Source organism: Coloeus monedula (assembly GCF_965178545.1).
Source record: "Coloeus monedula genome assembly, chromosome: 26".
Classification (NCBI taxonomy): domain Eukaryota; kingdom Metazoa; phylum Chordata; class Aves; order Passeriformes; family Corvidae; genus Coloeus; species Coloeus monedula.
The window spans coordinates 4,748,396-4,885,005 of record NC_138806.1 but is presented as its reverse complement, the minus strand read 5'-3'; the positions used below and the strand labels follow the sequence as shown (position 1 = coordinate 4,885,005).

The 136,610-nt window shown below is 56.1% G+C and overlaps 8 protein-coding genes across 16 annotated transcripts in view; 4 read left to right on the top strand and 4 right to left on the bottom strand.

The window, feature by feature from the left end:
* The window catches only part of PLXDC1 (plexin domain containing 1), a gene marked incomplete at both ends in the record, with an annotated part of 21,926 nt that extends 3,690 nt beyond the window's left edge, over positions 1-18,236 (bottom strand). Inside the window, 12 exons of the mRNA XM_082297294.1 lie at positions 1,308-1,343; positions 3,968-4,103; positions 6,328-6,385; positions 8,387-8,468; positions 10,801-10,896; positions 12,168-12,267; positions 12,414-12,532; positions 12,797-12,919; positions 13,751-13,820; positions 14,044-14,187; positions 16,722-16,846; positions 18,182-18,236. Coding sequence (XP_082153420.1) covers positions 1,308-1,343; positions 3,968-4,103; positions 6,328-6,385; positions 8,387-8,468; positions 10,801-10,896; positions 12,168-12,267; positions 12,414-12,532; positions 12,797-12,919; positions 13,751-13,820; positions 14,044-14,187; positions 16,722-16,846; positions 18,182-18,236 — 1,144 coding nt within the window. The remainder of the gene's footprint in view (positions 1-1,307; positions 1,344-3,967; positions 4,104-6,327; positions 6,386-8,386; positions 8,469-10,800; positions 10,897-12,167; positions 12,268-12,413; positions 12,533-12,796; positions 12,920-13,750; positions 13,821-14,043; positions 14,188-16,721; positions 16,847-18,181) is intronic.
* Positions 18,237-25,073: 6,837 nt separating this feature from the next.
* Positions 25,074-35,320, bottom strand: CACNB1 (calcium voltage-gated channel auxiliary subunit beta 1). Of its 2 annotated transcripts, XM_082297505.1 has the most exons (13): positions 35,252-35,320; positions 34,201-34,320; positions 33,459-33,581; positions 33,223-33,359; positions 33,046-33,122; positions 32,624-32,769; positions 30,962-31,042; positions 30,804-30,862; positions 29,919-30,028; positions 29,060-29,211; positions 28,843-28,938; positions 28,165-28,350; positions 25,074-26,887 (listed from the first exon to the last, which is right to left on the bottom strand). In XM_082297505.1, the coding sequence occupies exons 1-13, from the start codon at positions 35,282-35,284 to the stop codon at positions 26,501-26,503; spliced, it is 1,707 nt and encodes a 568-aa protein (XP_082153631.1). In that variant the 5' UTR covers positions 35,285-35,320; the 3' UTR covers positions 25,074-26,500. The 2 variants fall into 2 exon arrangements, with proteins under 2 accessions (XP_082153631.1, XP_082153630.1); XM_082297504.1 differs by having other exon boundaries at positions 26,827-28,350; positions 30,804-30,844.
* Positions 35,321-40,329: 5,009 nt separating this feature from the next.
* RPL19 (ribosomal protein L19) lies at positions 40,330-43,072 on the top strand. The gene is made up of 6 exons (XM_082297139.1): positions 40,330-40,374; positions 41,125-41,231; positions 41,665-41,787; positions 42,017-42,137; positions 42,265-42,375; positions 42,882-43,072. Exons 1-6 carry the CDS (start codon positions 40,370-40,372, stop codon positions 43,003-43,005), a joined length of 591 nt encoding a protein of 196 aa, XP_082153265.1. The 5' UTR covers positions 40,330-40,369; the 3' UTR covers positions 43,006-43,072.
* Positions 43,073-44,070: 998 nt separating this feature from the next.
* LOC309582225 (transcription factor CP2-like protein 1) lies at positions 44,071-47,078 on the top strand (the record flags this gene model as incomplete). Its single annotated transcript, XM_082297263.1, has 15 exons — positions 44,071-44,153; positions 44,244-44,395; positions 44,472-44,542; positions 44,867-44,972; positions 45,039-45,145; positions 45,243-45,395; positions 45,583-45,693; positions 45,772-45,869; positions 45,937-45,991; positions 46,101-46,194; positions 46,268-46,358; positions 46,465-46,541; positions 46,643-46,788; positions 46,913-46,964; positions 47,041-47,078. The coding sequence occupies 15 exons, from the start codon at positions 44,071-44,073 to the stop codon at positions 47,076-47,078; spliced, it is 1,434 nt and encodes a 477-aa protein (XP_082153389.1).
* A 2,644-nt stretch (positions 47,079-49,722) lies between these two features.
* FBXL20 (F-box and leucine rich repeat protein 20) lies at positions 49,723-89,760 on the bottom strand. Of its 3 annotated transcripts, XR_014227092.1 has the most exons (16): positions 89,006-89,149; positions 75,958-76,019; positions 66,969-67,023; positions 65,020-65,094; positions 62,780-62,874; positions 61,771-61,839; positions 61,314-61,409; positions 60,948-61,074; positions 60,070-60,144; positions 58,667-58,797; positions 56,193-56,253; positions 55,240-55,284; positions 54,171-54,227; positions 52,927-53,139; positions 50,745-52,263; positions 49,723-50,130 (listed from the first exon to the last, which is right to left on the bottom strand). XR_014227092.1 is itself a non-coding variant. In XM_082297220.1 (15 exons), exons 1-15 carry the CDS (start codon positions 89,660-89,662, stop codon positions 52,156-52,158), a joined length of 1,290 nt encoding a protein of 429 aa, XP_082153346.1. In that variant the 5' UTR covers positions 89,663-89,760; the 3' UTR covers positions 49,723-52,155. The 3 variants fall into 3 exon arrangements, 2 of the variants coding, with proteins under 2 accessions (XP_082153346.1, XP_082153345.1); XM_082297220.1 differs by lacking the exon at positions 89,006-89,149 and adding an exon at positions 89,642-89,760 and having other exon boundaries at positions 49,723-52,263; XM_082297219.1 differs by having other exon boundaries at positions 49,723-52,263.
* Positions 73,898-75,215, top strand: LOC309582185 (E3 ubiquitin-protein ligase RNF113A-like; the record flags this gene model as incomplete). The annotated part of the gene is made up of 2 exons (XM_082297223.1): positions 73,898-73,991; positions 74,139-75,215. 2 exons carry the CDS (start codon positions 73,898-73,900, stop codon positions 75,110-75,112), a joined length of 1,068 nt encoding a protein of 355 aa, XP_082153349.1. The 3' UTR covers positions 75,113-75,215.
* A 244-nt stretch (positions 89,761-90,004) lies between the features above and the next one.
* Positions 90,005-107,057, bottom strand: MED1 (mediator complex subunit 1). 4 transcript variants are annotated; one of them, XM_082297431.1, is made up of 18 exons: positions 106,903-107,057; positions 104,811-104,917; positions 104,061-104,139; positions 103,413-103,467; positions 102,373-102,505; positions 101,626-101,654; positions 101,184-101,255; positions 100,934-101,008; positions 100,473-100,546; positions 100,182-100,271; positions 99,085-99,196; positions 98,707-98,831; positions 98,373-98,491; positions 97,412-97,613; positions 97,143-97,238; positions 96,927-97,032; positions 95,684-95,824; positions 90,005-95,506 (listed from the first exon to the last, which is right to left on the bottom strand). In XM_082297431.1, exons 1-18 carry the CDS (start codon positions 106,928-106,930, stop codon positions 92,578-92,580), a joined length of 4,572 nt encoding a protein of 1,523 aa, XP_082153557.1. In that variant the 5' UTR covers positions 106,931-107,057; the 3' UTR covers positions 90,005-92,577. The 4 variants fall into 4 exon arrangements, with proteins under 4 accessions (XP_082153557.1, XP_082153555.1, XP_082153556.1 ...); XM_082297429.1 differs by adding an exon at positions 105,036-105,272 and having other exon boundaries at positions 90,005-95,824; positions 106,903-107,042; XM_082297430.1 differs by adding an exon at positions 105,036-105,197 and having other exon boundaries at positions 90,005-95,824; positions 106,903-107,036.
* Positions 107,058-107,600: 543 nt separating this feature from the next.
* Positions 107,601-134,130, top strand: CDK12 (cyclin dependent kinase 12). Of its 3 annotated transcripts, XM_082297416.1 has the most exons (15): positions 107,601-109,024; positions 115,048-115,926; positions 119,221-119,397; positions 120,384-120,523; positions 121,055-121,225; positions 121,966-122,155; positions 122,631-122,687; positions 123,187-123,288; positions 124,563-124,640; positions 125,353-125,469; positions 126,119-126,250; positions 127,386-127,600; positions 129,607-130,047; positions 132,274-132,779; positions 133,081-134,130. In XM_082297416.1, exons 1-15 carry the CDS (start codon positions 107,988-107,990, stop codon positions 133,249-133,251), a joined length of 4,413 nt encoding a protein of 1,470 aa, XP_082153542.1. In that variant the 5' UTR covers positions 107,601-107,987; the 3' UTR covers positions 133,252-134,130. The 3 variants fall into 3 exon arrangements, with proteins under 3 accessions (XP_082153542.1, XP_082153541.1, XP_082153543.1); XM_082297415.1 differs by having other exon boundaries at positions 132,274-133,196; XM_082297417.1 differs by lacking the exons at positions 132,274-132,779; positions 133,081-134,130 and adding an exon at positions 130,841-131,324.
* Positions 134,131-136,610: the final 2,480 nt, after the last annotated feature.

Genomic DNA, 136,610 nt, shown 5'->3' with positions numbered 1-136,610 from the left:
TACAAAAAGAAGATGGTCTCAGCTTAGAAAGATGGTTAAAGTTACTACGTTTAAAATCACGGCTGGTTTTATTTGTGTAGCATTTGATTATTGTGTAGGACTAATAATATTATTAATAATAGAGTGTTGCCCATGCCAGTGCTTGCAGAAGATAATGTACAAAGTCACTACATCTGTGACCCATCGAGTATTGCTTGTACAAAAAGAAAAAGGGGGAATTTGTTGCAAAATGATTAAAGGATCAGGGCCACGGATCATTGATAGAATTATGGGATTGATAAAAGAACTGTACAAGCGAGAGCCTGCAAGCAAAAGGCCTCTGTGAGAAAAACTCTGCAGGAGGAAAAATCCCTGTGTGAGAAACAGGCCTGGGAAACAAAAAGGGAGTTTCGAAGCGATGCAGCTGCGCTGGTAAGACCCGGAGGGAGGAGGGTGAACTCGGAATTCTTTTAATCATAACATGGCTGTAGAAGCTTGCCAATGTGAGTCCAATTATGTAGAAGCAGAAATGCGCTTTGATTAAGTTTTAAGCCACTTAAGAGTTAACGAGCTGGTATACTATATAAGCGCCTCTGCATTGCTAATAAACGGAGCTTGCTCTTATCAACCATATTGGTTTGGACTGCAATTCCTCCCCCCGCCAGAGTCCATGGACCCCTTTTTCCAACACAAATGGATCCCGGTTGGGGGAGGAAATTTGGCTAAAATTAGGAATATGGTGGATTTTGAAGGCTCTGGGGCTCCTCTCTGCCAGCTGAACTTCCCGGAGCTGCCCTCAGGGAATAGGGATTCACTCCTGCTTTGCAAGGGGATCTGACACCTGGGGAAGAGGGGTTGGAGCCTTCCAGAACCTCTGGAATTATGGCAGCACTTTGGGGCTGATGGAAAGACTGGGACTGAGCTGGGATTGCCGGGAAAAGGGAGGGAAAAGGCAGAGCTGGGCAGAGGATGCTTCATAGCTGGGTTTGACACTGGATTTTGTGTCCCAGCCGGAGAAATTCGAAGCAAAAAGAGACTTTGTGTCAGTGAAAATGTTGCAAATAACGGGAATTACGCGGAAGGAGAAAACTCCTCGAGCCGGCACAGCGGGAATGAGCAGGAAAAGCGGACAAAGAGCAGTAGGATAAACCAGATCATTCCCAGCTCTCTTTTCACTGCCTGGATTTGCTCTAATCGGGGTTTGGACAACAGGAACTGCACCCGGATCCCTCTGGGGTTCATCCCGGTGCCCAAGCACAGCTCCCGTGCACCCGAATCCAGGGAAACCTGGGTTCCCTTGGAGCAGAGGGAGGGGGTGAAGGCCTTACCCTCTCCTCCCGCAAACTGGTTGAGCTTCGTGTCGTCTGAAAAGGAGAAAACGCGGTGAAAAAATCAAGTCAGGAGCTCTCTGTGATATCCCTGTGTGTTTCCCACCCACTCCCATCCCTCTGGAACGGGATCTCTGGAGAGTTTGAAATCTCTGTGGACGAGGGAGGCACCTGGGAAGCCACAGTGACAGTGAGCGGGGTGTGGGTTGGGGATTTCCTTCACCGAGGTGGCACCTGGAGAACAAACACCCGAGGGACGGGGTCGTTCCCTGCTCCCGGTGCCAGGTTTGATCCGTACTGCGTGTCCTTGGAATTCGCGGCCAACACATCCCAAATAAACCCACGGGATGCTCGAAATCCACTTCTGTTCCTTGCCTCGCTCTGGAAGAACCAGGATCCATCAGGCAAGGCTTTGTCTCACCACAGGCTCCACAGCACCGCCCTCACAAGGGTGAAATCCTGATCCAGAATTCCCGGGACTTGGCTCGGCTCCCAAATCCTGATCCAGAATTCCTGGGGCTTGGCTCGGCTCCCAAATCCTGATCCAGAATTCCCGGGGCTTGGCTCCCATGTGCGCTGGCCACGGCAGCGGCACGTGGCCAGTGAGTCAGGCTGTGCACCAGCAGCTCCAGCAGCAGATCCAGGCAGGATGTGGATCCAAAAAAACGGGGCTGCCTGGGGAGGACACGGATCCAAGGATCTGGGATGGTGAGGAGGGTGCAGATCCATCAGTGTGGGCTGGCTGGGGAGGACACAGATCCAGGGATCTGTGCTGGTGGGAATGATGTGGATCCAGTGAGTTGGGCTGGTTGGAGAGGACACAGATCCAGGGATCTGGGCTGGCCAGGGAGAACACCATGGCCCAGGTCCCCTCCCTCGTGTAGCTGCTCCTCTGCTGTTCTCCAAAATCCTCCTCCGGGCGCAGCTGCCGTTCGTTCCCTTCCAAGATCCCAAATTAACTCCATGCCTGGCTGTGTCACACAAAGCCTCTCGCTCTGTTTTTTCCAAGAACCGGGCGATGGGCTGGAAAACAATCTCCGTGCTGCTGTTCCAAGTCTTCCCTTTAAGCGCTCCTTTCAAAGTCAGCCCTGGCAGGAAGGAGCTCCGTTCCCCCACCCAGCTCCTTCTACCGCTGAAGGACAATTACCAACGCTCCTTTCTATTTATCCTAATTAGCACTTTGCGGTAGAGACAATTAAGCAGCCAAATTGCGGCGCTCCCTGTGCCAGGATCGGCGGGGCCGGCCCCGTGGTGATGGGATTATGGAGCTTTAGGACTCGGGGGGATCTCCAGGGAAGCTCAGGGGGGTTTTGTGGAGCTGGAAGGAGCAGCATTCCCAAGGAGAGCGCGATCACCACGTTAATTCCAGGCTGAAGGTCCCAGCAGCCTTGAGCCCGTTGGAATCCCGAGCCCCTCTCTCCGGGATTAATCCCTTCAGGATCCTGTGGGTTCCCGCCCACCGTGGCTTGGTTGCTTTGCTGACCTTCACAAATGGGTAAAAAAGCTGGAAAAACTCTAAAACTCTTCCCACCGTGCCACATTCCCTCAGGTGGCACCTCTTGGCTGCCCTTCCCTCCCTTTTCCATCATCTGCTGTCCTCATCCTGCGCCAAGGATGGGGCTTGGAGTAACCTGGGATAGTGGGAGGTGTCCCTGCCCATGGGACTGGATGGCATTTAAGGTCCCTTCCAACCCAAACCATTCCATGATCCTGCTCCAAACCCATCTGCTCCTTGTATTTACTTGGATTTGGATTGGCTTTATGAGGCAGTGAAAGACCTGCCCAGGGATCGGGATTGGCATCAGGAATGGGGATCACTTGTCCAGGGATCGGGAGTGGGGGATCACCTTCCCAGGGATGAGGATCAGGGATCACCTGCCCAGGGATTGGGAATGGGGGATCACCTTCCCAGGGATGAGGATAAGGGATCGGGATCAGGGATGTGGGGTCACCTGCTCAGGGACAATCCCCAGTGATGGGGGAAGTCACCTGTCCAGGGATCAGAATAAAGGTGTGAGGGATCACCTGCCCCGAGATCAGGGATTTGGGGTCACCTGTCCAGGGATCAGAATCAGGGGTGAGGGTTCACCTGTCCCGGGATCGGGAATGGGGGATCACCTTCCCCGGGATCAGGATCAGGGGTGTGGGGTCACCTGCCCAGGGACAATCCTCAGGGATGGGGGAAGTCACCTGCCCTGGGGTCAGGAATTTGGGGTCACCTGTCCAGGGACAATCCCCAGGGATCAGGGGTCACCTGTCCAGGGATGAGAATCAGGGGTGAGGGATCACCTGTCCAGGGATCAGGGATTTGGGGTCATCTGTCCAGGGATCGGGATCAGGGATTGGGAGCCACCTTCTCAGGGGTCAGGGATATGGGGCCACCAGTCCAGGGACAATCCCCAGGGATCAGGGATTGGGAGTCACCTTCTCAGGGATCAGGGATTTGGGGTCACCTGTCCAGGGATCAGAATCAGGGGTGAGGGATCACCTGCCCCGGGATCAGGGATTGGGGGTCACCTTCTCAGGGATCAGGGATTTGGGGTCACCTGTCCAGGGATGAGAATCAGGGGTGAGGGATCACCTGCCCCGGGATCAAGGATTTGGGGTCACCACTCCAGGGACAATCCCCGGGGATCAGGGATCACCTGCTGGGCACCCACCCTCGGTGGTGAGGCTGTCGACGAAGAGCGAGGCCGTCGGGGAGGTGCCGTCCTGGGCCTGCGGTGACGCCGAGCTGTCCGGGGGTGCTGAGTAGCGGCCGCCTTCCGCTAAATCCTCGCAGGTCTTTGCATCCGGCTGATGAGAGAAAACAGGGAAGACGGAGCTGGTTTTCCCAGTTTCCCTCCAGCGGGAACGGCCGCGGGGCTGCGCTTCCCACGCGGGTGCAAAGGCTGGAGGGGAAGCGGGGGATGAGGGCCGGGAGTGAGGCAGAGGTTGGAGAAGAGGAGGCAAATTTGGGAAGGATTTCAGCAGGACAAGGGGCAATGAGCTGGCAAATCCCACAGGCTGAGCTTGGTGCACCTCTGGGTGACCCCACAAGGGTCCGGTGCCCCCACGTGGGTTCAGTGGCCTCTGGTTTATAGGAAATAAAGTGGAGTTTTCAGTTGGGAAAAAGGATAAACCCATTGAAAAAAAAACCACAAAGAAACCCCAAAAACCCCCCAAAAAACAAACCTCAAAAAACCCCAAAACCACCAAAAAGAAACCAAAAAAACACCAAAAACCCCCCCCAAAAAAAACCGCAAAAAAACCCCAAAACCCACCCAAAAAATCACCAAAATCCCCCCAAAAAACCCCAAAACCACCCAAAAAACCCAAAAACCACCAAAAAACCAAAAAAAAACCACCCCAAAATCCCCGCAAAAAAAAAACCAAATCCCCCCAAAATCACCAAAAAAAACCCAAAACCCCCCCAAAACCACTAAAAAAATCACAAAAAAGACCCCAAAGAAAGCCAAAAAAAAAAATCCCCAAAACCACAAAATCCCCCAAAACCTCCCAAAAAAACACCAAAAAAACCCAAAAAACCACCAAAAAACCCTCAAAAAGCACCAAAAAAGCCCCCCCAAAAAACCCCAAAAAGCCTAAAAAAACCCCCCAAAAGTCCCCCAAAACCATCAATAAAACCCAAAAAACCCCCAAAAACTCACCATAAAAGCCCCTCAAAACCCCGAAAAACAAACCAGAAAAAAAACCGACAAAAAAACCCCAAACAAATGAAGAAATCTGCAAACAAACCAAAAAACCCCATCAAAACCAAAGCAAACCAAACAAAACCACCCCCAAAAAACCAAAATAAAAAGAAAAAAAAACGTAAAAAAGGAAAGGAAAAATAAACAAAGAAGGGAAAAGGCCGGAGCAGAAGCTGATTTTTGGTCGGAGCCGATCCCTGCGAGGCGAAGGAAGGAGCTGCGGGATAATTCCGCTCCCGAGGACACCAACGGGACTCGCTCCCTCCTGCCTGGAGTGAGGAAAAGTCCCGCTCTGGGAGGAGGAGGAACAACGGGAAAAACGGGAATAAAGGGAGAGGAGAAGGGGTATCCAAAGGGAATCCAGGGATATCCGTAGGGAATCAAGGGGTGTTTAAGGGGAATAAACGACTCTTTGTGGGTGTATCCAGAGGGAATGAAGGGATATCCAAAGGTTATCTAAAAGGAATAAAGGGAAATCCCAAGGAACACCTAAAGGGAATAAAGGGATATCCCAAGGGAATAAAGGGAAATCCAGAGGGAATGAAGGGATATCCATAGGGGATAAAAGGATATCCAAAGGAAATAAAAGGATATCCAAGGGGAATAAAGGGATATCCCAAGGGAATAAAGGGATATCCAAAGGTTATCTAAAAGGAATAAAAGGAAACCCCAAGGAACACCTAAAGGGAATAAAGGGAAATCCAAAGGGAAGGAAGGGATATCCCAAGGGGAATAAAGGGATGTCCATAGGGAATAAAAGGATATCCAAAGGAAATAAAAGGATATCCAAGGGGATAAAAGGATATCCAAGGGGAATAAAGGGATATCCCAAGGGGAATAAAGGGATATCCAAAGGTTATCTAAAAGGAATAAAAGGAAACCCCAAGGAACACCTAAAGGGAATAAAGGGATATCCAGAGGGAATAAAGGGAAATCCAAAGGGAATAAAGGGATATCCAAGAGGAATAAAGGGATGTCCAGAGGGAATAAAGGGATATCCCAAGGGGAATAAAAGGATATCCAAAGGGAATAACGGGATATCCAAGGGGAATAAAGGGATATCCCAAAGAAGTATCTAAAGGGAATACAGGGTTTTCCAAGGGGTAAAAAGGGATACAAAGGGAATTCCAAAGGGAAACCCCAAGGAACACCTAAAGGGAATAAAGGGAAATCCCAAGGGAACACAGGGATATCCCAAGGGATGCTCAGTGGGATCCAGAACACCCTGGGTCACCCAGCATTCATTTTTTGAGCTGGGCCATGGATTTTCCCGTGGATCAGCCCCATTCCCGCCCTCCACAGGAGGGATTGGGATTCTCCGGGCTCACCTGGCCACAGCCGTAGGACAACCACTCCTCCCGGTACCGGTCGAAGCCGCTGGAGCACCTGTGGGGAGCAGCAGGGTTATCCCATGCCAGGTAACGAGGGTGGCAGTGCCTGTGACTCCTCAGCTCCCAAAAATCCCAAATCCTGCCCTGGCGGGTGCTGGGTGCGGATACTTGGAATAACAGAGCCTGGAAAGCCAAGATTTCATCCAGAGGTGTGGGGTTTCCCTACAGCTGTGCTGGAAGAGCCCCAACATTCCCCTTCCCAGAGGGGGAAAAGGGTCAAGAGCGCTTCTCCAAGGGAAAAGGAGAGGGGAAACCGGGAGAAATGCACGGGCTGAGCTCGAGTTTCCACTCCCCGGACTCGGTGCCAGGGCAAGGCCGCGAGCTCCACGAGGTTCTCTGGGCTCCTTCCAGCAACATCTGCACAGGAAAAACACTGCAGGAACTGCAGATGACATCAGGCGAAGGCCAGCCCGAGAATTCCCTGCAGGAACAGGGAACGGAGCAGCGCTCTGACCTTCGGAGAGGCTCGGGCAGGACTAAAACCCCAACCAGTTCAGGCAAACACCAATTCACCCAACCAGGAAAGGGAGAAACCACGAAGAAAACTTCAGCTCCTGCTGAGATCTTTGCTTAAAATCTCACTCCCGTCACGATTATGGGCTCAGGAGAGGCAAAAATATGGATTCCACTTTTTGGGAGAGAGCTCCGGGTTGGAATCGTGGAGTGGGGATACCAGCTCCAAGCCTGGAAGTTTTTTGGGAAGGATCAAGTTGGCTTTGCAGGACCTGGCTGGTCCAACCTGACAGCGGTTGTCCTGCTGCAGCTCAACATTCCCAGCCCATCCCTGCCATCTGGAATTCCCGTTTGGAACCTGAACTGTCCCCGGGGAACGCGGGGCTGGCGGCCGACACGGCACCAGTGACAGGAGCGAACACCAGCACCAGCAACTGGGGGTGCAAAAGGGGTTAAACTGCCAGAGAGCTGGGATTGATGGGATACTGGGAAAATTCCTCCCCGTGAGGGTGGCCAGGCCCTGGCACAGGATGCCCAGAGAAGCTGTGGCTGCCCCTGGATCCCTGGAAGTGCCCAAGGCTGGGTTGGACGGGGCTTGGAGCAGCCTGGGACAGTGGGAGGTGTGGGGTGACACTGGATGGGCTTTGAGGTCCCTTCCCACCCAACCCATTCCCTGATCTGATAAAATCCCACTTGCCCAGGCCCTGAACTCGGAACGAGCAGGACAAGGAAGGGTTTGAACAAAACCAGCTCCAGATGAACCTGCTGCACCCCAGGCTCGAGTTCTGCCACGTCTGGGCTCCCCAGAAGGAGAACGCCCCTTTCCCTGCTCCAGAGCCACCACTGAGCCGCTGGCACTGGCTCAGGGGGTGTCACAGGGACTCAGTGCTGCTTTAGGGTGGCTCAGGGGATGAGGAGGGGGGGCTGGGAGGTTCCCCCCGGGTTTCCACGGCGCAGGATTTGTGTTACTGGGTCCCCTCCCCTGCTGCCAGCTCTCAATAAATCCTTCAGCTCCATCTCATTAAAATCTGCTCTGCAAAACCCTGCCCAAGCTGGAGGAGAGCAGGGGCAGGGCCACGTCCTCCGTTCAACGCCCCACAAAAATCAGTCCCCCCACACCTTTGCTGGCTCCCATCCCTGACGAGGAGGGAGCGTCCCACACCCAGGAGCGTCCCTGACTCTGTCACCTCCCTGCTGGAGCCCTTCCAGGGGTGCCCCGCACTCCAAGCTGATCCCAGCCCGAGTCAGGACAAGTTTCCCCCGTTTTTAAGCTCCCTGACAAAAATCTGAGCCCTGCCTCAGGTCCCAGCTTGTTCCAGGACCAAAATCCCCAGGAAATGCATCCTTGGAGTGGCTTGTAAGCAGAGATCGGGTCACGGCCTAACCGTGACTGTGGGACCGAGAGCAGCACCTCAGCACCCCCAAAAAAGCACAAAAATGGGGAAATAATAAAAAAAACCTCAGAAATACTGACAGGGACACCAGCCCTGGCACCGCCCCAGCTCCAGAGGCATCGCCAGGGAAGGAAACTCCTGCCAGGTACCTCTGCAGAACGTGGCACCAGCTGCAGTTGAAGGTCAGCTCCGAGGTCACACACATTTCACAGCTCTGGTGCTGGAGACAGGCTGGAAAGGAGAGAGGAGGGAGGCTCCAGCCAGATGCCAACATCTGGAGGGGCACAGGGGAGCGGCTGCGGGGAGCCGGAGGCTTGGACAGCACCAGAGCACCGACCCCTGAGTGTCCAAGCAAAGCCCTGAGTGTCCAACCCAAACCCTGAGTGTCCAACCCAACCTCTGAGTGTCCAACCCAACCCCTGAGTGCCCAACCCAAACCCTGAGTGTCCAAGCAAAGTCCTGAGTGTCCAACCCAACCCCAGAGTGTCCAACCCAGCCCCTGAGTGTCCAAGCAAAGCCCTGAGTGTCCAACCCAAACCCTGAGTGTCCAACCCAAACCCTGAGTGTCCAACCCAACCCCTGACTGCCCAACCCAAACCCTGAGTGTCCAACCCAACCTCTGACTGTCCAACCCAACTCCTGAGTGTCCAACCCAACCCCTGAGTGTCCAACCCAACCCCTGAGTGTCCAAGCAAAGTCCTGAGTGTCCAACCCAACCTCTGAGTGCCCAACCCAACCCCTGAGTGTCCAACCCAACCCCTGAGTGTCCAACCCAACCCCTGAGTCTCCAAGCAAAGCCCTGACTGCCCAACCCAACCCCTGACTGCCCAACCTCTGAGTGTCCAACCCAGCCCCTGACTGCCCAACTCCTGACTGTCCAACCCAACCCCTGAGTGCCCAACCCAACCTCTGATTGCCCAACCCAACTCCTGAGTGTCCAACCCAACCCCTGAGTGCCCAACCCCAACCTCTCTGCCATGGTAAATAAAGGAAGCAGCTCCATCCCGGCAGGATGGGCTCCCAGCCCGCCTGTGAAGCTCCTCCCATTCCCTTTAGCTGGGAATTTAAACACAGCTGGGAATTTTTGCCATTGCCCGTTGTGCGGGGAGCGTTCATCACGGGGAAGGAGCTGAACCCTCCGGAGCTGTGTCCACTCCAAGGGGTTCTGCAGGAACTCTCACACAGCACCAACATTTTGTGTGCCCCTGGCTGGAAAAGGTGCCCAGGAAGGGCTTGGATGCTAAAAATTTCCAGGAATGGAGGAGTTTTAACCGGGCCCTGGATGGCAGAGCCGAGAGCGGGTCCGGTGCTGTGACATTGCTGGGGATGGAGGTGAAGTCACAGCCCCCATCCCACCTGGGACACCTGGGACAGCTCTCCCCAGTCCAGGCACTTCATCCCTGGGCTCCCTGTTCTGCCCCTGGCACCTGGGCAAGCTCCCCCACACCTGGGCTACCTGCCCAGGCTCTCCAGTGGCCTCCACTCCTCATCTCCTCTCCCATCCTGAGCTTCTCCCAAGGCAGGGAACAACCCCAGGCCTCTGCAGCAGGAGGCAGAGCCTAAATCCATCCCTTCTGACCCAAAAAAAAAGGCTAAAAATTGAACCCCCAGAGGAAAAAGCTGAGTCTGGCTCTCTGGAGCTCCTCTGCAGATACCGCTCCCAGCTTCCCGAGCTGCCAGGGGGTGGAAAAACAGGGAAAAAACAAACCTTCAGCAGGAAAAGGAAAAACCAGGATTCTCACAGGATGGTTATTTATGTTCTGCCTGCTGCTAAAATTGTCATCAAACACCCCGGGGAGAGCGTTTAGTGCAGCCCCCCGGGGTCTCCGTGGCAGATTTGCTCTCACCCCGTGTTTAGGGGCGGCTCTGCCTCGTGGACCCAGGTGCTAAAAACGGACCCGGTGGAGGCACCTCCCAGAAATCTCAGCCGGGTGTGGAGGCGCTGGACCCGGAGTGAAGCCGTGTCCAGCAAAATCGGCTGCAGCTCGTGGAGCGATGAAAACAACCCAAAAAATGGGAATTCGGGTGGGAAGAGCTGTCAGGGCAGGGAGTGAGGGGTGAGCAAGGCTGGGCAGGGGCAGCTCGGGGCACAGCTTGGGGCTGTGGCACAGTTTGGGGCTGTGGCACGTGTCCCCCAAGGCCATCGGGGCTGGAACCACCGTCCTTGTCCCTTCCTGGGGACCTCCGAGCAGAGGGAAGGGGAATTTCCTGCAGATCCTTTCCTTTATCAGCTCTTCCCTTGCTGCATCCCGGCCTCCTGCCTGAGCTGGGCTGGCGCCCACGTGGGATTTGGGATTTCTGTTGGCTGAGGTTGATTCCAAGCGGATCCAGCCAGGCAGGGTGGATGTGGGAGAGGTTCGGCGACAGCCAGGGATCGCAGGACAGGGGCGAGCTGCTCCGTGCTGACAGCAGCCCCTCCCTCCATCCCAAACACCAGGATATGGGCTGCATCACCCTCCCAGCACCCCCTGGACCTGCCCTGGCTGCCCCCTTGGGCTGGAAATCGGAGGCTGTTGTGGTTTCTGGGTGGAATTCCGGGTGGAAAAGGGGCTGTGGGACTCACTGGGCAGCGGGGTGAACTCCACGGCGGAGCGGCTGCTGATCCTGCTGGTGTCCAGCTCCACGCGGTGGTACTCGTAGATGGTCCGGCGCCGCGACTCTGCAGCAGAGCCTGGGCTTTAGGCCGGGCTCAAACCCCCCCTGCCAAGGGCTGGGACCCCCCCCCGGGGCTGGGGGAGCTGCCGAAAGGCAAAGGTGGCTCCAGGTGTGGGGGTCGTTCCCTTGGGGGCTGCAGGACGAGGGCCGGGAAGGGCTGGGGGGTGCCAGGGCACGGATTCCCCCTCCTGCTCTGCCAGGAGCAGCTCGGAGCTCGCCCTGTCCCTCTCCCCCGACCGGAGGCTCCGGGGATGGACGTGGTCCAGCCTTGCACCGCTCCAAAAAACTCCAAACAAACATTGCTCGGCTCTGACTCACGGGCCGGAGCCTCCGCGGAGCTCCCAGGGCTCCCGCGGCCGCTTCCTCCCCCAAAAAACTCCTCCTTCAATCCCCCTCCATCCCGGGGGCAGCGGGGTCTGTCCCAGGTTCAGGTCCGCTGGCACCGCGTTCATCCCCGCGGGAAATCCGCCCGCTCCTTCCAGCCCGGCAAGGCGAGGATGAGCAGGACGAGCGTCCTCCGCTCCTCTCCATCCCTCCAAGCCTCGTTTCTCCACCCCACCCGGGGCAGGGCTCGGGAATTCCGTGGGGATGGAGGGAGCAGCCCAAGGAGCCGCTGCGGGGCGGAACGGGAGGACCCGGCCGGGGCTCCGGCACAAACTGCGGCGAGCGGGGAATAAACCAGGGCCGGATGGCTCCAGAAATAACCGGGAAAAGCCGGGAGGGAGGAGCGGCGTTGGGCTCCGCGTGACTGGAGAGGCTGGAAGGGACTTTCTGGGGAGCCCTGCAGCTCAGGGGACACAGGGAATAAGCACGTGGATGTGGATGTGGAAATGCCCATATCCTGCTGGCACAGGGGCAGATCCCTGATAGGCATTGGAGCCCCAAACCCCTCATCCCTATGGGATTGGGGCACCCTGCACCCTCCGAGCCTCTGGTCCATCTGCAGCTTCCTTTGGAACCGAAGAAGAATTGGATTTCTCTCCTCGTCATCAGTTGGGATTTAGGGAAGAGCTCGGCTGCTCGTGGAGATTCTGGACTGGGCAGAGCCCCAGCCAGAGCATGAGGCCGAGGAATGGTCTTGGCCATGGGAAGATCCCAAAAAGGGATCCCAAAAAGGCTGCAGAGGGGACACGAGGGGCAGGCGAACCCCACCCACCTCCTCACACTCCCTGTGAATCCAAGCAGAGCATCCCCACGTCCTGAAACCCTCAAAGACGAGGATCCCTCACCTCTTCCGCCCCTCTCCCTGCGGGATCAGCTCCTCCAGGGACTCACCAGGCACATCGGGAGAAGGGTTGAGGACCATGAAGGCGTCGGAGAGCCCGGCCTTCACGGGGTGCTGGCTGGCGCTGATCTGCAGGACCGGCACCGGGATCTGCGCAGGGACAGGGGATGTGACGGATCCCAGCCCTGCCCCGGCTCCTGCCACTGCTGCCGAGGCCTCCAGGAATGTCCAACCCCCCTCCCAGGTCCATAGGGACCCCCGAGGGACCCTCCTGCCCCATCAGAGACCTTTCTCACCTCCTTGTAGCCGAAGACGATCCTCCCGCTGCTGTGCAGGGCGGCCTGGAAGGTGAAGCTGCCCATGTCCTCCTTGCCCTGGAGATAAACCTTGTCCCACTGCACCACAAACACCGTCCCTGGGGGTGACCAGAGCTGCTCAGTCCTTCCCTCTCCCCTCCTCTCACCAGCCTGACCCCTCCTCACCTGTCCCTGAGCCTCCACCTCATCCCCAGCCTCCAGCTGGGAGCCGAGCAGAACATCCCTGACCCCCTGAGCTGGGGCTGAACACCCCCAGACCCCCTCCCCACACCCCCCCAACCCATGTGGGAGCCCCAGAGAGCTGAGCTGGACCCGGCTGGGGGAGGAAGGACCCGAAGGGGGGTGGCTGGAGCAGGACTCACCATTGTCCAGGTACTGGACGGTGGAGTTGCGGGAGTAGCTGGGGTTGAAGTTGGCCATGAGGGGGGCGATGTATTGAGTGGCCGTGAGCATGCGGTGGATGACGTCCCCCATGAAGATAAAACCTGAGCGGGCAGAGGATGAAGCAGCACAAGCTCCCCCTCCTCACCCCTGCACCATCCCCACCTCCTCCCGGCCTCCCACCGCCCTGCCCTGCCTCACCCATCCCTTTTTTTACACCCTCCGGATTTCCTCCGAGCCTGTGGGACACCCCTGCATCCCCCCAGTCTCTGCAGGAGCAGAGAGGCACAGAGATTGCTCCTGACTCCCTGAGGAGGTTTGGGGTGCAGCGAGGAGGCTGGAAGGGCTGTACCCCATTCTCTGAGCTCCCTGAGGCTCAGGGATGTGGGCTGAGGTTAGAGCCAGCACCAGAGCCGTGTTCAGCTCCCCACTGCGGGCATCCCATCCCATCGCATGGATCCCATTGCATGGATCCCATTGCATGGATCCCATCCCATCGCATGGATCCCACTGCATGGATCCCATCGCATGGATCCCATCCCATGGATCCCATCCCATTGCATGGATCCCATTGCATGGATCCCATCCCATCGCATGGATCCCATCCCATGGATCCCATCCCATTGCATGGATCCCATTGCATGGATCCCATTGCATGGATCCCATTCCATTGCATGGATCCCATCCCATTGCATGGATCCCATTGCATGGATCCCATCCCATCACATGGATCCCATCCCATGGATCCCATCCCATCGCATGGATCCCATCCCATCGCATGGATCCCATTGCATGGATCCCATCTGATCCCATCCCATGGATCTCATCCCATCCCATCGATCCCATGGATCCCATGGATCCCATCCCATCAATCCCATCCCATGGATCCCATCGATCCCATCCCATCCCATGGATCCCATCCCACCCCGACTCACCGCCCGTCGCGATGGTGACCTGCCGCAGGAGGTGGCCATAGAAGGGGAAGTCAAAGGAGAGGACGATCCTCTGCAGGGGAGAGAGGAGGTGAGAACCACGCTCAACCCTCGGGAAAACACCAGCTGGGAACGTGGGGAGCCTGATCCGTGCTTGGAGGGGTGGCAGAGGGATGGGAGTGGGATTGCAGTGGAGTCCTGCAGGGTCCTTCATCCCCGGAGTGGGGCGGGGGGACACAAACACTTCCCAAGCCCTGGAACTTCCCAAGTCAGCCCTGGGGACACCCCGGGCTCACCGAGGCCTGCCGGTGCGTGTTGGAGAGGATCCCGTGGATCTTCACTTGGCTCCTGTTGGCCGCTGCCATGTCCACCCAGAGCCCCCGGCGCCGCGCGTCCCCCGGGCCGTAGATCCGCGACACGTAGTAGCTGTGGTTGTCCTCCTGCAGCCACAGGGAGGGACACGGGTGACAGGGAGTGGTGGAACAGGGTGACCCGCGGTGCTGGGACGGCGCTGAGCAGCCGGGAGGTGTTCCCAGCAAAAAAACAGGGATAAATCCAGGATGAATCCAGCGTGGTAACACCCGGCAGAGCCAGTGGGGGATGCTGGAGAAGGTGCCGGGAATTCCACGGGATGCTGAGGGCAGAGAGGCCGGGCTGAGCAGAGCCGTGAGTCACGAGAGGCCTCGCGCAGCACAGGCAGCATTCCAGGGAAGGAACAATCCCTCTCCAGGGCCGGGGGCTGGGAGGCACAGCCCAAGTGACCACTCGGAGCGGAGCAAACAAGCCCGGAGGAAATGATGAACCTTGGAAGGAGCAGTCGGGGAGGGCGGGGGGTGAGGATGGCGGGAGCAGGGATCGGGATGAGCTCCAGGGTGACACCCCCGGAGCGTGGAACAGGGCCTGGACCTGTGAGGGAGCAGCTCCTGCTTTGTTGTCACCCAGAGAGGGGACCCCAAATGTCCCCCCGAGCCACCAGCAGCACCCCCAGACCCCCTGAGCCCCCTCTCGCTGGTGAACCAGAGCATGGCCACAGTGCCAGCTCTGCCACGAGCCACCCCAGAGCGACCAGGGACCTGCCGAGGGACACACGGCCCTGGCCACGCCACCCCCACCGCGGGGAATGGACGGACGGACGGACAGACACACAGCTGGGAGCCATCTCTTGGCAAGGGAGGCCGCTTCGCAGCGAGCCGGGCTGGGGAGGGACGGGAAGCATCTTAATTTTCCCTGGGAAATTCTCCTCTGGTGCTCTGTGTCAGCGCCTGGCACACGGCCCCGCTCGCCGCTTGTCCCCATCTGCTGCGCGTCTGCTGCCCGGCCCCTCTGACCCCCAGCCCCCCTCTGACCTCCAGAACCCCCCTCTGACCCCCAGAACCTCCCTCTGATCCCCAAAACCCCATCTGACCCCCAAAACCTCTCTCTGACCCCCAAAACCCCTCTCTGACCCCCCAAACCCCTCTCTGACCCCTAGAATCCCCATCTGACCCCCAAAACCTCTCTCTGACCCCCAAAACCCCCCTGTCCCAGCCCCACTCCCTGCACACAAACTCCGGTGCCTGGAAGGAGCCATCAGCTCGGGATGGAATAAAACTCTGCTGGAAAAAAATCCCGTAATTTGTGGATTTTCCTGCTCCAGCAAAGTTTAGGGAAGTCATCAACCTTTCCCAGCTCTTCCCTACAGGAATTACAGCCCCTTTTCTTCGCGGGGGCTGATGCATCCCAGAGCCCTCCCTTCCCTATGGATGGGGAAACTGAGGCACGGGGAAGGCCGAGCTGTCAGCGGCTGCATCCCGGGATGCAGGGACAGGCCACTGCTGGGTGACAAATGACAAAACCTCCCGTGTCCTCTCATCCCCCCTGTGCTTTCCCGAAGTGCTCCCGACAATCCCGGGGGGAAGGAGCGGGGCTGGAGCGTGCAGGATGCGGCTGCCGCGCTCCTGAGCTCATCGCTGACTCACCGGGATGTTCCCATCCGTCACCTTGCCTTGGTTACCGCAGGAATTAGGAGAGGCGAGGTTTGGGACGCGGGAATAAGAGGGGCAGAGCTCAGGGAGGGATCAGAGCTTCACCCTTTGGGGTCTGAGCTGCCTCTCGCACCCCAAACTCGGGATATTTTGGGGGAAGAGAGGGAAAAAGCCCTCCAGGCCCTGCACTGGCACCCCCCGAGGCGGGATCCCACTTCTGGCAGGTGGGGCAGGGTGGGATGCACCTGTGACCTCGTCCGTGGCCCCAATCTCGGGGCAGCTCCCAAAACCTCAGGAAATTGCTGCCTCTCCCTCCAGGGAACCACGAGCACCGTCACACCCTCCCTGCGGTTCGCCAGCATCTCGGAGCGGTCACTGGTGGTTTTGGGCTGGTTCGGGGTATTTTTAAACACTTCCACATTGGGACTTTGCTGGTTCATGGCTCTTCTCCCTCCCCGATGGATGAGCTGGAGCAGAGTGGCAGCGGCCAAAAGGGCCACCAAAAACACCGGGACAAGTCGCCCTCCACCAAAAACCACCCGCGGCCACACATCCCCCACCCCGAGAGCCCCGGGAACTCCCCCGGCCGCCAAGGGACCCGCGGCCCCGCCACAAATAACCGGGAGCTAATTGAGGGCGGGTAATTAGGCACAGCCGGGCTGGGAGAGCCGAGGGAGGTGTCCCAGGAGGTGACACCGCCGCTCGTGGAGGTGACACGTGAAGAGAGGACCCCCCCCCGTTCCCACACAGCCCCCTCGGCACCGACACCAGGGGACAGTGGCCTTGTCCCCACGTGGCACCCGCACAGCGAAGCGTCCTGGCATTTCCAGCCCGGGGATGGCCCCGGCAGGGCTGCGGCGGCCGCAGAGATCGGAGCGATCCCAGGGCTGTAATTATCCTGTGGGATGTGGGATCCAGCCCCACACGCGGAACTGGAACCAGACTGGGAATAGCTCTGGCGTCGGGAGCGGATCCGAGCGGGGGGCGGGCGCAGGGGGTCCCCGACTCACCACGATGCGGGTCTCGTTGGCCGGCAGGGTGTCGATGGCCAGGCTGCCGCCCACCAGGTCCTGGCTGATGCGGGTACCCTCGGACGTGTCCCGACCCCTCCGTCCCTCGCTCCCGGGGGGGCGTCCTGAGGGGACACAGGGAGAGGTCAGTGCGGTCCTGGGGTCAGCCCTGTCCCCCAGCAACGCTTCTGACTCTGTGACACGAGTTTTGAGGGGTCTCGGCCTTGGTAAGCAGCGTCACCGCAGAGATGGAGGTGCGGGGAAGGGTCTCTCTGGGCCGGGGTGGCCGCAGGTGCAGGGACAGGTGACAGTGGCCCCGGCCAGGGGAGGACAGCTGGGAACAACCCCCACAAATGGCACCCCCCGCACGCACCAGCGCGACCCCGCCGAGGGGGAAGCTGCACCAGTGTGGCCGTGCCCTCGATGTCCCCAACCATCGGTCCCCAACCCAGGTCCGGGCGTCAGGGCAGGTTCCGAGCACCCGAAAGAAACGCGTCCCTCACCCCCTCCAGACGCATCTCCAGCCCCGTGGAGGGAGCGGAGGCCGGAAACACGGCTGGGGAGTGGGGGGGGGGGGGAGGATAAAAAAGCCATTTGGGACCAAATCTGCGGAGAATTGGGAGGTTTCTGGCAGCTCGGCGAGGGCGGAGGCGGTGGGGACGGCACGCGCTCGCCCACGGGCAGGGACACAGCCGGGACGTCTGTCCCCAGCCGGGGGCACAGCACAGCCCCGGGGGGGCCGCGGCTGCTCCCCCCCCCCTGCCCTTGGGAAGGGGGGTGCCACCGTCACCCCTGGGGAGCTGATTGCTAATTGCTGCCTAACGAGCTCCCGCGGCCATCCCGGGGCTGGGTTCTGTTCCCAGATCTCCGGGAGGGGAAACTGAGGCAGGGGGGAGCAGGGCTGGGCTGGACGTAGGGACAGAGAGGGGCTCTGTGCCCGGGGGTCACACTCGCCATCCCTGGGGGACACGGGGGGGCCCAGCCCTCGCCACTGCACTGGGAGAGCAGAGATCCCCCCCCAAAAGGCTCCCCAAAATCTCCCCGGGTGGCTGCATCCCCAGCCAGGACAGCGCCAGGCGTGCCATGGGGTGCCACGGGTGGGGGGACCCCCAGCAGGAGGGACACAGCCCCCCCTCTGTCCCAGCGCTGCCCAGCACAGATGGGGGGGTCCGGGCACCCCATCTCGGCTGTGGGGGTGCTGGGGCAGGGGGGAGCACGGGGAGGGGGGTGGGACCCCCACGGGCGGTCCCGCGGCGCGAGTGGGCGCAGTCGGGTGTGGGGTGCAGCGGACATGCACCTGCGGGCTCGGGGGGCACGGAGATACCCCAAAACACAGAGCTCGGGACCCCCGGACAGCCCCCCAGGGCAGGGCCGGGACCGCCCTGCACCCGGGACCCCCCTGCACCTCCAGTCCCGGCGTTCCCCCCGGAGCTCCCCCACCGCCCCCCCGGCCCCCCTACCTGCGCCCAGCGCCCCGCGGAGCAGGCAGAGCAGGAGGAGGCCCCCCCAGCGCATGGTGGGGGGCGGCGGCCCCGGCGGTGCTGGGGGTCGGGGGGCTCAGCGCCCCGCCATGGGCCGGGACCCCCGGGAGCCGCGCACCGAGCGGAGCCGGAGCCGGAGCCGGAGCCGGAGTCGGGCGGGGCCAGGGGCGGGGCCGGGGGTGGGGATGGATTGGGAAGGGTTGGGATGGGATGGGATGGGATGGGATGGGATGGGATGGGATGGGATGGGATGGGATGGGATGGGATGGGATGGGATGGGATGGGATGGGATGGGATGGGATGGGATGGGATGGGATGGGAAGGGATGGGATGGAGCCGGAGCCGGCAGCAGGACCGCCGTGCGCCCGGGGGGATCGGGAATGTTCGTCCATCCCCGCGCTGGGCCGGCGCCCCTCACCCCGGAGCGACATCTCCGGGTGCTCACCATTCTCCTCTCCGTTTTTTGGGGCCGAGCTGGGGCTCCAGCGAGGTTTGGGGTCCCCCGTGCTGTCCCCACCGTGGGTAGCCCTTGGGTGACCCCGCTCTGGGCTGCAGGGTGGCGGGGGGGCTCTGGGCTGAGCCCACCGGCCCCGCGCGGGTACGCGCCCCCCCCCCAAGCTACAGCGCCACTGCAGCCCCCCCATTTGGGAGCCGGCTCCCCATCGCCCCCACCCCTCGCTCCCTCGGGGCCCCCCATCCACAGACCCGCAGGGGACGCGTCTCTGCTGCAGGAGGGTTTGTGTCCTTCCCAAACCCCCCCAGGTTTTCCCCTTGGAGAAGGAGCAGCGGATATTGGGGACTTGGGGGGCACAGGGTGGGGGGCAGAGGAGCAGGGGCACAGGGTGTGGGGCACAGGGTGTGGGGCACAGGGTGGGGTTCCTGCTGGCACTGCAGAGCGCCGGGACACATTCAGACAAACAGCCCCCCACATTCAGCCAAACAGACTTCTGGCCACCCCATAATTTGGGCAGCGTTTTGGGGGGGCTCCGGCTGCACCCCAGCCCCTCGGTGGGTGCCGGGGCAGGAGGAGGGTTCAGACCCTCCCCAAGATGTGCCCCGTGCTCAGGGCCTGGAGAACGATGCTGACCCCCCCCCCCGATCCCAGCCCCCCATCGCACGGACAAAGCCGGGGGGCGCGGGGACAGTGTGGGGGTCTGAGCTGGGGAAGCAAATGCGGGAAAGCAACATTTTTGGGGGGATCCCCGAGAGGTGGGTCTGTCCTTCTCCAAAACAAAGCGACGCTCCCAGCGCGGACCCCCGAGGCTGGGGGGGCCGGGGGGGGAGGGGAGGAGCGGGATTCGGCCGCCCCTCGCTGCCGGGATGTTGGGGGGCGAAGAGAAGGGGTGAGAAAAATAAAGAGTGGGGACCCCCCCACGAACTGGAAGAAAAGAAGGGGGCACCCGGATTTGAACCGGGGACCTCTTGATCTGCAGTCAAATGCTCTACCACTGAGCTATACCCCCGCTGCGGAGCGCTGCGCGCCGGCGCTGATTGCACTGTCACTGTGGGGACAGCCGGCCACGGATCTCCCCTGTCCACTGACACCCCGCATCCACGGACATCCCATAATCACAGACACCACCACCCACGGACCCCCCCCTGTCTGCTGACATCCCCCTCCCCCCCAATAATACACACCCACGGACAGCCCCCCACACCCAGACATATTCCCCATCCACGAACACCCCGCAAATACGGACACCCCTCAATCCCAGACGTCCCCCACACACTGACACCCCCACACACTGACACCCCACAAATACGGACACCCCCACACCCCCCAATATCCCCCTACCACAGCTACACCCCACCCACAGACAGCCCCCCACATCCGAACACTCCGCACCCACAGACACCCCCCAGGGACATCCCCACCCACGGACACCCCCACCCCACGCACGAACACCCCCCAAGACTCACATCCCCCCGTATCCCCTGCCCCACACCCCCAGTGTCCGTGGCTGGGGGAGGCCAGAGGCTGCAGCCCCCCGGAATGCGCCCCCCACTCTCATCCCGGGTGGGGTTCGTGGGGGGACACGGCCCCGCCAGCCCCCCAAACCCCGGAGAGCGGGATGGGCTGTGCGGCCTCCACAGGGCTTGGGGGGGGGGGTGCGTGGGACCCCCCAAACTGCCAGACCGGGGGTTTGTGGGAGCAGAGGCGCCGTCCGGGACCCCCGTGGCGCTGGGGGGGATTATCCGGAGGTGCCGCGCTGGGCGAGCGCCCAGCGGGGGACGGATGGGGACAGCGGCCGTGATGGTGCCCCGGAGCGGGGTCAATATTTGCTCCCAAAGCTGCCGGGCAAACACGCGGGGAGAGGGGGGGGCCGGATCCTGGCGGGCCGTTCCGGGCACCAGCACGGCCCGGGACACCGGGAGAAAAGTTTGGGGTCACCCTGGTGCGAGCCCCACTGTCCCTGTGTCACCCCTCAGCCTCGCATTTCACAGCTGGGGAAACTGAGGCACGGAGGCAGCGGGAATCTCCCAGGGGGGAAAACCTAAGGAAGGCGGATTCCACATCCCTGGAGTGCACCCCACTCGCAGCGACCCCCCCTGTCCTCGCTGCCCTTGGGGACGAACCCCCCGAGTGGTGCCGCAGCCCCCCGCCGCCCCGTGCCTCTGGGAACCGCGAATGATCCCGGCGTGGATGGCCCCAAAGTGTATTGGAGAGGTCTGGGGGAGCGCGGGGACGCCCTGGCGGAGCCCCCCGCGTGCTTGGGGACATGGAGGTGACACTGTCTGGGGGATCCGCTCGGGGGGGGCCGTATCCCGAGATAAGGGCCGGGCGATAAGGGCCGGGCAGGGCAAACACCCCATTCGCGGGGGCGTTAGGGGAGGTGCGAATCCCGTCACCCCGGGGCGGGGAGGGGGCGGTGGACGGGGATGCACCGGAGGGGGGGACACAGGGGACACACAAACACGGGGCAGATGCCAGCCCTGTGCCCCCCGTTGCCCATTCGGGGGGTCCCAGCTTTTGCCCCCCGCTTTTCCTGCTCCCTCCTCCCCCATCCCTGCTGTCCCAGCTCCGGAAAAAGGGGAAAAAAACAGGGAACTGTGGGGGTACCCAAGGGGTTGGGGGGCACAGGGTACCCCAAACTGTACCGATCACCCCCCCACCGACCCCCGAGCTGTGGGGGGAGCTGGGAGGTCCCCAAGACAAGGGGGTGGGGGTGACCTGAGGGGCTGGCGGGGACACAAGGCACCCCAAACTGCACCCACCGCCCCCCTGAGCTATGGGGGGACACAGGGCACCCCAAACTGCACCCAAAACCACTCTGAGCTATGTGGGGACACAGGACACCCGAAGCTGCACCCACCACCCTCCTCAGATGTGGGGGGACACAGGGCACCCCAAACTGCACCCCCCGCCCCCCTGAGCTATGGGGGGACACGGCATCCCAAACTGCACCCAAAACCACTCTGAGCTGTGGGGAGACACAGGACACCCCAAACTGCACCCACCACCCTCCTCAGATGTGGGGGGACACAGGGCACCCCAAACTGCACCCCCCGCCCCCCTGAGCTATGGGGGGACACGGCATCCCAAACTGCACCCAAAACCACTCTGAGCTATGGGGGGACACAGGACACCCCAAACTGCACCCACCGCCCCCCTGAGCTATGAGGCGGACGCAGGACACCCCAAACTGCACCCACCGCCCCCCTGAGCTATGGGGGGACGCAGGACACCCCAAACTGCACCCACCGCCCCCCTGAGCTATGGGGGGACGCAGGACACCCCAGGCTGTACCCGCGGCTGGCGCCGGAGCCAGACTGGCCCGGGGGGGGCTGTTTGCTGTGGGGCTGATGCCCCCCCACGAGGGGAAGGCTGGCAATTATGTAAATCCCTTAACCCCTGATTGCCTCCTCCCACCCCATTAGGTGGGCAAACAGTTTTAGCAGCGGGGGCCGAGATAGCCCGCGGCTACATAAACCCTCCGGGCCGGCCGAGCTGCCACCGCCGCCGCCAGCACCATGGTGACATCCCCGGCCATCCTCTGCCTCTTCGCCTGGCTCCTGCCCCCCGCCGCCGGGCACCTCTGGGCATGGATGTTCTCCCTGCCTCCGCACTCGCCCGATGCGGCCGCCCTGAGCAGGAGCCCCGGGACCGACCTGGAGGAGGTGAGGAGTGGGGGACCCCCGGGTGAGGGGGGTCCTGGGGACAGGAGGGGTGCGGGTGCAGCAAGGTGGGAGATGGAGGGGGTGAGATCAGGGGTGCGAGACAGCTCAGGGTGGGCACAGAGCTGGGTTTGCAGCCTGGGTGGGAGCAGGGTGGGCACAGGGGTGGGTGGGGGCAGGATTTACAGCCAAGGTGGGCACAGAGCTGGGTGAGAGCAGGCTGGGCACAAGATGAGAGGATTTCCAGCCAGGGTGGGCTTCAGGGTGGTTTGCAGCCGGGGCGGGCTCAGGATTTGCAGCAGGGTGAGCACAGAGGGGGCACAGGGGCAGATGCAGAACTCGCAGCCAGGGTGGGAGCAGGGTTGGCAGCGGGATTTACCCCCAGACTGGGCACAACATTTTCAGCTGGGGTTGCAGCAGGGGCGATGTAACCCACGGTGACCCCAAAAGGGGAGAGGGGGACGGGGGGTCCGTGTGCAGCCGCGGGAGAACATGGGACGTCCTTTTGCGGCCGGGGGTGGACACCCGGGGGGTCCGTTTGAAGCCGGAGGGGCACGGGGGGGTCGGTTTGAGGCCGGGACTGGACACGGGGGTCCCTTTGCGGCCTGGGGTGGACACGGGGCGAGGGGTCCATCTCCAGCCAGGATTGGTCACGGAGGTTCCATTCCCGGCCGGGAGTGGACACGGGGATTCCGTTCGCGTTCGGGGGGGGCACACGGGGGTCCCTTTGGAGCAGAGGGGGCACACAGGGGGGTTCATTTGGAGCAGGGGGGCACACGGCGGGGTCCCTTTGGAGCAGGGGGGGCACACGGCGGGTCCCTTTGGAGCAGGGGGGGCACACGGGGGGTCCCTTTGGAGCAGGGGGGGCACACGGGGGGTGCCTTTGGAGCAGGGGGGACACACGGCGGGGTCCCTTTGAAGCAAAGGGGGCACACGGGGGGGTTCATTTGGAGCATGGGGGGGCACACGGGGGCGTCCCTTTGGAGCAGAGGGGGCACGCAGCGGGGTCCCTTTGGAGCAGGGGGGGCACACGGCGGGGTCCCTTTGGAGCAGGGGGGCACACGGCGGGTCCCTTTGGAGCAGGGGGGGCACACGGGGGGTCCCTTTGGAGCAGGGGGGGCACACGGGGGGTCCCTTTGGAGCAGGGGGGGCACACGGGGGGTGCCTTTGGAGCGGGGGGGACACACGGGGGGTCCCTTTGGAGCAGGGGGGGCACACGGCGGGGTCCGTTCGCGGCCGGTGCCGGTGGCGGCGGGGCCGGCAGGGGGCGCGGTGGCGCCGGGCGGCGCCGGGCGCTCCAGTGGCGCAATCGGTCAGCGCGCGGTACTTATAGGGCGGTACGCGAGCGATGCCGAGGTTGTGAGTTCGAGCCTCACCTGGAGCAGGACTTTTAGGGGTCCGCGCGGCCCCCGCCCCGTGTTGCCCCCCTGCCCGGCCGCCGGGTTTTCTTTTCCCGAGGAAAAAAAGTCCTGGAACCGCTGTGGGCTGCGGATGGAGCTCCGTAGCCGGGCAGAGCGCTGTTGCCAGCCTCGGCCCCCCAAAATCACTCCAACACCCCTACACCCAACTTTGCTTTGCAACGTGTGGACAGACGGGGTTTTGCGCTGTTTCTGGCCCGTCTCGGCGTCAGGGATGGGTTGGGGGATGCGGTGTGACCCCCCTGACGTGCTGTGTCCCCTCCTCCAAGGTGACCCCGTGCAGCCCGGCCACCCCCTGCGCCCACGGGCACTTCTGTGACGAGCACTTCGGGCTGTGCCTGCCCACGCGGCCCGCGGGGCAGTTCTGCCGCCACGACCCGCACTGCACCTCCGGCCTCGTCTGCATGTTCGGCAAGTGCCAGCAGCCCGTGCCCCCCGGGCAGGACGGTGAGTGGAGGTCTGGCGTGGGAGGGACACAAGGGACAACTCTGCGAGCGGGGGGATGCGATGCTGGAGCGGTGCTAAGCCAGAGGGTGCTGGGGGTCGCCACCCCGGGGTCGGAGTGGGGGTCCCCGTCCCCTAAGGCCGCTTTCTGTGCCCGCAGGAGCGCGGTGCCAGCGGGACGAGGAGTGCGGGGCCGGCGGCTGCTGCGCTCGGCAGCACGGGGAGCGCGTGTGCCAGCGGCGCCTGGCGCTGGCCCAGAGCTGCCACGTCCCCCCCGGGGGACTCGCCTTCAGCATCAACCAGGTGTGCCCCTGCCAGCCCGGGCTGGTCTGCCGGCCCTCCGCGCCCGCCAGAGAGTGAGTACGGGGTGCCGGGTTGGCCGGGGGGGCGTGGGGGACACCTGGGCGCAGCCCTGGGTCGGGGGGATGGCGGTGGGGCAGGGGCGGAGGTGTCAGCGATGTCGCCGTGTGCTGTCCGCAGGAAGGCGTTCGAGTACCGGCCGGAGAAGAGCGACTGGAGGTGCCGGCAGCCCTGAGCGCCCGCGTTGTATTTATTGCCTGTAAATAGCGTGTCCACGGCGTGTCCACGGCGTGTCCGCACCCGGCCGAGCGCCGATAAACCCGGCCCAGCGCCGCGCTGAGCCCGGCGGCTGCCGCTGCCCATCCCCACGGGGGGCTGGAGCCCTCCCCCGACCCCCGCGTCGGGTCCTCGCCCCTTCCCCGGAGCCGGGCAGGTCCCGACTCCATCCTCAGCTCAGCCCCGAGCAGGGGGGAGGGTCACTGCGGCGGTCACTGCAGAGCTGAGCTGTGTCCGGTCTCAGCCGCGGTGGCCGCAGCCCCCCCCGTGCCCCCCAGGCCCCACCAGGCTCAGGCGCGGGGCAGGTCTCACCGAAATGTTTATTACAAAGAACCAAGCGAGCGGGGCGAGTCCCCCCCCACACACACACACACCAACGAGAATAAATAAATAAAATACATTTTTGTCGGGTCTTTAAATTAAAAGTTTGTGGAGTGACATAAATACGGGACGTCCTTCTGCCCGCGGGGGGGGGCAGGGGGGCCCCACTGCCCGGATTGTGGCTGCCACGGGGGCGAGCGCTGGGGCAGGGGGGGCTCAAAGCACTTGGCAGGCAGTGACACCGAGTCCCCCTCCCCCCCCCCCCCCAAAAAAACCGGGGGAAACTGAGGCACACGTGGGTGGCGGCTTGGCAGCGGCAGAGCTGGGTGCCCCCAAGCCCCCCGACCCGGGCTGGTGGTCTGGGTAAGGCAGTGACCCCGGGGACCCCCAGCATTGCCCCCAGGGGTGTGGGGGGGCGGCAAGGGGCTGCCCCATAAGTGGGACAAGCCCGGTCCCGCAGCGAGGGCTGGACAGGGGGTGTCCCCAGCCCACCCCGGTGTGGTCACCCCGCAGAGTTGAGGGGCACAAGGGACGCCCCGGGGCGGGCACAGGACAAGGCAGTGCCCCGGGGTGCGGGGCGGGGGGCCGAGGGGGGACGGACAGAGGCTCACGGACGGACAGACAGACGGACACGGCTGGACAGGGCGAGCGTGGACAGGCACGGCGGGGGGGGGGGGTTGGAACGGGAAGGGGAGGGGTTGGGAAGGGGGGACCGGGGCCTGGCGGTCCCAGGACAGCGCGACCCCCCGGCAGGCCAGGGCTGGGCAGCTGTTAGCACGGGTTAGACCCCCAAAACTGGCTCAGATTCACCCCCCACCCCCCAAAACAGGCAGAGCCCCCCCCAAGGCAAACACATGCAAACTGCCCCCCCCCCCCCCTCGGGCAGGCAGCGCCTCGGGGGGCACAGCCTGGGGCAGCGGGGAGCCCCCAAAGCCCCTCACACACCGCACACGCATGCACCCCCCCGGGGGGGCCGGCGGCTGTGGGGGCAGTGCCAGGCACCGCCGGGGTGGGGGGCAGCTGGCAGGGACCCCCCCACGGCCACGGCCAGCTCCGGGGGCCCCTGCAGCCGGGTGGCCGAGAGCACCATGGAGAAGCGGGGGGCACCCAGCAGGCAGGGCTGGGCAGGGGGGGCACGGCCCCCGCCCCGTGCCTGGGGGACGGGGACACGCCGGGTCCCCTTTGGTCACTTGCTGTCCCTGCCGGGCAGGGAGGGCCCGAGGCACCGCGAGATGCTGGGGGGCTGCGGCAGGGGGAGACCCCCCCTCAGCGGAGAGTGGGGCAGGGGGAGCCCCCAAGGCAAAGCGAGGGCTCCCCATGGCACTGCTGGCCGGGCTCGGGGGGGCACAAAGGCAACCGGCGGGGCTGTCCCGCACCCCAAAACCAGCGCTGGGGGGGAGCCCCCTGCCCGCATCCCCTCACCCTAACGCATGTAAACGTCCTGGCCCCAGCCCTCCCCGTCGCTCTGGCCCAGCGGCTCCTGGCCCTTGGCTCGGCCCCGCAGCCCCCGGCCCTCGCGGCCGGGCTCGGCCCCGTCCCAGGAGCCGGGGGGCGGGTGGGGTCCGGCCCCGGGGGGGCCCGGCGGCTCCTCCTCGACGGGGTCCATCTCGATGTCCATGCAGCAGGAATCTCCGGGCTCCGTGCCGGCCGAGTCCCGGCTGCCCGGCGGCTCCGAGTCGAAGGTGTCCTGGCGGGACAGGCTGCGGGGGCCCGGCCGGGTGGGCGGCGGGGGGGGTCTGCCCTGCCCACGGCCCCCCGAGTCCCCCGGGCCCTGCCGGAGGCGGCCGTGCTCCCCCTCCGGGTACGGAGCCTGGGTGCGAGAAGCAACCACACCATGCGGGGCTGGACGGGCGGGGGGCTGGGGGGTCAGGGAGGGGTTAGTGGGGGGTTAGTGGGGGTCAGCCGGCGGCCGGAGGGGGTCACACGCTCCTGCCCAGCCTGGCCTGCCCGCGCCGCTCACTCGTGACACGACGGCAGCAGGGCTCAGCGGGGAGGCACCGGGGCAGGGAATGGGGGGGCGGGATGCAGGGTGGGGGCTCGCTGGAAGATTTAGCGACAGACAACACAGGACACGTGTCCCCCCTCTGTCCCTGGCCCCGGCGGTAGCTGCAGGACGCCCGGCTCAGCACCGCAGTGGCCACGGTGGGATGGGGCTTTGCCTCTTGCCCGGCCCACCCAGGACACCCCCAAACCCTCACCACCACTGCAGCTCCCCCAGAGAAGTGTGGGAAAGGGGGGTCTGGCACCCCGGCAGCCCCCAGGAAGGCACAGGGTGGGTCTCAAAGGGGGCAGAGCCTGGGAGTTCCCAATCCCCAGGGCAGCTCCAGGACTCGGAGGAGGCACAGATTCCCAGGAGACCCCGAATGTGGGGCTGGCACCAGTCCCAGGCAGGAGAGATCCCCAGGGCTGATCCCAGTGATGGCCCCAATCCGGGAATGGGGGCAGGTCCCTGGGGTGACCCCGATCCCAGGAACAGTCCCATGCCAGGGGCCTGCAGTACCGCTGGGGTGGGGGGCGGGGCACAGGTTCCCAAAGGGACAAACCCAGGGCTGGTCCCACTCCTGGGGGGCTGTGGTTCCCCATGGTGACCCCAATCCCATGGGCTCCCAGGGTCCCCAGGGCCGGTGACCCCACAGCCGGGGGCCACGGTCCTCTGGGGTGACCCTGACCCCAGGACAGGTGGCCCCAGTCCCAGGGTGGAGAGCAGGTACCCAAGGCAGGTGACCCCAGGGACAGTCCCACACCTGGGGGGCCATGGTTCCCGATCCCAGGGGTATTCCCAATCCCAGGGTGCAGAACACATCCCCAGGACAGGTGACTTCAGGGACAGTCCCACACCCGGGAGGGGGACCACAGTCCCCTGGGGTGACCCTGATCCCAGGGCAGGTGACCTCAGGGCCAGTCCCACACCCTGAGGGGGCCGTGAACTCCCCGGGCTGTCCCCAATCCCAGGGCTCTCCCGAGGGCCGGGGGGGTGTCCCCGCCGCCTCCTCACAGCGTGTGCTCCTCCAGGGCTCCGGGGGGGCTGGGGGTGGCCTCGCGGCCCCAGAGGTTGAGGTTCCTGCGCAGGGAGGTGAGCACCTGTACCTGGAGGTTGGAGACGGGCGCGGGGCTGGCGGCCAGCGCGGCCGTGGCCATGGTGCGGTTCAGCAGCGGGTTCGGGGGGTTGCTGCTGGGCGGGTGCGTGGCCTTCCAGTAGGCCTCCAGGTACTCCGCCAGGTGCTCGCAGGCCTCCTCCAGCTGGTTCTCGTCCAGCACGATGTCGAACATCTCCTGCGGGAGGGACGGGAGGGAGCTGGGGCAGGGCGGGACAGCTGGGACAGGGTGGGGACACTGGGACAGGGAGGGGCAGCCGAGTATGGGGTGGGGATAAGGGGACACGGTGGAGCCTACGGGACATGGGGCAGAGCCTGTGGGACAGGGGTCATTGGGATGGTAGAGCCTATAGGGCAGGGTGGGGGCAATAGGACACAGGGCAGAGGCCACAGGACAGGTCAGGGACAATGGGACAGGGTGGGGCACCCGGACATGGGGCAGAGCCTATGGGACAGGGCGGGGTCAGTGGGATGGGGTGGAGCCCATAGGACCCAGGGCAGAGCCTATGGGACAGGGTGGGGTCAGTGGGATGGGGTGGAGCCCATAGGACGCAGGGCAGAGCCTATGGGACAGGGCGGGGTCAGTGGGATGGGGTGGCATCTATGGGACAGGGCAGGGGGTGGTCAGGGGGTGGTCAGGGTGTGGTCAAGGTGGCCGGGGCACACTCACAGGTGGGCACTGTGCCAGCTTGTCCGAGGCCACCATCTGCACGTTGAGGTGCTTGGCCTGGGACTTCCCCCTGGACTTCACCAGCCGCTGCAGCACCTGGGCAGGAGGGGACAGTGTGGGGTGGCCGTGGAGACCTGGCCGGAGCCTGCCCAGCTCCCCCAGCGTGGCAGGGAGGGGCTGGCACTGCCCCCCCGGCCGCCCCGGGGCCCGCACCCACCTTGGGGGAGGTGATTTTGATGTAGACGATGATGGGGGCCAGGGAGGTCTTGGCCAGCTGGGCCGGGTGGTTGATGGTGTCGGCGTCCAGGGCCACCAACTGCAGCGTCCGGGCCAGCTCGAAGATCCGCTCGGTCTCGCTCTGCACCTCGGCTGGGGGGGGGACACAGGGACGGGGTGAGGGTCGGGGGACAGCACGTGGGAGATGGGATGAGGGGCACGGGACGGGGACAGGAGCAGGAGGGGGCTTGTCCTGGGACTTGGCCACCTCGGTGTCACCGCAGGGCCACCGGGTCACTGCGGGAGGGAGGTGGCACCGGCTGGGCGAGGAAGGGGTGAAGCCCCCCCACCCCAAACCACACACGGATGGAGGGGGGGGTCAGACAGGGCGGTGTCACCAGGGTGTCCCCAACCCTCAGCACCTGCTCAGGGCCGGGGGGGCTGCCGGGGGTCCCGGCGGGTCCCTGTTACGTACCCAAGACATCTGTATCAGGAGCAGGGGAGGAAGGAGGCGGCACGGAGGGGAGGAACCCCAAAAGAAAGGAGAAATAGGGAAAAAAAAAACACAACAGAGAAGATAAAAGAGGAGGAGGAGGTAGAGGAGGAGGGTGAGGAGGAGAATGAGGGTGAGGATAAGGGAGAGGATGAGGGGGAGGATGATGAAGAGGATGAGGAGAAGGAAAATGAGGATGAGGAGGAGAATGGGGATGAGGAGGATGAGGAGGAGGAGGAGCAGAGGCTCTGAGTCACAGCCCGGGGGGAGCACAGAGCCCCCCGTTTGTCACCCCACGCCGGGGGCTGATACAGATGGAGGCTTGGGGGGGGTCCCGCGGGCCGGGGGGGGTCCGGGGGGGCCGTACCCAGGCTGGAGCGGGTGCTGGAGCGCTCGATGATCGTGTGCTTGCTGGGGTTGTTGAGCACGGAGCGCTTGGCCAGCGAGATGTCGGCTGTGACCCGCGTGATGGAGATCCTGGGGACACAGTGGGGACAGCGACGGCGGGGGGACCCCCCCACATCCACACCCACCCCCCCCGGACCCCGCTGGCACCCCGTTCCTGGCACCCCACACTGCTGGAGCTGGACGAGCAGGACCCACCCTGTTTTCCTGTGGGTTTAGGGATTCCTCCCATGGGATTAGGGGGGCCCCTTGTGGATTTAGGGGTCCCCCCCATGGCGTTAGGAGCCTCCCTGTGGTTTTAGGCCTCCTTCCTGTGAGATTAGGGCTCCATGGGTTTTGGGGTCCCCCTGTGGGTTTAGAGATCCTTCACAGGATTAAGGATCCTCCACAGAGTTCGGGGTCCCTCCATAGGGTTAGGGGTCCTCCACAGAATTTGGGGTCTTCCGTCGGATTAGGAGTTCTCCACAGAGCTGGGGTCCCCTCATGGTTTTAGAGGTCCCCCCTATGCGTTCAGGGGTCTCCCATGGCATTAGGGTTTGGGGTCCCCCCTGTTAAATTAGGGCTCTCCCCTAATTTAGGGGTTCCTCTATGGGGTTAGGGGTCCCTCTATGCATTTAGGGGGTTCCTTCATGGGCTTAGGGGTCCTTCAGTGTGTTTAGGGGTCCCATTATAGGTTTAGGGGTCCCATTGTAGGTTTAGGGGTCCCCCGTGAATTCAGAGGTCCCTCTATGGGTTTGGGGTTCCCTCTATGGGGTTACGGCTCTGCACACGGATTTAGAGGTCCTTCTATGGGTTTAGGGGTCCCCTCACGGGTTTAGGGGTCCCCGGCCATGCAGCCCCCCCTCACCTGCCATCAAAGCGATGCTTCAGGAAGTCAAACAGCGCCTTCTGCATCATGTCCGTGACCTGGGGAAGGGGGGGGACGACAGCAAGGCCAGAGGGACAACGTGGGGCTGGGGTCCCCCCCGAGCCCCCCGAGCGCTCCCCCCGTGCCCCACTGCTCACCTCGTAGCCCTTCAGCGACGGCCCCACGAGGATGATGGGGCGCATGGAGGGCACCACGTCGTACGGGGGCACGTGCTCGGTCTGGGGACAGAGCCGGGCGTCACCAGGGCCAGGGGAGGGGGACACGGGGCACGCTCGGCTTCGCCCCCGCGGGGGCAGCTCTGGGGTTTTTGGGGGGCAGGAGGGGGGGGCTGCAAGCAGGGGGCATCTCCCAGCCCCATCCCGCGGGCCCTCCCGGGGGTCCTGGCGCTACTCACCGACTTCTGCTTCTGCTTCGCTACGTCCCGGGGGGCCGCGGGGGCCGGGGGGCGAGAGGAGACAAACAAGGCATGCGTGTTACCCGCGGGCACGGGGCACCGGGGGGCGCGGGGACACGGGTGTGACCCCCGGGGTGAGCCAGGGACACGGGCGTGACCCCCGGGGTGAGCCAGGGACACGGGTGTGACCCAAAGGTGACCCAGGGACACATGTGTGACCCAGTGACACACGTGTGTGACCCAGAGGTGGCCCAGGGCCGTGTGTGTCACGCACGGGGTGCCCAAAGGACACGTGTGTGACCCCGGCCGTGCCCCAGAGCCGTGTGCATGACCCAAGGGGTGCCCCAGGTGACACCCGTGTGAGCCGGGGGTGCCTCAGGGAGTCACACACGAGGCATCGCCCATTCTGTGGCAGCTTTGGGGGCCAGCGGGGGCTCTGCAGGGCTTGGGGGGCAGCTGGGACTCCCCCCCACAGGCCTGCTTGCCCCAGAAGTCCCTGCAGACCCGCCCCCCCCCCCTCCCCCGTCCTGCGTTGTGGTTGCGCCCGAACCCCCCCAGCTTGTGCCCGGTGTGGGGGGGAGGAATGGTCCATTCTCAGTCGCAGGGGGGATGAGACACCGGCCGTGCTGGAACACACCATGCGCACACTGCGGGGGGAGGCGACCGGGAGGGGGGGGCACGGGCTGATCCATCCTATGGGCGAGGGGGGATCACAGCCACGGACTGATCCACCCCGGGGATCACGGGGGAGTGTCACCATGGATGGATTGGATGGATCCATCCCACGGATCACAGGGGACTGATCCATCCCATGGCCCACGGGGGGGATGCAACCACGGACTGATCCATCCAACTGACAACAGGGGGGACACAGCCACGGACTGATCCATCCCACGGTCCATAGGGGGGATGCAGCCACGGACTGATCCATCCCACGGTCCATAGGGGGGATGCAGCCACGGACTGATCCATCCCATGGACCATGGGGGGATGCAGCCACGGACTGATCCATCCCACAGTCCATAGGAGGGATGCAGCCACGGACTGATCCATCCCATGGACCATGGGGGGATGCAGCCACGGACTGATCCATCCCATGGACCATGGGGGGGACGCAGCCACGGGCTGATCCATCCCACGGTCCACAGGGGGGATATACCCATAGATGAATCCATCCCATGGACCATGGGGGGATGCAGCCACGGACTGACCCATCCCATTGACAACAGGGGGGGGGTCAGCCCCGCACTGACCCCTGGCCGCAGGGCTCACCCTGTGCCGGGGCAGCGCTTGCCCCCAGCCCCCGTGGGGTGGCCCCAGCCCCCGTGGGTGCCCCCAGCCCCCCGGCAGTGTTAGGGCAGGCAGCGGGTGCAGCAGGCGAGGCGGGGCCGGCGGGGGCCGTTACCTTCCTAAAGAAGGGGATGCGCTTGTTGTGGGCGGGGGGGGTGGTGACACTGCTCACGCTACTCTTAGGGGAGCGCTGGGTCTCCATGGCCTCCTCCTCCTCTAACTCATCGGGATCAAAGGCAAAGCTAGGCATGTCCAGGCCACCTGGGGACGGCCGGAGCCGGGAGAGGGCAGGGAGAGAAGAAGAGCGATAATGGCGATGGAAGAAGAGGGGGGGGGGAAATGGAGATGGGGAGGCTGGGAAAGGTGAGGGGGTGGTGGGGCTGGAAGAGGAGAAGCAGAGGAGAGAGGTCCCGGGGGATGTGGGGTCACCCTGCCTGCACCCGGGGCGGAGGGGACGAAGGGGTCACCCGTGGGGAGGTGGGGGAAGGACCCCCAGGCTGGACCTGCCGGGGCCGAGGGGACCCGGGACACTCTTACCGCTGGCCGGGGGGGTTGGCCGGCGGGTCCCCGTCACCACATCGCCCAGGCTGGAGCTGGAGTTGTCGCCCGATTTGCTGCGTGGGAGAAGCACGGAGAGAGGGGTGAGGGTGGGATGGATTGGGGGGGTCCGGGGAGAGCTGGGGGAGGGGGTCGGGGGGTCGGGGTGAGCCTCACCTCGAGCTCAGGCGGTTCTGCCTCATCTTCTGCTCCTGCAGCAGCCGCATGTTCTCCAGCTTGACAGGGCTGGGGATGAAGCCCACCTCGCAGCCCTCCTTCACCAGCCGCCCGATCCACCAGTCGTTGTTGTACTTCTGCTCCAGGGAAGGGGGGGGGGGGGAGGGAGAAACACCTTAAAACCGCCCCACGCCCACCCCAGCGCTGCCCCCCGGCCTCCCCCAGCCCGCTCCCACCTCCTTGATGTGCAGGAAGTCCTTGGGCTCGAAGCAGATGGCCATGCCCTGCACCGGCACGTCGTCGGTGGCCGAAGGGTTGTAGCCCACGTTGGTGCGCACGGCGAACGCCACCGGCTTCGTCTGCCAACGGGAGAGGGGTCGGCAGCTGCCCCCGCCCCAAAACGGGGACATTCCACTCCCTGCCACCCCCAAAACAGCGACATTCCAACCCCTGCCACCCCAAAACAGTGAGATCCCAACCCCTGCCACCCCAAAACAGGGACATTCCACTCCCTGCCACCCTAAAACAGTGAGAACCCACCCCAAAACGGGGACATTCCACTCCCTGCCACCCTAAAACAGTGAGATCCCAACCCCTGCCACCCCAAAACAGTGAGATCCCAACCCCTGCCACCCCAAAACGGGGACATTCCGCTCCCTGCCACCCCAAAACAGCGAGATTCCACCCCCCTCACCCCACCCTGGCCAGGCAGGTGCCGGTGCTGGTGTCACCAGCCGGGCTCAGCTCCTCACCAGAGCCACGGCTGGGGAGTGGCCACAACCCCGGCCAGCAGCTAATGAGGGGCTCATTAGCTAATTACCCCCACAGCTCGATGGACGCTCAGCCAAGGTGAGAACCCAGGCTCCCAGTTCCGCCCAGCAGACCCCACTGCCTTCCCAGTGGATGGCTCCAGAGGATGGGATACGACAGGGATGGGGCACAGGGGGTGCCGGGGGGGTTCCATCCCGGCTGTCCCACCTTGGCTTTCTCCAGCTGTGCCATGGCCTGGCGCTCGGCCTCCTTGCGCAGCGCCTCGCGGTCCTCCTCCAGCGACACATCCGAGTCCGACGGGCGGCTGGTGTAGGACTCAGCCGAGCCCTGCGGCAGCGGGGACGGGGCTCAGCCCACCCTGTGCCCCCTCCCCAGAGCTGGGAGCCCATCCCCGATGGAGCCCTGCGACCTCCCAGCACCCTGCCACTGGTGCCCGTCACCGCAGCCTCTGGAGAAGCCACCCCGAGCAGGGGCCGGTCCTGCCCGGAGCCGGGGTCACGGCAGGAGAGGGACACACACACACGCGGCAGCTGTTGCCACCGCTCCGGCCGGGAACGTGACACCGGCCCAGCTCCCATCCCGCTCCCCGGGGCCTCTCCGAGAGCCGGGAAGGCAGCGGGGACCCCCCGAGTGTCCCCCACGCCAGGGCAGGCCAGGGGGACAGCGCTGTCCCCACCACAGGGTCCCAGGGCAATGGGGACAGGGCGCTGTGGGGCGGCTCGGGGTCATCCCGGGACAAGGTTGGAGCTGGGGTGGGATTGGGGACCCCCCGCTCAACCCCCAGCCCCAGGACCGGGGTCGGGGGGACAGCGGGGACACCCACGGGATGCCCCAGCCCCAGCGGGGGGGGTGACGTGGGGGACATCCCCCCCCAGCCCCCCCAAATGCCCCCAGCCCCGCCAGAGCCCCTCGGGGTTGCGGGACTCCCCATCCCTGGTTTGTCCCAGCCTTTCCCAACACCGGGGATTTGGGGGTCGCTCAGCCCCTCTGCACAGCCCCCCACCCCCAGCCATGGGGCTGCGGACCCCCGGGGGACCCCCTCCCCAAAACCCACGGGGCACAGCCCAGCTGCCCTCTCCTCCTGCCCCACGGAGGGGATTTTGGGGGGGTCACCGGAGTCCGGGCACGACCCCCTCACCCCACAGAGCCCCCCCAGCTCCCGGGACTGACCCCACAGAGCCGAGGGGGACCCCGCGCCGAGGGCAGTGCGGGCAGGGGAGGGGGCGGGGGGTCCTGGGGGGCCGCGGGGGTCGCTCACCGGGGCCGCGGGGTCTTTGCCGGGGATCTCCATGGTGGCAGGGCCGGGGGCGAGCGGGGCGGGCGCAGGGCTGGGCACGGGGGGGGCTCAGGTTTCAGCCCCGGGTATATTTAGCCCGGTGCCGGGCAGGGGGTGGGGGCCCTGCCGAGCCACAGGGGTGGGGAGGGCGGGTTTGGTGCCAGCTGGGGGGTGCCAGGGCTGTGTCCCTTCCCTGGCACCCCAAAAGGAGCAGGGGACCCCTGGGGGGGGGGCTGCAATTTGGGTGGGGGGACCCCTGCAGCACCCGCAGCAGAGCAGAGAGGGGCGGGAGGGCACAGCCAGGTCCGGCTCGGTGTGACCCCACCTCAGCCCCCGAAGGGGAAAGGACCGCTGGGACCCCCCAAAAGTGCCGGGGCCCCCCTCACCTGCCGGACGAAGCTGTTGGAGGTGGTGTCGGACGAGGTGCTGCCGTCCGAGCGCTTGAAGCGGCTCTTGCGCCTGCTGTACTTGCCCTGGGAATAGGGGAGGGGGCGACAGGGGAGCGTTGGACTCCCAAAACTCCCCCCAAAACTCGGGGGGCAGCTCTGCACCCCCCCCCAGCCCCCAGCCCCCGCTGCCGGGGATGCTCCGGCCCCCTCCACCCCCGCTCTGCAGCTCCCGGGGGGCTCGGGAAGGGGATGGGATGGGATGGGATGGGATGGGATGGGATGGGATGGGATGGGATGGGATGGGATGGGATGGGATGGGGCTGCCCCTTCCCGGGGGTCGCGTTATTGGGGGGCTGCGACCCCAACGCCACGGGCAGGGACGCAGTGGGGCTGAGCGGGTTGGGGGGAGCAGCCCCCAAACTGCAGCCCCCCCCCCCCCCCAGTCAAACCAGAGCCCAAGCAGCCCCACACTGGGGGGGGTGACAGCAATGGGGAGCCCCCCCACCCCCCCACCACTCCAGTGCCCGAGACACCCCCCCCAGCGTGGGCACCCACCCCCACGGGATCCCCGCTCCCTCCTACTGGGATGTGCTGGTGGAGCTGGGGGTGTCCCAGTGCCCCCCCTGAGGCAGCTCCCTCCCTGTGGGGGAGGTAAAAGGGGGAACAACGCTGGCGACAGCGGGGCTGTCACCCCCCCAGTGTCCCCGAGGGACAGCTGGGCCCAGCTGCCACCCAGCCCGGGGGTGGGGGGTCCCCATGCTGGGTATTTTTAGGTCCAGGACACCCCCCACACACACACATCCCACCCATGGGGCTGGGGGTTCAGTGACGAGGCCCCCTCTGCCCCCCATCCCTTGAGACCCCCACCCCAAAAACCGTCACCCCACCTGGCTGGCGCTCCCCAAGAGCACGGAGAGAGGGGGGCTCTGTCCCCAGTGCCCCCCACCCCTCTGGGACCAGTGAGGGACGCGTCCCTCTTCCCCCCCCAAACCAGAGGGGACAAGCCAAGGGAAGGGGTGAGGGGGAGGGAGCACCCCAAGAGTTTTCCCAATTCCTAAAACTTTCCCGGTGGGCACAACACCCCCCCAAACCCCACCTGCCCACTTTGGGGGGCAAAGCCCAGGGGACTGGGAAACTGAGGGGGGGGGCTGGATTTGGGGTCTCTCCGAGGCTTATGGGGAGGACACCCTTTTTGGGGGGGATGCTGAGAGGAGGGGATCACCCCGTTATGGGGTGTCGGGATTTGGGGGGAAGGGGCGAGCCCCATCTCTTGCCCCCAGCCCCACGGGGGAATCCCATGGGATGAGCCCTCCCCCCCTCTCGCCGCTCAGCGCGGGGGTGCGGGCGATGCTGACACCCCCCTGCCGCCCCCCCAAATTCCCGGGGGTGTCACCTGGAGCGCGGCGTTGTCCAAGACGTCCATCTGGATGTCCTGCGTGGAGCTGTAGGGGGTCCGGGCCATGCCGCCTTCCCGCACCATGGAATCGCCGGGCTCGGCGGGATTTTGGGATGGATGGGTGGGTGGATGGGGGGGAACCACACAGAGGAAGATGATGACGATGACGATGAAGCTCAGGCCTGGCCCCCGCGGTGACGGAGCGGGAGGAGGAGGAGGAGGAGGAGGAGGAAGGAGGAGTGGGGATGGCGCAGGGGGGGCGAGGGATGGGCGGCCGCTCCCACACCGCCTCCCCGGGGGGATGGGGGATGCGGGAATGCGGCCCCCCCGCCCCATTCCCAGGTACGGCACCCCCGCAGAGGCTCCTTCCCAAAAAAAAAAAAGGGGGTGCTGAGGGTGCCCCCCTCCCCAAATTGGGTGCCGGCCGTGTTTGCCCGCCCAGCCTTTACCCTTGCGGGCTGGGGGGGGACCCCAAAAAGAGCCGGGGGGTCACGAGGACTCCAGGCTGTGTGTGGTGGTGGGGCGGGGGGGGGGAACACGCAGGGGCAGCCCCCATCCCCAAACATCAGCGCCCGGAGCGGGATCTGCCAGTCTGGGAATCCAGCGCTTCCTGGGGACGAGGCTGCCCCAAAAATCCAGCTTTTTCCCCCCAAAGCCTCCCCTGTGAGCACCCTGGGGACCCCCCCTGTGCCACGGGGAGGGACCCCCTGACCCCGCTGCCTTCCCCTGGCAGGGTGCGCCAGGCAGGACGGTGTCCCCTGTCCTCAGGGATGCTGGGGACAATCCTCCCCCCGCAGGGACCCCGGGATGGGGGGACCGGACCCCCCTCCCCAGCAGGACCCAGCGGTGACCCCCCAGCCCCGGCCGCTCTGACCCCGCCGCTGCCGCTCCGCCGGCTGTTGGAAAGTTCAGAATTCCTTTGCGCCCACCCCGCAGCCCGGCCCCGCTCCAGAGGGGCTTTTCCTGCTCCCACTCCGGCTCCCGGCACAGCTGACACCACATTTTCCATCCTCGGCCCCCATCCATCACCACGCTTCCATAGGGACGGGACCTTTGGAAGGGGACGAGCGGCTCCAGGTCCCCCCAGGGACCCCCCCCCCGCCCCGCCCCGTGCCTGGAAAAACTCCGGCTTTGGGGCTGCCGCTGCCCCCCCCCGACCCCAATCCTGCTCCTCCCGCCTCTCCCACTTGGAGATGGAATCCCTGGAGGATCTGTGGGGACCCCAGGGGTGTTTTGGGGGGCAGAGAAGAGGCGGGGGGGGGGGGGAGGTCCTTCCAGCCGGGATCCTTCCCGGGGGCGGAGGCGAGCGCACCATTGCCTGGCACTGCGTGGGAGAGGAACACAATTACGGCATCTCCTTGTCGCTGCCGGAGCTGCTCCGGCTCCCCGGGCCCCCTCTCTGCTCCCAGGACAAGCTCCATGAGCATCCATCCCTGGATATTCCCGGCAATCCAACGGAGGGGCAGCAAAGCTCCTTGGACCCCCCACACAAGCAGCAGCAGCAGCAGCAGCAGCAGCAGCATCCCTACCTGAAACTCCTCAAATTTGGGGTCGGGTGGCTCTCTTCCTCCCGGGATCCTTGGGAAGCGCGAGGTGGCACTTCCAGAGGGCTCGGGGACACGCTCAGCCCGGGTGTCACCGGCATTGTCCCGTGGCCATCCGGGAGCCTGGCGGGGCAACGATTCCAGCGGCGAAACCCCGGCGCTGGCAATTCCCACCCCTGAGCCCTCTCCCGCCTCGGGAGCCTCCGGATTTGGCTGTTTGTTTAAGGAAAATGATGAGTCAGTTTTTAAACAGCGAGAGCCTGTGTTTATCCGTGTTTTTCTCGGAAAACGAACCAAAAATCTGTCGGCAGCGGCTCCTCAGCTCGCGCCATATGTCGGCTGCGCCACGGCCGCCAGATCCCCCGGGGAATCGTCAGCATCCACGTTCCGGGGGTTCGCGAGGTGATTTTGGGGGGTAACGAGGTGTTTTTGGGGGGTTTGAGCTCTCCAGCCGCTCCCAGCCGGAAGGAAGGAGGGAAAACAGCTGCAAATCGGTGGATTTGGGGATTATGGAACATCAAAGCGGCGTTTTGGGAGCGTGGGGTTGGTTTAAAGCGGGAATTCACTCACGGAGACATCTCTGTGTTTTTAGGCCAGGCACAATCCGTACGTTATCATCCCCCGAGAATTCCCTGCTCCAGGAACCCTTCGGCAATCTGTTCCCAGCACTTTTCTGGGTCACACCAGGCCCCTTCCGAGCATTTTTGGGGCAGGAAGCATCATCCAGCCTGGCCATGCCTCAGCTTTGCAGCTGCAGAACGGTGCCATGGATGCACCCAGACCTCGCTCGAGTCTGACCACAGAATACCAGGAAGGGGGAATGTTCTCTGACAACCCTCACCAGGCCTATCAAGAGGTTATTTCCCAGGAAAACCTGAATTCTCTTTTCCCAGCAGCACCATAACCACTGGAAAAGAGGTGGGACTTGATCCTCAGCTGGAACAACGCAGGATCTGAGCCCCCAGCTCAGGCTTTGGGGTGAATTCTTGGGAAAGAAGGGAAAACGGAGATCCCATTCCCTGCTAGGAGAAGTGAAGTGGCAAAGCTGGTGTTAAACTCGTCCTAAGGAACATCTTCCCAGGCAGGGGGAGGGACGAACTCTGTCCAGGTGTCTGCAGGTCCGAGGAGGGCGAATATGGGATGGGCAGGGGCCAGGACAGAGCCAGGCTTCCCAGTATGGGCCAGGCAGGGACAGACCTCCCTGCACAGGCCAGGCTGATCCCAAGACAGATTCATGCCTCCCAGTATAGACCAGTCTAGGCACAGCACACAGCCAGTCCTCCCAGTGTGGGCCAGACTAGTCCCTAGACATGTCCAGTTCTCCCAGTAGGGGCTGGGACCAGCCCTGAACACTCTGCCCTGCGCTTCCCACGCCGTCAGTGAGGCGGCAACATCCCCATATCCCGCCCCAGTCCATCCCAGTGCTCCCAGTTTCTACCACGTGCCTCCCACTGCCCCCACCGCGCACGCGCAGACCCCGCCCAGCCCTTCCCGCCACGCACGCGCGGGCTGTACCATCCTTCTACCGCGGGGGGGGGAAGCCGGGAAGGACCCACGTCTCTTCCACGCATCGCGCGTGGGTCTCGACACCACAAGTGCCCTCCCAGTGAGCGAACACGGGTGATTTCATAGCGGTTGTTCATTTACAGCGTTCCGGGCGGCCCCGGGGCCGCGGGGACGGGCGCGGGGGGGAGGGCGGGGTGGTACGTGCCGCGTGCTGGGGGCGGGGTCAGCGCCGCAGCTGCGTCTCTCAGGCCCCGGCGCCGCCGCCATGAGGTGGGAGCGGAGCCGTGCCTGCTGTTCTGGGGGATAACGGCGGTCGGGAGGCACCGGGAGGGACCGGAGGGGACTGGGGGATGGCTTAAGAGCCGGGGCTGGCTCCCGGCTGTGCTGCGGGGTGGCCCCGGGCGCTGTGAGGCGGCCGTGGCCTCTTCAGGCCTCGCGGGAAAATGGCGGAGGGGGCGCGATGGCCGCGCTGAGGGGCCGAGGGGCCGTGAGGGGAGTCTGGGGGTGCGGCGGGAGTGGAGGGAGCGCTGAGCGGGGTGGGCTCGCTCGTCTCGGGCACTGCGGTCCTTGGATGCGCCCCTTGGAGCAGCGCGGGGTGTCCGGGGAGCTCGGGCCGCGGACTTGAGGGCGGGGTGAGGGTCCTTGAGGGGTCCTGGAGGGTGTTGAGGGTCCCCTGAGGGAGATGCGGGATCCTTAGCCGGGTGAGGGGGTCTCCTGAGGGGTACTCGGGGGGGGGTGAGGGTCCCTGAGGAGGGTGAGGGTCCCTTGATGGGGGTGAGGACCCTCCCAGAGGGGTGCGGGCTCCCCTGGGGGGGTGGCGGTCCCTGAGTGGGGGGTGTAGAGATCCATGAGGAGGATGACACAGTCCCCTGGGGGGGTTGCAGGGTCCCTGAGGAGGGTGAGGGGCTCTCTGAACCGGATGATGGAGTGCCCTGAGAAGGGCGAGGGTCCCCTGAGGGGGCTGTAGGGCCCCTGCGGTGGGTGCAGCCCCCTCTGATCCTGTGCCTATCCCTCTCCCAGTATGCTCCGGCTCCAGAAGAGGCTGGCCTCCAGCGTCCTGCGCTGCGGGAAGAAGAAGGTGTGGCTGGATCCCAATGAGACCAACGAGATCGCCAACGCCAACTCCCGTACGTGGGGGGCTGCCCTGGGCCGAGGGGCCCTGTGGGACAGGGACCCACCAGCAGTGTGGGAAGAAGGTTTTTGGGAAGCACAGTCACAGGGAGCTTGGTTTAGAATGATGAAATCATTGAGTCTGGGAAAGACCTCCCAAAATCATTTGTTTCAGCCTTTGGCTTAGGTGAAATTCAGCCCCTTGAGCAACTTCTTTGTACTGTAAAGTGGAATTTTCAGGATTTGCACTGAGGGGGTGCCTGGTGGCGTCTTCTGAGGTAACAGTGAGGGAATCAGGATCGTTGGAGATTCCATGGGAGAAACAGGAGGAAAAGCAGAGCTCTGAGGAGAGGGCTGCCCTCTCCTTGGTGTTGGATCCTCCCCATCCCTGTGGGATTGGGGTCAGTGCTGGCCTGGCGGTCCCACAGGAGGTGCTGGGCGCTTTTGCAGGGCAGCAGATCCGGAAGCTGATCAAGGATGGTCTGATCATCCGCAAGCCCGTGACCGTGCACTCGCGGGCCCGCTGCAGGAAGAACACGCTGGCACGGCGGAAGGGCCGGCACATGGGCATCGGTGAGTGCTGCGGGCAGCGGCAGAAATTCCCCATCTCCCACAGCTCCTGCTGCGCCCTCCCCCTGGGGAATCGCCTCCCAGAGTCCGGGTACAGCGACAGAAAATCCCTGGGTTGGGCCACTGGAGGTTTTTTTTTTGGGCTGAAGAGGAGGGTGAAAGGCTTTGGGGTGAGCGTGGGGTTGAGCTGGCAGGAGTTTGGACTCGTTCTCACCCCGTTGGCCCGATGCAGGCAAGAGGAAGGGCACGGCCAACGCCCGCATGCCCGAGAAGGTGACGTGGATGCGGCGGATGCGGATCCTGCGGCGGCTGCTGCGCCGCTACCGCGAGTCCAAGAAGATCGACCGCCACATGTGAGTGCTGCCAGCCTCCCACCCTGGGGAATCCCGGCAATTCCCAGCCTCCCTGGGGAATCCCGGCAATTCCCAGCCTCGGGAAGGCGGGAAGCTGGGCAGGGATTGATGCCCCACTGTGCCGCAGGTACCACAGCCTCTACCTGAAGGTCAAGGGCAACGTGTTCAAGAACAAGCGGATCCTCATGGAGCACATCCACAAGCTGAAGGCGGACAAAGCCCGCAAGAAGCTCCTGGCGTAAGTGGTGCCCTGGGCAGGGCGGGTTTGTCAGGAATAATTTCCTCCGTGGGTCATTCTGGGGGGGTTCCAGGAGGGATCAATCCCAAACTGGGCAGCACTGGCTGGGGGCAGAGAAATGTGGGATTGTGGCAGAGTTTTGTGTTTGACTGAGGGTTTTAGTGCTCAGAGAGGTGGGAACTGGGAAATTCCTGATCAGCTGCTGGAGTGGGTGAATGATTGACCAGGAGAGGGTAGGGATTGCTAAATCCCGCTGTGTCCTTGGGGGGGAAAAGCTGAATATCTTCATTCTGGGCTTCAGCACGGACTCGTGGCCCTAAAACAGCCCCAGGTGGGAGCTGGGCTCCTCCTGGGCCGGAGTGAATGGAAAACCCCGGGATGCGGTGGGATCGTGGGGCGGTGCTGGTGTGGGACAGCAGGGCCCCAGGGGGATCGGGGGCAGTGCTGGGGCTGTTGTGAGGCTGTTCAGGAGCTCCTGGAGCACTCCTGACCCCCCGACCCCGCAGGGACCAGGCGGAAGCGCGGCGCTCCAAGACCAAGGAGGCGCGGAAGCGCCGGGAGGAGCGGCTGCAGGCCAAGAAGGAGGAGATCATCAAAACCCTCTCCAAGGAGGAGGAGGCCAAGAAGTGACCGCGGGCTGTCCCCTGCCCCGAGTGTTCTCCATCCCCAGGCATCCAATAAAACATCCCGGACTCTTCCTGCCGAGTCTCCGTGTCTGCGGTGGGGAGGGAACGGGGAATTGCTGGAAATCCCGGTTTGGGGCCCTTTCCCACAGCCCCGGCACAGGGACAGGAGCGGCTCGGGCAGGGACCCCCCTGAACCTCCCCAGAGGAGGAGCTGAGGGTCTGGGGATGGATTTGGGGGCCTCAGCACCCCCAGAGGGGAAGGACCCAGGGCTGGGAGGGGCCGGAGCTCTCACCAGGGAACCCCCGGAGCTGGGTTCAGACCCCCCCCTCAACTCCCCCAGCAGCTCCTTGCCAGCCCCATCCCACCCTGGGAATGGCTGGACAGACGGACAGAGGGACACGGTCTGTCCTGAGCCCACCTGGGGGCATTTAATGAGCTGGGGAGGGTCCTTCCCCCCCCAGGAACTGGAGCTGAGACCCTCCCACCTCATCACAGTGATGGGACCACCTGGGACAGGGCTGGGGGGATGCCCCCCATGTGTGACACCCCCTGTGTCTTGTCCCAGTGTCACCATGAGGGGGGACAGCACCCACAGACCCCCCCAGTTTGCACCAGGGACCACCCACAGACCCTCCCCAAATGTGACAACCCCAACACCCAAGAGGGGGACACAGCACCCAGCCCCCTCCCACCTTAACCCCTGGAGGGGCTCTGCAAACACCCATTTTCTGCCCAAAATGAGCCAAATCTGGCAGAAATTAAAGGGATTAAAATGGGGGTGGTGACAGGACACACCAGGGGGTGGGTCTTGGATGGGACAAAGGGACTGGAGGAGCCCCCGTGGAGTCCTCTCTGTCCCCCCCCATTGTACTGACAACAAACGCTGCCCCCCCCCCTCCCAGTATTTACTGTCAACACCCCAAACTGGTCCCAACTGGGCCAAACTGGGCCCAACCCCGCTGACATCACCCCTCCCCGTGCCTATAAAAGTGGGGGCGGGGCCACCCACCTGTCCCTGTCTGCTGTCACCCTCTGGCTGCGGGGTGTCCCCCCCCTGCTGCCCCCACCATGCTCTTCTGGCACGGCCAACCTGACCACTACTGGTCCAGCCCTGGGGACATGTACCCCCTGCCCAGCTCCGGGGTGCTCAGGTACCCCCCGAACCCCCCCAAATCCTCTGGGTTTGGGGAAACTGAGGCACGGCCGAGCGCCCACCCTTTCCGGGGGGTGTTTTCCTGCAGGGACCCCCCCGTTCTGCCCTACCTGAAGCAGGAGGAGCCCAACGGCATCTCCACGTCGCAGCCGCCGGTCCCGGCGTTCCAGTACGTCCTGTGTGCCCCGACCTCTCCGGCCGTGCGGCACCACGAGGAGACCCTCACCTACCTCAACCAGGGTGAGTCTGGGGGCGCCGGGGAGGAGGGACCCCCCCCGCTGAGGGCTCAGCTCCCGCTCCCGACCCCCTCCCCCAGGGCAGTCGTACGAGATCCGCATGATGGGAACGCCCCGGGGGGACCCCGCCGAGGGCCGGAGGATGGTCAAGGTGAGCCGGGTGGGGACCCCCGGGCTGCGGGGGAGCCTCGGGGCAAAGCTCTGGGCTGAAGTCCCGGTTCAGTCCCGGTGCGGACCCATCTCAGCCCCAGGCTGGTCCCAGTTCAGCCCCAGTTCAACTCAGGTTCAGTTCAAGTCCAGTCCCAGTTCTGCCTCAGTGCAGCCTCGGTCCCTGTCCTACCCCAGTCCAGCCCCAGCTCAGCCCCAGTCCAACCCCAGCTCAGCCCCAGCCCAGCCCAGTGTCCCGTGGGGCCGTGGCCGTGGGTTCAGCCCCTGTCTGTGGCCGCGGCTCCGGCCGTGGCTGACCCCTGTCCAGAGCGTGGTCCGGGTGGTTTTCCACGACCGGCGGCTCCAGTACTCGGAGCAGCAGCAGCTCGAGGGCTGGCGGTGGAGCCGCCCGGGCGACCGGATCCTCGACATCGGTGGGTGCCGGGGCTGGGGGGGGCCTCGGGGGGGCCGCAGGGGCCGTGCTGACCCCCCTCCCGCAGACATCCCGGTCTCCGTGGGCATCCTGGAACCCCAAATCCACCCCACGCTGCTCAACACGGTGGAATTCCTCTGGGACCCCTGCAGACGCACATCCGTGTTCGTGCAGGTGGGAGCCAGGCCTGGCCGGGGCTTGGGGGGGCTCGGGAGGGCTCTGGGGGGGTCACGGCGCTCATCGACCCCTCTTTGTCCCCCCCCCATCCCAGGTTCACTGCATCAGCACCGAGTTCACGCTGCGGAAGAACGGGGGGGAGAAGGGGGTCCCCTTCCGCATCCAGATCGACACCTTCGGGGCGGGGGGCAAGGGGGACCCCCCCGAGCACCTGCACTCCGCCAGCTGCCTGGTCAAGGTGTTCAAGGTATCGGGGGAGGGGGGGGAACAGTGACCCCAGTGTGACCAGTGACCCCCCACTGCCGGGAGATCCAGCTCTGAGTGAGGGGCAGCACCGGGGGGTGGGTGCATGGGGGGTCTGAGCACCCCAAGGGTCCGCGGGTGCCCGCGGGGGTCCCGGGGGGTCCCGGGGCCGCCCTCACCCCCCGGCACAGCCCAAGGGGGCCGACAGGAAGCAGAAGACGGACCGGGAGAAGGTGGAGAAGCAGCCGGCGCCCGAGCGGGAGAAATTCCAGCCGGCCTACGAGAGCACCGTGCTGGCCGAGGTGGGGCCCGGCCCTGGCACCCCCCGTGGGCCGGGGGTCCCCCGGGACCCTGCACCCATCACCCCCCTCCCTCCTCAGTGCCCCCCGTGGCCGGACGCGCTGGGTGCCCCCCACAGCCCCCCGGGCACCCCGGGGCTGCCGTCCCCGCACCCCTTCAAGCTGCTGAGCCCTGAGAGGTGAGTGGGGACCCCTGGACCTCCCCCTCCGCTGCTGGGGTCCCCCGCTGAGCCCGGTCCCCCGCAGGGTGTGCGTGTCACCCGCCTGCGCTGCCGAGGGCCCCGCGGAGAGTCCTGGCGAGGTGAGGCAGCCGCCGCTGCAGCCCCAGAACCTCCCCGGGCCCCCCAGAAGGGGCTGAGGTTGCCCCCGCTCGGGTCGTGCCCCGCTGAGCCCCCGCTGAGCCCCCACAGGCGCTGAGCCCCTGCGCATCCCCCCTGGAGACGCAGCAGTGGCTGCTCCGGCGCCGCTTCTCCGCCTGCGCCCGCGTCTTCGCCAACTTCAGCGGTGAGACCCCGGGCCGGGGCGGGGGGCAGAGCCAGGCCTCCCTCCTGCACCCCCTGAGCCCCCGTGTCCGCAGGCGCCGATCTGCTGAAGCTCTCCCGCAGGGACCTGATCCAGATCTGCGGAGCCCCCGACGGCATCCGCCTGTGCCACGCCCTGGCGGGCAGGTGGGGCTCCCGCGGCGCCGGTGCCTCTTTTTTGGGACCCCCGGGAGGCTCCGTGGGGCCCGGCCTCACCCTGCGCCCCCCGCCAGACCCCTCTCTGCCCCCTCAGGTGCCCGCGGCCCCGGCTGACCCTGTACGTGGCGCGGGACCCCGGCGGGGCTGAGGGTGCGGAGGACGCGGGATCAGGTGCGGAGGGGCTCAGAGGTGCGGGGAGGGGGCTCAGGGGTGCGGCAGCGCAGGGTGGGCACTCACAGCCCTATTCCCCATCCCATCCCATCCCTTTCTAGGGCTGTACCAGGAGCTGCACCTGGAGCAGCTGACGGTGGCCGAGCTCACCGCGAAGCTGGCGGAGCTGCTGGGGCTGCCCCCGGGACAGATCCTGCGGCTCTCCCGGCAGGGACCCGCCGGCATCCACGTCCTTGTCAGCGACGCGGTGAGGGCACGGGGACAGCCGGGGAGGAGGGACAGACCCCGCAGCCGTCCCGGCCCCTCGGGGCCCCCAGCGCAGGAGCAGGACGGGGGTCCAGCCCCGCCGAGCTCTCCCCTCTGCCCCGCAGATGATCAGGAACCTCCAGGACGAGACCAGTTTCGTGGTGGCGATCGCCAAAGGTACCGCGGTGGCCGCGGGCGGGCGGAGCCGGGCAGGGGGCGATCGGTGGCCCCGGCTGAGCCGCGTCCCCGGCAGCCCCCGGCCCCGAGGGCTTCCAGCTGCTGCTGCGGTAGGACCCGGCCCGGAGCTGCGGCATCCTGGGAAGGGACATCTCCGCTGGAGCCGGAGCCGAGCGGGGATGGAGAGAGGAGCCCGAGGCTGGCACAGCCCCCAGAGCCCTCCCTCCGTCCCTGCCAGGCCCGCCCGAGCAGGGGCCGAGGGGATGGGACCCGTCCTGTCCCCGCACCCGCCGCGTGTCCCTCGCCGTGTCCCCGCTTTGTATTAAAGGACCGGGGAGCGGCCCCGAGCGCGGTCTCGTCCCTGCGGCGCCCGCTGGAGTTTGGGGTCCCCAGGGTGGGTTTGGGGTGCGGGGACAGCCCCTCGTTCCCAGCAGTGGACAGAGCGGGGGACACCCCGGCAGAGCAGGCCCCGTCCCACCCCGTGAGGACGGAACCGGCCGCGGCACCGAGCCCGGGGCAGTCCCAGCCGGCAGAGCCCGGTGACGCCTCATTCCATTCGGGAATGGGTTATTTTTAACACCGAATCCTTCCCTGAGCCCGGCTCGGGCAGAGCCGGCGGAGCGGGACCGCGGATGTCCTTGGGAGGGAACTCGTGGGGCAAAGGATGGGTTTGGGATAAACAAACCGGGAGCAGGAGAGGAAGGGGAGGGCCGGGAGGAGCCGGAGGACGCGGGCGAGGAACTGGGGGGGCCCTGGGACAGCCCCGGGCCGGCGCTGCCATCACAGACACGGGGACAAGGGGAGGACACGGGGCCCTGGACCCATCGCTGGAGGGGAGAAGGGAACACACCCGAGCCTCCCAAAAACACTCAGTGGGGATCCAGAGCTTGGTCCCAGCACCTTTCCCGACTGTCCCTCTGTCCCCACGCCGCAGAGATGGCGCTCGGGGTCACACAGACCAGGGCCACCGTAACTCCTCATATTCGTGTGTTTACTTCCAGTTAACGGCGTTGTTACACCCCCAGTGTCTAGGCGAGCACAGACCCCACCAGTTGAACATTTTCCAGCTCTCTCTGTCCCCCACACCCAGGGAGGGCATGACAAGGTCCAGCTCCTGTGTCCGGTCCCTCGGACCGAGCAGCCGCTGGGAGACCCCCGAGTTAAAATGTGATAAAACCCCTGAGGACCCCCCGACCGCCGGGTCCTGCAGCGGGGTGGGGACAGAGCTGGAGATGGGAATGTGGGGGGGTTGTGTAGAGGAGGGGGCAGCCCCTGGGGACCCCCGGGTGGGCTCAGCTGCACCTCTGGGGACAGAGGATGCAGCACAAAGAGCCCCGGGTATGGCACTGCTGGCACAGGGACCGGTGGGAGCAGGGGATGGATTCCCTCATCCCGTAAAAAAATCAACTCCAAACTTCCCCACGAGGCCAGTCAGAGCCCAGGGCAGGGCCAGGGACAAGGACAAGGTGGTGAGGGGACACTGCGATGTCCCTGCTGGTGACACTCCCAGGGTGGGTCCTTGGAGGGGCCAGGGGGGGAATGAGGGGCTGGGAAGGCACGGAGTGAGCCGGGAATTGAAAAGTGGCTTCTCCTCGGTTTTCTGCATCATTTTGGCCCCAGGAAGCTCTGCCAGGCTTTGGCACAGAGGGAGGGCAGAAACCTTGACCTGGATGCCAGAAAATAAAGCAAAAGGGAATAACCCCGCCCCAAAACACCCCCCAGGCCCCTCAAGCACACAACCCTTCATCAGAAGAGGCCAAAATGTTTTCAACCTCATTTTCCAGGACACTGTAGCCAAGAACCTTGTCACACTGATCCCAATCCACCCCTATCCTGCCAAAAACCCCCAAATCACCCCAAAATCCATGACAGCAGCAGCCAGCCATGAACAACACAGAGAAAATCAAACGGGAATACAAAGGGCATTACAGAGGTGTGCAGAAAATCGGAATGTGTTGGTTTGAAACCACCCCTGGGACAGCACCTTCCACCTGCCCTATCCTCACCTTCTGTGGGAGCAGCCACAGAACTGGGACCAAAGGTGCTGCTGTGTCTCCAAAGCCCAGAAAATCCTCAGTTTTGGATGCACTGGTTCTGCTCAGCCTCGCTGGAAGATCTTCTACTCCAGGACGTCCCGGGCTGTTTCCCTGGAGATCCCTTCGTCCCTGCTCCTGTCTGGAGTCCAGGGGCACCTGGAGGCCAGGGCAGCTGGGATTGGGCTGGAAGGCAGAGCCAGGCTCTGGGAAAACTCTGCTGGGAGGTGGGGACAGTCCAGCCTCTGCTGCACGGCTGGGGACACAACCACGGAGGGTTCCAAGGCAAGGGAACAGCTCCGGGGGTGAAATCCAACGCAGCCCAGGAGAGGCTGGAGAAGGGGATTTGGCACAGGGAGGGAGCTTGGAAATGGGACGGGATCCTCATCCAGGGCTGGCTCTGTGCAGAACTCCATGTACTCCTCAAAAACCCCAGGATGGAGCAATTCCTCCACATTTTGGGCACCAGCTCCCACCTGGGAAGGATCCCAGGAAAGGACAGGGCTCGGAGCATCTGGGGCTATGGAAGAGGTCCCTGCCCATGGCAGGGGGAAACTGGATAAACTTTGAGGTCCTTCCACCCCAAACCATTCCATGACTCCATGCAAACACCGGGAGCACCCTAAACCCCCCCTCGGGAGCTGCCCCACACAGGAGGTGGATTTTCCCCTACAAAGTGATTCCCCCAGCGAGACACAGCTTGGAAAATGGTGTTTATTGGTATTTATAAATATAAACATCAGGAAGAGTCCATTTGAAGACGGATAATTGACTTAAAAGGACACTGTCAAGAAGTTTGAGCTACCTTAATGCTGTCACCCTGGTCTGCAAACAGAAAATAAATTGCTTTGGGTTCTGTGTTCCAGAGTTTTCCCTGGAAAACTCGGCTCTGTTACAAAGGGATCAGTCAGCCCTGGCTCCAAAATCCCGCTTTTCGCTCTCCCCTGCCACAGTATGAACTAAACAAAAGTGTTTTTTGTTTTTGTTTTTTTTTTCCCCGAGTTGTGCAAATCCTGTGATTGCCGGGTGACCCCTCGCCCGTCCAGTCTGTCACCACCATCTTCTGCCACCCCGAAACCTGGAGAAAGTTCTGGAAATGAAGGCGCCCGAGGAGAGGGGGAGAATCCACAGCGCTAAAGAGGATTTGAATAAATATAAGGGATTAAAAGCCACCTACAGGAGGGCATTGACAGTATCCTTTTAACCACAGCAGCCTGGAGTCGCTCCCAGCAGAGCGTGAGCACAGACTGGGGGGGCTGGGGGAGAGGAAGGGGTGCAGCTCCGGGGGCAGCCGGGACCCTCCTGCTGGGAACAGCGCATTGTCCTTGGAATTCCTGGTGGAAAAACACCCCCCCAGCCCCTAAAGCAGCCACTCCTGGTGCTGCACCTGCTCTTCCCCCCCGCAGGAGGTTCCTCAGCACCGAGGGGAACCCAACTCCTCGGTCCAGCCGCGTCCGTGGGCACGGATCCGTGAGCTCCCTCCACGGACAGAGGGAATGACGGACACAGCTCCCACGGACCTGCCCGGCTCTGAGCAATCCTGCCCCGTTAAACCCTTGGGATCTGCCCAGCAGTTCCACTCTGGGCCCCTGCAATTCGGTCAGTCCGGGCTCCCCTGGAGCACCTGTGCCGATTTTGCCTGAAACGTTCCCAAAAAGAGCAGCCACCGACCCCCCCCCCTCCCCCAGAGCTGGGCCTGGCACATCCAAACCCCATCCTGGGGGTCCTTCCAGGGCACCACACTTACCTGTGGAAGGTGGGGAGGGCAGGAAGGGCCCCGGCGCTCACAGGGAGCGAGGGCGGATCCCAGACCTGCTCCGACAGGGAATCCTTAATTCTTCACCAGGGCAACAAAGCAAAAACCTCTACTTTGCTTTTCCTTGGGGATAAAATGAAGGGATGGAGGGAAAGGACAGGAGGAGGGAACTCCCAGTCGCTGGAACACGGACTAGAACGTTCTCCCTGTACGGAGAATTATATATCTGAATATATATCATTCCCTGCATGGAGAATTTATCCTTGTCATCGGGATAAAACCTGGAATCGGGATTAATTTGGACACCCAATCCCTGATCACCCAGGCCAAGAAGCCCAGGAGAGCCCAGCCTGGGGTGCAGCTCCCTGTGCTCCTTAAAAATATTCCTGGCAGCTCAACACAGGCTCGGGCTTCTCACAGGAAAAAATTCCTTATGGAATTGTCGCTTTGGGCTGGGAAATTTCAAGAAATGACTGAAGCAGAAATGTGGGGAAAAAAAATTTAAAAAAAAAGAAAACGGGGAAAAAAGGAAAAAAAATAAAAAAGGAAAAAAAAGGAAAAAGAAAAGAAAAAAAGGGGGAAAAAAGGAAAAAAATAAAAAAGGGGGGGAAAAGGAAAAAAAGGAAAAAAAGAAAAAAAATAAAAAAAAAGGGAAAAAAAAAGAAAAAAAAGCAGGATGTGGAGAGGGTAAAAAATGTGGCATTAGAGATTCCAAGCTCTATCACAACAATCTGGGAAGAATCCAGGAAGCCTCTGAGCTGGATGCCACGGACACAGGAGAGATGAGCTTCCACAGGAGCATGCTCAGGGTGGGAGCAGGGAAACACAGGGGAATCCTGGACCACAGGGAAATCCTGGATCACAGGGAGATCTGGGATCCCAGGGAAATCCAGGATCCCTGGTACATCATGGCTCAGCAGCTGCTGTTTCATTCCCTCACTGAAAAATGGACATAAAACTCGTTGGGGTTTTCAGGTTTGTTGGGATTTTTCCTTCTGGCCAACGGCTGCGGGGTTAAAGCGTGTTCCTCTCCTCTCCCCTCTCCCCACTTCCAAGGACCTCAGTTCCTTTTCCAACCTCACCAGCAGCATCAGTCACTCCAGTTGGGAGCCCTCCCCTCCTTCCCACAGGGGTTTCCCCGGGGTGCCCAGCAGGAATGGTTCAGGATTAGGCCAATCCACCTAGAGAAAAGCCAGCACAGCTCCAGCTCCCATCCCGAGTCCCTCATCCCGCTGGGACAGGTGGGATCACAGGGGGGTGTGTGGGTGGCTACAGGGCACCCCAGCCCTGCTCACTGGCCCTCGCAAATGACACTGGGATCGCTTTCCTCGAAGGTTCTGGTGTCCCCCGGAATTCCACGGGCGTGGCTCCAGCCTCAGTTTGCCGGGACGAGGTTCCAGTGTCATAGGATGATGCAGCATCTGCAGAAGCGCTGTCGGCTGCCGCCCACCGAGGGCGGGGGGGTCACCGGGGCGAAGTAGGCGTGGACTTTGATGTTGGGCAGGTGGGTCTGGAATGGGAAACACAGGGAAGGGCAGGGAACGGGTCAGGGACACGCCCGGAGCTCCCAGAGCAGGCACAGCCAGAAGTGACAGGGAACGGGTGGGTTCAGGGAAGGGGGAGTGAGGCTCCTCCCATCCCATTCACTGGGAGGTTGTGGGGAACAAAACATCCCCATCCCTGGGAGTGTCCAAGGGCAGGCTGGATGGGGCTTGGAGCACCCTGGGATAGTGGGAGGTCCCTGCCCCACAGCGCTGGATGGGCTTTAAGGTCCTTCCAACCCAAACCACCCAAAGATTCCATAATTTTTAGGATGTAACTTTGCAGATCCATATTCTCTGGGCAGAGAAAATTTACACCTGGAGAAATGGACTCGGGAGGGGAAACTGGGAAGGAATCCTTCCCTGTGAGGGGGGTGAGGCCCTGGCACAGGGTGCCCAGAGCAGCTGTGGCTGCCCCTGCATCCCTGGCAGTGCCCAAGGCCTGGTTGGAGCACCCTGGGATAGTGGAAGGTGTCCAACCCAAACCACTCCAGGTTTCCGTGACTCCAAATCCATCGCTGATGGTTCTCACAACTCCTTTGAGAAGGAGCACCAGCTGATGGCGGCTCTGCCAGCTCCTCCTCCCTACGGATAAACCCTCAGGATCCCAGCGCTTCCCTGCCCCTGCTCACCCTGAGTCTCTTGATCCCGGCCCGCGTGATCTGCTGGCAGTCGTACAGTTCTATCCTCTCCAGGCTGTGGCAGCTCTTGAGGTGCTCCAGGGAGGCGTCGGTGATCAGGGGGCAGTTGTCCAGCTCGATCACCTCCAGGCGGTCGTGGGCGCAGGCGCCGTTCCCCAGGTGACGGATCCCGTCGTCCGTGATCAGCTCGCAGTGGGATAAACTCTGTCCCCAAACAGAGGGGTTAAACCCAGCTCCCGACATCCCAAAAACCAGCCAGAACCTCGCTGGGGACAGGAGAGGATGGTCCATGGTTGGTGGGTCTGGGCTGGTCTGTGCTCACTCCTTGCACTGGAGCTACTGGGCTCTGTGGGTTTCTGAGGACTGATGTGCTTCCAAGGGGAAAACTTCCAGCTGGAGCGGGAAAATCCCTCCCTGGGAGGGTAGGGAGGCCCTGGCCCTGTTGCCCCATCCCTGGAAGTGTCAGAGGCCAGGTTGGACGGAGCTTGGAGCACCCTGGGACAGAGGAAGGTGTCTCTGCCCATGGGAACAGGATGATCCTAAAGGTCCCTTCCAACCCAAACCATTCCATGATTCCAGGGGAAGGCAGCTCTGAGGGACGAGACCCACAGGGTGGCACAGAAATTCCAGGACACCTGTGCTATCCAAGAACCCACCTTTGGGACACCTCTGGCCTCACCCACCGTGGGAAGGCCCTGGCAGGAAGAAGCAGCAGGAACACGGTGGCCCCCCCTTGGTGTGGAATTTCGGGGGGATTCAGCTGGAAAATCCTCGAGGAGGAAGCAGGGTCTGAGCCACGAGCTGGAATCGGCTTTGCTGAGGGATGGCTGCACTGGAGAACCCACATTCCCAAAGCTCCCAGGACAGGATCCCTCACGGCACAAACCCAGAGGTGACAGAGACCAAATTCCCAGAGATTCAGCCCCAAAGGAATGTGGCTTCCCAGAGCCATTCCAGCTCCTGGCTGCCCTGCAGGTTCCTCTCCCACAGACAGACTGACAGCTCCTGTGCAGGCAGATTCCCCTTGGAATTCTGCTCCTGGGAGAATCCCCAGAACCCTTTTCCAGGCCACTGCGGGCGCCTGGCGTGGGATTCCTGCGAGCAGCAGGGGAGGGACACGAGGTTCCTCAGGGTCAGGTTCCCAGCAGAATTCTTCCAGCTGTGAAGTCAGGGAGTGTTTAAAATCCCTTTGTTTGGAGAAAGAAAGTGCTGGAAGTGTCCTTTGGAATACTCACCAGGACCTGGAGCCGTGGACAGTGTATGGAAAGCTGGATTAGTGTACTGTCTGTTATCTGGAAAAGAAGGAAAAGCCCTTTCATGCTGGGGCTGGGCACAAGGATTTTGTTTCCCCCTTCCCCCCCAACTGAAGCAAAACTGCAGGATTTTCTCTAATCCATGAGATTTCCCTTCCTGAGCCCCTCGGGAATCCATCTCCTCATGGGGAAACCATCTCCTGCCCTTGGAGAACTGGGATGCAGAGGCATCACTGGATTGTTTTCAACCTCCTGAAGGAACCGAAAGCAGCTCCTAAATGTGTCCCCAAAGTTTGCCTCTGGAAGGACAAGGAGGGCTCAGATTCCCTCCTAACACCCCATGGATTGCCCCTTTGTTCCTGGGTTTCCTCAGGAAGAAGGAATCCCACAGAACGGTTCCTAATCCCAACCCCCCAGGGAGCTGCCTGGGATGGATTTGTGCCGTGGCCCAGCTTTGCTTCTTCCTTTTTAGGGTTAATTCCCAACCCCTTCCTGCCTGGGCTGGGCTCATTCCCGCTGGCATCTCCCGAATTGCTGCCCAGGAAGTGCAGGACACCGGGGTCAGGCTGTTCCCAGGAAGCACAACCCCGTTCCCCTGTCCCAGGCTCAATCAGTTTCCAATCTATCCCCAGCCTTGGAGGTTTTTTCCTGGAATTTGGAGTCAATTCCACCCTTTTCCCTGTAAATGCTGCAGCCCACTTGGATTTCAATCCCCCAAAATCACTGCTGTTCCACAGTCTGCCCGTGGTTTTCCAGAACAGGAGAAACTCCCATTATTTTTAGCAATATAGGATTTTTCTCCAGGATTTTCCCTCACAAATCCATTATTTGAGCTGGCATCTCTCACCATTAAACATTTCTTATTTACAGCACCGTTACCATGGAATCCAAACCAAGGATAAAACCTCATTCCCAACATTTTCCCCTCCAAATCCAGCCACTCCTCCTGCTCAGGATTCCACATTAAGTTCTGATTTGGAGGCAATTTCCCAATTTTCCACCAATTTTCCTCACTGCTGCAAGAGAAACAGCCCAAGGTGGCATTTCCTACCTGGACACATTCTTCCAGATCCATTTTTTCAAGCTCATGGCAGTTCTGGGAATAAAGAGAATTCCAAAAACCCACGGTGAGTGTAAAGTTCAGACAGCAAATAAATATAAATATAAATATAAATATAAATATAAATATAAATATAAATATAAATATAAATATAAATATAAATACAAGCACATAAATATATAAAATATATATTTATAAATATATTTTAATATAAATATAAATAGAATATAAATATGAAAATGAATTTGAATATGAATAAATATAAATATATAAAAATAGAAATATAAATACAAATATCAATACAATAATATAATTAAAAACATAAATATAAACACAAACAAATTTATAAAGATAAATATATTATAAATATAATAAATAGAAATAGACATATAAAATAAATACAATATTATAGAATATAAATATTAGAAATATAATATAAATATTAGAAATATAAATATTATAAATATTAGAAATATAAACACAAATATAAAATAAATTAACCCCCCCCCAAATAAATAAGAAATAAAAATATAATTATAAATAGAAATTAACCACCACAAAGACAATTTGCTTTAAAAATTCAGGGGCTTCTCCATGAAATATCACAACTGCAGGGAAAGTGCTGCTTCTTTCTGAAGAATAAAGGAAATTTCACTCATTTGAAGGGTTTTTTTATCCATGGAGGGTAAAGGGAGTTAAATTTCAAGTCCCTTGCAGAAACCCAGTCAAACTTATAACGAAACTATTCAACATTTCCTGTGGTTTGAATGCAAATCCTGCCAGGTGTGCGAGCCAGGACCGTGCCAAAAATGCCATAAAACCAAATTTCTGGACCTTCAAGCTCCAGATCAAACATTTTCCCAAATCTTACTGGGTTTGTTTTTTGGCTCTGCCATGAAAAGGAAGGAAAAGCAGCAGAGAGAAGCAGGGCTGGGGGCTCTTACCCTGGCCAGGGTGGTGAAGCCCACGTCGGTCAGCTGGGAACACCTCGCCACTTCCAATATTCTGCAGGACACAAGGAAAGAGAGCCATGGTGGAGCCCCAGAATCCCAGGAAAAGGCTGGGAATGACCTCTGGAGACCCCCCCCCCCCAAAGTCCAACCCCCTGCCCAGGGAGGGTCACCCAGAGCAGGGGACATGGGAATGTCTCCAGACAGGGACACTCCACACCCTCCTGGAGCTGCTCCGGGATCTGACTCCTTCATGGGAAGGAATTGCTCCTCTGGAATTTGGGGTGGGATTTGTTCTGGTTGAGTTTCTGGACACTGCTCCTCATCCTGGCACTGGGCACCTCTGGAGAGGGTCTGGCACCATCGTCTGGCACCCCTTGGAGGTATTTGTATGGATTGGGGGGATATTTCTATGGATTTATGGGATATTTGTATGGATTTATGGGATATTTGTATGGATTGGGGGGATATTTCTATGGATTTATGGGATATTTGTATGGATTGGGGGGGGTTTTGTATGGATTGATGGGATATTTGTATGCATATTTGAGGAATTTGTATGGATACTTGAGAGATTCCTATGGATTGATGAGATACCCTCTCACACGAGGTGTTTGTATGGATAGGTGAGATATTCCTATGGATATTTGAGATATTCCTATGGATATCTGAGATATTCCTATGGATATCTGAGATATTTCTATGGTTTGATGAGGTATTTCTACGGATTGACAAGGTATTTCCATGGATTGATGGGATCCCCTCTCAGATGAGATATTTCTATGGATATTTGACATATTTCTATGGATATTTGACATATTTCTATGGATATTTGACATATTTCTATGGATATCTGACATGTTTCTATGGATTGATGGGATCCCTCCCAGCCCTCTCCTCCCCACACTGACCAGGCCCAGCCCCGTGGTTCCTCCTCATCCCAGAGATGCTCCAGATCCCAAATCCCCTTTGTGACCCTCCTGGAGCAGCAGCTCCTGGTCCTTTCTGGACTGTGGAGCCCTCAGCATTCCAGGGCCGAGGAGAGGGGCAGGATCAGGATCCTCTCCCTGCCCACACTCTTCCCGATGCCCCCCAGGATCCCACAACCTTCCTGGCCCCAGGACACGCTCCTGGCTCATGGATCATCCCCCAGCATTCCCAGGTCCCTCTCCACGGAGCTGCTCTCCAGAAGGTCAGCCTGTCCTGCTGCCTTATTCTCAAGTCAGCTGCTTTTCCAAGGGTTTCCAGAAAAGCTTCCAGCAATCCCTAAAAGTTTCCTGAGGATAATTTGCACAGAGCAGCCACTTCTATTCCAGAGGGAGGTCACAGGCCATGGAAAAAAGGGAATCGGGCTAAAAGGGACACCCAGGAAGGGATAATCCAGTGCTGGACTGAGATGATCCTAAAAACCTTCAGAGCCTCCCTGAGGGAAAGGTTCTGGAAAGCAGAAACTCCTCTGGTTGTACCCCAGAGACAGATTCCAGCATGGAAAAGGTGTCATTCCCAAAAGCCTGGCAGGTGAGCATGAATAATTTAATATTTAAGGCCCCGAGGGAGAAGGTTGAAGCCTTTTAAGGTGAACTGCTCGTTCCTGTGGGAGCAGAGAAACTTCCTGGCACCTCCTGCAGCTCCACAGGGATTCCCTCCACAGTTTGAACCGATTTTTCTGCCTTTATAGGAGGAAAAAAAAAAAGCCATGTTCCCAAAATGCCTCTTGTACTCCCCACAGGATGGACCTTAATCCTCTGAGGCTGAACATAAACACAGGAACCACCGGAATCGATCTTGGATTTTACCTTCCTCTTTCCACACTGCTTTCTGTGCACTTTGTACCCAAATTCCTTAAATGGGACATCCCAAGGAACAGCTGGGGGTTGTTTTTTCCCTGGAAGACGTGGGTTTGATGTTGTTTGATGTCCCTGTTTTTCCCTGGATTTGATCCAGTTGCATTTGATGCCATTTCATTGAGGACACTTGGCTGGCAGGGATCTCAGGTAATCAAAGTCCTTCTTTTCTGCACATTTTCTGGATTTTAGCAACATTTTCCCAAGGAAACTCATCCTACTAAAAATAAAACCTTAAAAAAACCCAGGAAAACCAAGCTGTGGCTGGCAGTTTGCCCAAATTCCACCTGCTACAAAACCACCAGGAAAAGCCTCGTGGTGGGAGGAAACAACATTGGTTAAATGGGATTTTTTTCTCCCAGTTCCCAAGACTGAAGTAACCCCATCCCAAATTTCCTTCATGGAGCCTGTGGGCACCACGCTGGGAGCTCTTCCACTCAAGTTTAAATCCCAGGAGTTTGGGGACAACTCAAAATCACCATCATCCCGCTCCAAACGCCCGGAAAAAGCTCAGGGATAAAAACTGGGAAAACCTTTGGGGGTGAAACAGTTCAGACACCACCTGAGTGCATCCCCAGGACTCTCTGCCGTGTGTCCCATGGGGGAAATCCTGGGAAAACTCACCGGAGGCGTGGGCAGTTCTGTCCCAGGGCGTTGAGGATGGCGTCGGTGATGTTGGAGCAGCCAGAAGCGCACAGGGACTGCAGCTTGTGGCAGCCCCTGCAGATGGTGATGAGCCCGTCATCCGTGATTTGCTGCCAGGGAAATCACAACAGCCTCAATCCAGGCAGGATTTCCCTCTCCCCATTCTGAATTCCAGCTTTTTCAGCCCAAAAGGGTTACTGGAATGTTTCAGCGGAGGAGCAGAGGGAGGATAAACCTCGCCGGTGCAATTTGGGAATGTCAGGGAAGGGATTTGCAGGGAAATGTTTTGGAGCTGGGTCAGGTGAGGGATGGGGAAGGTGCTGGGATTTCTGCAGGGCTTTGCAATTCCTGCTGGGAAAGGCCATTCCTGGACACAGGGAATTTGTCCAGCCCAATTCCTGGACACAGGGAACACAGGGAGTCCATCCATCCCTGTTCCTGGACACAGGGAGTTTGTCCAGCCCCATTCCTGGACATAGGGAGTTTGTCCAGCCTCATTCCTGGACACAGGGAGTTTGTCCAGCCCCATTCCTGGACATAGGGAGTTTGTCCAGCCTCATTCCTGGACACAGGGAGTTTGTCCAGCCCCATTCCTGGACATAGGGAGTTTGTCCAGCCTCATTCCTGGACACAGGGAGTCCATCCATCTCTGTTCCTGCACACAGGGATCCATCCAGCCCCATTCCTGGACACATGGAGTTCATCCAGTCCCATCCCTGGACACAGGGGATCCATCCATCCCCATTCCTGGACACAGGGAGTTTGTCCAGCTTCATTCCTGGACACAGGGAGTCCATCCACCCCTGTTCCTGGACACAGGGGATCCATCCAGTCCCATCCCTGGACACAGGGATCCATCCAGCCCCACTCCTGGACACAGGGAGTTTGTCCAGTCCCATTCCTGGACACAGGGAACACAGGGAGTCCATCCATCCCTGTTCCTGGACACAGGGGATCCATCCAGTCCCATCCCTGGACACAGGGAGTCCATCCATCCCCGTTCCTGTGTGGGACTAACTGTGATGGCACGGACAGAGAGCCCATTCCCATCTCTTTTTTGGCATGAACACACATTTCTGGCACTGCAGAGTTGGTTCAGGGCCCTTCTGTGCAGGAAAAGGGCCTTTGTGGGCTCAGTTCTACACGGGGATGAGAGGAAAGGCCTGGCAGGATCGCTCCAGCCTGACGGGAAGGATTTTTCCAGCTCATCCCACAGATGAGTTCAGAGGGAGGAGAGAAACACCCCTGACACAGCCCAGGCTGGTGGGGGGCTCGTTCAGTGTCCCTGAAGTGCCACCAAAGAGCTGCTGGTGACAATTTTCCCATGTGCAGGGGGGATGGAGCACATTCCAGGGCTGGGAACCCCGGGAAGTGCCACTCACCAGGCAGGTCTGCAGGTTCAGGGTCACCAGCTCGGGACAGTGGGCACCGATGAACTTCAGGGCCTCGTCCTCCAGCTGGAAGGGAAAACAAACAGAGATGGGAACAGCTCCCACTGAGATCCAGGAATTACAGCTGGGAGAGCAGGGAAATTGGAATTTCCTTTGAGGAGGAGGGAAAGGCAGCACAGGAACAGGAACGGCAGGAGCATTCCTGCCTTGGGGGGTTGGTTTTGCATCTTTGGGAGAAGAGCCTGGCCCCAAAAATGCTTCCCTACCCTGGATCTGGCAGTGCTGCTGGATTTCTATTATTATCATTATTATTATTATTAATAATAATTATCTTTATAATTACTACTATATTCTTATTATTAATCATTATCTTTATAGTTACTACTATAGTATTATTATTAATTATATCTATATTAAGTATTATTATTATTATTATTGTTATTACCATATTATTAATATTACATTTTTGTTATCATTATTTTCTTTTTAGTCTTATCCTATAATTATCGATATTATTCTCACTACTACGGTCATCATAATAAAATATAATAAATAAAAATTAAACATGAATATAAAATATTGTACATTATTATATTACCCTATGCATTATGTGTAATTCTTATCACGCTTCTGATTATTATAAAACACAATAAACACGATTAAAATCATATAATATGAAATAATTGACACTATTATGTTATTCCTGTATATTAACATCATTATTACCATTTCAACAATCATTGTCATTATCAGCATTATAAAATCTCATCAGTACAATTAAACAACAATAGAACAGTAAGCACAGCACACGATATTCCACGCCCCCACTCATCCCAGCTGGGCTGATTCCCACTTTTCCAGAGCCGTACCTGGGTGCAGCCCTTGAGGGACAGGGCCCGGAGCCCCCCGCAGCCCCGCACCAGCGCCTGGATCCCGTCCTTGGTCACTTGGTCGCACCAGGAGATGATGAGCTGTTCCAGCAGCGGGCATCCCTCGCTGGGGACACAGGGAGACACATGGAAATGTTCATTTGCCTTGGGAAAAATCCTGCCCCCCAAGCCAGAAGCGCTGGGATTCCCATTTGTGGGACCCACAGAGCGCAGCTGCACCTGGCGAACGCCAGCTCCAGAGGGAGGTTCTGCAGGGAGTGTGGGGTGCTGCTGGGTTGGCTGGAGGATCTTAGAGGTCTTTTCCAGCCTGTAATTCCATGGCAAATCCCTGCTGCTGGCTCCTACCTCAGTGCTTTCAGGGACAGGTTGGTTATGGAGGTGCAGGAAGCCAAATCCAGGTGCCTGAGTTTGGAGCAGAACTTGCTGAGGCTGGTGCAGGTGCTGGAAGAGACACACGGGGGACACTCCTGCAATGGATTCATCCCAGGACACAGAAATCCAGTGGGATGGGCAGGCTGGGGTGAGGATGGAGGTGGGACACTGGCAGAGGTTCCCAGAGCAGCTGTGGCTGCCCCCAGATCCCTGGAAGTGCCCGAGGCCAGGTTGGACGGGGCTTGGAGCACCCTGGGATAGGGGAAGGTGTCCCTGCCCATGGCAGGGGCAGCACTGGATGGGTTTTAAGGTCCTTCCAATCCAAACCATTCCATGATTCCATGACCTCCCACATGCCCAAACCTGGCTTTCCCTTAAAGAAGAGAGGGAGAACAGGGGCGCCCAGGGAAGAGGGAGGAGTTTTACTCACGTGTCCGTGATCTTGGTACAACCATTGAGGTTCAACACTTCGATGTTCCTGCAGTTCTGGGCAAAGGTCCTTTGGAAAAGGAAAGGGAAAACACTGGATTTGTCAGGCAATGGAATCCCAGGTGTTTTACAGCATTTGTTTGAAGTGTAACACGTCAGATTAAAGTTTCACAAAATGGCATCGAACAGATGGAAGAAGAAAATCAAGAAGAAAGTCAAAAGAATCAAGAAAGAAGAAAGGAATCAAGAAAATCAAGAAGAAAATCAGGATGAAAATCAAGAAAAGAAACAAGAAAATCAGGAAGAAAATCAAAAAGAACATCAAGAAAGAAGGAGATAATCAAGAAGAAAAGAATCAAGAAAACCAAGAAGGAAACCAAGTAGGAAACCAAGAAGGAAATCAAGAAAGAAGAAAGGAACCAAGAAAGAAAAAGCAAGAAAATCAAGAAGTAAATCAAGAGAATCAAGAAGAAAATCAAGAAAAAGAAAAGAACCAAGAAAATAAAGAAGGAAATCAAGAAAGAAGAAAAGAATCAAGGAAAGAACCTATCAAGAAGAAAATAATCAAGAAAATCAAGAAGAAAATCAGGAACAAACCCAAGAAAATCCCTGATTTCTGCTGCCCCACCTCTTGCCCTGGGATGTCCCAGCCTGGGTCACCCTCAGCCTCAGCACTTGGCTTTATTTGCATGAGAACTGAGAGAAGTGGCTGCTGGGTGAGGTTAAAAATGATAAATTAGGTGATAAAACCACGATAAATTAAATGATAAAAATGATGAATTAAATGATAAAAATGATGAATTAAATAATAAAAAATGGATGAATCGAATGAGAAATCAAATGAAAAATTAAATGAGAAATTAAATGAGAAATTAAACAAGAAATTAATCATCTCTGTCACTGCTCTCCAGGTGTTGACACCCTGAGGGTTTCAGATGCAAAGTGGGGATAAGTGATCCCAATCCTGGTTTTCCAGCCCTTTCCAGAGCAGGACCAAGGTGCAGCTCTACCTTAAGGCGTTGTCCCCCACTCCCAGGCAGCCGCGCAGGCTCAGCTTCCGCAGGAATCCCCCACATCTCTTGGAAATGTTCTCCACCACTCGGCCCTGGGGGAGACAGGAAGAGCCACGTGAGAAGCCCGAAGAGCTCCAGGGGTGAACATTCTGCAGACTAACAACAGTTTGGTATTCAAGGGAAAAACGGTGCTAAGGCAACACAAAAGCCATGGGAATGGGCTAAAGGGAGGGGGAGGGAGAATTATTCAGCTTCTGAAGATGGAGAGACAAGGAGCCATCACCTAAAGCCAATCAGCTACAGAATTTTGAGGAATTTCCTCCAGTTTGGAGCTCCTGGACATGGGCACAGACTCCCCAAGGAGCTACACCCCAGATTTCCAAGTACAGCCAACGGATGAACTCCAATTTCTACTTAAAACCAGATGAGCAGAACCAGCCCATGAGTTTTGCTCCTGCAGGAAAAAGGATTCAACCATTTGTGCTCAAGAGATCCAGGAAAAGGCTTTTTAATTTCAAGTCTGGATCCAGTGGAAGCCTCCAAAGACTCCACTACAGCCAGGATTTACTTTTCTCCCTGGGAATGAAGGGCAAAACCACTGGAGAATATTTGTACCCGTGCTCAGAAGCTCAGAAACTTCCCCTGCACTTCGGTTGTTCCTCAGAGAACAGGAGCATCCCTCGGTCCTTCCTGGACTAACTGGCACTTGGGACCTCTGTGAGATGAGGATTTTCTTCCAGAATCTCTTTTCCAGTCTAAAAAAACCCCAAATCAGCCACCAGGCTCAATACAGCACAACCCCACCACCCGACAAGGGACCCTGGGCTGTCCAGGTGAGCTCTGGGGACACCATGGGAGCAGCTCCACATCCCTGCAAAAAGGCTGGAAAAGCTGAAACGCTCCCTGATTTTGCAGTTCCTCAAGCAATCCTAGGAATTCTGCTTGAATTAAACAAGCCAACCGTGTTTCTATCAAGAATTTGCATGGACTGATGGATTTAACTCGGTTACAGCACAGCCTGAGGATGCCAGGAAGCCCAGCAGGAACTCTGAGGTGAGGTATAACGAATTCCAGCATTTTGCTTTCAAAGGGGCAGCTGGGCTTAAGCAACAACACGGGTTTGATGTGCAGGGACATGAAAACCACCCAAAAAGCACTGAGGAATGGGAAAAGCCTGGTTTGTGTTCCCAGCCTCTCCCTCGTCCCAGGCTGAGCTGCTCAGTCCCATCTCCTGCACACGTCAGGAGCCCTGAGAACTCCACTCTAAATCAGTCATTCCATGGGTCCAGGATTTTTAGGGCATGTTACGAGGTGAAGGATTCATTAGGAAGACCAAAAATCCCTCATTTCCTTTCCCCAGGCCACTCAGACCCTGCTGAGGTGTCGGTGCCACTTCCTGCTCCTCATCCCTGTCCCTGCTCAGACTTTCATCGGCACAAAGGGAATTATTTTAACTCTTTCCTCCAAAATCAGGGGTGGATTTCCCACAAGGTGGGAACCTTCACTCAGCAGCTGCTTGATGCCTCTGGTCTACCACAATTTAAAGCCACACATTCCCCATTTCCCTCCTCCAATGTGAAACGTTCCCAATCCCACTCCTCCATCGTGTTTTGAACAGGATAAACCATCCTGATAAGAGACTTAAGGATTGGATTTTTTCCTCATCCCTTTTCCTGCTCAAGGCCATTTGAATTTTCATCCTCCATCCCCCCACCGGTGCTGCAGAATCCACATCCCACAGGTTCAGCTACAACAGAGCAGCTCCAAAGCTGCATCTTTTAAGGACAATTTGGACCTCCTGAATCACCTCCAATTTCATTTTTTGGTATTAAAGATACAAATGTTGCAGGCCATGATTCAACAGACATTCAGTCCTCAAGGTCTTGTCGGTGCTAACTTTGAGTGCAAGGAGGAGTAGTTAAAAGTCTCCTCCACACAAACAGTAGTTTTCCCCAAAAATTCACCTTTCCTACTAATTTCTGTTTTCAGAACACCCAAAACTACTTTCCTTCCATTCCTACCTTTAAGTCTTGCTAGAGGTGTAGAATTCTGTCCATTTTCAAAAGCTGAATGGATTGCCAAGACTTTAAAATAGACTCCCTGAAGCTGAAGAACTGAAATTAATGATTTCTATCTCCAGGGAAGGCAGAAAGGGTTACGCTGGGAGTATTAATCCATTCTAGGCTGTAATTACATTTTAACAAGAAGAAATGGGTTTGTATGTCACTGAATGATACCTCAATATCCCTCTGGAAATCAAACAGGTCAATTCGCTGCCAGTTACTGCCATCCAGGGCCAGAACATTCCATGCCTTTATCGGGGGAAAAAATGTAAATGTGCGGTTAATATGAAAAAAAAAAAAGTCAGTGGGGAGCCAGTCACAGTTTGTTCCTTTGAGAAACAACATTCTGTCCCAGGTGGGGAGGCAACAGGTAATTCCAGCCAGCAGGGAGAACTGGGCTGGCATCAGCAGCACCTGCAGGGAGCAGGGATCCCTCACAACTCGGAATTTCAATTCCCCCAGCCAAGGAAGAGGTGCCCTGGCTGCTTCCACTCCCTTGGGAGGTGGAGCTGGGAGCCAGGAGAGTGCTTGGAGCTCAGCTATCTTCACATTCCTGGCTGGAATCTCCTCCCCAACACCTCAGAGGACTCCTGGGCACAGGTGAGTCCCCTGGGGGACCCCACACGGGGCAGCTGCGCTGACAAAGGGTTTGGTTTTTGTTTAAATAACCAAAATCTCCGGCGGTTCCTGCTCCGAAGGAGAAGCAGGAACTTGGAGCTGGTCACTGTGCCCTCAGCCAGGAGCACAGGGCTGCATTTAAAGTTCTGGTTACATCACCAAGGTAAACAAGTGGAGCTTGCAGCAACCAGGAGCCAGCGTTGTGCAAGAGCCAGGGATAAACACAGGGGGATTTTCCACCCCATCTGCCCCGTGCACCGAGCTCAGCCCCAGCACAAACACCGGCTCTTGGGCAGCAGTTAGTGCAGAGTTACAACAGACAACAGAACTGAGCAAATTCATTGATTTTTTTGGGGGGTTTAAAGCTCAATGTTGATATTTGTTTTAAGGTCTGGTTACAGCCAGGAGAAGAGCAGTGGGAAATGCCCCAGTGGCTGTGTAATTCCATGGGCAGTGTAGGGAACGTTCCAGAGCCTTCCTGCACATCCCTGCAGGAACTTCCCGTGCTGTGCCACGGAATGTGGTCCGTGCTGTGTTCCCTGTGCAAACAGGAGCTGGGACATGCCAGGAGAACACCCTGACATTGGCAAAGAGTCCCTGACAGCCCATTCTGGCCAATATTGCTCTGCTGGATTTCAGCTGGAAGCTCTTTCCCTGCAAGGCCTGTGTTATTCAGGTCATCACTGTAATGCCCAGACACCACACTGGGTATTTTTAAATGCAATTAACAATGTTTAAGCATCCTTTTTTTAAAAATTCCAATGTATTTAAAGTAATTAAATCAGTTGTGGTTGAGGTTTGGAGCCAGGACTGATGGGTTTTTGCAGGTGTCACCCAGCCAGGATGGTGAACACACCATTCCAACTCCTTCCCTGGATCACCATCCCACCCTTGCTGTGCTGCTTCCTCTGGGAGCTACCAGACACTGGCAGGAAAAATAAACCTGAATAAATCTGGAAGCTCCAGATAAATGGACCTTCCAGTCCAGTTGGAGGAATTTTCCCAAACAAATAATCCAAGTTGGATTTCATCAAGTGAAGCCCACAAAGGATAAGAAAAACCCCTCATTTTATTTCCCTGCTTACTCCAACTATCTCCAAGGAGAAAATAAACGTTGACTGTGCAGCACCTTTGTGAATCAGAATTCCTGTCTTTCCACCAAAACCCACAGGATGCCATTTTGGACTCATCCCACGTTGGGGATTTCAGGGGTGTGAGGTCCCTGTACAAACCCAGAACGAGGGGAGAGCTCTGGGCAAAAAGTCAGCCCCATCCCCTTGGTACCTGGGACATTGGAAAATGCTATTCCAGCTTGGAATTCCCCCTCACTGGGGCTATGGGAATTTTCCAGGACTTCCAGGGGACACTAAATAACTCCAGCTGAGTGGTACAAAGCTCCCTGGTCCAACCCCCCCAGGTGACGTGCTGGGGATGCTGGAGAGAGAGGATTGGCACCCAAGTCCAACCCCCTGCTAAAATCCACCAGGAAAGAGGAAGGTTCTTACCCTGGAAACTTGAGCACAACGACACAGAGTGACCACATCCAGGAAAGAGAAAATTCTGGAACAGAAATAAGAGATACCTTATTGGTTATTGACATTTAAAACAAAAGGGACATGGAAAACAAAGGGGTGAAAGCAGAAAAAAAAAAAAAAAAGACTGGGACAGCAAAACTTCTTTGTGATTCGGCTGAAAGCTGAACTGTGAAAAGAAATGCAGAGGCAGCAATTCCCAAATGGAAGCAAAACCCAGCCATGGAGCCACTGGGAAACAGAAACCTCACACCTTGGAGTAGTTCCTGACCCCAAATCAGTGACTGCTCACCCAAAGCGAGCCTTGCAGGAGCCCCACACTGGGACAGGACAGGGAGCACCACCAGGGCTGCTGGGCTGGCTGTGACTCCGCACAGGAGTGACTCCAACACGCCAGCACCTTCAGCAGCAGCTCCCAAAGCGGGCAGTGCCATCCCTCATTCCCAGGGATGGAGGCAGGGCACAGCCTGGATTCGATGCCCAGATTATTCCTGGTTTGCCCAGAGGTGATGGCAGGGCTGGAGCAGCTCTGCTGGGAGGAGAGGCTGGGACAGCTGGGCTTCTTCAGGCTTCAGGGTGACCCCATTGTGGCCTCCCAGTACCTGATGGGGCTACAGGAAAGGTGAAGCAGGACTGTTCCCAAGGGCCTGGAGTGCCAGGATAAGGGGGAATGGGGTTAAACTGCCAGAGGGAAGGGTTGGATGGGATATTGGGAAGAAATTCCTTCCTGTCAGGGTGGGGAGGGGCTGGAATGGGTTTTCCAGAGAAGCTGTGGCTGCCCCGTCCCTGGAAGTGTCCCAGGCCAGGCTGGAGCACCCTGGGATAGGGGAAGGTGTCCCATGGCAGGGGATGGGAATGGATGGGAGTTAAAGGTGCCTTCCAGCCCAACCCATTCCAGGGTTCCATGCTCCCACAACTGGCAGAGCCAGATGTGCTCAGCCAGGAGGGACCAACCACGTTGTGGTCACTCCTGAGTGTCACCCTGGGCCAGGACACACCCCGGGGACATGGCCAACGCCCGGGGCTATTATTGGGACAAAAGAATGACAAGGCTGAGACTGCCAGGCTTTTCCCTCGGGATCACACCCCCCCAGCTGTGGATGCAGGAAGCCCCGAGCCCATGGAAAGCTCCCAATCTGCACCAAGACATCAATAATGTATAAAATTCAATGGGGTTTCAATGTCACTTTATGGTTGATGGTTATTCAAACAATCGTGTCCCAAAGCAGACGAGGTCAAGCGGAGGGTGGGAGGACATCAAGGTCTCGTTTCCTTTGGGAACAATTATAAAACTGTAGATTTTGCAAAGATAATACAAAGAGTTCGACCACAATATGCTTTAATATTTTAATTTAATATTCTCAACTTGAAGGCCACCCAAAAGAGAAGGCAAATGTTGTCAGCCAGGAGCACCCTGAGCAGCAGGGATGGAAAAAGCACTTCAGAAACACCAATATTGGGGGAAAAGGGTGTTCCTGATGGAGGGTGAATGCAGATGGTTTATCAGAACATTGATGCTAAAGGTATCACACAGCAGCACTCAGCTAAACCAGGATAAACAGCCACGTTCCCTCCTGTGCTCCCACACTTCCCAGGGATACTCGTGGATCCAAGGAGTTAAGGGGTTAAGATTCAAGGGGTTCAAGGCACTTCTGATCTTACCAAGAAACAAAACTGACAGTGATGTGCTGGGGAAAGCTCTGGAGAAGATCCCACGTGCATTTTAAGACCGTTTGGGATCCCCAGTTCTGCATTTCAGAGCAGTTCCCCCCTCCCTGCCTACGGACAAGGCTCCCCCTGCCCCCAGTGTCATTTACTGGTGTCCAAGGGTTTATTCAGCACCATGTCCATGCACAACAATACCAGGAAAACCTGGGGCAATGAGAGAAGCCGGGGAAAATTCTTATTTACTCATACAGTGGGAATTTAGGGTGAAAGTAAAACTTCAAATTCTACGGGAGCAGAGGCTGGGTCACTCACTATGGAAGTTTTCTCTGTTTTCATTAAAATTCCCTTCTCCACGGGAATCCCAGACTGCCAATAACCACCTCATCCCTCTATCAGGGCTGGTAGATCTCGGACAAATTCTCTTCCACTTCCTGCTCCTCCCTTCCCAGCCTGCCTACACAATAACAGGGATGCACCCCGGCCAAACCCTCACCCCTCTCCCTCCCCAGCACAGAGATCTCAGCTCTGAGAAGCTCCAGAGCCTTTTCCAGTGTTCCCTCAGCTGCTCTTGCTCTTGTCCAAGACCCTGAGTCAATGAATCAGCAGAATCAGGCCACAAAAATGACTTTTTCACAGCAGTCACTCCTTGCTTGTGGATTTTAGTGGATCCAGCTGCTCCCCATGGGCCAGGAAGGGCAGCAAGGAGCACAGGTAAAGTCCTGCAGGCACCATGACCCGAGCTGAGAAATCCACTGAAGCCCTGAGGAGGTGCTTTTCCCTCTCCAAGGAACTGCTGGAGAACATTAAAATACCCCAAGCCCCACAGATAAGCAGTGACAGCAGCAGAAAGTTGATCAGCACTACTTCAATGATTTCCCCCAATTCTGCTTTAACAGCCCCAAAGGCACCGTGCTGGGATATTTATTTTTCCACCCAAACAGGATTCCTGTTCTCACAGCTGCCTGATGAGCCCTTTCACATCGGTCTTTTTACTCTTGAGAGTTGACAGTGGAGGAAATAATCCACAAAATTGACTTTATCATCAAACAGTGATCACAGACTGAGCTTCCCAAACAGGAATTAAGTCTGGAATTGCAGCAGATTAAATTGTCACACAGCAAAGGGACTCCCTACGTGTATGGTTTTGTCTGAACAGCTCAGCTCTGCACAATTTGGGTAAAACATACTCACTTTGAGCAATTTTCAGGTTTCAACCTCTTAATCCACTCAAGGGTTTCTAGGACTCCTCACTTTCCCACTGCTGCACTAATTAGATTAAGGTCAAGACTCTCATGAAATCCCTGGATGCTGTGGGCTCCAAGGTGAGCCAGCTTAGACCTTCAGCCTTCTAAAATTATCCACGCTGATTTCTGCCCCACCATCCCAGTTCAATTCCAGTTCAATCCTGCTCCCATGGGCTGGGCAGGGGGACAGAAACCACAGCTCTGCTGCCAACTCAGCGCTCCCCCTGGGCACAACTCCAGCTCCCGAGGGATAAAGCTGCGTGTGGGGATGGCAGAGCCGGGGCTGGGGATGTGCTGGGGGTGTGCTGGGGGTGTGCTGGGCAGGGCTGGACAAGCAGAGCACGGAGTCAAAGCCGCTTAAGACAGGAGAGAGCTGCAAACTGCTTGACCTGCCCGTGACCCAGCAGGAGCAGCTGAATTCCCGCAGCCTGATCCCTGCTCCAGGCCAAGTGGGAGCTGTGCAGCAGCCCCACGTCACACTGGCAGTGCAGCCTCCTTCAGGAGGGCAGCAGGGAACGCCTCTGCCAGGGAAATCCAGGCTTGGCGCTGGGGGCTGGCTGCCAGGACTGGCAGGCAGCCCCCAGGAAGGAAAACACCTCTCCAACAGCAGTGGGAATGCAGGGAAACAGGGACAGGATGCCCCTCTGGGGACACAACCACAGCTGGAGCCAGCAGAGACCAGGGAGTCACCACTGGGAGTCACCGAGGCAGACACTGACAGGGAGGAGCTGGAGCAGCCAAGGAGAGAGGGGGCAGAGGGAACTCTGCCTTTTGCTGCTGTGGCTCACTGCTGGCTGTGTGAAGGCACAGTCACCTCCAGACGTGTCACCTCCTGGCTCTCAGCCGGTGGGAGACAAAGCTGGGGCGGGTGCAGCAGTGCCAGGACACGGATTGGTCACCACCTGCTGGGGCTGGGGCTGCCCCTGCATCCCTGGCAGTGTCCCAGGCCAGGCTGGACGGGGCTTGGAGCAGCCTGGGATAGTGGGAGGAGTCCCTGCCCATGGCAGGTGGAACCAGACAATCCCCAAGTCCCTCCCAGTCCAAACCATCCTGGGATCTGTGACCTCTCCACCCATGTCCTTCTCTCTGGACACACAGGACAAACGTCCCTGTCCCAGGTGGGGCAGAACACGATGCCAGCGCTGCATCCCAGACACGGGACATCCGTCCCAGGACAGCCCTCAGGAGCACCACCCCTCCTGCTACATCCCTGTACTTTTAGGGATAACAAAGGCTGCTGTTCTCCCCTTTCACATCCTCCTCCTCCTCTTTATTTTGCCTAAGTGCAGCTTTCACTCCACGAACCGGGGACCCCAGAGCCATCTGAGAGTGCCTGGAGCAGGGAACAGGACTTCACAGAGCAGTGCCCAAACACACCAGCCTTTGTCCTGCACACAGGGACACCCATTTACAGGAGATTCCCGCAGAAAACCCATCCAAGTTTCCCTTCCAAAGGCTGCACTGTCAATGCACAGTAATTAATTTTCGCAGTATGCTAACAGTGAATTCCAGCTCTCCAAACCATTACTTATGAGCTTTAAACATTTATCAACTCCCGATTTCCCCTCGGTTCCACCCGATCCCGAACAATTCCCTGCTCTGCAGCAGGTTGGGATGATCAGTGACAGCAGGACACAACAGGCACAGACATTTCCACAGGGCTGTGGCTTGTCCTGATGCAAATCCCTGCTCCACGCAGGACCATCCCTCCTTCTGCCACAAATCCTTCTCCAACTGTCCGGCAGTGTTCATGGAATCATGGAATGGTTTGGGCTGGGAGGGACCTTAGGGATTGTCTGGTTCCACCTGCCAGGGGCAGGGACTCCTCCCACTATCCCAGGCTGCTCCAAGCCCTGTCCAGCCTGGCCTGGGACACTGCCAGGGATGCAGGAGCAGCCCCAGCCCCAGCAGGTGGTGACCAATCCGTGTCCTGGCACTGCTGCACCCGCCCCAGCTTTGTCTCCCACCGGCTGAGAGCCAGGAGGTGACACGTCTGGAGGTGACTGTGCCTTCACACAGCCAGCAATGACCCAAACCTCAGCCTCTGGCTCCACTCAGGATCACTTCACTTCCATCCGCCAGAAACCTCACTGAGGCTCCAAGCAAGGTTCTGCTCCTGGGGAGGTCAATGCCCACACACCTCTCCTTCCCTGAAATCCATGCAAAATCCCATTTACATTCCATCACCCAACCCTTTTCTCCCTACCCTATTCCCCACATTCCCAGTGCCACACGGACTCCCAGCCTCACCCATCAGGGCTCTTCACCACCTGTCCCCAACCTAACCCTTGTCTTGTCATCTCAGAACAAGGACAAACCCCGGCTTTGTTGCATCTGTTCCCATCAGAAAAAGAAAATCATCTCAGAAAATCCAGGAAGACAACTTTTTGTCACTCTTCTGCTGCTGCACATCCCAGCCATGGTTCAGGACAAGCACAGTTGCTGCCACCTGCAAACTCCTCCTGTGGTGGCTGTGACTCCATCCTGCTCCTCCCAGAGGTGCCTCTCTTCCCCAGGTCCTGGGGAAGCTCATTTCACCCAGGGATCTCCACACACATGGACAATCATTTCCCGTGTCCCAGGCCCCAATCCCAAATATCCACACTGCAGCAGGGAGGGCTCTAACAGCCACACATTGTGCTCTGGGGTGAGGAATACAGGAATAAAAGAGGCAGAATCAGGTGGGATATACCCTTCCAGAGGAGGCAGTGTACTGAAAACGAAGGATAGTCATCCCTTTTCCCTGTTCCTTTCATTCCAGCAGCACTTCCTTGGCTCACACTCCCCTCCCCAGACTTCACCGAGTGTTGACAGACCCACAGTTTCTCGCAGTGTAAGACCGCTGTTGCTGTTAATAATTCAAGATTCCAGCTGCCTCTGCTTTCCCCATTTCCAGTCCAACACCTGAGTTTAAAGCACTGAAAAACTCGACTCTGCTTCCAGAGCCCAAACTGTGCCCGTAAGGGACAATCATCCCCCACGCTCCCCTCCTGCTTCCCACAGGAGAGGGCAGAATTATCCACAGACACCTTGAGGGTCTTAAAGGACTTTCCCAACCCTAACAATCCACAAAGTCTGATCTGTTTGGGGGTTGCTGCAGAAGCAGCAGCCATGGTGCCCTTAACGAGAGCCCTGTATACAAGAGTGACTTGTTACTTGTTTCCCTTAACTTTGATAAGGGCCTCCTGCTCTCTCGGGAAGATGCCTACCAGGCAAATGACTGCAGCCCTGAACACCAGGTGTGAATGTTTCTCCTTTATCTCCCAGAACGCTGGGACGTGGCATGGTTGAATGAGTGGCTGATAAGGGGCACAAAAGTCTGCCCTGCCAGCTGTTTGGGGGTGTAGCTGTTTTGTCCTTCCCCCTGCACGTTCCCAAATCTTTCTTAAAACTTTCCCATGGTAGAAACAGATAAATACTGAAGTGTGTGTAATAAAGATGGATCCTGCTAGATGAAACAGTGCTCTCTGTTCGTTTTTCTCCAAGCTGCTGCAAAATAGCTCCTGAACACAGACACGATCACTGAATCTCCAGCAGCAGCCGCCGCGTTTGAACTGAGCTGCGCCTGGAAGGGACCCCGATTTTTTCATCTCCAGCTGCTGGACAGGTAAGATCCGAACGCAGAACTACGGGACAGGCTACATCCCACGAGCAGCAGCTTTATTTAAGAGATTTTGCAGAGAATTTTGAAAGAACAGGGATTTAACACGCCGACAGCTAAGTTAGCTGCTTTATTAGTATGGTTGATTAACAACTGTAACACATTCCCCCCCCCCACGGTTCCTACAGCGCTACGGTGTGGAAAAGGTGGGAGTGGAGTTAGAGGCAGAGAGAGAGCAAGGGCGGCCGGTCACGGACGATATGTTAATGATATGTTAATCGCATGGAAAACCGTATTTACCGCTTTGAAAACTTTGCAGCCTGCCGAGCAAGTCCGCGAACGCCCTGCCACAAATGCTTTAAATTTGGAGGCTGCTGCGAATGTTAGCAATGCCTCTGCAGAAGTGCCTGCGGAGTCAGGGGACGGGCATTCTGGGGGATTTGGGAAGTCTTTTGATCCTGGTTCTGTCGATCCTGAGAAAAGGTGTGATCCCTACCCTCCTGTAGCTCCTGTAAAACATTCAGCAGTGGCGCCTGCCGCTGCAGCTCGAGTGTCAGCTAATTCCTATCCTCCCCTCGTGTCCGCAACTTTACAACTCAACGCCGAATCCTTTACACGTTCACTCGACAGCGGCGCAGCATCGGCGGCACCCGACGGCGGAGGAGAGCGGCGCCTGCAGCTCTGTGCTCAAGAAGCGGGTCCGAGCCGCGGGCAGGGGCCGGCAAATACGGCCCAGCAGCGACCAGGAACGGGAGAGCAGCGGGGAGGAGGGCAGCACCGAGGTGCGGAACGAGCGGCGGCGGCACACCCCCAACCCCATGATCCGCAAGAGGGAGAGGCCGGAGTACGCGCCGAGCAGCAGCGAGGATCCTGCCAAGGAGATGGGAGTCACCTACAAAGCGACCAGGTCAGCGAAACCTGTTGGCCCAGGAGACATGGGAGCCACAGCAGTGTATGAACTGGACACGGAGAAGGATGCTCAAGCCACCTTCGAGCGCAGCCAGAAAATCCAAGAGGAGCTGAGAGAAAAGGAAGATGATAAAATTTACCGTGGCATTAACAACTACCAGAAGTACGTGAAGCCCAAGGACACATCGATGGGCAACGCCTCTTCAGGAATGGTCAGGAAAGGCCCCATCCGTGCCCCGGAGCACCTGCGGGCCACGGTGCACTGGGACTACCAGCCCGACATCTGCAAGGACTACAAAGAGACCGGGTTCTGCGGCTTCGGGGACAGCTGCAAATTCCTGCACGACCGCTCGGACTACAAACACGGCTGGCAGACAGAACAGGAGCTGGACAAAGGCTGCTACGCCTTCAACGACGATAAAAACTACGAGGTGAGCAGCGATGAGGAGGACGTGCCTTTCAAATGCTTCATCTGCAGAGGTTCCTTTAGGAACCCCGTGGTCACCAAGTGTCGGCACTACTTCTGTGAGAGCTGTGCCCTCCGGCACTATCGCAAATCCCAGCGCTGCTGCGTCTGTGACAAGCAAACCAACGGGGTCTTCAACCCCGCCAAAGAGCTCACGGCGAAATTGGAAAAACACAAAGGAGAGGAAGAAGAGGAGCAGCAGCCAGACCGCGGAGAGGATCCACAGTAGCAGAACACGTTTGGTACGTAACTGAATAAAGCTTTAGTAGGAGAAAAACAAAAAAGAGATGCAGAAGCAGCAGCCATGGTGCCCTTAACGAGAGCCCTGTATACAAGAGTGACTTGTTACTTGTTTCCCTTAACTTTGATAAGGGCCTCCTGCTCTCTCGGGAAGATGCCTACCAGGCAAATGACTGCAGCCCTGAACACCAGGTGTGAATGTTTCTCCTTTATCTCCCAGAACGCTGGGACGTGGCATGGTTGAATGAGTGGCTGATAAGGGGCACAAAAGTCTGCCCTGCCAGCTGTTTGGGGGTGTAGCTGTTTTGTCTTTCCCCCTGCACGCTCCCAAAACATATAAATACTGGAGTGTGTGTAATAAAGATGGATCCTGCTAGACGAAGCAGTGCTCTCTGTTTGTTCTTCTCCAAGCTGCTGCAAAATTTGCCAACGGGGCCATCCTGCCAGGAGCTGAACATCTGGCTCCTATTGACAAGGGACAGGACAAAGTCCACTCGAGTGTAACTGGAGCAGAGGGATTAACTTTTGTTTTCAATTCAACCCCTCAGAGAAGCAGAATCCTGTTCTCTACATCAGCCCATCCTCACCGGTGACTCTCATTAAGGACCTGATTTAAAGTTCCTCCGTTCACCAAACAGGCAGGCAGCATATCAATCCAGCCTTTAAAACCCCAAAATTCAATCCCATTCAGCACAAACTGATGACACAGACCTTGGACCTGCCTCTGTTTGGGTCTGGCTTTATGAGCAACCCGATCCAAGCTCAGCATTTGGGAGCAGAGCAGCAAAATCCTGGATGCAAACAACAACCCCCCGGTGTCCAGGGAGGACTCACCGAAGCAGCAGCTCTTTGGGCAGTTTTTTGTTGATCGCAGCTTCATCGTTGTTTGAGAACATCTGCAAATAGAAAAAATGACACCATTTAGCCACATCTCAAGGGAACAAACCCTGCTTTACTCCAGGGAAGAAGTGGTTGGTTAATGAGGCCATTTCCAGACATCTGGACCGATAAATTCCTAACAGATAAACTTTGTGCTGCAGCTTTCCAGCTCCTGGTCTGGACCACAGCTGGGTGGGGTATTACATGAAAATATCTTAAAATGTGGTGCAAGGATGCTCTGTGGATTGAGAGATTAAATAGAAACTGAGATTTGCAGCTGTTTTAGTGAAGTAAATGATAATCAGGATGTGCTTGTGAGTTGGCACTGACTGGGGAGGCTCCCTCAGCATTTTGGGGGGTGCCCCAAGGCACAGACACATCAAAACCGGGAGGTTTTACAGATCAAACCTCTGGCCAAGGGGCTGAAGGGAAGAGGAAGAGGAGTCCAGCAGCCCAAATATCCACCAAACAGAGGTGGAAGGTGCAGGTGTAGCAGGGCTGGTTTCTGTGATGGAAAAGGTGCTGGTGAACAGAGAAACAACAAACTCTTGCAGGGCCCAGAACGTTCTCCCAGCCCTCAGGAGCGCTGGGACAAACAGAACTGATTTTTAAACCACCAAGAAGGGTTTAAAGGGAGTTGTGATCTCTGGTGCTGCACCAGGAGGAGGGATAATGCTGTGAAAGCTCTGTGTTCTTCCAAGGCAATGAGGCCAGAGCTGGTTCCTGTATCCCTCCAAATCCATGGACAACACCTGATGCACTTGGAATGGACTCTGGGACCAGGTAAAACCATCTCAGGCACTCTAAAAATGGGAGAACCTTTATTTTTTGCTAAGGATTCCCAAGGAAAATAGAGAGCAAAGCCTCATGTGGCTCGTGAGAACTATCTAAATAAACACAGTTCTAAGATTTGGTATTGTGAGGCCGTGGGGAAAATCCAGCAGCTCCCAAACACCCTGTCCCTGAGCATGGATCCATCGCATCCCAAATATCCTGTCCCTGAGCATGGATCCAATCCCATCCCAAATATCCTGTCCCTGAGCATGGATCCAATCCCATCCCAAATATCCTGTCTCTGAGCATGGATCCAATCCCACCACATCCCAAATATCCTGTCCCTGAGCACGGATCCAATCCCATCACATCCCAAATATCCTGGCCCTGAGCATGGATCCAATCCCACCACATCCCAAATATCCTGTCCCTGAGCACGGATCCAATCCCATCACATCCCAAATATCCTGGCCCTGAGCATGGATCCAATCCCACCACATCCCAAATATCCTGTCCCTGAGCACGGATCCAATCCCATCACATCCCAAATATCCTGGCCCTGAGCACGGATCCAATCCCATCCCCCATCAAAGCACCCACCATAACCTAACATGAAATCCAATATGAAAATCCAATGTACAGCCTTCAAATGCTCCAATCAGTGATGGAAATCTGGGAATTGAGGAACCATCATCCCCAGAGAACACCAAACCTCAGGACTTTAGAGTCAAACGCTGGGCTCCCAAATCCCCGTTCGCTTTTGCGTTATCCCAAGGCACCAGAGCACGATGCTGAAGGGGGAACTCTCAAACTTCCTTCCCAAAATGTCACCAGCAGAAGTGCTGCTCTCCCCACAGACCCTTTTATCACTTCCCACCAGGAATATCACAAGTCCTGAGCAGGATCCAGACCGGAAGCTCTCAGCCCAATTTGCTGCCGATTAAACGAAGTTTTGCCATTCCCAGCCAGCACAGCTCCAAGGGCTTTTCCCTCAGACCTCCACTCTGGAGCCACAGTGGGTGGGGACAAACATTCCCAAGGCTGGGAAAGCAGCCCCTGTGCATCCTGGGACAGGATCAGCTAATTAAATTGATTAGCTCATCGATTAGGAAATCGAGGAAATCATGGAGAGATCTCTAATGGAGGAGGAATGCAGAGGAATTATTCATGGGAAAAGGAGATGTGATTTCTTTCCCCCCCAATTACAGGAGCACACAGGTAGATCCAAACCCTTTCCCACAACTGTCCAGACTTCTGAACCAGGACCCTCCTCCCAAAGAAAGGATCAGAGAAATTAAAGCAGCAACCAGAGAGCAAGAGCAGACTTCCAAAAAGGAACCAGAGCAGAACAGAACAAAAGCAGGAAGGGTTAAAACAGAGATTCCAGAAGGAGCCAGGAGCCTCCTCTGCCTGATCACAGGGAACTCAGCCCATCAAATCCCTCAGCAGCAAAATCTCACCTCGATTCCAGCACAAATCCCATCCCTAGCCTGGTTCCTGCAGGAGTTTCCCTTTGACCAGCACTAATCGAAAGGAATGTTTGTTTTTTGTCTTACTAAAAATAGTCCTTGGACTTAAAACATGACGGGGCCCAGGCAAGATGGGCTCTGTGGTAGAACCTCAGCTCTGGAATTCCCCGTCCCCTGGAAGGCTGGGAAGAGCCAGGGTACATCTCCAGACCTATTTTCTCCAGCCTTCCTCCAAAGCCTGAGGTTCAGATGGCAGAGGCTGGGAGAAAACAGGCTGGAATTGGGATTTTGCTAAGTCATTGCAGCACGTACAGCTAAATATACCATGGACATGGGGACTTTCTGGCAAGTCCATACAAAAATAAAGCTCTGAAAAAATGTCAGAGGCTATTCTAGACTTCCAGGCTTTCAAAACACTTCTAGGGATAAAAACGAAATGCCCCGAGTTTGCTTTTCTTAACATCTCTTTCATCCTCTTTAATACCAGGTGTTGTCCAATAGAAGAAATTTTTCTGGACAGGACAAAGAAAAACACATTTTTCATGTATGTAAATTTTCAGTTCTGTACCAGACACAGAATCTTCCACCAAGGAGCAACTTTGGTGTTGTGTGAAGCCATGTGGGATATTGGAAAGCAATTCCTGGCTGGGAGGGTGGGGAGGCCCTGGGATGGATTTCCCAGAGAAGCTGTGGCTGTCCCTGGATCCCTGGAAGTGTCCAAGGCCAGGCTGGATGGGGCTTGGAGAACCCTGGGACAATGGAAGGTGTCCCTGTGGAGCTGGATGAATTTTAAGGTCCAGTCCAAACAGTTTGAAATTCTATGAAATCAAGGAAGTTTATAAAAACAGACAGGCAAAAGTGACCAAAAGGTAAAGCTGTCACAGCCTTACACTCAGCACAACGTGCAACTGCCCATTTGCTTTAAAAACTCTTCCTTTGCCCTCAAGAATATAAAGAACGTGACAAATTGGCTCCATTCCTGAAGCAGTCCCGCAGATGTGGCTAATTCCCACATTTCCCTGCTCACAGGGCAGGAGACAGAGCTGCTGCTCAGGCCTCAGTCACATCAGGGCTGTGTCACCCTGAACTGGGTCACCCGTGTGCCACCACCCAGGACAGCTGGCAGCGTCTGAGTGTCCCTGCACAGGGAACACCCACGTGCCCAGGAGGATGTGAACAGCAGCTGGTGCAAGGTGTGGGTGCAGCAGCTCGGCCCAGATGGGCGTCACTGGAGCTCCAGTTCAAAGCATGGCTTTGTGTCATTATTGCAGCCGCTCATCTGGTGGGGCTTTGCCACGGATCAGGCTCCAAAATCCATGGAAGCACTTGGCTCTCTCCTGGCTCATGGAATCAAAAGTAGTTTGGGTTAGAAGGGACCTTAAAGCCCACCCAAGGCCACCCCCTGCCATGGGCAGGGACACCTCCCACTATCCCAGGGTGCTCCAAGCCCCGTCCAACCTGGCCTTGGGCACTTCCAGGGATGGTGAGTCCATATCCTCTCTGGAAAACCCATTCCAGGGCCTCGCCACCTTCACAGGGGGGAATTTTCCCCTCACATCCAATCCAGGCCTGCTCCACCAGTTTGAAGCCATTTCCCTTGTCCTGTCCCTCAATTCCTGATGCAACCTCAGCAGCCCCAGTGCCAAAGCCAACACGGTGTCAGCCCGATGCCCACTCTGAACCCAAACACTTCAAAGCAGAAAATTCAAAGCTCGATGGAGAAAAAGGGGTAAAGATAATTCAGAGCTTCAGTGGCTGCAGGGTTAGAGGAGGCAGCTGGGCCAGTTGTGACAGCAAGACACAGAATTATCCACCTTGATGTTCACTCCAGGGAAACAGAACCTGGATCTGGCACTGCTGGAGAGCATGAGGCTGCCTGGGAAGCACCAACACAACACCAAGGGCACCACCAGGGAGACACAGAGAGGGGAAGGGAGGAGGTGACACCTATTTCTGTACAAAAACCAACCAAGAGACACCCAGAGAGGTGGGCAGGAAATAAAAGCCATGAACATTCCCAGAAACACGACCAATAAAGCGCTGCACGTCTCTATACTAAGCAAAGCTCATGCCACAGGAACAACGCAGAACTTAAAACCATAATCTATAAAATATTAGTAAATATTGTCATTTTAAACCACTCCAACTTGGTTTACTTGTGGGACAGCACCTGTGTGAGATGACAAACTTGTTACCAAAGCAGTGATGGTGTGTTGAGGATGAAACTGCAGCTGCCCTGAGACCTGGAGCTCACTGCCCTCATGGGCCTCTTCTAACTCAGGATATTCCAGGGTTCTGTGAGCCTTGACCCACGAGGAAATGCTGGCCAGACCCTCCACTGCTGCACAGAACCACAGGAAATTAAGCAATTCAAACCAAGCCAGAAACCAGGCTGCAATTATTAATTATTAGAGAGCAAATAATGTGTTCTGGAAACGGGTTTTAGGTTGGGAAAGGTGGGGAATCAACCACTGATGGCAGAAATTAAGGATTACATCCATAGCTTGAATATTTTGGAGTTTACATCCCACCCAGTCTCTATCAAGACACTTTGGAGTGTCCAAAGCTCTCAAAGTCTTTTCTCTTCTGAAACCTCTGTGTGATTTTGTTCAGAGATTAAACCCCGAGTCTGAGATGCACTAGGAGGTTTCTCCAGCTGTAAGGCTGCTGGCTGCCAGCCCAAATTCCAGGATTTCTGGTAGAATTTGTACCAATTTTATCTGTTATTGTCCACATGGAGATGAACAAGCCCGGTACAGTCACTGACACAAGACAAACCTCACCCACAACTCCAATCTAATAAAAAAAGCTGAGCACCAACCACAAAACAACAAGAAAAATGTGGAATTCACTCTGCATTTCCTTTGGAAAAGCTCAGTGAAGCTTTGAGACAGCTTCTTACAAACACGGTCAGTATGTACTGACACCTTGCCTTGAGTTCTGCTCATCTGGGGAAAAAATTCCACCGCTGTGACAAAGCTCAAATAACAGAGACATGAGAGACATCGGTTCCCTTCCCAGGACAAGATTGCGGGAAGCAGCAGCTGGAACAGGCTGAGCTGCCTTCCTGGAGGCAAAGCAAATATTACACTGCAGAGATAAGTCACAGTGAAGTGACAGCGAAATCCAAGGGCTCCTCGGAGGACGCCATCCAAAGAATGAAGTTGTTTACATCCACAAGCAGCTCCGACCGAGGGAATTTTCCCTCCAGCCTGTAGTTACATAGGGAATTTTATTTAAAAACCCATCCAGTTTAATCTGCATTAGGTCTCCAAGGAAATGGCTGGCTGCTGGATGAAGCCAGGCTGTCACAAGCTCTGGTGTGGCTGTCGGGATGCTCCGTCGGGATAAGGAGGGATGGGAACGTGGCCGCTGCCCGCCTGCCCCGCGCGGTGCCACGGCCACGCTCGCCCCGCTGGCTCCCAACCAGGGCTCTGCTCGGGCAAAATCCTGACTAAGCAGGACAAACAGAAATAGACCCCAGCCAAAAAGGCTTATTATAGGCTTAATATTCCTAAAAATAGCTGGATAGGCAGGGCACTGGATGGGCACTGTCGCATCGCTGCTTGCTCGGTCGCTGTTTAGTTGGGAAAGTTTAAATTCCTGCTGGGATGGAGGAGCTATGTGAGCCCAGCCTGCATTAGGGACAAATTGAATAAAGAGGCTTTTTCTGAGGTTTTTTGAACCAGCAATGATCCAGAGCTCAGTCAAACCCTACAGGAATGGAGCCCAGGATGAAGCTCTTCCCGCTGCACATCCCTCAATGCAGGAACTGGCCCAGAGGGAAACCCCTCAGTGATGGATGGGCAAAGGGACAAGGTCGTGTTGCTGCCTTCAGAAAGGAAAACTCCACAGGCACAGGTGAGATACTAAAACCCCACTGATTTCAGACCTCCCACTTCAGCTGCCACGTGTCCGTATCCCACTGAAAGGGAACCCCCCAGAACCTGCTGCCAGGTACCAAACGGGCACATTCAGCTGCTTTTTGTTCACCTGTTTTGTTCTCCTCCCCCAGTCCTGCTGCCAGACAGTTCTCCCCAAACAAACCATCCCAAACCACACCTACACCCTCCCTGTGCTCAGCTGAAACCACAATTCCAGCCCCCCCCCCCAGCCCCGAGTTACCCGACGGCCACCGGCTGCATCCGAGCGGCTCCTCCCGGGTGGCCCTGGCAGGACCTGGAGCAGCCTGGGGACAGCTCAGGGAGGCAGCAGCTCACAGTTAATCAGCTTTGATTTCCCAGGAGCTGGATCTGGGGCTGAATGAAAAAACACCCCCGAACGTCAGCGGCTCAAGGCCGGGATCACATGGACGGGGTGGCACAAACCCCATTCCTGCTGTCAGGGCTGCTCCTACCCCGCCGGAGCAGGGCCACCAGGGACACCCAGGCTCCCCAAAATGTCCTTTGTAGGGGCTGCTCTGACCAGCACCCCACAAGTGACACCCGAGGACTCGGTGAGCTAGCACAGATATCTGACTGAAAATGGTGCTGCTTTCTCACACACACCCTGCAAGGTTTTAAATATAGATCGCTGCCCATAAGAACAACATCCAGGCCCAAAAAGGAACAGTATAAATAAGACAAAGACTTCCTGACTTTCCCAGGACAGCCTATGGCACAGTCCCTGGCCATAAAACACCCACTACCACTACTTATTTTTCTCATTTTAGAAGCTCAATTTAGCAGGGCAGCAGTTTACTACAAATACACTTGGAATGGATTAAAAAAAAAACATCAAACCCAAAACCTGAGACATGATTCAGTATTTTCAGCCTAAACCCAAGACTTATCCAGCTCTCTAAGACTCATCACAATTCAAATAAGCTGCTTTGAGAAATTATAGCTCTGCCCCTCCCCAACACCTGCAATTCTGTTATTATTACGGGTAATATTATCATTATTATTATTGGTAATAAGGTGTTTTTTTCACTGCTGGGTTTGTATCCAGCTATTATGTAAGAGAATGCTGGGATCATTGGCATAAATATTTGGAAATAAAGGCAAATGATGGTGTCTTAAAAAAAAAAAAAAAATCCACCTGAGGTGTGAAGAGCATGGGAGGAGTTTGCCCCAAAGGAAAACTGCTGGATCAGGCAGGGATGCACAAACCCGTGCAGATCCAGGTTTCAGCCCGGATCGGGGAGGATAAAACCCTCCCAGGGTTGACTTTCCCAATGGTGTGACTCAAAGGGAGCTCCCAGCCAGGCAGCCAGCGAAAACAGTAATTACTGCTGTGTCCCAGGCCCCAATTAATGACGGTGTCCGAAGGAAATGGGATGTGCCCGTGGGTGCCGGCTCCGAGTCCCTTTCCTGTCACGCAGGCGGCGATGCTGGATGGGCACAGCCCCTTCCCCAGGGACATCCAGGCTCCCCAAAACGGCCCTTGTAGGGACTGCTCTGACCAGCAGCTCCCAGTGAAACCACCCCGGGGATCCCTGTGTCATTCACCACCGGAATCTGCCTGAAAATTCATCTCCGGAGTCAGACATGAAATCATGGAATGGTTTGGGTGGGAAGGACCTTAAAGCCCATCCAGTGCCACCCGTGCCATGGCAGGGACACCTCCCACTGTCCCAGGGTGCTCCAAGCCCTGTCCAACCTGGCCTTGGACACTGCCAGGGATGGGGCAGCCACAGCTTCTCTGGGAAACCTGTGCCAGGCCTCCTCACCCTCACAGGGAGGAGTTTATTCCAAATATCCAAACCCTTCCTCTTTTAGTTTAAAACCCTCCCCTTTTTCCTTATCATTATCTGCCTGTGGAAAAAGCCACGTGCCCCTGGTGGGGGGGTGGAACTGGATGAGCTTTAAGGTCCTTCCAACCCAAAATCCCATCCTGCGATTCTGTAAAATCCTTTTGCCAGGGCCAACATTCCCATTGTCACCCAACCCATTCACACAACTCCTGGCAGAGGGAGAAGGGAGAAGTGAATCCTGCTGGGGGCAAAAATAGCAATAAAAATCTGGGACACCAGCTCTGTCTGTCAGGTGACACAGGCCGAGGTCAAAAGCCATTTTCCTGGTGAACCCTTCCAACCTCCCTGGGGCCTGGGTCAAACCCTTTTGCACAACCAACTTGATTTTCACTTCCAACTCTCCCTGAATCCCTCTTCCCTCTACTCAAGCCCCAGGAGCAGCACAGTGGGGATGTGAAACAACTCGTGGTTTACATCTCTTCCTATCTCCTCGTTGAAACAGGCCCTTTGAACCAAATAAATTAACAGTTCATTATTCACCTGCCCAAATGAAGGGCTGGTTTCAAAAGCGTTACGTGTGATGTGGCACGACACTGAAATTATAAATAAGTGGGGGTGGGGGAGGGAACAGGAACATGGAAAATCTATCAGCTTGGACACCTCCCTCCCAAAATCTTTATTTTTTACAGTTTTTCTCATTATCTATGAGCCACATCATTAGATGCCATCCAAAACAAAACTATTTCAGCTGTGCCACCTCAGGTGTTCCCTGGGTTATGTCACCAACAGCTTCTCTTCCCATATAAAATCAAATTCCATGGGAAGTGTCCATCAGTTTTTGCAAGGAGAGTCGGAGCAAAGTTTTCCCTGCTCCCTGCCCCGTTTGTGTCCCTCTGTTTACACAACCTCCACTCCTTGGAACAGCAAAGCCCCAACCAGGAGCACAAGGAGCAGCCCAGGAAAGGGAACAGGGACAACCCCAAAAGGATCAGCTCTGAAGCCAAACCCCCTGAAAATACAGGAACAGAGGCAGGAACGCAGCAGATTCCAAAATGGGATTAGGGTCAGTGAGATTATTAAATTCAGCTTTCTGAACACAGACAGGATTAATTATTAGAAGGCAACTCAATTTTGGAGCATTTGAAGTTTCCCATTCTGCTTCCAGCTTAGCTCATTTCCCGTCTCTACAGTTGAACAAGACCTGGGAACTACAGAGGTTCAGAAAGGTCAGAATTCCCTCCCACAGAGGATCCTGAATGCAGAAGAGAAATGCCATGGATCGATGCACTTCTCAGGCTGAAGGTGCTCACAGGGCTCACCACAGACTCTCACTCCTCAGAGACAGCCCTGGAGTTCCCAATGATCCATTTTTAACAGGACAAACCGCCCCATGGACACACACACTCTACAGCCAGGAGCAGCTCCTGCTCACTGGAGGGTCTGGAGACTCCCAGAGGAAGCTGGAAAGGATGGAGCTTTTTGTGTGCTGTTGTTTTTGAGGATGTAGAGGAGACTACACGGAGGGTTCACAGTCGGAGGGGAAAAAAAAAAAAGAACTGGAATTACTTAATGCTGACAACGTGGCTCAGGGACACCCAGGACACCTCCAGGTGACATCCCAAGGCACAGGAACATGGACAAGATGGATTAAGGAAGTGCTGAGAACTTGGGCCTTGGTAAATGAATCCTCCAAGAGCATCAGGAGTCACTCAGAAGCACCAGGAGATGCCTCCCCTCCTCTCTGCTGTTATTTGGCTGCTCTTCACCAGGCAGGAAGCAGAGAAATCCCAAATATAAGCACGGATTGGGATCTGTCGGGGCATGTTCCACATGAAACCGACACCACAGAGAATTAGGAGTCAATCTGGGTAATGTTTTCCCTTTTTGTTTGCTTTGCTGCAGTAAGTGGTGATTTTCTCTGCGGTGGCCACACCTCCTGTAAAGGGACTAATCCGAATATGCTCGTGGGGCCGGGCATGGCATTCCCAGGAAAAAGAGAATTCCACTCTTCCTGGAATCAGAAACCCACATGCAAGTCCAATTCAAGGAGCTTGACCCATATTCCACACCGTATTTTATTCCTACAGTAAGGAATTATTATCATTATTGGAGCCCCTCACGACTGGATTTGTGAATTGCCCAACAACAATGGCTCAGGAATCTGTTTACGTGGCTCAGAAAAAGACAATAAACGAAGTGCAAACCCAACCCAGCCTCCCCCTCAGCAATTCACTCCTTATTTCAAGTCAAGTGAAACAGACACTATCTATTAGTCACAGCCCCAGATTGGGCTATTTTTACCCCAAAATAAGATTCCAGACTTAAAGGCCCTACTTCCCCCTCCTCAGCCAAGGGAACTACCCTGGCAGTACTGGAGGAAGAGGAGGAAGAGGAGGAAGAGGAGGAAGAGGAGGAAGAGGAGGAAGAGGAGGAAGAGGAGGAAGAGGAGGAAGAGGAGGAAGAGGAGGAAGAGGAGGAAGAGGAGGAAGAGGAGGAAGAGGAGGAAGAGGAGGAAGAGGAGGAAGGAGAATTAATCACCCATTGCCTTCATGACCTTCCAATATTCCACAGCTCTGAACAGCAGCTCCCAGTCTCCACACATTTCTGCCCAATTTTCCCCCCGTCCCACGAAATGTGAACTCTCACAGAACTCTCACTTGTAAAGCACAACCATTACAAACTGGTTTCTAGGAAGCACAGAGGAATTTCCACCCATCCTGCCCCTCTGAAAAAGAAATCTATTTCTAAGTGTGAACACAGAATTTGGAAGCTCTTCTGACCAATGTAACCTCACCGGAAAATCATGGATTTAAAGGAAAACAGCTCCAAAACTTTCCAGGTTATACAGGTGGGTCAGAGATAATCCGTGCTGGGGTAATAAAGGATGCCTTGGATTTATGATCATGGACTGGTTTGGGTTGGGAGGGACCTTAAATCCCATCCAGTGCCACTCCTGCCATGGGCAGGGACACTTCCCACTGTCCCAGGTTGCTCCAAGCCCCATCCAACCTGGCGTTGGGCACTTCCAGGGATGCAGGAGCAGCCACAGCTTCTCTGGGCAAAACACGTAACCAAAACAGCCAAGAAACAGGATGATGTTTAAAGGCACTTCTTGTAGCTCAAAATAAGCCTTTCTATAACACACCAACTCTTCCTGTATAAATATAGGTTTTAAAAATTAATGTAGGTCTCAAACGCTCCTTGAGCATTTTGCTAGTTTTCCAGCTCGTCTGTTTTTTACTATAAGAAGAAAATAACATTCCAGAAAAGAAAAAAAAAAAAAGAAACCCCACCCAAAACACTCCAAACAAAGCTCTTCCCCACTCTTTTTCCCCAATGAATTGGGTTCATCGTGTCCTGGTGCAACCCTGACGAAAACCCTCCCAAAATTGGGATGAACTCCAGCACTGCAAGACAAAGGCTAAGGGAGCAAAGGATAGGAGACATTTCCCCCCCAAAATCTGTCAACAACCTGCTTTTACTCTGTGCTCTGTAACCAGCCACTCTGCAGCAGTGCAAAATAAAAGAAGCTCTCAGGGGGCAAATCAATCAATCAATCAATCAATCTGTGCAGGCAAGAACAGCCCAGAACAGTAAATACAATAACCCTGGATAACGCAGGGCACACGTGCAGGCTCCTCTCCGGAGCTCCCAGGGTGAGCTCAATGTTTTTATCACTGGATGCTACAGAAACAGGAATATTAGACCACTAGAAAAAAAACCCAGAGCCCACCCCAAACTCACACTGCTGCGGATTTCACACGGGTTTGAGAGAGGAAGAAAACAACCCCACGTGCAGTGTTAGACCACCAGCATTTCCTGCACCTTTCCCAGCTCCAGGGCTGAGGAATTCCACACCGAGCTCTGCGGAATCAGAGCCTCTTCAGCTCACCATTAAGCAGCATTTTCCCCCGATCGCCATCCCACCCCTTTCCACCGAGGAGGAACAGCCACATCTTTACCATTCCAGGCTCTTTTTTGTCCCCCACACGGGCCGGGCAGTCCGGAGAAGGAGCGGGCAGGGATTTCCATCCTCCACAGCCTCTCGGAGCGATGGGAAGTAAATCCTGCTGCTGCCCTTCCTCCCTACCCCCCTCCTCCTCCTCCCCCGGGAAGACAGCTGGGACAACAATGCGGCTGGAATCGCCCTGGCTCCACACTCCGCTTTGTGCCATGTCCTTTGAATAGATCTCATTGTTTACCCTCCTCTCCTTCCGTCCTCTCCATCCCCCACCTCCCTGTAAGCAAAATTTTTTTTCCCCCCGGCTACGGCCCAAAAAAACCAAAAAGCGGCGCTGGGACCCCCCCTGAACCAAAGGTCGTGGTGTTTTCCAGGCGCAATTCCCCACATCTCCTGCTCCATCATCAACTTCGCTGCCAGCGCTCACAGCCGCAGCAACACGTTGGCAGCAGCTCTGTCCCCCCCGGGCCCCCCAAACCCACCCGGGGGAACCCCCAAAATGGGGCGGGGGTTTCACACCGGCACCCCCCAGACTCGGACCCCCCCTCCGCACCCACAGATCCTCCCCAGCTCCATTCATAGAAGGGCCCCCCCTCAGCCCCCCAGGGGAGTTTAAATCAGACGGGGGAACCCCCTCCCCAAAACGGATGGGGGGGGGGGAAGAAGGTTCACACCAACACCCCCCAAACCCGGGGGTCACAGCCCTGAGCCCCCCGCGTTCCCACAGTCACCCCCGAGCCCCAGCCCCATTCACAGACCCACCCCCCCCCCCGGGAGTTTACATCCATCGAGAGAACATCCCCCCCCGAAAATGGGGGGCTGGAGGGGAGAACCTTCACCCCAGCCGCCCCCCAAACCCGGGGGTCACAGCCCTGAGCCCACCCGGCCACCCACGGCCGCGACCCCCCTCCCAGCCCCATTCAAACAGCCCCCCCCGCCGCCTCTGCCCCAGGGCCGCGCTGTCCGGGGCGGGGGCGGGGAGGGCCCTCAGGGCCATCGGGGGGGGATCTCACACACACAACCCCCCGCAGCCCGGCCCCCCCAGCGCCTCCTCAGCCGGGCCAGGCCGGGCCTCCCCCCCCGCGGGGCCAGCCGGGGCCTCACCTCAAAGCGGCTCTTAGTGACCCCGTTCATCTCCCTGCGCATGGCGGGGCCGGCGCGGGGGCGGCGGGGGGCGCGGGGCCCGGAGGGTGCGGGGGTGCCAGAGCGCGGCCTCCGCCCGGCGCCGCCGCCGCGTCCGCTCCGGCCTCAACTTCGACCCAAAACAAAAACACTCCGCACCTGCCAGCAACGCGCGCGCTCATTGGACGGCGCGGCCGCCGCGCGCCGCGAGGGGGGGGGGCACCGGGAGGGAGGGGTGGGGGGGAAGGGAGAGGTGAGAGGGGAGGGGGGGGATGGGAGAGGGTCCGGGGAGGGGAGGGAGAGGGGAGAGGGGCGCACAGCGAGAGGGGAATGAGGGGTTTGGGTGGTCGCGGAGGGGGGAACCGGGAGTGCCCCGCGGAGGGCGATGGGGGAGAAAAGGGGGGTGCGGAGCGGAGGGGGATGGGAGCGGGCAGAGAGGAGGGAGGGGGATGGGGGACTGGCGGAGGGGTGAGGGACTGCCCGGGGGACCGAGGGGAAGCGGCGCGGGGTTGGGGGTGTGCAGGACCGGGGCTGTCCCGGGGAGGGCGAAGGGATGGGGAGGGAGAGAGGGGAGGGGGGGGACACACGACCGAGGCTCCCCCCCCCCCCCCCACCTACCCCGCAGGCCGCCGCCCCCATCGCGCCGCCGCGGGGGTCTTCCCGCCCCCTCCCCCGGTGCGGAGCGAGGGGCGCTGCCCCCCTTGCCGGGGGTACGGGACCCCCCCGCCCCGCGGGTGCGGGGCCGCAGGATCCTCCCCCCGGTGCCCGGGGGGCTGCGGGGATCGGGGGTCCCGGGAGGGGAGGGGGGGGGCGTCCCCCGCCCCTCCGCTCCCTTCCGGGAGCAACGAGTTCAGCCAATCAGCGCCCCGCCTCCGGGTGACGTCATGGTGATGTCATTCTAGCGGGAAAATCAAGCGTGGCGGGGATGCCCTTCTCGCCCTTCCCCCATCACGGAGGCGAGAGCTTTGTACCAAAGGGGTTTATTTGCATGTAAATAAACATGTTCTCTGCAATATTTCCAAAAAAGTTGAAATTCCACTTTCCGCCCAAAAAAAACTGCCGCGGGAGCCGGGATATTTACAATTCCAGCGATTTTCCAGCCAGGGATTTATGTACATCATGATAATCGAGGAAAAGAACCAGTTTCTTTTAATCTCCGTGTTCACTTCACCACCTGAGATTAAAAGGTTTGGCTTATATTTAATTTTCACTTTTATCTTTCTGAATACTGAAAGATGTAAAATAATTGAGAATAAGCAAAAATATTCCAAAAATAAACCATTTCTCAGAGCCCGAGCACTGACACCCCAAAGCCTCTGCGTGGTCACACACCTCAGCTCTCCCAGGACTGACGTCATTGGAAGGGGACAGGGCACCAAAATGGGGTGAAGAGCTTTAAATCTGGGACTCGTGCCTCCCGCAGTGGCCAGAGGAGACGTTGTTCCCTCTGTTCCCGCCTTCCACAGGGGGAATTTTGGATACTGAGCTTTGGTCTGGGTGAGGGGAGAGGAAACGTGTGCAGCTCGTTCCTTTAAAACACATTTTTGTGTCAATTTCGCTGCTGAACGGGACTTCCTGCCAATTTTTTGTGTGCTTCGACAGCAGGAAAACACAGCTCTGGCTAAGGACAAGTCCAGGGGAGCCAACCTGTGGGATTCCCAGCCTGGATTCCACTTGAAAGTGCTTCTTCTGGAAGGCTGGTTGTGCCCTCGCACAACTCGGAACGGATCGAAGGGCTTGTGTCAAAAGAATGGGTTAAATAAAAACAGGAGAGGGGGGCAGGCAGCGCTCCGGAGGCTGAGCCGGCACCGTTCCCAACGCAGCCCCTGGAGCAGGGGCTCCAGCTAAATTCCTCTGGGATTGTATCCCTGACATCCTCTTCGTCACTCGATTCCGACGTTGCGTGAGGCAAGTGTTTGCTCCAGGTTTGGATTTAGTTCCCGCTTTCCTATCGTTTCAGCCCCTGAGGACGGGAGCTCTGGTGAGGGGGAGGTTGTGGTGTGCAGGACACCCAGGAGCAAGGGATAAATATTGGAAAATATGAGAAGGGAAAGTTCTCCAGAGCTGGGGGAAGCTTGGGAGAAATTCAGGCTCCCACGCTCTGCAGGAGCCCCGGAATTAAACTGGAGGCAGAAGGAAGAGGTGAAAAATCCCTACAATTAATGGGATAGTTGCCAACCTACTGAAAAGGCACCGGCCTTTCCAAAAAGCTGGGAACCAAACAGCTTTCCTGGGGTATCCCAGGATGGGAAATTTTAAAAGTTTAAAAGAAACTCAAATCCTTGACATCTTTTCACGCTGCATCCCCAAAGGTGAAGCGTAACCCCCACTCCCACGGGGAAATCCTGGCCTCCAGAACTGACAGCAAAATCCTGTGGGAGCAGGATCCTGCTCAGTACATAATTCCAAAGGAGATGTGTTTGCAGAACTCCTGATTTCCCACATTCCTCTTCAGTGAATCAGATGAAACTGCTTTTAAAAATAAAACACTCTCCTGAGTCTCTTTTCCTTTCAGGGACCACAAGATCAGCCTGGAGAGGATGCCTGAGTCATGCTCCTAATTCCAGCCAAAAGGGGAAAATCCATCTTTTAAGGAAATCAAATGCTTCTCCTGCAACTCTGATCCCAGCTGAGCCACTCCAGGACTGTTTTCCAGGCAGTGCCGGTGCCAAGCAGGACACGGCTCCATCGGCCGGACAATCCTTCCCAGGGCAGTGCCCGTGTGTGTGACCACAACTCCCAGCTGAGCAGCACGAGGGGATTCCAGGGAAACTCGCTGGTGCAGACAGGAGTCCCTTTTCCACGGAGATTTGCCGGAATTTCACCACACTGGAATGTCACCAAAGCTGCAGAGCCGCCCAAACCCACGGGCTCTACCCAAATTCCCGTCGGGGGAAAACAAGGAGCACGAGGCATTCCCACATGGAGGTGAATAAATAGCTAAAACAAAAGGGAAGGCAAACCCAAGGCAGCAGCAATCCCTCAGAGCTGTGACCTGGGATAAAACCTTGATTTCCATGAGGCACCGGAGGCACCGTGCTGAGCCGGGCATTGAACGAAGGAATGCCGTGGGAACAAGAGAAACTAAAAACCTCGTGGTTTTCCTTCTTCCAAAGAATTAAAACCCAACCCTAAAACATTTCCTAAAGAAATTACTTTTAAAACTTCCTACATCCAAAAGGAGCTTATCCTGAATGGGAAGAGGGCAGAGGGACTGGGATCTCCCAGACCAGCCTATGTCTGTTTGCCCCATTTGGGAGCTGCTCCCACATTCCCACGCTCGGCTTCACCCCTGTTAATTCCAACAGGGATGATAATACTCATAAATTCAGGAAGAATGGAAGTGCCCACAGGATGAAGGCCACAGGCAGGGACCTGGCTGCTGGCACTCACACCTTCTGCACAGACCTTGGTGGTCCGAAAATCTTGGAAATATCTCGGAAATACTTATTTTTCCCTTCTCCAAACACACCCCGTGAAGATCCGTGTGGCAAGTTTGGGATGAATCCTTCCTTCCTTCCCTCGAGGACCTGCAGACAGCTCGTCTGGGAGAATTAATTGCCAATTAGAGCAACATCCATGAGATCATCATCTTCCTCCCCGATCAGGAACTCGGGGCTGGCCCGGGACGGCCGCTCGGCCGAGAGGATGGCGCTGCTCGCCATGGACAGAGACTGATCCGCCGAGATCGGGGACTTGGACCAGCTCTCCGGCTTCATGCTGTGGGATTTCTTCTTGTCCCTGTCCTTATCCCGCTCCCTATCTCTGTCCCGGTCTTTGTCTTTCACTTTTTTCTTCTCCTTTTTGTGCTTCTTGTGTTTCTCAGCGCTGTACTCGGGCAGGGGCCGGATGCCGTCGTCGGAGCTGGGGCTGTTCTGGTAGGATTTCTCGGCGATGGAGGAGCCCGACTCGCTCTCGCTGTCAATGTTCTGGGGGGTGTACGCCGGGGACTTGCTGTGGCTGGGGGAGCAGCGCTCGTGCTTGGGGGTGGAGCCGCTGATCAGGGGGGATCCGTAGCTTTTGGAAGAAGCCATCTGAGGCCTCAGGCCGTCCCCGCCCCCTTCCCCGGGTTTCTGCAGAGTTACTTTGGCTTTAATGCTGGGGGAACCACCATCGTGTTTGCTGATGATAATTTTGGCCACTCCAGTGCTTCCGACGTTTTTGGAATCCGAGTTCTTCTTGGAAGAGTCAACAGATCCTCCAGAAACAGAGACCTTCGATTTCTCCTTGTCGCTCTTCTCCCGCTTTCCCTGGAACTCCCCTCCAGACATGTTGTGTTTGGAGGACATTGTATGGCTTGAGGAATTGGAACTCGGCCCCATCTGTCCATCCATGGGGTCGTCTCCGCCAGGCCCGCTCGTGACCACCCCGTGCTTCAGCTTGTCTATGACTGCGGTCAGCGATGGCTTCTTGTTTCTGCTCGGGGACTTGCCTTTGGAGCTTCCATGCTGGTTCTGGGATGAAGACATGGAAGACCCACTGGATGAAAAGGAAGATGAAGATGCCGTGGAGGAATTGGACGAGGGGGGTGGTTTCTGTGACATAGACCCGGAGGATCCCATTCCTGAAGACGATTTCATGCTGGAGCTTGAGCCAGTCCCAGACATGTGAGACCCACCGGAACCTGAACTGATGGGTGACTTTGCTTTAGACGACGGGGGAGTACCTGGGACAGGTTTCATGGGAGAGGCGAGTTTGTCAGAACCCCCCGAGGGTCTCGAGTGAGACGGAGAGATGTTTGGTTTGCTCATGGAAGGGTTCATGAGGGACGATGGCTTTCCTTGAGGTTTCATCTTGGTGCTGCCAGAGCCGGTGCTGAGGCCGTGCTTGGTGATGGGGGACGATCCCGGCTTTCCCACCGACTGGGCCGAGCCCTTGGACTGACCCGAACCGGAGCCACCTTGGCTGGAGTAGAGGCTGCTGCTCATCTTTGAGCCAGAAGACCCTTCTGATTTGCTTTTAATTTTGCCTGAGGTTGAAGAGGAGGAAGAAGAGGAGGAGGAGGAAGAATGGCTATGATGGCTTTTGCTACTGGAGGAGGTGACAGAACCACTACTCGTGTACTGGCCGTGTGAAGACGGTTTGCCAACAGTCACTGTTCCTTTTGGGATCTGAATAGTTATTTTTGGAATAGGAGGAGTAGCTACCCCGGGAGGAGTCTGGGATCTGCCCGAACTCCCCGGAGACTTGGACCCACCTGTGCTTGCTGGTGGCGTGAAGGGCCTGTTGGACGAACTGTGAGATGGAGATTTCCCATCTGTCTCCTGCTTCTTCCGCTTTGGAAGTTTCTCTTTGCTTTTGCCATCACTGGATGGCGTCCGGCTGCGCTTCCCTGGCTTCCCATCTATCCCGGCACCTGCCATGGCACTTCCAGACCCATTGCCTTCCTTTACCCGTTTCTGAGACTTCTCTTTTCCTAAATCCCCCGTGTTCAGCAAAGGGCTCTGACCTCCACTGTGGTGCTCCATGATGTCGGAGGACCCCAGTGCTTTGCTGGCAGCTGCAATAATACTAAAATCCACCGTATCGGATGGAGTGCTCCCCTTAAATTTATTGTCCCCCCCGTCAGCCCCCAAGACTTGCACCCCCAAATTAGTTAGAGCCTGGGGGGCATAGCCCTTGAAATCATCAGTGTCTCCGCTCTGACTGCTCTCATCAAAGTATTCCTCCCCAAAACCGCTCTGGCTCTGGCTGTTCAGCAAGTCAGGGTTGAAATCTACCCCGTCTGGAAAAAAATGGTTGGAGGAGTCGCTGTTGGGGCTCACAGCGGCATCCGCGATCAGGTCTGCGGGGTCTGTGTAGGGGTTCTCACTACTGTTGGTCTGAAAAACATCGGGGTCAAAGAGGGCACTTTGTGAATGTCCTGAACTAGAAGAGTCTCTGACTGGAGTCCCAATGGGTGGGCAGTCCTCGGTACTGGTGGGCAGCTTGGAAGCCTCCTCCGCTATATCCGAGAGGATGTCGGTGACATCGGCCCCGATGCTGTCCGAGCTGGACAGGCGAACCATCCTCTGGATACTGGGCTGCGCGTGGGGGAGCGCCTGGGGGTAGGTGGTAGGAGGAGTGCTGCACTGGCTGGGTGCTGGAGTAATATGAGGGGTGTCCAGGGTGTCTGCAGTCATGTTGACATCAAAAATGGGGTTCTGGGAGTCAACATCCATGGAAAAGAGCTCCCTCTGGAAATCATCCTCAGTCTGGTGCTTGGGCTTGTCGGCTGGCATGCGGGATTTTTTTTTCTTTTGCTTATTCCCCCCAGGGCCCATTTCCATTCTGGGGGAGCCAGAGGAAGAGTTCTGCCTTTCCAGAGGGCTGCTCCCATACAGAGTGGAGAAATCCTGAGGAGGATTCTCCTTAAGAAGGTTCATGAGCATGGGGTGGTTCTTGGTGTTGCTGGCTGGTGAGGATACTGGTGGTGGTGTGTGGTGGGGGGGGGTTGGACTTGAGCCAATGGTAGACCCCACATTCCCTGTGATCTGCAACAAACTAGTGAGAATAGGGTTCTGAGACACTTTGCTGAAGTCCTCCCCATGGCCCACCGAGTCATGCCTCTCTTTCATGCTTATGCTCATGTTAAACAAAGTAGTGATGGGCCCCCCAGGAAAAGTGTTGGTTGGGGTGGTGGTCCCACTCATTGGGTTGCTGCCTGTGGTCATGCCATACCCTGGGCTGCTGGCTGGGGGCAGGTTTTTCTTCACCATGTCTTCAACTGTCTCTGCAATGAGGGACAGGGCTGGGGTGTCAGCTTGAATGGTTTCTGCTTTCCTGCGGATGGCTCTCATGGTGACAGGGATGGACATGCACCTGCAAGACACAGCAGAGTCAGGGTGGGGTTGGCTGCCCTTAGCCAAGGTCACTGGGGCCGTTTTACACCTCCATCAGGTATAAAACGAGCACTCAGGGGCTTGCACAGGAGAGCAGCAGGTCCAGGGTTTATGTCCTGCTGTTCTGCTTGGATTCACACTTATCTCACCACCCTTATCCAGCCACGAGACACCAGCGCCTTTATGCACCGCCTTGCAATCACAGAGGGAGAATTAATCAATTAACTCTAATAACTGATGGCTGACAGATCATTATCTGGTAGTTAAAAAGCACAGGATGCAATCATAGAATCATGGAATGGTTTGGGTAGGAAGGGGCCTTAAAGCTCATCCAGTGCCACCCCTGCCATGGGCAGGGACACCTTCCCCTGTCCCAGGCTGCTCCAAGCGTTGTCCAGCCTGGCCTTGGGCACTGCCAGGGATCCAGGGGCAGCCACAGCTTCTCTGGGCACCCTGTGCCAGGGCCTGCCCACCCTCACAGGGAGGGATTTCTTCCCAATATCCCATCTAAAAGCACTGTTTCAGTTTAAAGCCATTCCCCATTGTCCTGTCCTGATGAAGGAATCTGGGTTGTTACTCTGATTCTGCCAGAAAACTCCTTTATCTAAGCTTGGCAAACCTGATTTCCTGCAACCTTATAAAAATCCCAGGATGGCTTGGGTTGGAAGGGCTTAAAGCCCATGTGGTTCCACCCCTCTGCCATGGGCAGGGGCAGCTTTTTGAGCTCAAAAATCAGTGATAACTCCACATTCTCCTCAGGGATGATGAGTCTATAACGTGCTGAACGCAAAACCAGTGATTCTCACTCAAAAGGTGACAGGAGTGTTGTGCCCTGTGAACATCCTGCTCTGTTCTGAATGGAACTGAGGTGGAGGAACCTGGATAAAAGCCCTGTGTAAACAACAAACTCAAAAATTAGTAGCTACAGTTCAACATCTGGTATTGAATTTTCAGCAGGGCTCTGAGTTTTTCTCTCTTCCAAACAAGCACAGAACAGCTCCAGAACTGCTGGATGAACACGAGAAGGAGCAGAACTCATCTGTGTGGTTGGGAGTGCAAGGTGGGACAAAATCCCAGCTTACCTTTGAACAACCTTGGCAATGAAATCATCTGTACAGATGAGGGCATCGGACAGCCCTTTGTACAGCTTGCAGTTCACATGGGTGGAGTCCTGCACATCCATCACCACTGCAAGAGAGAGCAGGTATTTGGGAGAGATCAAAATCCTGCACACAGCGTGAGGAAACCCTGCCAGCCTTCCCAAAAACGCTGCTCCTGCTGCCCCTGAGCCCACTTACCACACACAAGGGAGTCGTTCACAGGGTGCTGGAAGGATACACTGAAACAGGAGTCAGAGAGAGGACAAACTTCAAACTGCAGGATCCCAGGAGAATCTGAAAGGCACAGGAAACATTAACTGAGGGAAGAGTGGAGATGAACCAGAGCCTCAAAACCCCCACAAAGATGGGATAAAAATAAGGGAAGCAGCAGAGGCCTCATTTCTTATGAGGAAAACTACCCAGGGTTCATCATTCCCACGTCATATTCCTCTGGAGGTGGCACCCACCTTCCTTCAGGACTGTCCTCTTGACACAGCTGCCGATGAGGGTGTTGTAGGCCACCTGGTGCCGGATCAAGTTGAGGATGAGGGGCACCCGGCCGGGGTGCTGGAAGGCGATTTTGCTGATCAGAGTTCCCTGGAGGCTTCGTCCGTCCGGGAGAGGAGCGTCTTTGTTCAGGAAGTAACAGTGCTGCTGTCCTGGAAGAGCCTGACAAACAATTCCTGCTTTAGTCCAGCTGGGTAGAGGGGGATAAGGGACATCCAGCAGTGCCCAGAAGCCACTGACACCCCGTCACCTTTCTGGCTGAAAGGGACAAACACTGAGGACGTTTTCCTTCCACTCTGAACAAGGAAAACATGATTTTCATTCCTCAAAAGTACTGCCCAACAGCATTCACTGTTCCCACTAAAACAGGTTCACGTTGGATGGCATCCCTTCTGGGGAGAGAATCCTCTGGAGTTAACACTCATTCACAGATTTAAGGATTTCTCCCAAAATGTTGCAATTCATTCAGCCACACATCACTGCACAAAAGGAAGGGACAGATCCTGGGAAGGCTCAGCCCCTCTGCTCTCCTCCCTGCAGCTGCACTCCAACAGCAAAGCATCTTTCAATACCTCATTTTCCTAATTACCATGGTCATCATGGAATGGTTTGGGTTGGGAGGAATGTTAAAGCCCATCCAATCCCACCCCCTGCCATGGGCAGGGACACCTCCCACTGTCTCATACTGCTCCAAGCCCTGTCCAACCTGGCCTTGGACACTTCCAGGGATGGGGCAGCCACAGCTTCTCTGGGAACCTGTGCCAGGGCCCTGTACCTGAATCCTAACACTTGAAGAACAAGTTTTATCCTGGAATAAATACTGAACCCATTTATCCCACTTGGAAGACAGCTGAACCAGCTGAACCCCCCCTGAAATGCTGCTGTGGAGGTGTCCCAGGCTGGCTGGGAGAGCACACTTACTGCGTAGAAGCGCATGTTGTGGTTCAGGGGCAGGGGATCGGCCTCCTTGGACAACTCAAACTGCGTGATCAGCTCATACAGGGGGACAAACGTGGGTGACGTGTCAAACAGTGGGATACCTGAGGGGACAAGACAGCATGGAATGATGGCACCTGGGAGCCAGGGAGAGATGGTGGGAGAACCTGTCCAGGTTTTACTGAGAACAGCACAAAACCCCGAGCAACTTCCCTGGCACATGTTAAAAATCAGCAGTGTTTACTGATAGAAACAAGGAGACATTAATAAAACCCTGGAGATGAAACATTAATAAAACCCTGACAGCTCTGCAACCCACCTGTGCAGCTCTGGAGTTTCTGGATGAAAGCTCGAGACACTGGAATGGGACGTGGGAACTTCAGGAAGAAACAAGCTGGCAAGTCCACGCTGTTGGCACTGGTGATCGAGGAGAAAGACGGAGTTCTGAAAGATTGGGGGGAACAAAAGGTCCTGTGAGCTGCAGGGCTTCTGCTGTCACCTGACACAACATTGATGTTTCCTCAAATACACAGTTACACCTTAAAAATAAAGGCACTCCTCAGGAGCACCTCAGAGCCCTGAAACAGGCCTTTCTTGGCCTAAAGACAGCACTTGTGTAACTCACATCATGCTGTGACATCACACAGCCATTCCCCACTGATGCCAGCTGAGTGCTGGCCTCGTGTCCTGCCCTTACCCTTTGCTGTCCACGGGGTGGGAGCCCATGATCAGGGGAGCAATTGGAAGTTTGTGCATTGCCATGGTTCCCTCGACTGTCACGGACACGTTCATGCCCAGCGAGCGAGGAACTGCGGGGGGAAGCAAGAGAAGAACCCGACAAGGACATAAGCTGATGGAAAAAAAAACCCATTCAGCGCAAGTTTTGTGGATTAAACATTAGTTAAATATACACTCCATCCCTGGAAGTGTCCAAGGCCAAGCTGGATGGGGCTTGGAGCAACCTGGGATAGTGGAAGGTGTCCCTGCCCATGGAATTGGATGAGCCTTAGGGTGCTTTCCAACACAAAACATTCTGTGATTCCATAAAATATCACTCTGGTGGAAATATCTGGCTTCCCCCACAAGGCACAGAGTTCACTGTTCACCTCCAGGACTAAATGGAAAACAGCCAAACTGACTGTTCTACCCAGAGCTCCACTTCCCTCTTGCCAGGTGGATCAATTGCGTCACTCTCAAAATATTTTCCAAATGCATTTGTGAGTTCGTCGTTCGCTCTTTGCAAAGCAAAACAAATAATGATTTTGGATAATTTCCCCCTCTTCTTTCCTGACAACTGGAGCTCGGTTTTGGCATTTTAACAAGAGCCAGATGTCCGTGCATAGAAACAATCTCCCAGCATGAGGGAAGAGGCACCAGGTTGGATGGGGCTCTGAGGAACCCGGGATAGTGGAAGTGTCCCTGCCCACGGCAGAGGGTTGGAACTGGATGAGCTTTAAGGTGCCTCCCAACCCAAACCATTCTGGGATTCTATGTTTTCACTCAGACAACAAAACAAACCCCGTGTTAAAATGAGATTCACTCCAAGGAAAAAGGCTCTGCCTGCAAACAGTCACCCCACAACCCCACAGGAGCCCAGCTCTTGACTCCAGCACAGCCACAAGGTCCAGTGGTCAATGGTCACCTGGGCCAGTGTTTGCACCTGGGCTCACTAAAGCTGGGTCCTCCACAGGACAGCCTGTGACAGGGTGACAGCAGAGGGGAGCTAGGCTGGAATTCTGCTTCCTTCTCTCCCTCAAGCAGCAGCAGCCCCCAGCAGCCCCACAGCTGACCTACCATTGTTCTCGTGCAAAACCACGGGGGCTCCAGTGCCATCCTCAAATAAATCATAGGGAGAGACGTAATATTTGAGGTTCATCAGGAGACCTGGGGGAGAGAAACTCCTGATGAGGCGTCCTGAGAAGTCAACCTGATCATCCCCACACCCCAAAACCACGCAAACACCTTGTCCCTCTTTTACTTTGATTATTTTTCCATCACTTAATGTGAAACTATCACCCATAATGGGGGCCAAGAACAAATAAATTTTCATTAATTCCTTTTCTTTAAAGTGTGAATCACAAGTACCTCCACTCCTGGGGGTGAGATAGCCAACACTGCCATGCAGGATCTTGTCCAGGGGGTTTGCATTGGTGGCTTGCCTGCAAGAGAGGCAATCACAGGCTGAAACAAGCCACAGCCACACCTGAAGCCAAAATTCACATGCTGAGACTGATTTTAACCCAAAACACACATTTCTGGGACCCAAAGAGAGCCTGATCCTACTGTACAGGCAAAACAAAAGCTGCTTTACTCTGCAGCATGGGTGGTTGATCACTGAACCTACAGCAGTGAAACAGGACCAAAGCTTTCTCAATTTCTTACTGTAAAACACATGACCACTAAATCCATCAAGCTACAAACTTTTTATTTTGACTTTTAGACTCTCTTCCAATCAATTTCCACAGTTAAAAAGGAATTTCTCAGAGCTCTGAGCATTTATAGGTATTTACAAAACCCACCCAACCACACAGACACCACAAACTCACCAATACATCCCAGCCATCTTTTGGAGATCCAACTCCAAGGACTGCAGAGCCAAGTACATTTTAGTTTTAAGTTTGCTTAGGAAAAAAGAAAAAAAAACCAATTAAAATAAGAAAACTTGAAAGGAACTGTGCAGTGCAAACCTACAAGCTTGGAGGGTTGTTTCATTTTTTATGTGTGGGTATAAATAAATGTATTCTAGACTTATTCTTTCATTTTATATATGTGGATATAAATGAATTCTGGACTTACTTGTCCCCTGGCAGCTTATACAGGTTCACAAGTCCCCTCAGATGTTTTGAAAACTCATCAAAATTTTTCTCTCTGAAAGGAAAAGGGAGGAAAAGTTACTAAGTATTCAAATTAGTAACAGATAGGTTTCATTTTAAAAAGTGACATCAATACAGACACTGAGCCAATTAAAAAAAAAAAGACTTTTGCTACATGAAAGCTACAAAATTTGTTCTTTCAATGATTCAGCTTTAACCTGCTGTGGGCTTTGAAGATACTTTGCACAGCAGCCAGAATCGCAAGATCTGAGTCAAAGCCAGAAAATCCCCTGGAGAAGGGAAGACACTTTGTAGGGAAGGAGCAGCTGTGAAGAATTTTGTGTTTCCAGACATCAAATAGCATCAGAACATTACAGGAAAGAGAAACGTGCGAAGAAACACAACATCCCAGCCTTGTCACTCACCTCAGATGTTGCACCAGTTCTGGACAGCTCTGAAAAGGAAAGAACATACAAGGATATCAGTGTGGAATGCAGCCACTCCAGGCTTTGTGCAGCTCTGAACTGGGAAATACCAGGACAGGGAAATTCCCGAGCACCAGCTTTTCCTGGGAAGCCACACAATGCTCACAACCACACCTTGCTGTGGTTCTACTTCTGCTCCTCAACCCCTGCTGGGACAAGTCCCAGCAATAACATTTCCTCTGAAATTATTCATTTGAAATAAACTTCTCAAATTGTGAAGCCTTAGGTTGAAAATCTGTAACCTTACATAGGGATATTAAAAATGGGCTGTTTCCAGGAGAGGCCAATCAAACACCAACCTCAAACTCCTCCACAGGCAGTAAAGCCATTTTCTCCCAGCTTTCCACATTTTAGAACTTTCCATTCCCACATCTGAGCTTTGTAAGAATAATTTCCCTTCTCTTTCCTCGGAAACACAGTGATAACTTCCATAAAATTCTCAGAAACACTGAGGTAACTTCCTCAAATAATTCTGCCAGTTGTAAATCCATAGTGTGCATTGATCAGATTATCCCACAGGAGCAAACTACTCCATGGAGGATTTTACTTCCCACTAGAACGAGCAGCAGGGGTGTCACTCTGGGTCTAAGGGAATGTTAAATACAACTCATTTCCTCTGCTCAAACCAAAGGGAGGTAAATGGCAATCCCAAAAGGACAAGGGTTCCTCTTTCCTAGGAATACACACCACGGGGTTTTCTCCATGGTGAGCCACCTTGACATCACAGAGCAGCCCTGTAGGATCCAACTGCACTTCCACATAAAACATGTCTGAGGTGATGTAACACTCGGTGCCGTTCGCACTCAGGTGGGAGCCGAGGCTTCCAGAGGAAACAGAACAAAAATCGCTGTGAGATGCACAGAAAACTCCCAGAAAACCCCCAGAAAATCCCCAGAAACACCCCCCAATCCAAGCACACAAAACTCCCAATCCAAGCACACAAAACCCCCCAATCCAAGCACATAAAACCCACAATCCAAGCACACAAAACCCTCCAATCCAATCACATAAACCTCCCAATCCAAGCACACAAAACCCCACAATCCAAGCACATAAACCTCCCAATCCAAGCACACAAAACCCCACAATCCAAGCACATAAACCCCACAATCCAAGCACACAAAGTCCCACAATCCAAGCACACAAAGTCCCACAATCCATTACAGAAAATCCCCCAGTCCATCACACAAAACCTCCCAATCCAAGCACACAAAATTCCCCAATCCAAGAACACAAAACTCCCCTAATCCAAGCACATAAAACCTACAGTCCAAACACATAAACCCTGCAATCCAAGCATACAAAGCTCCCCAATCCATCATACAAAACCCCATCACCCAAGCACACAAACCCCCACAATCCAAGCACACAAAATCCCCCAATCCATCACGCAAACCCCACAATCCAAGCAAACAAAAACCCCAATCCAAGCACACAAAATCCCCAATCCAAGCACACAAAACACCCCAGTCCAAGCACACAAAATCCCCAATCCAAGCACATAAAACACCCCAATCCAAGCATACAAAATCCCCAATCCAAGCACACAAAACACCCCAGTCCAAGCACACAAAACACCCCAGTCCAAGCACATAAAACACCCCAATCCAAGCACACAAAATCCCCAATCCAAGCACACAAAACCCCACAATCCAAGCACCAGAAGGTTCTGGTGTGGGCAGGGAACCAGGAGAGGTCTTTGCCATGAATCAAAGGAGGAGACCCACCCGCTTTGCCTGGCGATGGACTCCAAGCGATCAGTCATGGCAGGCAGAGATGATACTGGATGGAGGGAGCAAAAACCAAAGTTTAGGGGAATGGTCTGACATTCCCTAAGGGATTAAGGCACCAGCAATAAACCCAGTCTCAGATGGTTACCCCCTCCCACGTCTGCTCACACTGTCACACGTGCAACCACACAGGACCTGTGCCCAAATACAGACACAAGGGTCTGCACGGAGAAACCCAAATATTCCCAAACTGCAAGGAGAGAATGGAGTTTCTTCTGCAAGTGGAATCCAGCTATGGGCACTCACAGAGCCATGGAATGGTTTGGAAGGGACCTGAAAGCCCATCCAGTGCCACCCCTGCCATGGGCAGGGACACCTCCCACTATCCCAGGCTGCTCCAAGCCCTGTCCAACCTGGCCTTGGACACTTCCAGGGATGGGGCAGCCACAGCTGCTCTGGACAATGAGAGGCTTTTCCCAATAAAAGCAGCACAGCCAGTGCTGACTGTCCTGCCTGGCACCGAGCTGGGTGTGCTGATGAACCCCTGAGCACCAGCAACACCCTGTGTGTGATTTTTATGGAGCATTTCCATAGGATTTTCCACCCTGCAGTAGCCTGTGGAGAGCATGCAGAGAACACACCAACCTTTCAGGGCCTTCTGCAGCGTCTCCAAGCAGCTCACCAGGTGCTGGTGTCCCCCTGAGTTCAGCACCACTCGCTTTTCCTTGGGCAGACAAAAGAAAAAAAGGTCATTTTTCCTTGTCCCTCAGTAGGAGAGAATTATGGAAACTTTTGAGCAGCCAAGGGAGGTTTATTTAGATAATTAAAAGCAGATTAGATTTCATGCCCAAATTACATCATCTTGATTCCTCTAGGTGAACAGTATCTGTTTGCAAGCAGATTACAAAGGCAGGCCTGGAACTGATTTATTTTCTTTTAAGCAACTTGCTCAGCTGGAAGAACAGAATGTAGCAACTTTTAACAGGTCTAAGATGAGAGTTTTAAAAGAGGTGACAGAGAAATAAAGAGCCAGGCAAACTTTTAACACCTGAGCATGTGCAGGAGGCTTTGCTGTAGCTCTCTCTGCCTCCTGCTCCTCCTTGCCCCACCCACACCAATATTTCAAACCCATTTTTGACTAAGCCAGCACTGAGTGTTGAGTGATTGCTCTACAAAACAATATCCTGGAAGGGTAAATAGCAGAAAATACAAGTTTGATCCTTTTCCTGGCACTCAGCTGACAATTAATCTGTAATTAGGAGAGCGTTTGGACATCCCTCCCTCCCCTGTGCCCCCATCCAGGAGAGAGCGCCTTGAAGAGATCTAAGAACCCAACACAAAATCATCACCAGAGGAGCCCCAGACAGCTCCTGCTCAGAGCCCAGCAATCCTCACCATGACCTGACGGACCAACTTCATGGTTTCTGTCCAGGGCCGGTTCTGGCTGTACTTGGCATGGAGCCTTTCCAGGAGGGAGCTCATCTTGTTCAGCTTCTCCGCCTCTGTGAGACAGGAATATTCAGGAAAGAGAATGAGTCAATATTGGAAGTTTAACAATCAGTTTAGGAGCAAAACACCTTCCACCTTTAAGCTAAAGATGACTTCAAAGAATTTACTTACCACTGGTTTAACCCCAGACCTCGAGGTGAGGTAAATGTTATGGAATATCCCAAGCTGTTAAAACTTAAAGGACCATGAAAATCCTATGGAATGCCTGTCTGGAAAACGCCCAGCTCCTGTTCTGCACGATCCCTGAGTGATGTGGCCCCAGCAGGTTCAGTTCTGTCAGGACAGGAGGATATCAGGGCACTGTCTGAAGATCCAACAGGATCCTCAGGGTCTAACGACGATGCTTCCCTGGGGCAGGAAAGTGTGGGAAACACGGTGTTAAAGCAGTGAGGTGGGATTTTGTGTCCTGGGCTCCCCCTCTGTTCTCTCTCCCAACTTTTTGAAAGGTCTTCACACCTTCCATCATCAAAAACCTCAACCAAGTCATTCCAATCACCAATTGTCACAAATTCTGTGCTCAGACGCACTCCTGCCCCACTGTAGGACTCAGGGGAATGGCTGGAGCTGTGCCTGGGAGGTTCAGGGTGGATTTTGGGAGAGATTCTTCCCTCAGAGAGTGGTTGGGCACTGACCAGGCTCCCCAGGGAATGGGCACAGCCCCAAGGCTGCCAGAGCTCCAGGAGGATTTGAACAACGCTCTCAGGTACAGGGTGGGATTGTTGGGGTGTCTGTGCAGGGCCAGGGGTTGGACTTTGATGATCCTACGGGTTCCTTCCAGCTTAGGACATTCCATGACTCTACAAATAGCTCAAAGCTGAGGGCTGCTGTTCCCTCAGTGCTGCTCCAGAGCCAGGACACGGCTCCATGTGCTGGGAGGGGATGAAGCAGTGGATGAGTGACTGGAGCGTGACAAAGAGAATGTGGCTTTCAGGAACACTCAAATCCTGTATTTTATTGCCAAGAGACAGTTTTCCACACTTCCATGTCAAAAAAAATCCCAGTGGACATCACTCCAGAATAAACCCTGCCCCTGACACTGGAGGGTCCAAGGCAAACATGACATTTTAGTGTCACCTCACAGGATCCTGTGACTTCCACCTGCCAAACTTCCTCAGTTTGGGCTCCTCATTGATGCTCTCCCAGCCCACAGACCTAACACCGAGTCCTCCAAATCCCAGTGAAAGGAATGAATGAATGAATGTGTGCTGCATGTTTTGGAGTCTCCTGCTCTGGAGACATTCCAAACCCACCTGTGTCACCTGCTCCAGGTGACCCTACCTTGGCAGGGGGGTTGGACTAGATGATCCCCAGAGATCCCTTCTAACAACCCCAACTATTCTGGGATTTTGTTTTCAGGCACTTTATACCTTTCAGCTGCATCAACACAGGATGTTGGAGGTGGGAAGGGACCCCTGGAGCTCACCTGATCCAAGCCCCCTCCCCTACCTACAGTGAGTTGTCCAGAATCCCAGGAGACAGTTGGAAGGGACCTCTGCAGATCACTCAGCCCAAGACCCCTGGCAAGGCAGGGTCACCCGGAACGTGCCCAGGTGGGTGTGGAATATCTCCAGAGAGGGAGACTCCGCTCCCTCCCAGGGCAGCTATTCCAGTGCTCTGACACCCTCCTGGGAAGAAGTTCTTCCTCATGTCGAGGTGGAACTTGTTGTGTTTCAGTTTCTGGCCATTGCTCCTCATCCTGCTGCTGAACAGAGTCTGGCACCATCCTCTGACACCCTCTGGAAACATTAGTACGGACTGATGGGATCCCCTCTCAGCCTTCTCCAGAGTAACCAGGCCCGGCTCCGCGGTCCCTCATCATCACAGAGATGCCCCAGACTTCAAATCACCTTTGCGACCCTCTCGCTTTCCGGGGAGCACCTCAGCCCCATCCCAGGGCTGCCCAGACCCGGAGCCTCGGATCCACAGGGCCCCCCTCGTTCCCTCACGGCGCCGGCGGGAACCCCCGCGTCGCACTCACCCTCGGCGCTGCCCGGCGCTGCCTTCATATTGCAGGTCCGGGGCCAGGATCGAGAGAGGGACTGGGAAAGGGGATCGGGAGCGGGCGGGGAGCGGGGGCGGCGGCGAGGCCGCCCTCGCCCTCACACGGCAGCGGCCGCCGCCATCGCTGCGCCCGCGGCTGCGCTCCCGCGCTCTCGCGAGACTCCGCCGCGCCCGCGCGCGCAGGGGTGGGCGTGGCTTGAGCGACAGCACGCCCCGCCCCCTCAGCGTCCTGGAAGCGCGGCGGCGGCCGTGTGGAGCCCTTAACGGAGCATTAACCGCCCGTTACCCGCCGGTGCGCCGGGCCGGGCCCGACAGCGACCCGCCGGTGGCTTTAGAGCGCAGCGCGGGAGAGCGGCGGGAGGCCGGGCCGGCGGGGCGGCGACGCCGCCATGGAGCTTTGTTGCGGGCCGGGCGCTAGGGGGCGCTGTCCCCGCCCCGCGCCCCAATAAAGTTCGCTGGGAAGCCGCCGGCGGCGCGATTTCGCGGCTCTCGCGAGAGGACGAGCGCGCGCCCCCGCCCTTCTCCGAGAGGACTCGCGGACGAGGAGGACTCGCGCGGCGGGAGGGAGGGAAGGAAGGGTGGCGGCGGTGCTATCGCGAGAGTTGCGGGCGGGTCTCGCGAGAGTTGGCGGTGCCCCCGGTCGGCGCCGCTCGGGTTCGGGCAGAGCGCGGGGGCCGGGCCGGGCCGGGGGCGGCGGCGGCTCCGGGGCCCTTCGGCCGGGGATCCGCGCCCAGGCCCCGCCACCGCCGCTGAGGCCGCGGGCAGCGCTCCGGGCCCGGGTCCCGCCTTCCCGGGGCGCCCCCGCGGCCGCGCTGCCCGCCGGGCCTGGGCCCCTCGGATGAGGCGGTGAGGCCGCGGCGCTTCCCCCTCCCCTCCCGGATCCTTCCCCCCCTCCCCTCCCCGTCCCTCCCGCCTCCTCCGGGGCCTCGGGCCCCGCTCCTCATGTAGGAGGGAGGACCGAGGCCGGGGTGGATGGTGCGAGGGGCGGGCGCGGAGGGAGTTTGAAGTTCGGGGGTTTCGCGGAGTCCCCCCCTCGCCGTTCCCGAGCGCAGCGGGGGAGGAATGCCAAATCCGGAGAGACATGGGGGCAAGAAGGACGGCGGCGGGGGGTCCTCGCAGCCGGGCAGCGGGAGCTCCAACAGCAAGGAGAGACACCGGGCGGGCTCCAGGCACAAGAGGCATAAATCCAGGCACTCCAAGGAGTCCCCGCTGGCGGCCCAGGAAGCGGCGGCGCCCCTGGGAGCGGTGATCAAGCCGCTGGTGGAGTACGATGACATCAGCTCGGACTCGGACACCTTCTCGGACGATGTGGCCCTCAAGCTGGACAGGAGGGACAACGAGGAGAGGAGGGCAGAGAGGAGCGAGAGGGCCCAGAAGCACCGGCACCACCAGCACAAACGACTCCGGGAGCTGATGAAGAGCAAACAGGCGGAGAAAGATAGGAAGTTGGAAAAGAGCCTGGATTCTTCCAGCAGGTCCACCAAGGAGAGGATATCGGGATCCTCCAAGAGGCTCCTGGAAAGCGAGGAGCACCCCAAGGCGCTCTCGTCCAAGAGCAGCAACAAGGAATCGCGCTCGGCCAAGGCTCACAAGGAGAAGTCCAGGAAGGAGCGGGAGCTCAAGTCCAGCCACAAAGAGCGCAGCAAAAGCCATCGGAAAAGGGATGCTCCCAAAAGTTACAAAACCATCGACAGCCCGAAGAGGAAATCCAGGAGCCCTCACAGGAAATGGTCGGACAGCCCGAAACTGGACGACAGCCCCTCGGGAGCCTCCTACGTCCAGGAGTACGACCTCAGCCCGCCCCGCTCCCACACGTCCAGCACCTACGATCCCTACAGGAAGAGCCCCGGCAGCTCCTCGCGTCGGCAGTCCCTCAGCCCGCCCTACAAGGAGCCCGTGGGCTACCAGTCCAACGCCCGCTCGCCCAGCCCCTACAGCCGGCGGCAGCGATCCGTGAGCCCCTACGGCCGGAGGCGCTCGTCCAGCTACGAGCGGGGCAGCGGCTCCTACAGCGGGAGGTCCCCGAGCCCCTACGGCCGCCGCCGCTCCAGCAGCCCCTTCGCCTCCAAGCGCTCCGTGAGCCGGAGCCCCATCGCCAGGTGTGTGTGCCCCACCTCGCCCTGGGAGCTGGGAACGGGTTGGGATGGAGCTGGGAGTGCGAGAGACCTGAAGGGGGTTCTAGGAAAGATGGGGCAAAGCTACTTAGGAGAGTTTGGAGTGACAGGATAAGGGGGAATGGGTGGTTTAGATGGGGTATTAGGAAAAAAATTCTTCCCTGTGAGGGTGGTGAGGGCCTGGCACAGGTTGCCCAGGGAAGTTGTGTATGCCTCGTCCCCAGAATTGTCCAAGGTTGGACAGGGCTTGGAGCGAGCTGGGCTAGTGAAAGGTGTTCCTGCTCATGGCATGGAATGGGATGGTCTCAAAGACCCTTTCCAACCCAAACCGTGGGATTCTGTGACTCCTTTCCTCCGCGCTGGTGCCGAATTTGGCTGCAGAGTGATGTGCGTGGAGTTGCTTTGGTTGGGGCCTTGACAATTCCCTTGGAAATGGAGTTCACACTTTGGGAAACGCCTCTGTGCGTGGCGGGAGGCAGCGTCCATGTTGGCTCTGGGCAGGGAGGGAGGCTGGATGAGCTCCTGGGATTAAGTTACACCCACCTCTGGAGTGGCCCCTGCGTGGGGAGGGCCGCGCTCCGCGGCTCCCGGAGCGGGATCTAATGCGCTTACCTGGCGGGAAGTTCAGGCACGGGGAATGTTTTCACCTATTTCTGGAAGCCTTTATCTGTTTAGTGCATGTGGGAACTTGATCCCACTTTTCAGGAGGGCTCGTTTGGGGTGGATTTTGCTCTGTCTGAACTGACTTGTCTTTTCCCTTGGATTAGAGACAACCATGTGCAAACTCTCATCTCTCAACCTAAACTTTTCTTTTCTCAGCACTAGAGTTTCTTCCTTCCCTTCTGAAATCTGGGCATTCTGGAAGGGTGAGGAGCAACCAGCTGGATTTTGGCTTAACTCTTAATTTTCTCTCTTTTTTGCCTTTAACTCAGTAACTTTGCTACAGAAGGAAACAATTCTTTCAAGGTATCTCTGTGTGTTTTGTTTCAGGTGTTCATTAATCATCCTGTGACATGGTCTAATGTTGATCCTTTCTTTTTCTAGCTTTGGCTTATGTTCAGTGAGTTTCCAGTTGTCTCCATGGATGCTGTGGAGCTTTGCTTGGAGCTCCATGGCAATTCAGATGTGACCTGGAATGTAATGGCCATAGGAATGCTCTGCTCCGTGGTTGCTGTGCTGCATCCTCCAGCTCAGCAGTTCCCAAAGCAAAGGGGCTTTTGGAATTTGGTCTTTGTAACTAAAACTCTGAACTTCAAGAATGCTGTCTTCCACGGAGAACTTGCCTTTGTCCTTGCTGGGAGTTCTGTGTTGGTTTCAGCCCCCTGGAAGCTCTGACGTAAAATCTCCGTATTCCACTGTGATTTCACAGTGAAAATTTCCTCCAGGCTGCTGCTCCTCTGCCCTGTTTTCTCTGTGTACACCTGGGAGGTTCTCAGGGATAGGCCTGGATGATTTTCTCCTCCTTCCCTTCAATCCTTTTTGCCTGGTGATGCTACTCTGACATGTTATTTACTAATCCTTCGGGAGAGCAAGGATGCAGTGGTAGGAGGTGTCTGTTCCCTGATACAACTCTTGGGTGATGGCATTGGATAAGTGTCCAGCCCTAAGGAGAAGCCATTGGGAACTGCAGTGGTATCCTAAGAGTTTTTTCCCCCTAGGTTTTCCCACAGGTTGCTCCACTTCCCAGGAGAACCTCTCTGTGTAAGTGGCTGGTTGCTTCTGAGTTGAGAAATCCAGCAGTTACAGTTCCCTGATTTATGGGAGCAACTTCAGAGCACTTTGTGCTGCTTCCCTAAACTTCCAGACCTACTTTTTGAGGATATCTTTGGCTCTCTACTAAATGCTGGATCCCAAACCAGACAGGTTCCAAAGGTTACTCACTGTTTGCACTCAGCTTGTACCAAACTCTCTGAATCTCTGGCTTGATAACTTACTCCTCTCTCTTTCCTGGGCAGATAACTCTCTGACTGTGTGAGGTATTCCAACCCCTTTGGAAAACATCTGCCTGCAGTGATTGTAGTAAAGGGACAGAGGGAATTTCATGTGTTTTCCATATGTCAGGTGAACTGTAAGTTGTCATTCACGTGTTTAGTTTTGCTTTGTGGAGCTCCCAGGCTGTGAGGTGGGACTGGGAAGGGGAGGGGTCGTGGTCAGGTGTGTCCAGGAGCCAGAGGGGAGCTCACCTGGGGGGCTCAGGGTGCACCTGAGGGAGTGGGTGGGCTGAGCCCTCCCGACCTTGATGTGCTGCAGATGTGTGAAAGGGGGCAGCTGACTTTGGGCAGTGCCTGATCCCTTTTGTGCTTCCTGCAGAGGGGCAGAAGCATTTTTGGGAGAGAAAACCTCTTTAACTGGCACACTGAGGCAGGGAACACCTGCCATGGCTGGCGTTCTTCAGGCTTTTCTGGGACACTCAGTTATTTCCACTGGCTGACAATATGGGGGGTGTTTCAGTGCATTCTGTGTTGTCTTTCATCTCCACATCCAAAACACAGCATTAGGGAACTGCATCCATGTGCTGTGCTGATTGGAGAAAATCCAGTGTTTGCATTTCCAGTGGCTGTGGAAAACAGCTTGCTTCCTAGCGAGGAGGAAACGAGGATGGTTTGGTCAGTAGGGAAAAATAACAGATGTGCTTTGGCATTCTGTGTAGCAACTGTTGTCACTGCAGCTAAAACTAGGAGATGGAATTCCAGAGTCCCTCAGCTTGCTGGAGGTGGGATGTGCTGTGTGCTGGTGGAGTAGTGAGGTGTGAGTGTGCACGTGCTGGAGCAGTGGCTGTTGTACCACGGATCCTTGCCGTGGTGAAAGGTTGCTGGGCATTCAAAAATAAGAAATAAAGGTTGTTTCCTGAGAAATTGGAGCAGTCAGGCTTCCCAGATACTATTCACTGCTTTATCCTTAACTGTGTGTTGTTTAGAGCAGGTAAAATACTGAAATATTTGTGAGTAAACCTGGATGGATCACATGGAATTACGTGGATGTGGGGCTTTGCAGGTCACCTCTGCTGACACCTGTTAACCATGGCCCTCTCAGCATGGAAGGTTCTAGCATTCCCTTCTCCAAAGGCCATCCCAATCTTCTGATTGTGTGACTTAAAATAAATCACATCATCCTTTTTAATTTGGATTTTTATGTGAAGCCATGATCTCTGACTTTGTTAATTCATAGTTGTCATGGTTGGTATCTTTTATTTCTCTTTTCCAGTTCTGGAGGGACAGCAGGGTGGGTTTTAATCCCAGAGCATTCTTATCCAGAAGGAGGAAGGCATGAATTGCCCCTCATCCATCCTGGATGACCTTGGCAAAGCAAGTAAGGTGTGGAATGTTACAGCAAGGCTTCACCAATTAAGGGTGAAAAGGGTAAAAATGCTATTAAGTGGCTGCAGGTAAAGCCACAAAAAATCATTCCAGAGGATGGAAATGGTTCTCTTCCAGAAGCAAAACCTGCCCATGCATCTTCTGTACTTTATTGCCTGTTTTTTTGAGAGATGTGGTGATAAAAGGCCCTCCAGCAGGTGCTGTGTTGGTGTTTTTGGGGCTGTTGATGGTCTAAGGATGGCAGGTGAGGTTTGCTGTAGTGGGGTTGTTCCTGGGGGTGTTGGTGGAGCTGGGAGAGCAGGAAGGCTTCTGGATGTGGGGCTTTTTTTGGGTCTGACAAAGCAGCTGTAAACACCAGCCTGGAAAATGGCCTCAGAAACAGCAGTTGTTGGTGTGGTGACTGTAGGTGGTTATTGTTAGGGAAGAGAAAACGGGTGAGTGGTGCCTGTGGAGTGAAGAGGACTGGAAGGGAATGGGTGGATTTATTCCTGGTGGGATAGAGGACTGTGGGTATTTGCTGCTGGAAGGTCAGGGAGTCATTCCAGCCCTCGGAAGTGCTGGTTCTGTGGTGCAGCCCCTGTAAGAGGGTCTGACCATCCCACCACTTCCCCAGCCTCACCTGTCCTGGTCCAGGCAGGTGTCCCTGGTGGCTGTTTCTAAATTAGCATCGTTAAATAAGGTAAAATTGGGTTTTTGGGGAAGTTTGCTTTGGACATAGTGAGTGATCTGGTTTGATTGCTCTGCATCCGGCTGGATTAAATAAATTCCTGTGAGGGTGGGCAGGCCCTGGCACAGATTGCCCAGAGAAGCTGTGGTTGCCCCTGGATCCCTGGCAGTGCCCAAGGCCAGGTTGGACGGGGCTTGGAGCACCCTGGGATAGTGGATCCCATCCTGGGATGGCAGGAGTGGTACTGGATGAGCTTTGAGGTCCCTTTCCACCCAAACCATTCCATGATTCCATGAATTGGAGTAACTGTTGGGGTTAATCATGGCGCAGGATGGAAGACAGGGAGCAGGAAAGGGAGTATTGCAGCATCTTGAGCAAGCCATCCTGGATGAATTGCAGTAGGGAATGGCAACCCCAAAAGTATTTGTGGTTGCTACAAAGTGACATCCTACAGGATTCATTAGGAATGTTTTCCATAGCCTGCAAAAAGGCCTGAAAAGGTAACTGCTCTCCCAGCTCGTGGTGACAGGCAAACTGCAGCCCAGACCATCGGTTCACTGAGCAGAAACCTTGGAAAAAGAGCTGATCCTGAGGCAGCATTCCCATGACAGAACAGTGTGGTGAGGGGGGAAACAGCTGCGTGGCTGCGGGTCCCTCTTTTTTCTCCTTCTGGTTGTATATTTATTTTGCAAGTCTAAAGGTAAGGACTTACCTACAGCCCTGGTGTTCTTTGACCACTGTCAGCACGACGGTTGGGGTTGTACTTCCAAGTGGGAGAGAGGAATGCTGATCCTTGGAGTAGGGAGGGAACCCCACACCCTGTGGGGAGACCCTTCACCTCCCGCAGCCACAGCTGCCCTTCCTGGAAGGTGCTGCTGGTGTCGAGCCAGGAACTTTCTGCTGTCTCAGTTCTCCAGTTTATTTTCCAAATGTTTATTGTCTTGGGATAATACTAATTGGTGTTGTTAATTGTGCTCTGGGTATGGTTACAAGGGAGCCAGTATCACCTGGGTTTGAACTGCTGCTGTTAGGGGTGTTTTATAACTGCTGTGGGACTGTTCTCAGGGAATTCTGTGTTTTCCAAATTAGATGTATCCTCAGTAATAAATCACGGAGTGTCCTTTCTGTGACAGTATTTGTAGGGTCTGAGCTCAAAATTTTTGATTGTCCTGTTGGCATCAGAGCCCACCACACCACTAAAGCCTCCTGCCTCCCCCTGCCCAATCCTAGTTCTTCCTGGAGTGGAGGAAACAGTTCTGGCTTATCAGGAATTTGATATGGACATTGGAAGTACCAGTTTCCACTTCCATTTTAGTTTTTATCTGGTTTCCCCATCAGTCTCTGCTCTCTCCTGAGCAGGTTCGTGTGGTGTGAACCCCAATGGTGTGAGGTGTTTCCTGCCTTGCTTCTCTCCCAGCACAGATTTTCAGTGATTATTTCTGTACACACACCTGATTTAGAGCCCATTTTTTTGTAGGGGAAGACCAAGACCAATAGAGTTAAAACTCCTGGGTTTTGTTTTTCCTTCTCCCTAATCACACTATGCAAATTTGAGTTCTGATGGCACTAAAAGAACCGGGGAGGTGGGGGTGGGAAATAAGCTTGAAGTGCGCGATTCCCTGAGGCAGCGTTCCCGTGAGGGCAGCCGTGTTTTATCCGTGGTTTCCTTTAAAGTTGCACGTAATTCCTGTGAAAGATTCCTAAACTGCCAGCTCATCCTCTGGACTGAAGTCTCCTGTTGTGTGTGTGAGCTGTGATCTCCTCTTTACCTTGGGGCTTGTCCAACCTTGATCCTTCGTTTCTCTTCCCAGTGTGATGGTGAGTCTGGCATAGGGAGAATGGATGATGATGATGGTATAAAACTGGTCCTGACTGACTCATAAACTCCTTTCAGTAGCTTCAGAGTCTCCTGGCAGGTGTTGGGCACTCTCTGTGCTGACCCCTAATGGATTCAGCTGTTGGTGAGTAGCTCAGAGCAGGAGAGAAGCTCTGTTTCATTTCTCTCCCCGCCGTTCTCTCCTCAGGAAATCCGTGAAGTCCCGGAGCCGCAGTCCTGGATATTCAAGACACTCATCTCACAGCAAAAAGCAGAGGTCTGGCTCCCGCAGTCGCCATTCCAGCATATCCCCAACCAGGCTCCCTCTGAACTCCAGCCTCGGAGCAGAGCTCAGCAGGAAGAAGAAGGAGCGAGCGGCCGCGGCGGCCGCTGCGGCCAAGGTGGACGGGAAGGAGGCGAAGGGCTCCCCTGTTTTCCTGGCTAGGAAGGAGAACAGCTTGGCTGAACTGAAGGAGGCTGGGACGGAGTCTAAAAAGGTCACCAAAACTGTTAAATCTGAGAAACCTCCGGACACGGACTCGGTTAATTTACTGTACACGAACGCAGAGCCTAAAGCCCCTGCGGAGACGACGAAATCCAAGGCAGAGGAGAACTCGGAGAGGAAACATCCTGTTCCGCTTAGGGATTCCAAACCCACGGGAACGAAAGACTCGAAGCCTGTAGCAGTGGTAGAGGACCTGGTATCTCCAAAGGAGACAGACACAGTGGAGAAGGAGATTCCACCCCCCCTCCCCGCCATCAAATCCCCTCCTCCGCCTCTGCCGACCACCACCCCTCCGCCTCCCACGCCGCCGCTGCCGCCGCTGCCTCCGTCACCCGCTGTCCCGCCTTTGCCTCCGGCCCCAGTGACTCCTGTTCAGGTCCCTACTTCAGCCCCAACGTCTTTGCCATCTTCTTCCCACCCAAGGACGTCTACTTTATCCTCTCAGGTGAACTCCCAGTCCTCTGTCCAGGTGGCTACAAAAACCCAAGTGTCTGTGACGGCTGCTATCCCACACCTGAAAACTTCCACCTTGCCTCCGCTTCCGCTCCCCCCTATTTTAGTTGGGGAAGATGACTTGGATAGGTAAGGTCACACCAGAGCATCCCCTTTGCATTTAAGAGCAAAGCCTTGAATAAAGAGGGGTTTTGGGGTTGGTTTTACAGTTATGAGTTTATCCTGCAGAGTACAACTGTGGCACTGGTACAAAGGTGTTATCCCAGGGCCATTCCAGGTTTGTGTGGAGAGTTTCATGATGCCATGCAGGTAGTTGCCTCTTATCTCTGTGGGAAACAAGAGGTTTGGCTGCTGCTTTAGTGCTGCTTAGGAGAGGTTTCACATCATTCCTTGCTCATGTTTATTACAGGGATGGAATGTGGATCTGGGATTATGCCTGTCTTTGTGTTGGAGCTGTTTGCACACTTTAAAATTGCTTTTTTTGTTGTTTGTTTGCTTAATTCCTCAGAAACTTGTACTCAAAGAACAGGAAAAAGCTTAACAATTCCAATATAAGAACACAAACCAGAGCTTCTTCTGTTCCAGCTTCACCAGCCACACAGAGCGTGCCCACGTGTAAAAACCAGCATTGGTTTAACTTGAGTATTGTCTTAACCCTTGAATAATTGATGCAATCCTTTATTGCTTGAGGAGTAGATATTGTTTGTTTGAAAGAGTTTAAAAATGAGTGAAACTGCACCTACTTCAACTTTATTTCCTGATCATTTCTGATCAAAACGTGCAGACTTGGCTCTGGCCTGTAACTGTAGCTCTGGCTGGGCTGGGGGTGGTTGTGGCTTCTGTGATGAACTTGTTTGGAAACCCCATTGTGGGGATTTCTTTCAGTGGGAAGAAAGGAACAGAATATCCAGAATGGAGTGAAAAAAACCCAAATATTTGGTTTTTCTCTTCTTTTCTAGCTGCTAGGATGTTGCAGTGCTGTTAACTTAAGGTCATCAATGATTTTTTTTTTTTTTTTTTTTTTTTTTCCTACTTAACCTGCTAAGCCTGTAGTTCCCTAAAAGCTCCTGAATCTTCCCACCATCACTAAAATGTGCTGGGATTGGGAAGTAAGGCATGTTTTTAGTGACCATTGTGTTATCCCGCAGTTGTGACTCGATGCAATCACCCTGTGGTGAAGTGTTACATGTTCTGAATAACTGACTTGATTTTCATGGTTGATTCTGGTATTGATGCCAATCAGGGAAATGTTCTCACTGCCTCCAGCCTACAAGTGAGGCTGGTGTGTGTTTGTTGCCCTCCCTGAGCTGTTTAATGTTGTTCAGCAAACATTACTGGGTTTAAATGTCTCTGTGATGAGCAGGAGCTTTGAGCTGCCTGATGATTTTCCCAACCCAAATGCCAGACAAAGCAAATCCCGCTGCAGTATTCCCTCCTTTCCAATCCCAGAACTTCTCCTGCAAATCTCTATTTCATTTTTTCAGCCACTTATACCTAGAGCTCTTTTTTTTTTTACCAGCCAGGTGTAGCTTAGCTCTGTAAAAGTGTTTTATCCCTGACCTCAGGGCTGGGGTGATGAGGGTGGTGCTGGAGCTCAGTAAATGGCTCTGTGTGACTTTTTCCCAATAAAAGGGTGGGAAGTCCCGCTCATTTGCTGAGTCTGGTGGCAGTTCCATGTGGCCCTGACTGTGCAGAATCTCACCCTTTACCAACTGCCTTCGTTTTTATGAGCAAAACTCTTTGAGCTGGACTTTTGTCCTTGCTGAGCCTGGGGAACGTTCCAGCCCCGAGCCCGTGGTGAGCACAGGGTTGAGAATGGGGCTTTGAAGTGTCCAAGGACAGAACACACCTCATTCAACTGGAGACTCTTGAACCTCTCCAGAATTATCACCCTCTGCAATGCTTTTAGGCCTGGGTGGCTCACCAGGAGAGGAGGAAAAGCTGTTCAGGAGGAATTAGTAGGAATTTTGTCCTGGTTCGATGCTGCGCTCCGAAGGTGTGGAGCTTGTGCAGCTTCCTGGGAACGCAGCACTCAGTGGCTGCTGCCATTCCTGCTGGCCCAGGGGTGCCATTCCTGCTGGTTCAGGGGACAGAGGAGAAAGGAGCTCCAAGGAGCCTTTGTTGTGGTGTTCACTCTTGGTCTTTTCTCTGCTTGGGCAGCTCTGAAGTCTCTGTTTGGCTTCCTCTCCCTGGTGACCTGCCCGGGTGTCCTGGGGGAGCTGAACTTACAGGAACCAAGTGCTGATATGCAAATAGAGAACTGAACAGATAAAAGGCGAGAAAATGGGGATTTTTTGGTAAAAGGGAGAGAGGCTGGGCACTGCAGGTTCACTCTCCAGCCACACCTTCACCCTTCCCACCATGGTCTTGTGAAGGAGTTGTTTTTGAGGGGTCTCTGGAAAAAGGTTTTGTGGTTTAGTGGTGAATGGTTGGACTCCATCTTTTCCAGCCTTAACAATTCCATGATTCTCTGCAGATGTTTGAACATGATTATTCTGCTCCTAAGGATTTTGCTGTCCATGGGGGGGAGAGTTTCAGCCCATCCACCTCTCCCATGTCTGGTGTTTCTTGTCTTCCTCCTTCCTTAAGTAGATTTCACAAGAGATTGTCGTGCACATTAGGCAGTGTCTGATAAAATAATTGGGAAAACGACCTACTTCCATCAGTTCATTTATTCTGAAGTGTTAGACCTGATGGTACAAACACCAAACCTGCTCCCTGCCCTAAAAACACACCTGGGAAGGCCTGTTTGGATTTCTTAATTTTTTTCTTTTCCTGGTGAAGCAGAGATTAGCATGGAGAATTCGTGACTACCCAAACCTAGGAATTCTCCTCGCTGAATACATGAAAGAGAAAGTAGGTTCTGCTCATGCAACTCCTGCCAGGCTAAACCAAACTCCTGATGCCCTTGGTAATTGGATTTAAAAAATCAACTTTTGGTTCCTCAGCAGCATTCAGGAGTTAAAGCCACATTTCAGCCCTTGCTAAGAGGTTAAAAGTTACTTGTGGAGAAAGGTTTAACTCTTGCTCTGTATTTTTAGTGGTCCTCACCAAGTCAAACATTTAATTTCATGGTGATAAATGGAGTAAATAGAGGAAGTAAAGGTTAGAAAGTGGGTGCTGGCTGATCCCCTGAGCTGCCTCACAGGAAACTCTGAATTACTGATACTGATTGGTGCAAATTGAGCGAGTTCTAGTGCAGACCTGTGTGTTCATTCAATGTGTTCCACTCTGACACTTTTCTCTCGTGGTGTATTAGCATTGTACATTTCAGGCTGTTTTATTTTATATTTCAATGTGCTAATTTTAACACTTAAACCTCACGTTGTCAACCAGAGGTGTTGTCCTACAGTAGCTTTTTTTTGTTTGTTTACCTGGCTGTTGAGTCTGACTTTTGTGTTGTATTAACTTTTCGGAGTTTAGTCCAAAAGAGATTCTTCCTCCAAAACCTGTGAAGAAAGATAGAGAGCAGAGACCACGACACTTACTCACGGACCTCCCGCTCCCCCCAGAGCTCCCTGGGGGGGACCCATCTCCTCCCGACTCCCCGGAACCAAAGGCAGCCACACCACCTCAGCAACCCTTCAAAAAGAGACCAAAGTAAGGCTGACTTCTTTTTTTTTTTTTTTTGAATGTTTGAGTCTCTTAAGTCCCCGAAGTCGTTTGAGAGCTCTTTATTGAGGGAAGTGAGATAGGAGAGAAAACAAGTTCCTATTTCTGTATTATTCAGTATAATGACTGTTTCCTGTGGGTTGTTTCACGTTTGGACCCTCAGCTAAAGGCAGCTTGCCCCATTTAGGTGAGAATTAATGGTAAAAGTTGCTAGAGTGTGTCACGTTCAATCTCCAGCCACATCTACCCCCCAAGCTCTTTTCTCTTTGGTTTAGCCATGCCCACATTCCAAAGAAACCTCTGGATGAGCAGCTCTGTATAAAGCTCTTGTTGCTTTCTGAAGTTGGTTGTTCAGATGGGAGGTGTCCATGTTTGCTTCATGCACTTCATGACTGAAGTGTTGCCCATGGAACTGCACTGGTACAGGGTGTCTTGGGAAGCTGTGGCTGCCCCTGGATCCCCCCTGGAAGTGTCCAAGGCCTGGTTGGACGGGGCTTGGAGCACCCTGGGATAGTGGAAGGTGTCCCTGCCCATGCAGGGGGTGGGATTGGATTGTATTTCATGTCCCTTCCAACCCAAACCGTTCTGGGGTTCCGTGTTCAAGGCGTAGAGAACTGGCCCTGATAACAAATTTAGGCAGCTGAAGGAGCAAAATCCCCTGATGTTTTGTACAGAGTGTCTTAAATGAAAATCAAATGTCCAGCATCCTGCAAAACATCCCAGACATTCATTTTTGTCCTGCTGTAATACGATAATGCTACCCAGGATAATATTCCTGTTCAGCAGTGCCTGTATTGGGATTACACAGCAAAACACATTCAACTGAACATTCCAATTCTTGGAGTGCAAAGCCAACGTGCCTGAGCTTCGCTTTTGGCTTTTAGGGATGAACACGTTGGTGCAGGTAGTTTTTTTTGTGGGATGCTACTGGGCTGGAGCCCTCAGGTGTCTCACAGAGCTCTTCCCTCCTGCAGAATCTGTTGTCCTCGGTATGGGGAGAGGAGACAGACGGAAAGCGACTGGGGCAAGCGTTGTGTGGACAAGTTCGACATCATCGGGATAATCGGAGAAGGGACGTACGGGCAGGTGTACAAAGCCAAGGACAAGGACACAGGTGAGGATGTAAATTCCTCTTCAAGGCTTTGTGGCTGTGCTCAGCTCCCTGCCACTGCTGCTCCACAGTGACAAATAGCTGCAGAACGAGAAGTGACACCAGCCCTGGGATAAGCACTTCCATCAGGTGTTTTCCAAAAGGGGCAGAAGAGCAGGAGCTCTGGAATCCTAAGTTTAGTGCCCTGATTCCTGCTCTGCTGGTGAGATCCTGTGCCCTGGGGTATGGTTTGACACCCGTTCAGAGGTGCCAGCTGAACCCTGCTTTTTAAATTGTCAGGCTTTATTGCAGCAGAGCTTGGGAAATTCCAGGGTCAACTTCCGTTCCCCCTTTCTGCTGGAGCAGGTTAGGGAAAGCACAGGTGTCGTGTGAGCACTCCAAGCAGAGCAGTTGAACTAAAACGAGCAGGGAGGAAACTAAAGCTGCCTGTGCTGTCCCTTGGTTGGCGTTTTCTGTGCTCGGGGCTGCTCCCAACTTCCCTGCGAGTGCAGGGCAGCGAGGTGAGCAGGCTGTGACCCCGCTGTGGCCTGGCAGGTGAGCTGGTGGCTCTGAAGAAGGTGCGCCTGGACAATGAGAAGGAAGGATTCCCCATCACAGCCATCCGGGAGATCAAAATCCTGCGGCAGCTCATCCACCGCAGCGTCGTCAACATGAAGGAGATCGTCACGGACAAACAAGATGCACTGGATTTCAAGAAGGACAAAGGTAGAGTTGGCTGCAGGGCTGGTTTCCATTCACCACAGATATGATGCAACCCCTTGGTTTAGTTTAAAACTCGGCTCTGGGGTAGATCTGCTTCTTTGTGTTCCTCCTACAGGGTTAGATCTGGATCTGGCCTCACCTCAAAGGACAGATTCCAGTTTGAGTTGATCAAAGGATGATTGCATTCCTGCAGAGTCGTGGAAAAGCAGTCTTTAAAAAAAAAAAGCCTTTACAGGGTCACTTCTAACACTGATGAGTGGCAACAAACTTATTAATAATGTGAAAAGCCTTTTGTCCTCAGTCACTGTGGAACAAGACAGTTTTAGCATCCCACTGGCTCTTGTTTGAGACCTTCCCTTCCAGGAGAGAGAAGGGAGCAACCCAAACACAAGTTCAAACCATGCATGGCAGTGATCTCTTCAACAAATTCTCTTGAAAGAAAATAACCAAAGCATGTAGGTAAACATGGCCAGAACTTCAAAGGAATTTATTTTGAGTGCATATTTAATTTCAGATATCAGCCTGGTGGGGCTACTTTGTTGTTTTGGGCTTTTTTACCCCTTGAGAGAAAAGGATGCCCAGTAAGCCCGAAACAGCACAGGACTGTGTCAAAAAAAAAAACAAACCAACTCCAGTAGAATAGTGCACAAAAGAGACTTTGAACAACTGAATCTCCTTTCATTCCTCCTCTTTTTTTGTGTCTCTCCTTTTGTTTCCAACCATTTCTCTGTTTATTATCCCAGGTGCCTTTTACCTTGTGTTTGAGTACATGGACCATGACCTAATGGGGCTGCTAGAATCTGGCTTGGTACATTTCTCAGAGGACCATATCAAGTCTTTCATGAAACAGTTAATGGAGGGGCTGGATTACTGTCACAAAAAGAATTTCCTTCATCGAGATATCAAGTGCTCCAACATCTTACTGAACAACAGGTAACCTGGCAGTGGATCCACTTCTCTTTTCCTCGTGCTCTCCCTGGGTTCAGCTGAGAGCACCCAGTGCTGTCCTCACCTTGAGTGTGCTCAGGGGCAGGAGCTGTGAGAAGAAGCTTGTCCATAATTACAATTAAATGTCTGGATATCCACCTAAAAAAATTCTGTGGAACATTGGCCTGTTGAGAAGGGTTTGTGATGCAGGTGACACTGAATTATTGGTGCTTTTTTTTTTTTTCTTTTTTTCCTTTGGATTTCTTTGAAGTATTCTGTCACAAGTGGAGAATTGAGCCTGGCATATCCAGCAGTAATTCTGCACACGTGGCTTTGTGATGCTTTTCTGCTGCACGGGGGTTTCCTTACCCTTTAACTGGGGTTTAAGTAGGAGTTGGGTTCTGATGGGATCCTTACAGCTCAGTACATTCTATAATTCTGAGATTTAAACCAAGGGCTGGGGGTTTTTTTTGTCTTTCAGTGGGCAGATCAAACTTGCAGATTTTGGGCTCGCACGACTCTACAGCTCAGAGGAGAGGTGAGGAGGGGAAGGGGCTTACCTGGGTGGGATGAGCTTCTTTCTTCTTAGTATCCACATAATCCCTCACTTGGAAGTCCTCACAAATGATTTCCAGTGGTATCATCCAGCTCCAGCTGTTGGACAAACACACTCCTGGCTGGTATTAATAACTTCCTTAGAAAAGCAGCTCATGAGGAGCCAAAACTTCTTCTGTACTTGCCTTTGACCTGCCCTGGAGCAGGTTTTGCTCCGAGGTCAGTCACTATTCAGTGATGGCAGCCTGCTGAGGGTCAGGGATTTTCAGTCTACAAGTCCTGATTCCTGGAAAATCCACGGTACCTCCTCAGCTGTTTTTAACTCCTCTGGTAGCTCTGGAAGTGCAGATGCTTGAAACCCCCCTGCTGCCACTGACAGGTGTAACTGCAGCTGGGAAGTAAAAAAGAGCAGTTTTCCAGGGTTTTGTGGCTCTTGGGATGAGTTTTTATTGGTTTTATTGGTGTTTTTTTTTGCTTTGCAGCCGCCCCTACACCAACAAAGTCATCACGTTGTGGTACCGACCCCCAGAACTGCTGCTCGGGGAGGAGCGTTACACCCCTGCCATCGACGTGTGGAGCTGTGGGTGAGTCCTGCTGTGCCTTCCCTGGCTCTGGAAGCAGCTCCTGAGCATTCCCCTGGGAGCTGTTCCCCAGTTTGTGCCAATTCTCACAGCTGGATCTGTCCCAGCCACGCAGAGTGTTAGGATGAGACAGGAATACTTCTGTGAGGGATAGGGGTGTGTCACCTCATTCAAACCAATTAGTAAAAACTCCTAGCATGAGGTTTTCCTTGGTTTTGAAATGAGAAAGGGTAAAAAATAAAATTTTCACTATTTAAAGTGCAAACCAACCTGATGTTGATGTACCCTTGAGATCAAGAGGGGTGACACAGCCCTGGAGGGGTGACACATTTGCCCTGTGCTGTTCACTCCTTCAATGTGTTTTTTAGAGAATTTTTCTCTAAAATCTTTAAGTTGCTGTTTGCAACTGATTTGTTATTTTTTTCAGCTAAAACATTTTTAAAGAGATTTCAGGTTTCAGGAAGTTTCAGTAGTATAGGAAGCCTGGGGAACAGGAGTCTGGACAGTTCAGCCACAAAGGTGGAACATTTTTCTGAGTGATTCAGAAGCAGAGACTGGAGGATTCAGCTGTCAGAACTGAGGCTGGATTCCCTAGAGCATGCACTTCCCACTGGGATATTCCCAGCTGAACTTCAACAGGATTTATAACACAAAAAGAGGTTGGTAAAACCAGTAATTAATCATAATTACTGACTGTGAGGAGGCCCAGTTGCTGCTCAGTTCCTGTTCCACATGCAGGGGGTTATTCCCATTCCAGACAGGTGCCTGCATCCCTCCAGCTACTCCTGGCACTGATTCCTGGTGGGTTAAGGAGAGATGTTGAGGACTGCAGGAGTCAGAGGTGCTTCCTCTCTTCCCTCTTTCCCTCCCAGCTGTACAAGAGCTCTGTGTGCACAAATCCAGCTCCTCTGCTGGCCCTGACAGCCACGGGCAGCTAGGCATGGCTTGGGCCAGCAGAGGGAAGTTGAAAATCCAAACAAAAGCTCAACCTGGAGGAGAAATGAGAGCTCTGGCTCTTTGTCACATTGACACATCCTCCCCTCCCTGCAAAGAGTTAACGTGTCAGGGGCTTCCTGCATGAACCAGGCACTTGCAGGGAGGTGATTCCCAGGAGCCCAGGGCTGGGGACTCCAGTACACACAGGTCAGTTTGTCACTACAAGCCCTGATGCAAATCACTCTCCTCAGGCAAAGCTGCTCCCGAGCACAAACGCTGCCGTGTTCAGACGCTCATCCCCAGGGTTTGCTGTCGTGACCTCTTGCTTTTCCTCCTTCCAGCTGTATCCTCGGGGAACTGTTTACAAAGAAGCCTATTTTTCAAGCCAATCTGGAACTGGCTCAGCTTGAATTAATCAGGTAAAGCTTTGCACACGCATGTCCGTGAGGGGAGGTGCTGCAGGAGGTGCTCGTGCACACAGGCAGCGAGTTAGAAGAGCCCTTGTTCTCTAACCTGCCTGCAAAATAGGGCTGGGAATGCAAATGGGAATGGTCAGGTGTCCACACCTATGTCAGGTGTGTGGTTGCTGGTTTATGTACCCTCAGTAAACCTTGTTGTTTGCTGAGTCCAAAACTCACGAACCTGAATTACTTCTCACGCTGAAAGTTTTAATCCTGGAATGGTTTGGGATGGAAGGGGCCTTAAAGCCATGGGCAGGGACAGCTTCCCCTATCCCAGGTTGCTCCAAGCCCTGTCCAACCTGGCCTAGGACACTTCCAGGGATGTCAAGTCCACAGCTTCTCTGTGCCGGGGCCTCACCACCCTTATTGTAAAAATAATAAAATTTAGTGAGTTTGGAAAGTTTTAAAGTAAGAAACATTAACATTTTTAAATTTGTAGTAAGAAGAATAAAATTCCGTTGTGTTGGATGCTTTATAAGGTTCAGCTTATCAATCAAGCTCAGCATTTCCCTCTTCCTGATACCTCCTTTTTTAACACCTCATCTGAGCCGTGCCCAGACCTGGGTTATTCCTGCAGCGGGTTGCTTAGGAAGGTGTTTTCCCTGGGCTTGGTGGCTCTGCTCCTCCTGGCTGGATTCCACCTGGCTGACTGTGCTTCCCTGCTCCCCAGCCGGCTCTGTGGGAGCCCCTGCCCAGCCGTGTGGCCAGATGTCATCAAGCTGCCCTACTTCAACACTATGAAGCCCAAGAAGCAATACCGGCGGCGCCTGCGCGAGGAGTTCTCCTTGTGAGTCGAGATGGGCTGGGATGGGCTCCCTGTCCCCTCTCTAAACACCTCATCCACCTTCAGAGAGGTTCCCTGGGGCTGGGGACTGCACTAGGAGCTCTCCTGGAAGTGTGGCATCCTCAGGGTGCCGGCGCTGCCTGACTTCAGGGGGATGTTCTCTGGAGAGAAGGGTCTGGTTTGGGATAATCTTGTGGGAGTTGTGGCAGAGGTGCTTCTCATAAATGGCAAAATATAGAGTGGAATATTATGGAATATTCTCAGCTGGAAAGGACCCACAGGGATCAGCCAGTCCAACTCCTGGTCCTGCCCAGACACCCCAAAATCCCACCCTGTCTCTTGAGAGCAGTGTCCCAACGCTCCTGGAGCTCTGGCAGCCTCAGGGCTGTGCCCATTCCCTGGGGAGCCTGTTCAGTGCCCCAGCCCCCTCTGGGGAAAAAAGCCTTTCCCAAAATTCAGCCTAAACCTCCCAGGCACAGCTGCAGCCACTCCCCACAGCTGATGCCTGCCCTGCTGATGCCTTTGAGCTGCTGCATCACGAGCAGTGAACTCTGGCTGTGTGGATTCCTCTTAAGCCTGAGGTTCTTCTCTGACACTGAGCTTCTCCACATGTTTTCTGTGAACTCATCCATGTTTCCCACTCTCCCCACAGCATTCCCTCGTCTGCCCTAGACCTGCTGGACCACATGCTGACGCTGGACCCCGGCAAGCGCTGCACAGCAGAGCAGGCCCTGCACAGTGACTTCCTGAAGGACGTTGACCTCAGCAAAATGGCACCTCCAGAGTAAGTCCCAGCTGCCATCCCCCACTGTGAGCTTTGGGAAGGAGACAAGGCGTTTTTTTCAGTCAAAATCAGGATTTCTGGGTTCTTCTCTCGACTCTGCCCTTCTATTTGGTCATGTGGTTGAGCAAATGGCTTTTCCTGTGCTGTTGGTTTTCTGCCTGATAGCAGGCTGGGTTTATAAAGCCCAGTTTAATGTTTGTGAGATGTTCTAAAGCTCTGGGAGAAGAAGTGCAAGAGTAGGTGTAGCACATCCCTGACTGCCATGGAGAACTGCTCAGGCCTCGTTAGGGCTGTGCGTTAATTGACTGCAAGGGCTGAGCAGTGTCACTCAGTTTTCTCCCACTCCAGTCGAGCAGATGATAAAACTCAGACTGGTTTGTGTGCAAGTGGAGCCACAGTTTTGACATCCCTGTTTCCTTCAGAATTCTTCAAGGCAGGGCCTTTCCTAAAGCTCCCAGACTCCCAGAACTTGGTGCTGTCACTGGTTTTGTGTGGCCTGCAGTGAGATCCCAGTGAGCTCAGGGATGAGATCCCAGTGCAAAGAGAATGATTTTTATGCTGCCTTTCCTGGCTCTAGGTTTTGCCCCTTCCTGTGATCGTCTGGCTGCAGGCAGGGATCATGGAACCCCAAGGATGGTTTGGTTGGAAGGAATGTTAAAGCTCATCCAGTCCCACTCCTGCCACAGGCAGGGGCACCTTCCACTATCCCAGATTGCTCCAGCCTGGCTTTGGACACTGCCAGGGATCCAGGGACAGCCACAGCTTCTCTGGGCAGCCTGTGCCAGGGCCTCCTCACCCTCACAGGGGAGGAATTCCTTCCCAATATCCCTTCCTGAGTCCACTTCTCCATCTGTAAAAGAGCAGCAGCATTACATGGATCTATAAAGTTGCATCATGGCATGGTTTGGGTGGGAAGGGACCTTAAAGCTCATCCAGTGCCACCCATGCCATGGCCAGGGACACCTCCCACTGTCCCAGATTACTCCAAACCCCCTCCAACCTGGCCTAGGACACTTCCAGGGATGGGGCAGCCACAGCTTCTACGTGCAACACCATCTGTGCTGAGAGCTCCCTGTGGGTTTTGAGGATTCCCTTGGTTTCCCTGCCATGTTTTTCACTCGTTGCTCTCTTGCAGCCTCCCCCACTGGCAGGATTGCCACGAGCTGTGGAGCAAGAAGCGCCGGCGGCAGCGGCAGAGCGGGATGGCCGTGGAGGAGCCTCCGGTATCAAAAGTTTCTCGGAAAGAAACTACCTCTGTTACAAGCACAGACACTGTGAAAAACAACAGCAGTCCTGTGCCCCCCCAGCCTGCCCAGCTCAAAGCAGAGCCTGGCGCTGCAGATGCAGTAGGTCAGTGCCCACCTGGGTCTGGAAAAGGCTCCCGGTGTGTTCCCTCCCTGGGTGTGGGAGGTTTGTGTCTGCTTTTAAGACAGTCTGGTTCTTTCACCTCTAATTCTGCAGAAAGGGCATTCCAGGCTCTTCCTGTCCTCATTCCTTTTCTTCCTTTTTTTTTTTTTTTTCTCTCCTCCTCTCTGCTGTGAAGACGCAGAAGGTTCTGTCTGGTCTTCAGAAGTCACTGATGAGCTGCCTGTGAATTTGTTCTGAGCTGTGTTATTAGTTCTAAAAGAGGCTCGATGATGAAAGGAGTCATTGAGTCACTTCAGCCAGTGGAGGAACAAATCATAGGAATCATAGGCTGGAAGGTGGAGCCACGTCCAGGATGTGCAAATGAGCTGAAGTTTGATCTCGTTGATAAATTATATGAAGATTAGGTGTGGGAAGTATCAGGCTGGTGGGCAAAAGTGTACATTATTGCACTTTGTTGCAGAAAAGGTCATCCAGAATGGCAGGACCTGGCCTTGTGCACTGTTCCAAGCAGTGACCAACCCCCCTGTGTCTAGAAAATAGTCGGAGGGGAGGAATGTGGATTTACACAAAGCTGCCCTGCTTGTTCTGCAGAAGCCTTACAAAAACCCAGATATGGGCTAAGGCTTCCTTTGTGTCCGATGCTGTGCTGACAAGTAACGAGGAAGACAGTTCTTGCTCCAGGGAATGCACAATCCATGTGTTCAGTGAAACATGGCAGATGGACAAAAGGTGGTGCTTGGATTAACAAACAGCTGGGAAAAGAATGTCCCATTCTCCGTTGCCTACCAGCAAGAGAAGCTCCATTTTAAGCTGCTGAAACCAAACCCTTGCACCCTTATTCCCAAAAAGTTCCAGCATCACTGTCAGTGTGAAGGGACACCCTTGTCACTTGTCACTTGGGCTGTGAAGGGAGGTGATGCCACTCCCAGGATGTATTTTAGGATAACCTGGATCCTTGCAGGTCAGGACAGAGTCCTGTGATCCCAGGCCAGCTCCCAGCAAGGAATTGCCTTCTGCCTGACCTAATTCCTTGTGCTGCGTCAGGGAATACGCCCTTCCTCCATCCCAAAGAGCAGCTCAGCTCCATCCTGGGAAACCTGCCCAGTGCAGGAGGGGATGATCTGGATCTGTGGGGACCTCGGGAGGGGCCGAGCTATGATTGCCTTGCTGTGGGCTTGGGGCTTTAGTTGCCATTGTGCCCCTTCACCACCCCCTGCCATAGCCTGGTATCCTTGGGATGCCCCCACTTCCCAATCCCGGGAATGGGGCAGTTTGGCTTGGCTGAGGTGATTCTGAGCAGCAGCCTCGTGTGCCGTGGTTTTGGGGAGGTTTGGGGGCAGTGCAGCAGCAGCAGCTCTGTGAGTGCAGTGTGTGTGCAGTACCACGGGGTGCTGCTGCCGTGCTGCCAGAGCGGGGGCTGGGAATGCCGGCACCGCATCCCGAAATCCTCCTCGCAGAGCATCCCTGCCTTCCCCCAGCCCAGGGACATGGACAAGGGGGGGGGTTCAAGTGCTGTGGGACATCAACAAGGGGTCTTCAGTGCTGTGGGATGTGCAATTTTGGCTATGGGATGAGGAAAAGGGGCATTCAGTGCTACGGGGTGTGAAGACAGGATGTTCAGTGCTGTGGGGACATGGAAAAGGGGTGTTCCTTGCTGTGGGACGTGGAGAAGGGATGTTCCTTGCTGTGGGCCATGGGACAGGGGTGTTCAGTTCTGTGGGACATGCAGAAGGGGTGTTCCTGGCTGTGGGGTGTGGATCATGGCTGTGGGGCATGGGGAAGGGATGCCCCTTGCTGTCAGGTGTGGATCTGTGGCTATAGGATGTGGAGAAGGAGTATTTATTGCTGTGGGATGTGGATCATGGCTGTGGGACATGGGGAAGGGACATTCCTGGCTGTGGGACGTGGGGAAGGGCTGTTCTTTGCCACCTGCAGTGCCAGGATGCCAAACCTCACCTCCCCGGTGGTGCTCCCCGTGTGTTCCGCAGGCCTGGGCGACATCACCCAGCAGCTGAACCAGAGCGAGCTGGCCGTGCTCCTGAACCTGCTGCAGAGCCAGACCGACCTGAGCGTGCCGCAGATGGCCCAGCTGCTCAACGTCCACTCCAACCCCGAGATGCAGCAGCAGCTGGAGGCTCTCAACCAGTCCATCACGGCCCTGACCGAGGCCACGGCGCAGCACCACGAGCCCCCGGCAGCAGCGGCAGAGGAAGCCATAGAGGAGCCGCCCGCGGAGGTGCCGGAGGAGCAGGAGACTCCGGACGCAGCCAGCGCTCAGGGAGACATGCAGAACATGCTGGCCGTTCTGCTGAGTCAGCTCATGAAGAGCCAGGAGCCTGGGATAACCCTGGAGGAAAGCAACGGGGAGAAGAGCAGCGAGCAGCGGGGGCCCAGGAAAACCCCGACGAGGCATCCCGAGGAGAGCACAGGTAAATAAACACACCTGACGGGAGCAGTGAGAGGATCCCAGAGAGTGCTGCTGGTTGAGCTGCAGCCAGGAATGAGACCTTGGGAGTGTTTGTGGGAGAGAGGCAGCAGGGGAGTGGATGGGAGGAGGGAAGGGGGTAGGATGTGGTCGGACCTCAGGAGGAAAGACCCCGAACCCCTCCCTGTGGTAAGTGCTGGACTGCTCAGGAGGTTGGAACAGCTGCAAACAGCCAAAACAGGCAAATACTTACCCTAAAATCCATGAGTGCTCCACTGTGAGTGCGCCAGTGAAGATGAATTAGAGGTTTTGGGGTTTGCCCAAAAATGATTGGAGGGTCGGTTCTTCCCCAAACCCCCCAGCAATCAGTTTGCACGTCCCGGGAGGTTTTTTTACACAGGATGCTGCTGTATCTCTGCATTTTTTTCCCAGCTCTTTTTCACCATCCCCTCCCTGCCCTCTTAAAACAAACAAAAATAAATCTAAAAATAAATAAACCTGCAGAGATGATTTTCAAGAGCTGAAATAATAGCGGTGAGTGCTGAAGGGAGGGATAGTGGCAGCTGTGTAGGTAAAACCTGGGCATCCACAAGTGCCTGGTTCTACTCAGAGCTGGTTTTTGAGCCTTGAAACTCAGCAGCTCCTGAAGCTGAACCAAACTGCTGCTTCTTATAGAGAGAGTTAAAAAAAACCCTGCTTGTGTCAGTGAGCTCTCGGATTTCCTTTCCAAAGGTGAGTGTAAATGTCTCCATGTCTTTTTTTTTTTTTTGTTTCTGTTGATTTTTTGAATTTATTAGCAACAGCCTGTGACGACCTCACCAAATTGTAGAAGCGCCTCCTGAGTATGTCTCAGACTCTCCGGGGAGCCTGTTTTGGCCCGATCCCACCTCCTGCAATGTAGCTGAACGTGCTGTGTTCTCGTGCCTTCAACACCCGCCCACCACGAGCCAGTTGTGATCGTGCTTTTTTTTTCTTTTTTTTTTCTCCTCTTTTTTTTTTTTTTTTCGTTGTTGTTGCCCTAGTCCTGGAAGATAACTAGGTTACTGTAGAGCAGATGGAATTTGATGCCGTTGTTCTCTGTTGATAATTCTTTGGAATGATTTGCTGTCCCCCAGATCAGCTTGGCTTTACAAATTTACCTGAAGATTGTTGGTTTTTTTTTTTTTCCGTTGTTGTTTTATTTTTCTGGATTTCAATACAATCTAGTTTTCAAAGTGGACTGACGGATACGGGTGGAGGGGTGGTCCTGGAAGACTACTGGTTTTCACAATAAAGTTTGACCTTTTTAATAACCAGTTTTGCCAATGATTTGAGGATCTGATTCCATCAAGGTGTCCGTGGGCTCTGCCATCGCCAGTTATTCCTTCCCCTGTGGGTGAGGGAGAGGAGGCAGCTCAGGTGTGTTGCTCCAGAGGAGGCAGGGCTGGTTTTGGGAGTGGAGCAGGGGTCGTGGTGTCACCTGTGGTGTCACCTATAGCCGTGGCACTGCCTTAGGGGAGGGTCCGTGCTCTGCTCCCTCTCCCACCTCCCAGCTGGGCCTCACAGGCTGGGACACAGCAGGGGGGGCCGGGCGTGATGGAGCTTTGTTCTTCCAGAAGGGAAGCAAATCCTGATTCGGGAGGGAATCAGGGGTGAAGGGGCAGGGGGGAGGAAGCAGAAGGCTTTTCTGGTGCTCAGGACAGTCTGTACGCTCGTGAAAATATTCGGGGGGCGAGATTGTTTTGGACTCTGTTGGCAAGGCTGGGAGGGGTGGCTGGGGGCACCTCGGGGTGCTGTGGGGCAGTCAGGAGCTGGCACCTGTGCGGCTGGGTTTGTGTTTGTCTAACCCAGCACATCCCGGCCACGCTCCGTGAGCCGCCTGCGGAGCTGGAGCCGGGTGGCACCGCGTCCCTGTGGCACCGGGGAGGGGGGGGTGTGGGCTGGCGTGTGGCTCCACATCTGCCTCCTGCTCGGCATTAGCCTTTGATCCGGGAGCAGGAATTCCCCACACGGGTGCCCAGGTGTTAGGACAGCTGTTGCCGCCGAGTTGGGTGCGCGGGGCCGGGGCGAAAGCGTTAATGACCGTTGTTAATGAACGTTGATCTCCCAGCCAGCGTTAAAAACTCTCCCTCCGCCTCTTCCCAGAGCATCCCAGAGCTCCGGGCGGCCTCGGCAGGGATTGGTTTGGTTTGCTTAGAAATGTCTTTGTGTCTGTTTGAAACGGTGTTTAAAAGAAGTCACCCTTCCACAGCGTGTCCTCCTGGCATTGTCCCACCAGAGAAGAGACCCCCCGAGCCCCCCGGACCGCCGCCGCCTCCTCCTGTGCCCGAAGGGGATCTCTCCGGCGCAGCCCAGGAGTTGAACCCGGCCGTGACGGCTGCGCTGCTCCAGCTCCTTTCCCAGCCGGACCCGGAGCCGCTCGGCCACGCCACGCAGGAGCCCCCGGCCCCTCGAGCCCCGGACTACGGCCGCTCCCACTCCTCCAGGACTTACAGCACCGACAGCTCCGAGGGGGGATTCGGTGCCGAGGAGCTGAATCCGGGCCAGACTCTGCTAGAACCTTCTGCCCAACCCCTGGGGAAAAGCAGGACCTTCTTGGGCTCCGTGAGCCACCTCGGGGAGAGCAGCAACTACCAGGGCACAGGCTCCATGCAGTTCCCGGGGGACCAGGACCTGCGCTTCGCCAGAGTCCCCGTCACCATCCACTCGCTCGGGCAATCCTTCACCAAATCCGAGGGGAGCAACAACAACGCGCTGGTACATCCAGAGGCCAAAATCCAGAGTTACGGCGAGTTGGGGCCGGGAACAGCCGGCTCCAGTGGGGCAGGAACAGGTCACAGCTGGGGTGCCCCAACCCAGGCGCCTTCTTCCTACGGGAAGACATTCCGAGGGCCTGGCAGAGTGCCTCCGCGGGGGGGCCGGGGCCGGGGGGTTCCCTACTGAGATTCCCGGGATCCCCCCTCGCCTCTCTCCTCCTTTAGCCACAGGACTTGATTTTTTTTTTTCAACTTTTTTTTTCTTCTTTTTTTTTTTTTTTTTTTCAATTTTTTTTGGCCAGAGCAAGGTCTCGTCCGCATTTCAGCTGCTGCAGAGCTCCCCGTGCATCCCTCCCTCGCTCGGGAGCTGCCAGAGGGTCCCCACTGACCTCCTGTGCTTGGTTAGTGACAAAAATAATCCAAATCCCGCAGGAGAACTGAGCCAGGAGAGGGGGGGATTGATGGAAAGGTAGGAATGGAAGGAAGAAGGAATTAAAATGCTGTTTCCCCAAGCTGGGCACCAGAGTTTGCTGGCGGGTCAGGGAGGGCTGGGGAGAGGCTGCTTCCCAAAGCGGTTTTTTTGTTGTTGTTTTGTTTGTTTTCCCCATTTCCTTAAGAAAGAAAAAACAAAAAAAGGAAAAAACAAATTAAAAGGGGAATTTATTGATGCAGAGGCACCTGGATGGGTTATCCCAGCAGTGGGGACCTGGGATGTGACACTGGTTGTGTTTGATTTATCCGATGTTGCTTTCTTTCCATGAAGCATCCATTTTCCCTCTGCTCTGGGGCCAGTCCTGTCTGCTGTGACAGCAGCCTTAGCACGTTGATTTTTGGGAAGGGTCTCTGGGTGTTGCATCCCTCCTGCAGTAACTTTGCAGCGGGAATTGTCTTTTTTTAAATTTTATTTTGGTCTTTTGTTTAATTTTTTTTTTTTTTCCGAAGAGCCGAGGAGAACACCTCCCTGAAAAAACAGGGATTTCTGTCATTTGTAACTTCCAGAACACTTAAAGAATTTAAAAAAAGGAAACAAAAATCCCAACATCTGGTGGGATTTGCCACCAGATGGGAGTGATTTGTCCCCGGAATCCTGGGCTGGTGCTGCCTATCCTGCCGAGGTCGCTCGCATCTCAGCCCTTTGAGGTTTTCCAGGTGTTCCTGTGTCATTTCCATGAGCATATTTCTATTTTTGGTGTTGTCAAGGAAGTATTTACGATGGATTTTCTCCTCCCACAGACCCTTGCGCTGTTCATTTCAATGAGACTTAAAAAGAGATGAATAAAACAAAGGTACCTATTTATCAGCTTTTTTTTTTTTTCCCCCGAGTAGGCCTTTCCTATGGAAAACACTTAATTTTGGAGCCGACAGTTCTGGAGTGTTAAAGGGGAGGGGAATTTTGGGGTGGGCCAAGAGACCTTCTTGCTACTAACAGGATTTAATTTCTTTTTATACAGAGAGATAAATTTAAATAAATGCACCTGAATTAGGTGATGCTTCTCCACCTGGGGAGATCCTGCCTTACCCAGCTTTGCCGTGGGAGGAAGGAAGGGAGAGAAATTAAATATATAAATATATTTTTTACTTTTATTTGCTGGTGATGTGCAGGGACCAGCAGCTCCCAGCACTGAGGAGCGATGCTGTTCGCAGAATTCCCACTGGAAATTTGTCGGATTTGGGATTTTTTTTTTTTGTTGGTTTGTTTGTTGTTGTTTTTGTGGTTCTGTTTTTTTTTTTTTTTTTAGCTTAGTTCATGCCTGATGTGCAGAGAGATAAAAAGAGAAGTTCTGTGAGACACAGAGTGCACTGAACCCACTGAGGGGCTTCAGAGAGGTTTAATTTCCCTATTTTCCCTTTTCCCAGCACCAGCTCCGGGCTGCCATGGAGCTGCTGCTGCTGCTGTTCCTTTTCTTCCCAATCCCATCCGCTTTGGAAGGAAAAAAGTCTCATTCCTGTGCTGAATCCTCTTAGGAAGCCGATGCCTATTTATTGTCTTTCCAAACTGGCACATTCCCAGGAACGCTGCCGGGAACGAGCTGTCCTCGACCTCCTGCTCCTCGTGCTGGTGTTATCCCGGCTTTGGGGCCCAGTTTAGGGGTCCTCAGTCCCAGTTTAGGGTGGCCTCTCCCAGCTGGGTCTCCCCGAGGCTGCTCCAGCACTGCTCCATCTCTTCCAGCAGGGCTGGGAAGGGGCCGAGGGCCCGGCAGTGGCTCAGGGGCTCCTGTCCCACTCCAGCCAGGGATGGGCACTCCAGGCATCTGTTCCCTGCTCCAGCGTGGCCGGTGGCAGCTGCCAGCTGTCCCCACGAGCCCTCAGGGCTCCTGTGGAAGGTGGTTCTGCCATTCCCTTCTCCCAGCCCCAACCACTCGGGGGAGGGACCTGTTATTCCACTCCCAGTGGCTTTTCCTAACTGGTCCCAGCACGAGCCTTTCAATCCCTGCCAGGGTCAGGGGGGCACACGGGGCCTGGGGGGGCCCAGCCTGGCCAGGTCCTGGGGGGCTGTGGGGCCACTCCTGGCTTCCAGCACCTCTCATTCTTTTATTTCCCTCCCCTTTTATTTAAATTTTCTTTTAAATGTTACCTTTTTTCCAACGCTCTGCACAAAGAAGACAAAAGGATTCACAGGGTTGGGTGGGATTTGTGCATTTGGAAGGATTGAAGCCGGTGCAGTTACAGACATGGGGGCGAGGGCAGCTCCCCCCTCCTTCCCCCCATCCTGGCTCTGGGTTCGATCCCAAACTCTCCCGCTGTAGCAGTTCCCAGCAGAGAAGCCTCTGGTCAGACTCTTACTGTACCTCTCCCGAGTTTCCTTTGGAGACCGAGCGCGCCTTTTTTCGGTTGTACCTTTGTCTCTGTACAGATATTTTGTAATATATTAAAATTTTTTTCTTTTCAGTTTATAAAAATGGAGAAGTGGAGATTGGAAAAATTAAATATTTCCTGTTACTGTATCTTGGTTGCCTTTTGCTCCGTTGCTTCCCCGTAGCCTTTGGAATCACATGATAACTTGTGTTTTCCTTGGAAAGCCTTTTATTCCCTCCTGGTGAGAGGGCTGGGATTTGGCATTGCCAGCCTCTGCAAGCCCCAAATTCCACTCTCTAATTAAGCTCCAAGCCCTCATTAGCAATGGGTTTCCCCCACTTGGAGGGGTGTTGGTGGGAGATGCCTGAGCTGGAGCAGGGGCTGGTTTGGTTAAGGTGGGAGTAGGAAACCCAGAGCTGACAGGAAGGTGGGAGAGGGGATGGTGCTGCAGGAATGAGAAAGGGAAGGATTGAGATTGAGGTTTGGCTCCAAACCTGCTCCTAGCAGCCCTTTGGGCGTTGGAGAGGACCCCAGGGTGCCTGGAGGGGATGGATTGTGCTCCAGCCCTGAGCCATGAGGGCAGGGATGGGAGCTGTGCCTGTGTTGTCCATCCATCCCTCCATCCTTCCATCCATCTCCTTCCTCCACAGAAACCCCTCCATGCCCTTTCTCTGTGCTGCTCCCAACCCCATCCTGGCCCCTGAAGGACTCGGGAGGGTTTGTCCCAGTCCCGTGCGCCGGGCAGGAATTTGGGCTGGTGGGAGCCGTGTGGGCCTGAGCTGTCTGCTCCCGGCACCGCCTCCTTCCTGCTCGGCTGAGGCTCGGACAGACCCTCCCTGAGCTCCGGGGGAGCTGGAGGGGCTGTGGGCGCTGAGGGTCCCCAGGCCGTGCCTCAACCCCAGCAGAGCCCGGCCGCCGTCTCCCGTTCCAGCCCCGGCTTTCTCGCTCTCCTTTCGCCTGGTTCCGATCCCGGCGCTGACACGTCTTAAAATATATCCCTGTGCAGATGGTGGGGGGGTGGCGGCGGCGCCGGGCG

Excerpts from the sequence above, each read along its gene's own strand:
- CACNB1 (XM_082297505.1), bottom strand. The coding sequence starts at position 35,284 with ATGGAGATCCCCGGCAAAGACCCCGCGGCCCCG. Across the intron at positions 33,123-33,222 it reads CAGAACCGCCTGAGCTCGAG|CAAATCGGGCGACAACTCCA; the intron begins GTGAGGCTCACC and ends TCTCCCACGCAG. Across the intron at positions 29,212-29,918 it reads CAGCACCCGCTCCAGCCTGG|CCGAGGTGCAGAGCGAGACC; the intron begins GTACGGCCCCCC and ends TCCCCCCCCCAG.
- RPL19 (XM_082297139.1), top strand. Across the intron at positions 41,788-42,016 it reads GGGCCGGCACATGGGCATCG|GCAAGAGGAAGGGCACGGCC; the intron begins GTGAGTGCTGCG and ends GGCCCGATGCAG. Across the intron at positions 42,138-42,264 it reads AAGAAGATCGACCGCCACAT|GTACCACAGCCTCTACCTGA; the intron begins GTGAGTGCTGCC and ends ACTGTGCCGCAG.
- FBXL20 (XM_082297219.1), bottom strand. The coding sequence starts at position 89,047 with ATGCGCAGGGAGATGAACGGGGTCACTAAGAGCCGCTTTGAG. Across the intron at positions 60,145-60,947 it reads CCCTCAAGGGCTGCACCCAG|CTGGAGGACGAGGCCCTGAA; the intron begins GTACGGCTCTGG and ends TTTCCCTTCCAG. Across the intron at positions 53,140-54,170 it reads GTCCACGGCTCCAGGTCCTG|AGTTTATCCCACTGCGAGCT; the intron begins GTGAGTATTCCA and ends GTTTGGGGACAG.
- MED1 (XM_082297428.1), bottom strand. The coding sequence starts at position 106,930 with ATGAAGGCAGCGCCGGGCAGCGCCGAGG. Across the intron at positions 104,918-106,902 it reads AGCGCCGGGCAGCGCCGAGG|AGGCGGAGAAGCTGAACAAG; the intron begins GTGAGTGCGACG and ends CCTGTCTCACAG. Across the intron at positions 103,468-104,060 it reads GCTGCAGAAGGCCCTGAAAG|TATCATCTCTGCCTGCCATG; the intron begins GTTGGTGTGTTC and ends CCCTCCATCCAG.
- CDK12 (XM_082297415.1), top strand. The coding sequence starts at position 107,988 with ATGCCAAATCCGGAGAGACATGGGGGCAAGAAGGACGGCGGCGGGGGG. Across the intron at positions 124,641-125,352 it reads GCTCAGCTTGAATTAATCAG|CCGGCTCTGTGGGAGCCCCT; the intron begins GTAAAGCTTTGC and ends CCTGCTCCCCAG. Across the intron at positions 127,601-129,606 it reads TGGCGCTGCAGATGCAGTAG|GCCTGGGCGACATCACCCAG; the intron begins GTCAGTGCCCAC and ends TGTGTTCCGCAG.